The sequence below is a fragment of the Meriones unguiculatus genome, chromosome 10, assembly GCF_030254825.1.
Source record: "Meriones unguiculatus strain TT.TT164.6M chromosome 10, Bangor_MerUng_6.1, whole genome shotgun sequence".
Taxonomy (NCBI): Eukaryota; Metazoa; Chordata; class Mammalia; order Rodentia; family Muridae; genus Meriones; species Meriones unguiculatus.
Window position 1 is genome coordinate 74,026,933 of NC_083358.1, and position 144,179 is coordinate 74,171,111.

A 144,179-nucleotide genomic window follows, 5' to 3' on the forward strand; every position below is an offset into this window, starting at 1 on the left:
ACATTCCAAAAGAACATTATACCAACACTGGAGTCTCCCAGACAGGGTGGTACTCCTCCAGCCTTTGCTACTCCTTTTTGAGGTATGAATGTTGCCATCATATTTCTGTTTTCAAACACTGAGTAGAATTATCTTTGTCCTGATAGGACTATTTCTCAGCAAAGTCAGACCCACCTCTGAACCACTGAAGAAGTAGGTGCCTGAAGAAATAGGGGCTCATGCAGAGCTGAGGAAGGCTTGCCTGTTCTCAGGGAAAGCTCTCGTTTCTCCTCAGAGAACACTTCCTTCTCTGGGGAAACACATTAAGTGTTTCCTAGTTAGGACACATTACTTGTTGGTGGATTCTCTGGTTTCTATTCCCAGCTGCATCATCAAGCCACAGAGTAAACTTCCACAATCCAATCTTTCTGTGGCACTGTGGACAGTGCTAACTAAAAGCAGAAAAGAGATAGGACATATGCTTAATGTTTACTCCAAACATCTTGCCTGAAAAGTGTAAGCTCGTGAAGAGAGGGAGGTCAGCACATGATGTCACCGCTTCCATCACATACTCAAATGTCAGACAAAGGAGGCTAACTGAAGCAACAGTATTTTCTAAGAGGGTGATGTCAGGTATTGAAGAGGGGTGGACAGATAAGTAGGTGGCAGGCTATTCTCCTAACATAAAAATGCAACTTTTGCATCATGTCATCCTGACAAAGAGGAATTTTAAAACTATTTCTAGCAAGGTGTGATGTGCATTGGAAATGTCTGATGAAAGAACACAGAAAGGTGATTGGGGACCTAGAAACGTGGATTTGATTTGAACCCTTGGATAAAAATCCTCCTTTCTGGGCCATTTCCACGACTTGTAACAGTACAGTGATGACATTTGCATTCTCCAGCCCAGGATTATCTGGAGGAGAAGGAGGGATCAATTGAATTGCTTTAGTGAATGCATAAACCATGACATTTCCTGAAAGATAATTCTGATTAAAGGATTGTAAACCCTAAGTCCATTTGCCTCTCAGCATGGGCAACAGAATTTCACACAAATGCGACATTTGCCTGAGTTGAAAGAGGAAATTCTTCTTCATCATTGTCTGCATCCTGGTTCTGGGTTGAGAGAAGCCATAATTTTCAGATGGTGATGTCACATCCATTCCCACAACAGAGATTAGACCATACCACAAACACAGATTTATGCTTTCATGGGAGAAATCTTATGTTTTCTAACATTTGTCTTTAACAATGGGCTACCGGCAGGGAGGAAAACTACCAGTCACACATAGATGTATGTATTGTGTTGCCAATGATGAACTGCAGCCAGACAAAGAGACTGGCTTCTCCGAGGAATCCACTTCTGTGGTGTAGAGAGATTAGCCATTCTCTTCAAATTGTAAGCTAAGCAGTGTCAAAGCTTGTTTGGGCTGGATAATTATGAAAAAGTTTATCACTCTAACTGTAATTAAACATCAATAAAATTTCTGTGTCAATAACTTAGAGTATTCATATTTAATAATTGAAGAAATGGCAACAAAGACATTGTTATGTTACTCTCCTTCTCTGTAAAAATACAGTTGGCTTAAACATTGAAACTCCTTCTAGCTTTAAAAGTATTGCATTACACAAGTTTTTCACTACTAAAAGTTATAAAATTTTAATAGTGTCATGGCTATGGGCATAGTGGTTTTTAGAATAAGTAGGAAGTAATACCATAGGAAGTAATTTTCCCCTTTTCAGAATCTGTTGATGATTCTGTATTACTATTATTTCCTTTTCACATTTTTGGTATGAATATATTTTTGGTGTGTGTATGCATCATTGACTATGTATGCAGACGTGATTGGATTTATGTGTAGTGGCCATGGCTCAATGTCAGGTTCTTCCTAGTTCTTCATCTTTTGAGACAGAGCCTGTCAATGATCTTGGAGCTCAGCACTTGTCTGGCCAGCAAGGCCCAGAGTTCCTCCATTCTCTGTCACCCAAACACGTGATCACACATTCATGTTAGAGCACTCTGCTTGTTGATGTTGTTGGAAGAGCAGGGATACAAACTCACGTCCTCGTCTTGCATAGCAAACACTTTCCTGTATAGGCTGGGTTATTTCCTCAGACTCTGCTTTCCAGAAGTGAGTCTCACTTCTGGATCTCATGTTCCAAAAGGCCAGAAACAAATGGGAAAACAGTGTCACTGACAAGATTTCATTTAACCAAATACTTAACTTGTTTTTACTTTATGCATATGAATGATTGCCTACATTCATGTATGTGTGCTGAATAAGGACATCAGATCCTATGAAACTTGACTTGCAGACATTTATGAGTTACTATGTGGGTGCTGGGTACAAAAAAAAAAGACTAGTCTTCTGCAAAAGTAGAATATGCTCTTAACCACATAACTATCTCTCTAGCCTGATTTCAGTTTCTTTAAGATTCTCAAGATAAGTCTGAAAGAAGACATGAGATTATTTTGGTCCTCCAGGACTTATAAAGTAGAAACCATTTTTTCTTTTGCAATAGGACAGAGCCATGATTATCTTTTAATTCTTATTCCCTTCACAATTGGACAGTGGAGTGCTTACGCAGATACAGGGCACATGGCTGTGCCATCTGTCTACACGCCCATGGCATATGTGCTAGATTGTGATTTCCTTCGCAGTTTTTCTCTTTCAGCTCTCATTACTGTAAGCATCAAGAGATTTAGCTGATAAAAATAAAAGCATTTGGAAGGTTGCCTTCATTTTTTAAAGTAAAAAATATCATCATATGTGTGTAAAGATTTATGTGTGTGGACGTCAGAAGACAACTCTGAAGTTGGTTCCCTCCATCCACTGTACATGCAGGAATCATGGGTTCTTGACCTTGCACGACAAAGGATTTTACCACTCAGCAATCCCTCCAGCTCCACAATCATTTTAAGGAATATAAGAGGGTCCTTTCTAAATGTATACACATTTTCTTTATTTTCACTTTCTTGACATTAAAGCCTGAAGCATTTCTTTCACAGAGGTTAAATATTAGGTTTAACCAAGAACACACAGAATGTTAAGAAGACTTCTATACTGTTTTGAACAATGTAGGATCTGTTTGTTCATACCAAGATCTGAGACCTCTTCTGATCCAAAGGATGATTACATGGATATCTCTGTCCCAAGAATCATTTGCTTAAATTGTATTAAAACACACTTTTTAGTTTTGATATTATTATATAATCATATAATTTCTGCCTCCTTGCTCTTTACTCCAAACACTCTCATATTCCTCTTCTTGCTCTCTTTCAATTTTATGGCCATTTTAAAAAATTAATTTTTGTTGCATACACATATGTATATACATATATAGTCCTAATTATAACCTGCTAAGTCTATATAATGTTACTTGTATGGATGCTTCCAGGAATGAGTGCTTGGTATTAGATAAGAAATTGGTGTAGTGTGTTCCTCACTGGGGATGATTCTTAGCATTCCCTAGTTGCCTATAAATTTTCGTGTAGGGTTAAGGCCTACTAAGCTTTCCTCCATCCAATTTTACATGTCTGTCGTTGTTTTAAATAACCACAGTGGTTTTAGCATCCTCCCCATGGTCTTCCTTGTTGTTTAACTTCTTTAGGTCTGTAGATTTTAGTATGGTTATCCTATATTAATATGGCTAATAACCACTTATAAGCGAGTATATACCATACATGTCTTTCTGTTTCCAGGATACCTCACTCAGGATCTTTTCTAGTTCCACTCATTTGACTAAAAATTTCATGATTTCTTTGTTTTGAATAGCTGAGTAGTATAAAAATGGGCTACAATTTCTGTATCGATTCCTTCACTGAGGGACATCTAGGCTGTTTACAGATTCTGGCTCTTACAAATAAAGCTGCTATTTACATAGTTGGTGAGGCAACTTTTGGTTATATGTCCAGGAGTGGTATAGCTGGATCTTGAGGCAATGATATTTCCAATTTTCTAAGAAAGCTCCAGATTGATTTCCAAATAATTCTCATTCAGAATGGCAAACAGGATAGATACCAGAAGTGGTGGAAGAGAGGGAACAGAATAGGAACCTGTCATAGAAGGTCCTCTGAAAGGCTCCAACCAACAGGGGATCAAACAGAGTTTGAGACTCACAGCCAAACTTTGGGCAGAATGCATGGAATCTTATGGAAGAAGAGGGGGATTGAAGGACACAGTGGGGACAGGAACCCCACAAGGAAACCAAAAAGCTAACAAATCTGAGCCCAGAGGGTCCTGCAGAGACTGATGCACCAACCAAGGACCATGCATGGAGAGCACCTAGACCCCTGTTCAGATGTAGCTGATAGGCAGCCTAGTCATCCCCGAGTAGAGGGAGCAGGAGCTGCCTCTGTCATGAACTGGAATGTCTGCTCTTTGATCATTTGCCCCTGGTGATGCAGCCTTGCCAGTCCACAGAGAAAGAGGATCCAGACAGTCCTGATGAGACTTGATAAGCTATGGGCAGAAGGCAGGGGAGAACTCCCCCTTTTCAGTGGACTAGGGGAAGGGAATAAGGAGGAGAAAGGAGTGAGTGTGGGACTGGGATAAGTAGAGGGAGGGGGCTACAAAAGGGATATATAATGAATAAATTCTAAAAAAATTATAAAAAATACAAAAAAGATACAGTGGTTATGTATGAAGTGATGGACTAGGAGAGAGAGAGAAGACTCTCCCTAGAAAGAGGAAGTAGAACACATAGTTATGGATGGATTTGGGTAGGCGCAGACATGGGGAGACACTAGGGGGGGAATGTAATTAAAATATATTGTATGAAACAAATAATTTTCAATCAAAAATAAATACTATAAAATAAAATTTAAAACATCCAGTGAACTTAGAGAGATGACTCAGTGGCTATTGTAAGTCTTTGCTCTTACCTGAGTATGGTTTCCAGCACCTGAATGTTGGCTCACAGCCATCTCTAACCTCATTTACAGGAGATCTAATGCCATCTTCTGACCTCCATGAACACTCCCATGTGCATGGTCAACACACACAAACATGTAAAATACTTTTTTAAGTTTAAAGCACCAACAAAGCTCCTTTCTTTTTGCCTCTATTGGCATAAAGTAAGGTAAAACATTTTGATGTTATCCTACCAGTTAGTTACTCTATGATAAAAAAAAAATAAGGGGTGCATCTGGCTAGCCTCATCTGTAGAAGGCTTAGCAGGTTCAGTTTTTCTTTATTGAATCATGAAAATAATAATCTCATTTGCATGCCATAATAGCATATGCTTGCTTCACTCCCTTGAAATCAAAATAGCAATGCAAAAATGTCTCATAGAGTGGGAAAACATGGCTCCTTTGAGTTTGGTGGACTGGAGACCCTTATAAGGACTGTTAAGAGCCAGCTATAGCTTCTGATGTCACTGAAATAGATTTACTGTTTCCAGGAAGTATAGGCCTGAGATGATGAGTGCAGGATGAGATTTGTCAGAGATTCAGTAGATTTATAGGACATCAGTAATAGGTGAAACTAACTTATTTATACTTGACTTGCAATGTGCTTATGTATTCGTGCAACCACTGTGAACTGCAAATATTATATTAAAATTTCATTTTGCATTGGAGAAAGGCTCAAAGTTTGAAGTAGGATTTCTACTGAATTTGGGTTGCTTTCATATCTTGGCAAAGCAGAAATAGCTTAAGTTGAACACTAGTTACTGAAAAATAGATACAGAACAATGTGACCAAAGCAGTACTCCAAGGGAAAAATAATAAGTCTCCAGATTCAGAAACCTGAGTCGGTACCCTTATTTACTAATGTTGTTTCAGAAGATACTTAAATCTTATCCGTTGAATTGTCAGAGGACCTCACACACGAGTGCACATACCAAGTGTGTTACAGAACCAGTGTTCAGCAAGCATCACTGTAGAAAGAGCTGCAGAGCATGCTGCAGTGAAGAATAGAGCACGAGCGCACGGAAGAAACGTTCCACCAGGGTCAGGTTGAATAGTTTGCAGGGGAGTTAAATCTTCATCTTCGGGGCTACTAAGTGGAGTGGGAAGTTATATAGTTCTTGGTGGACCATAAATTTAAAATCTAATGGATGAGGGAGGCTCAACCCCAAAGTATATATGCACAAGTGTTGGAAACATGGACAGAACGCTCAGGTCCCCAGAGATGGACATGGAAGTGCTAAAATGCAGGGGAGTGAAAGGATAAAGGGAGGGCGCGGGTTATTAAAGTGGCTAGGGCACGGCTAAGTTCATTGCTCTACTTATGGGACCAACTTGCTCCATTTATCCCTCCCAAATTAAATCTCACTCTCCTCGGGGAGAATCTTTTGAGGGTAATGTTCCGAAGGGAGGATTTGTCTTTTATTTATTTTCGTCTTAGAAAACATACATTTTGCACATAAGAAATACACTGACTCTCTCATACACACATAAACCCCAATAATGAATGTTCCAAATTATGTCTATGTTCTTTTGAAGACATTTATACTTTTTGTCTCCTCATTAAAAGAACTAGAAACAACACAAGATTATGAAACAGAAAGGTTCACAAGTGCATTAATGAAAATCAGAGTTAGTACACAAAAAATTCAAGGGTAGTCAAATGTAACGACTTTCCACTTCTTTGGCATTTTTTAATGGTCATAGAGATATGGCCTCATTTTATTAATGCCCTTTTCCTGGTTACCAAGCATCATTACTCTAATTAAAATAACATCCTCTTGCTTTCATAGTGCACTATAACTCTTACACCCCTAATCCAAGGGCTGAAGTCACATTCACAATCTGGACCACTTAAAGGTAATGTAGTAGCAGTTCATTTGTTGCTACAACTTATGGATTTGCTGGATGATGCTGGAAGGAAGTGATGTGGAAGTTTAGAAAAAGATAATCATAATAAAAAAGATAATTCTAACCTCAGTAGAAAGTAAGAACAAAGAAATACAAGGAAGCCATATGAGCATAGGTCATAGTCTTTTCTCACAGTGGAGAACACCAGAGAGGAAAGGACCACCATTTTGTAAAGGTAAAACCTGGTGATTCTCTAGGAAGTAAGAGGGCAGCCACAGTTTCTGTTGTTCCTGTCTAGACAGAAACATCACAAGCAGAAAAGCTGAAGTAGGGGAGAAGTCCAAAGAACCAAAGAAATAAGCATAGATGGAGACAGAAGAGAGCAAGAGTGGTTGGAAGTGAGGTCAGGAAGATTGGTCAGAGTGTGCAATGTGCAATGGGAGACCTGATTTTTTTCCTTAATGTTCCTAAAGGAAAAACAGAAAGGCCTGCATTTGGTATTTTAAGAGAAAAGAGGAAACTGGCACGTGGAATGGAAGGAGGTGGAAGAATGAAAGAGTAAGAGAACTCTGCTCTTTCTTTGCACTAACTAATGCCAAGCAAATTCAGGCCAAGAATTTCCCTAGGTATTTTGTTTTGATTTTCTGCTTTGCTTTGTTTTGTTTGTTTTCTAAGTGCATCTAAAAATTCATATTCTTCAGAATAAACTCATCGTTTTCTAACTGTTCTCAAATAATACAGAGTTTCTTACAATTGGCGCATAAGCCAGCACTCTGTAGACAAAACGGGGCATTCTTGGAAGGTAGAGAGAGCCCTGGTTTTGATCGGTTATCAGCCTTATAATGTTATATCCCGACTTTCATAGGTGGTGAAGGAGAACAATGAGAAGGGAAAAGTCAGAGTGTCAGGTTTCAGTGTGGTATTGGGCAGGAAGTGTATGATAGACAGGGGCAGAGTGCAGAGGTACAGATGAGACAATGTTTATGTGATTGGTATCAGGATTTGGAACAGGAAGCAAGGAGGATTGCATTAGTGAGGTCTGGGAACACACGAGGCACCACCACTGAGCCCACAGAAACCCGTGTTGATGCTTAGTAGGGTGCTGCATACTCCAGTCTGTAGTGAGCGCAACCTCCACCAAGCTATACACTTCAGGGCTAACGCTCAAAGGGCACAGGTGTTCTTTCAAAAATTTTTATTTATTTTATTTATTATTACAATTTATTTACTTTGTATCTGGCTATAACCCCCTCCCTTGTCTCCTCCCATTCCCACTCACCCTCCCTGTTTTTTCCCTATGCCCCTCCCCTAGTCCACTGATAGGGGAGGTCCTCCTCCCCTTCCATCTGACCCTAGTCTATCAGGTCTCATCAGGACTCTGTGGCCTGGCAAGGCTGCACTGCACCCCCCCCCAGACTTTTAGAGAGCCTGTCACTGAGTTCATATCAGAGAAAGAGCCTGCTCCCCTTACTAGGGAACCCACTTGGAGACTGAGTCCATGGGTTGCATCTGAGCAAGGGTTTTAGGTCCTCTCCATGCATGGTCATTGGTTGGGGTATCAGTCTCTGCAGGGCCCCCAGAGCCCAGAGTTTTTGGCTCTGTTGGTCTTCTTTTGGAGCTCCTGTGCTCTCCAGGTCTTTCTAGATCCCTCTTCTTTCATAAAATTCCATGCACTCTGCCCAGTAGAAGACCCAGAAATAAACCCACACACCTACAGATACTTGACTTTTGATGAAGAAGCCAAAACAAGAAAATGGAAAAAAAAAAGATAGCATATTCAACAAATGGTGCTGGTCTAACTGGATGTCTACATGTAGAAAGATGCAAATAGATCCATATTTATCACTGTGCACAAAACTAAAGTTCAAGTGGATCAAAAACCTCAACCTAAAACCAGACACACTAATTCTGTTAGAAAAAAAAAAGTAGGGAAGAGCCTGGAACTCATTGGCACAGAAGACAACTTTCTGAACAGAAACCAACAGCACAGGCTCTAAGATCAACAGGTATACTTGTGTCTTACTGTCAGAGCTTCCATGGCATCTCCTGTTAACCAAATCCAATAATAAGCTTGAGGAACATGAGTCCAAGGCATGAAGCAGGTGCCAAGGTGTCAATCTTCCAGGATCCAGGAAACAAAGGCAGATAATCCAGATGCCTTTATTACTTCCACATTATTATTTATGTTTCAAATACAAGTGATTTCAAAGATACAGATATTTCTGAAAATGATATTAACCTAATAAAAAATAAAGAGCTTTACAGTGGGTTTTGCTTTGTTTTGTTTTGTTTTTCTTTTCAGAACCCATTGATAAACTAGCCAAAACCAGCTTAATGTTTTACTCATTTAAGATGCATGTTGTTAGAAAATACTGGCTAGACAAAGCCTTTTTCTTTTCCAAAACTGATTTTTCAAATTGTTCTTTTACATACACATACAAGAAAACACCAACAAGACAATACTGTCTCACGGAGTCTACCTGGGTCTGTTAAGGGGTCTCTGCAAATACGTTACGGTTGTTTAGCCTGGAGTTCTTACAGATCTCCTAGCAGTGGGCATGAGAAAGTCTATGACTCTTTTGCTTCCTCTCAAGACCCTTTTCTTCTTACTGAGTTGTCTTACCCAGCCCTGATATGAGCATTTGTGCTTAGTCATATTGTAATGTATTATGCCATGTTTCATTGATATTCCTAAGAGCCTGCTCTTTCTTGAAATGAAATAGAGAAGAATTAAACACACACACACACACAAATAAAAAACAAAACCAAAAAAATGTAACAGCCAAAATCTGTTCCTGTGTATACCTTTAAGATTCCAGTGAAAAGTATTTTTTAAATATATTACTTTCATTTTTTTTGTTTTTTAAATTGTGTATGAATTCTGCCTGTGTATGAGTATGTACACATGAGACCATGTGCTAACAGACAGCCATCAGATTTGCTGGAGTTTGATGTAGTTTCTGGTGTAACTAAGGGCATTGAACGTGGGTCCTCTGCAAGAGCAGCACATGTTCATAACCACTGAGCTATCTTTCCAGCCCCCTAACTGTGACGTGTCAGGAAGCAACACCAGAGCTGATGAAACCGGCCTCACTTTCCTCATTTAGAAGCTGAACTGACTTGGTGGATGATGAGATGATGTCAACAAAGCCCTGTTTCTGAGAGAAGGAATCACCAGCCTCCCAGAAACAGATAGGTTTTCTAAGCACAGTACACTCGGAATAAGAAACAGTGATTGAAGGGTATATAGAAGAGAACTCAGACTCAGGTAAAGCGGGCGGTGAAGTCTAAGCCTAGGGATCATAGTTTGGGTACATGTCCATCTCTGCTTCCTCAGGCCCCTAAGCCAGTGACCTTGGAAAGCCATTTTGTTGGCTCTCGATTTCAGTTTTCCTCACAGAGTGATATACAGTCAATTATTTTCATTATGTTTTGCAAATCTGTGTGTTCCCTAAACAGATACTGGTCTGAAGATGGGTGTAGGCCAAAGAATGAGGTCAGTGGAATCTTATACTGACTTTTGAAAAAAAAAAAAAAAGGTAGTATTTTCATGGAAATTTTCTAAAAATATTACTCTCAAAAACTATTTGAAAATCTTCCAGAATTTTTCAATTAATTTCCAGTAATATATTTCTGATAGAAATCTGGATTTCTCCTCATAATTCTGCTGTCACTACAGAATGCAGACTGTGATGGGCTGGAGAGTCGGTGGTTGTCTGAGAGTATTGGTCTTAGCCTAGTTCTAGCTACATACGACAAGTTCTGTTTGAAAAATCTCACTCCTGTTTTTCATTAGCTTTGTGAAACTTTGAAATATTGGATTATCCTTCAGTTGCCTTCATGTCAGTTGGCTGCAAGTTTCAGCATATTAAAATCTATAACCTGCTTTTGTTAACACTGTCCAAAATATTGACAGATGGTTGAATTTTTCATCTGGAAAGAAACCACCAGGAATAAATACCAACTGGGTGCTGGGAAAAAGGGAGGTATATTTGCCATCATTTCAGCTTATAGTTACCCTGTTGTTGGAGAAAGAAAGTTAGGAAAGACGCTTTGGTAAACAGTGTTACTATAGTGCATTGATAGTGATGGCCAAAGTCAGGCTTAATCATCTGATCTTATGCTTGTGACTTTGTGAGGGCAAGGAAGCCACAAAACAACATAAGTCACAAAAGGCCCAGTTACTTCGACTGGAGACAGCCTAAGCTACTGCTTTAGAATAAAAACCATGGTCTAAAAGCATCGTGGTTTCAAAGCCTAACTCTACTCCTAGCTGTGAAGAATGGGATGAGAGGCTGCCAGTTTACCGTTAACCTAGCAGCGTGGTACACAGTGAACAATCCTCAGAATGGCAGGCTCACTGTAAGGTGCTAGTGTAGGGACACACAGCAGTCTGAGGCAAAATACAGAATGCTACAGAAATGTCCTTGTCACCGTACCTGTTTTCTACAGGTGAGTCCTCATGAACAGTCCTTGTTCCTGGAAGGTGATCAGAAAATTATGTTGAGCCGTAGCAATGTTGTACAGAAGTCCTTAAATCACCAGATGTCTTAGGACCCAGACCTTGTAGCCAGTGTTTCCAGTGTTTCTTTAGCACTTCCTTCATTTGGCGTGTTCAAGGGTCCTGAAACCTTGTCCCTGTGAGGAAAGTCCACACGCCTGAAGTTTCTTGGATCCCTTTTGTCTTCCCCTTTCTTCCAGGTGGTCCACCTCTTTGGTCTGTTCTACTGTTAAACTGAGTAGCTTTGCTATGGCACTTCTTTCCGTATGAAGTACCTATTCTTTCTGCAAGCCCAAAACAGCCTTTTGAGCAATGTCATACTAGTTTCAGAAATACCTTTAACTTGCATTCTGCACAGACTCCAACCCCCACCTCCTACCCTGTCTCTACATAGCAAAGGTTGATTTTTATCCAGGAGAATTCCAGATCCCTTGGAACACGTGAAAGAGAGCCCCTCTGCGTTTTCTTCTCAAACATCATAAAAGGATCTTGAAAAGTTGCAAGGCAAGGATGTGTGTTAAACTAATTGAGTATGAGATTCCCACAGACATTACTTCTTCTTGTAATGTCTAAATCAGATTTAAGAAGGGCACACAACCGGGCACAGGAAAAACAAAAACAAAAACAAAAACAAAACACAGCTGTCAGGAATGATAGACAAGGCAGAAAAAGAAATGGAAGACAAAACGCCTCAATTTCTATGTTTGTCTGAAACACTTAAGTAGGACTTAGAATACCTTACATGTGCTATGCTGGCCTGATGTTCTCCATCTGTTATGGGGCTCTAGAGGCTGACTGGCCATTAAACAACAGGATGAGGACTGCTGTAGCAGGTGCAGTGAAGGGGGAAGGTGTGGAGCAAATAAAACAAGTCCATAGCATCTATAAGAAAGGTGACCCCCAGGAAAATTTAAAAGGTTGTGTGCTGTGGTATTCATGACGTATGTGTGAGAGGCGTGATGGTAAGTGCATTTCTCGTGGAAGTACTTCAATTACTCGCATGTTGTTATTTCTTTAGAATTCCCAGGCCCGCCGCTATGCACTTACTTAATGCTCAAAGAGAGCTATGACTTGCTTTGACAAATTGGGCTTTAATGCAATTCATTGGCCCGATGTCAATGGGAATGTTGCCTGAGCTACACCCTTTGCTAAAGTAATTTTCTAAACCTACCGCTGTGAGTCAACTAGTTTCTCCTCATGAGTTTTCCTTGACACCCTTTGACATCTGTATCAAATTGAAATTCCTTATTAGCGCCCTTCAGGATTTCCAGACTTTGAGTGGATGAATCTCCTTTTTATTTCCTCACTTAAAACTCTGCTTGGTCCATGCTCTAGCTTGGATTTCTTGTCTTCCCTGTATCATCCTGCCCCTCTTGCATCCCTCTGTTTTCCTGCAACTACTTCCCTCAGTGTATTTAACAAACTCTTTCTTGATAATATGCTCCATTCTGCATAGAATCTTTTAATATGTCAGATGACTGGCAAAAGATTTATATATAAAATACATAAAACATTTGTCTACTAAATATATAGTGTTTTTTTAACTTCTCTTAAGAACAGTTCCTCCTCTTATGTTCTTGATTATCATCTAGACTCAGAGAGTTCCTTCTTTCTTAATAACTTTCATCTAGCCTGCAGTTAGTCCAGGTAATTCTCATATCCTAAGCCCAGCCACTTCTCATGAATTCTACCTTTCCTCAGTATAGTAGGCAACCATGAGATCCTGCCTAAGTGTCCATCAAACTTTCCAACCTCTGATTAGCAGCCCGACCCTTGCAAAACATGCCCATTCGTGTCCTTCCCTTCCAAAGCCTCTACCAGCTCAACCTTGTTCAAAGTAAAAACTGCTATGGCAGTACAATTCTCTAGTGTCTGACCCCAGTCCTGCTCTGTCTTTGCCTCATTCATCTCCTCCCATCCCGCTCCAGTCAGCTGCAAGCTCTTGATATTGTGCTCGCTGTTCCTGTAGATCTTCAATTCACTCAGGCTTTCTGCAAACTTTATTCTAAGAGGCAGTCCTTGCCTGGTGGTTTTAAAATACAAACTCCAATCCTTTCCTTTTTCTTCTCTCTTACTCTGGCTTTATTCATACTGCTCACTCTTGTCTCTCATTTATGTTAATGTATTTGTTATTTAGTAAGTTTCCCTATCCATCCTGGTAAAATATTAACTGCAATATAAAGATGAAATCATTGACTTCACTTGTTCTCGTGGTGCCTGTATCACCTCAGATCTGTTTAAAGACCTTATACTAAAGGGGATATGGAGATGGCAGAGTGCATGACAGAGTGCCAAGGACCTCATGGTAATGGTTCCCTTGAATACTTTGCCTCATGATATTGATAATCATGGTGGACGTACATCTGGAAACAAATTGTTACATCTCAAATCAGAAATAGAGAGAGATTCGGATTCCACACCCCTTCCTGAAGGCACGTCCTCAGTGGCTCATGGGTATTCCATTAGGCTCATCTCTTAAAAGATCCACAGTGCCCTCCAATCCTGCCCCTCAGGGTTCAAGTTACCTCCATGTGAATCTTGGATGGGATACAAGGATCATATTTGGTATGTATGTCAATGCAGCCATGGTACTGCATTGACAGATAGTAGGTCACATTTCTTTCTAAAACCACGACTTTCATAATATAGGAATAACTTTATACAATGGAATGCAATGGAGAATGGTGTGTTAGAAGAGAGAGTCTTATTGTAGAATAGTCAATATGGAGTCTAGCAGTACTTTCATCCCTCACTCACTTCTACGATATGAGTGTCCAGTTTAGGGGAATTCTGACTAAAATTCTTGAATGGGAAATGCACAACTAAGGCATGAGCTACATTGGCTAAATGATTATTCAGGGTCTGAGCAGTCTGCCCAGTATGACTCATGGCTAATGCCCCGGTGGTAGCTCCAACAGCCGCCAATGAGATGGTAGTAACAGTGGTGGCTGTAGTTCCAAGATCCCTTTTCTGTCTGAAGAGAGTCATAGCGTGAGGGGCATCAACGGGCACAGGCACCCAGTGAGGCATGCGAGTAACCAGGGCATACCTAAATTTACTAGCATTCCAGCATTGGGCAAAAAAGCAAGTATCATTACCACAATTACTTGGCTCTATCTGGCTAATAATGAATAAAAAATGGGGGATATAGACAAACAGGTGTGGGCTTATAGGAAATATTATGAGAAGCCTTAACCCCCTCGTTGAAACATCCTGCGTCAGTTCTAGAACTAGCAGTGGTGGTGTCCGAGGTCTGAGTAGGTTCAGGAGACCATTGCCCCCAGGGGCGAGACGTGCTCCATGCCAATTGACTAACTCCATGTTTTCCTCCACTTTTGAAAGTCATTTAAGGTTCTTAAATTATTTTTTTCCCTTTTTTTTTTAAATTTTCATCAATTACACTTTATTCATTCTGCATCCCCCCATAAGCCCCTCCCTCCTCCCCTCCCAGTCCCACCCTCCCTCCTCCCTCTGCTTGCATGCCACTCCCCAAGTCCACTAATACGGGAGGTGGGAGGTTCTCCTCTCCTTTCTGATCTTAGTCTGTCAGTTCACATCAAAAGTGGCTGCATTGCATAGCACACTTTTTCACTCCTTCTTTACCTTCGACGCCAACTTGGAGAGGAAGAATGTCATTCTGTTCTGCCTGTCCATGGAGGAAATGTGAAAGGAAAGTTCGCACAGCACAGAACTACTGTAGTTCAGTGTCACATGGTCACAATCTCACATTAGTGGTTTGTTTATGGAAAGATCTTTGTCCATAGATATATGGTCTATTTTCCACTGTTAACTTTATCTATGCTAGAGTACTGGTTAGTTATCTGGCCTTTTGAAAGACCTTTGTTCTTAAAGAGACTGAGTTTGGAGGAAGAAAAAACATAATTAAATAATTGTTCCCCAAATGATGGAGGACACAGTTATGTTAAAGGGGGGGGGTGGCAGAAGTGGACATTTGTCACTTCTCATAGCATGCCATTTAGTGCAGTGGAAAAGAAAAAAACTGTCACTGATATGATTGTTAGAGTCTAAACATACATTTTCACAAGGAAATACAAATGGTCTCAATTTGAGAGAATGAATGACTAGGAATACCCTAGGTGACTGATTAAAATGATGTGGGACTAGTTCAGCCGTGCTTAGGGGATCTTTAACTCTTTCCTTTAGCCCTGGAACTATCCTGGCTTCATTAAGCTGCTACAGGTGATTCGTCCCACTTTGTCACAGAATGTCTGCTTTTTGCATTTCTGCACACAATACAGCATGGGGCTTTTACACCCACCTAGATTTCATGCTGAGCATTGTCAGTCAAATACTCCTGACCCTTAAGGCTCAGAGAGGAGAAGAAAAACCATCTTGCCAGCAAGTAGACTGGGGTTAATTGGGCCCAAATAAATGGATTCCTTTCCCTCCACAGTTATGACTGCTTGTAGCTGAATGAAAAAAGAAATAAAAAGGAAAGGAAATGACTAGTCCTAGGTATGGTGGAGGAGAAAGTTTATTACACATATGTGGAAGAGCAGAGTCAGAGGCAGGGACATTTGGGAGAGTCCAGTGTGGGTATGACCCTGAGCCATGTCAGGAGAGGTGGGGGCAGGGAAAGGAAGAAGGATAGAGGGGTATCAGGTACAGCAACCAGAAGGCACAAAGGTGCAAAAAGAGCAGAAAGCCAAAGAGGTTGGATTATATAGGGGAGAGCAGCCCATCCCTGTGGGCTGGAGAGTTCAGACTAGGGGTGAGGTATACCAGCCAGGAGGACCCTGTAACAGGTAAGGTCTGAGGGATGTAGGGTGAATTTGGCTGTTAGTGTCCACTTTGATACATTAAATAGACACTCAGCCATTTATCCAAGGTTTGAAACTTAACAGTATTGATTTCCTAGAATACAAAAATGAAAGAATCCACTAATCATGCTGGGTCTCCATTTTGGAAAATTTTCTCCTAAGAAAGAAGGTTGTGGGAAATATATTACCTATCCTCAAGAGTTTTTGAAGAAGTTTGTAGAGATCCCTTCTTTCAAGAGATTCCTGAAGTCTGAGGAAGAATTGATGGGTGGAAGTCATAAGTGTGGATATGTTGGCTTAACTTTATAAATAGCAATCATAACCATTCTGTTGTGCCATGAGCTGTCTTGGTAACAACTAGCTGGGTCACCTCAGGGTACTGATATTCTGGTGATTCCCTTTCATGCTGAAGGCTAATACCAAATCCCATTGAAACTCTAAAATTTTAGGATCCTGTGAGTGGTTTTTTTTTCCCACAAGAAGACACAAGTCCCTTTGCATTCAATTCTTTGAAAGAGAAAATTTTAATATATTTTATCTTATTATACATTTCCCCTAAATTACAAAGTTGACAGCTGCAAATATATTCTGCTACAAAGCTTTCTGTAAGAAACACCTCTATAAGAAAATACATCTCATTAACATTTCCTGTAAATAAATTATTCCAAATAATAATTTTTGAGAGGCTGAATAGAAGGGAGATACTGTATAAACTAGATTGTAAGTGTCATTGCTCTGTAGGAAATTCTGACCAAATTGTTCCATTTTTCACACCACCAAGCTTAAACTAAAAATTTTGCTCTTGGATAAATTAGCTTATGATTTTTGCTCTAGCAGACATCTGCAGAGCACAAACCATGATCATCCTGGCAAGATGTGTGTCAGAAGCTGAAACTCTTCAAGGACTGGACTTTGAGATTGCAGATGGGTCTTCAGTAAAACAAGAAAGTGATGTGGGGTCTATAAGAACTTAAGCAACAGCATGATAACCTTTTTTGTCTTTTATGCTCTAGACATAATACTTAGAACTATGTTAAATTAGAAAGTAGTGAAGTGGTCTCAGGTAACTTCTATAGATTAGAGATATGTTCATTTCACATAGTATTACTTTTTAACTCTCAATAGTTGCAGAAAATAGAAACTATGTCCTTGGCAATGAAATACCTGTTCCATTGAGAGGTTCATACAGAAACTTCTGGTGACATTGGTTCCTCTTGGACCACCTGGTTTAAAAGAATCCGATCTGTAAGATCCCCTTATATCGAGATTCTTTTGCATCCTCAAAACATGAACTATAATGAGGCTGGGAAAGTTCAGGCACTGCACTGAACTCATCTGATTGAGAAGAACAAATCCCATGGAGAGTTTCAACTTTGTGGAGCCATTGGTATTAGCCATGAACATTCAGCCTGTGCTTCAGACATGTGATCTTAAAGCCTGGACAGATAACAAGGTTTCCTCCTCTTCCCTGCTCTGTTTGACACAGTACAGATATCAGTCAAGTCTCTAGGGTCAACTTTGACCTATTGATCTCCAGCTATGCAAAGATAAATGTATTTAGTGGTCTAATTCTACCACATGTAGGGTATGTCAAAGCTTTGGCAAAACAATGCTTACTCCATTTTCAGCTTCCCTCATGTGTTAGACATCTTGAATGTTTTTGCAGTCTATGAAAATTCTGCCCTTTGCTTGCTTGTACTGTACTAGGCACAGTTAACGATGCTAGCTCGAGTAGGCATTACGTTTGAGATGCCATTCCTTCACAGTGCAGGATCTTTTTCATCTTATATCTGTCTTCATTGATTCAGGGAAAATTAGGTTTTTGAAGAAAGAAGTGAATGGTCTGAAAAGACACATGTTTACCTTTTTCTAATGTCTAAATGGCATGCCAGTATCTTGAAGTGATTTGGAAACCATTGGCTGCCTTTTCCTCTTATCTACCAAGACCTTTATTTGAGAAGTCACAGTGGAGTTCCAAATTAAAAGGTGACTTTTATGATGCGAACTAATGAGGTTGGATATTTTCACTTCCTGCCCATCAGCTTTTCCCATGTTATGTCAAGGGACAGTGAGAGAAATTTATTAAACTGTAGCTTTGAGTAGAAATGTGGCTTAAGGTAATTTTTAGGGTATTTGTCAGTAAGTTCCATGGTGTTCTCTCTTTTAATAACGGCATTTTCACAAATGTGTACATTATTTACATAAACAAGTCGCATAATGGAAACACTGTGCTTTGGTTGTCACAATCTCGGTTTAAATTCAGTCCTGCCCTCTTGTGTTCCACACTCTTACCACATCCCTCATTATTCCAAACTCCAAACTGGATTTTCCATCACGACATAATGCATTAAATACACCAGTTCACAGTCTGCTGGCGCTGACTCTCCCAGTGCTTGTCAGATCTTCTGGCACACGTGGAGCCTGGCTTTGGAGGAGTAGGTAGCATCTTTCCACACCTTGCAGGACAGGCCCTTTGCACAGTCACACCTCTGGAAGATCTCCAGACCGTGGGAGCCCTTCTTGCGTTGTTTGGTACAGACTTCCCCCTGATGGAGCACTGGTTTGCAGATTTTGGTCCAGAAGTGGCGAGCACAGCAAAATCCATCGATACAGTCTGATGATCGCAGGCAGGGGTCTCCTTCATGCCCTACAGAAAACATGACCAAAAAGGATGACAAGCGTTCTTGGCAACAACTTCTACTTTGCAATCAGAATCACAGAAAATACTGTTACTTGCCTTATCTTGAATTATGTTGCCACTGGGGGGGGGAGTCTGGGATTCTTACCAGTTTGTTCTCTTTTTACTCTCACAAATCTGCTTTTGTCTCTTTCCATTATCTACCATCTGAATATGAAGTTTAATAAGTAGCCAGACTGTGTTCATGTTCGATTCATCATAGTCTACTTTTCGTCTATTTCTCCGTGTGTTTATGCATATGTGTATGTGTATGCATGTATGTATGCGTAGTGGACATATATACATGCTTTTTGCTTATGTGGGAGTGCATGCTTGTGTGTATACGCAAGTACATATGTACGTGTAAATGAGAGACCAAGGCTGAGGTTGGGTATTGTGCTCCGTCACTCTCCTACCTTACTCTTTGAGCCGGGATCTCTCAATCAAACTTAGAGACGAGAAGAAAAGGCAATGTAACTGATATGGTCAGACTTGCTAGACAGCTTGCTCTGGCGCTCTCCTATCTTTGCCTTCTAAGGCTGAAATCACATTAAAAATAGTATGCTCCACCCAGCACTTACAGGGTGGGGTGGGGGGGTGGAACTCCAGAAAGGAGCTCTGGCTCTTACATTCTTTCTGTTCTTCTTCCATGTAGTCCCCTGATCCTTGGACAGAGTAATATAGATGTCCTATTTAGGAATGAGCACTCAGCCATCACTCATTCTCAGGACACTGACCAGTTGTAAATCTCTGCATTAATTCTAACCTAGGCTGCCCTCAAACTCAAGATCTTCCCAGATCCTCGCAAAGCTTTCCTGTGTGTTCCATGAGGGAAGTAGTGCAATTGTCCATAAGTTGCCCACACTCCTGCAAGAAATTACAATAAGACCATTGGGTCAACAGTCTGGAATTGTTTCTTCAGGATGTGATTGCTCTCTTTATTTGAGGTAAATGGAAACAGTACTTTTCTTCTGGAAAAGTACTAAAATGCTTACACACATATATATGTATGAAACCATGGCCCTGTTTCATGGTTCTGCCTTTTTAGGCAGTACTGAATTAGGAGTTTTGTCAAATATATTTCTGGCATCTATTGAAAACATGTATGTAGTTCTCCTTTCACCTGTTAATACCTTTAATTTTATTAGAGATTTTTCTTTTGACATCATTTATCAGTTAAGTCCAGCTGTGAATTAGTAGCAGAATTAGTAGCACACTTTATTTAGTGCAGAGAATTGGTGGTTGAACTAGGAATTATGAGAGATTGGTCAACAGCAGGAATTCACTACCGCATTTAGGGCAAGAGACCCCCAAGGAGCAGGTGATGTTGGCAACCAGGGTCTAGATTCACTAGCCAGAATCTAATAGCCCCACCTGACAGCACTGAAGACTTGCGGAAACAGTCATGCCAGAATACCAATGGAGGCAGTGAGACGAGTAAGCTGTTTAAACCCAGCCGAAAGCATGTGACAAAGAGTGGTAGGAACACAGCCTACAGGGAGCTGTGAGACAGAACAGAGCAGAGAGAAGGCAGCCACCTTAGCTCAGAGCCATCAGACTCAGGGGCAACCGAGAACTTATTCTAAAATACGTGAGATTACAAAGCTGGCTACTATGCACACACACACACACAAAGATGGAGTAGCGAAAGAGGACCTTCCCACACACATCTTGGCTGCATTGATTGGTGTTTCAGTGTAAGGCAGGGGTTGCCAAATATTTGTGTTAGCTGCCAGATTGCAAATACATTAGGGCTGTGAGTCTGTTACAGCTCCTCAGTGTTGTGTTGTAAAACTCAGGCACAGAGAAGAGCTAAGGGAACATGCAAGTCTGTGTGTTTTGAAGCATTACTTGGAAAACCTGGGGGTGCCGATGAGGCTCAAACGCTGTCTTGTGACCACCTGTGGTCTAAAGGATTCTCTATCATTCTACATGTAGCTTATTTCACTTTAGGGCTTTTATGCAATTCATGAGCCATGCATGCAATATAACACTTCCTATTTGCAGTAGCACATTTCATATACAGTCAGATTGGAATGATTAATAGATTTTTGAATAGCGCTGTGACTTAGATGTCTGCTAGAATGAGGAAAGGCGCTCATGTAATGCCAACTAGGTAGGAATTTGACGAAGCAGAAATAAGAAGTACGGGAACTACTTCATGGTCTTGGGAGGTACAGACAAATGATAAGTAAAGATAAATTATTTGCCAGCATCTTTAGCATTATACAGATGACCATTAGCAGTCTAGGCTACAGGAATGAGACCATTTTCTCCAGGAGACTGTCTTTTCAGAAGATGAAAATGTGGGAAAATGGTTTTGTGGTGAGACAAGCTATAGAAACAACATGTTTAGAAAAGGAAACTAGGAGCCAGGCATGGTGGTACATGCCTGTAACCCCAGTACTCGGGGAGGCAGAAGAAGGCAGATCTCTGTGAGTTTGAGGCCAGCCTGGTCTTCAAAGTGAGTCCAGGAAAGCCAAGGCTAAACAGAGAAACCCTGTCTCACAAAAAACAAAGGTTCAATCAAGCAATCAAAGGAAACTCCTTTTTCACATCAGAACTTCTCAGAGCACTTCAGTTCATCAAAAACTCCCTAGGCCCTCTACAAAAATGTAGCAGATGGGCAGCTTAGGCTTCATGTGGGTCCTCTAGTAAGGGAAGTGGTGACTGCATTGAACATGGACTAACTTGCTAGTTTTTTGATCACTTCCCCAGGCAGGACTGCCTTACCAGGCCACAAGGGAAGAGGACATGCTCAGTGCTGATGCAACTTGATGAGCTGGGGTGAATGGGAAAGGGAGCTCCCCTTTTCTGAAGGAAAGTGCATGGGGAGGAAGGGAGAGTGGGGCTGGAAGACGAGGAGGGATGGGACTGCAACAAAGATGCAAAGTGAATAAAAAATAAATACAATAAAAAATTAAAAAGAGGAAAATGAAGTTGTTTACCAAGTACTGTATAAAAAGAAACTCCCAAGAAAAGGGAGATGTTCCATTACAAGATTCTGTAGAACACTGGGCATTTTAAATCACATACATCTTGAAAGAGGAATACACAGATACACTAGGAAAAGGCCTCCTTTGAGTATAAGTGTATTTCATGCTTTCAAATTTTTACTAGTAGTAAAATAATTTCATACTATTCAAGTTTGTTCTTGCTGAGCTCTGAGCTCTGGTAACTCTGAAATGTCCTGATGGGAGGAAGGGAATGTCATAGTCATGCATAACCCAACTTGAAACCAACTGCTTCTCATAGACTAGTCTATAAATAACATGCCATCTGATTGCTTAGTGAAATCAACTTCCTGAATCTGCAAAGGCAAAAAAAAAAAAAAAAAAAAAACAATGGCTGGGAATTTAATTTCCAGCAACAGTATTTCCTCATACAATTTTCCACAGTGAGTGCTTTACTCTCAGGTAAGTTTGGACCAGACAGGTTTGTTCAGAAGATTTCCTCTCAATTTTCGTGTGCAAAGAGAGGTGGGTTTAGAAAAATGGCATGGCAGATAAGGCTACTGCCTTTCTCATAATATGTATTTTCTGGCAGTTCTATGAGATCTCTAGCATTTTCAAAAGTGAAAATCAATAAACTCAAGTTTGAAATTGTCCGTTAATGAACATTTTAACAAGGGATTTAAAAAACCAAGATGAATTAACTATACTTTCTTTTACTTCCTTATAAAAGAAAGAGTGAAGAAACATGGAAGAACAGGTGCTCCTACCTTTTATATGAGGCATCTTGGTGTGGGGCCTTCCTAGATTCTGCCATCCCAGGTCGTGGTTAGAATAGTGACCATGGTTGCGGTCTCTGTGCCGAGTGCCATCCAAAGCTGGGATATGGGGTGTCAGGATGCTTTCAGTGACTGGGATGCAGATGCCTAGAAACAGGATGTAAACAGATCACTATCACCCTATAACCTGTCCTGTTCATCCTGGTCCATGTTAGGAACCCATTTGTGTGTCAATTTCTTCATCTACCTACTATGTACCTATCCTTTTATCTTTTAGCTCATTCATATACTCACTTACATACTGAGGATAAAATACTTCGGCTCTGGAGCCAACCTTTCTAGATATGAATGAATTTTGCCTCTTTCATGGTCAAATGACAGTGTGCAAACAACAACAAAATGGAACCAAAAGCAGAATTAATGTCTTTGAATTATTGTAAATATATGCAAAGTACTTAGAATAGTCACACATTGAATAAATAAATAAGTGTCTGCCATTTTCTTTTAAGTCATTAGTCTAGCATCTTTTCTGTTCATGAGCAAAACAATCTCAGTCTAACCTAGACACCTCTCAAATGGTGTGAGGCCTTCCTTCCTCCCTTCCGTTCTTCCCAATGGTGCTCACAGTGGTTTATGCCTAGAGGCCAGAGCAGGCATGGCAATATGAGCCTGACTGTGCCACTTTTCTATGATTAAATTTATGTTCTAACCACTTTCTGCAGTTACTTAATCCTGTGTTATCTGTGAATGTCAGTTCATTATTGATGCTGAATAAATGTCTGCCTGTCATTTCATTAGGGTTGAGTGCAGTCAGGCTACAGGTTAGAGCCCTTTGTACTTCAAGGGCCAGTCACCCCTCACCTAGTAAGACTGTTCCAGGACATCTTGAATATAATAATTATAATTCATGAGCCTAGTCAAGGGACTTGCAACTGCACTGCTTATCTTGGTATTCATGTGTTTAGGAAGCAAAACATTCAGAGATTTTTGCATACAACACCTCAGTTTTGCGAAAGTCTACCTCAACAAAGAACATAGTCAAGAAAGTGGCCAGACCCCCGGAAACCTAAAATTTGGAAGATGACTCTGGTATCTCATACAAGAACCAAAATCTCCCAATCCTAAAAGGTTTATGGCTCAGAAGCTTGGGTAAGTAATCATTAAACTACTTTCCACACAGGCTCACGAGACAGAAAGACCAGTTAGCACTTGGCTCTCTCACCGTTATTGCAGCGGGTACCAGGGCAGCACACGCCATCTCTATGGCATCGCTTCTTTTTCCTCCGACAGACCATGCAGGCTGACGATCCTTGGTGGGGGCTGTGACAGTATCTCCCAACTTCGCATTCCTTGTCACTGCTGCAAGGGTAGGCCTGTCATCAGAAGAAACAGCACAGGAAGCAACGGGTGAGGTCTCAGGACACCAAGAAGGCCCTGAGGCGGCAAAGCCCAAGGGAAACTAAGTCCTTGCAGAGCTTGAATGAACTATGTCACTGTGTGTTGTTCTGAACATTATCTTCTCCAGCACGACTTTTAGTATCGGCTGTTGATGGTGACGACGATGAAACTGACAGTAAACTCTTAAAGTAAAAGCACCATGAAATTACCATTTCCTGTGCATTTTTGTTTGCCAGTGTTGGATAAGGATTTATACTTCATGCCAACAAGTACCTGCTGTGAAAGTGACTTCCGGAGGCTGTTGTGTTGGTGGCTGCTGTGTTGCCACTGATTGCAGAACACAGGAGTGGCCTTGCCACTCCCACCTGCTACTAAAATGTGGGGGACAATAAGATGGACCTGCCAGAAGTTAAACCGTGTTATCTGCCCAATCCGAGAACAAGCACTTTTGGGAAAAAATGAGCTAGGGTGGTTGTCTGGGTAGGGGGCTCCCCCTATTCTGGGTATTCTGGAGGAAGGGTGGGACTGCCAGGAGAGGAAGGAGGGGCCTATGATGGAGATATAAATTGAATTAACTAATTAAAGAAAAGAAAAAAAAAGAAAAAATTTCCCACAAACTCTGCCTGTGAGAAGGTAAGGAGAAACTTTCCCAGAATACTCTGAGAAACAACCCAATATGCACACAAAAACAACAACACACCACCATCTCCCCCCCCCAAAAAAGGCCTTGCCTTCATTCCTGCTTCCTCCAGAACAAGAGTGTCTGCATAACCAGAGAGGTGCTGGACTTGAATCTCCACAGTTCTCACAAAGCCCAAAGAGGCCCTCCTCACACACCCTCCCTCTGCAACTATGCCTTCAGCTACTTCATGCAAGGCTATTAATTAATGTATTCTCCACCCATCAGTAAGTCAGTCCTGAAAAACCATATAAGGCGTGTTTGACAGTGACACAAAAGATAAAAGTAAAATATGGACTCCAGTTACATACATCTCGCCTTTTGGAAGTTCTTGGAATATTTAACGTGTACCTGTTCTAAGACTATAATGTCACACAGTCACACAGCAGGCTTAGATTTAGAGCATTGAGATAGTCGCTTTTTTTTTGAAACAAGGTTTAACTGTGTTGCTGTGTTTGCTGAAACTCACCACATAGGCCAGATTGGTCTTGAATCTTTAACTGGTGACAATTTTCCTGCCACTGTCTCTAAGAACTGGGATTATGAGCAAGCGATACCAGGCCTAGCCTCCTTTTACTTCATTTTATTTTATTTTTGTCAGATTTTTCAGAGTAATGCATTAACTTTAAACTACAAATGAAAATCATACTTTTGAAAGCTTTGATTTTTGCTTTGAAGTGTGCATAAAAGATATAAGGATGAAACTGTGGATTAAATGTTTGTGTCTCTAAAATAATTATTCTGGTTTGTGTGTTTCCATTATGAAATCCCACTTGATGTCCTGGCCCACACATTGCTACATTGCTTCTTTCTCGCTCTTTCTCTCCCTCCATCCTTCCTTTTCTCCCTTCCTCCCTCCTCTCAGAGTATAGCACTCTCATTTCAGGTATATCTGATCATTTTCAACTAGAAAGAGGAAGGAAAGATGAAGTTTATGTGTGAATGTGGAGGAAAAAAGGTTTTATGAGCATTACAAAGTCTCGTTTAAACTTGAAAGAACAGCACTGGGAACCATTCGCTTCCCCTTGAAAGCGATTTTAAAGGATTGCATGGTGGCAACTCTCCACGTATACGTAGATGAAGTTGTATTATTAGCCCACTTAACAATTTCGTAAGTTGGCTTTCGAGAATCTGAATGGAGCTAAATTCACAGTAGTAGGCTGTTTTTCAGGAACCCAAGACTAATGAAAACAAAACAAATGTCACTTCCTGCCTTGCCACACTCTTCCCCCCAAGCGCTTTACCCTTTTCCTATTTAAACCCATTAATTTTAATTGCAGCACAATTCACATGTTTCTGATTCATTTACATTCATTTCATCAAATTGTTTTGCAAGCAACATTTGATGTCTTACAAGTCTTTCCTTCCTCAAAATTAGGACATGTTCTCTCAACTGAAACAAACATGTGCCACCTAAAATATCATGTGCTATTTACAGCTCAGCAAATTCTCATTCAAAGTTATGGGCTCTATCCCTAAAGAACAGACTAAACTGGAGAAACAAGTGGATTGCTAAATGTAGTTTATTTATCCAGAAAATTGTAGAGGGGACATCATTTTCTAATCCTCAGTTACTCGGAATTTAGAAAGAATTGATGTAGATGGTGTGAGGAAAAAAAAAAGTATGTTCCATTCTGAATGCCCATTTTAACTGTATAGAAGTTGGGGTCAAGTAAACTTTGGTGTGTGATTTCTTTTATTTGTAAGTTCTGCAATGAAGTTTATTTAAAAAATAAAATGAAGTGGCGCACATAGTAGTATCACTTCAAATGAAGCACCTGAAGCTCATTTTTGTCTAAAACAAACTACGTGGTTAGACATATAGTTTTATTATGCTTGGATAGGCCTTTTGCTTAGTTTGAAGAAGAAATGACACAGGCAAAGACAGTATTTAGGATTTTTTAAAGCACGAAATGTTATAAATAGTGTGTGCCTGAGACTGAATGTCCATACAAAAGTTCTAGAAAGAACAGTTTGAAAATTTGAAAGTAAGCTTTAATAATTTTAAATACAAACATAGCTTCTCTTAAGCTTATAAAACTCTTTCTTGGCTTCAGCAAGCTATATAAAGCATAACATATGAATATTAACAAATATTCCACAAATATTTTTTAAGAAAGAACACAATAAATTGAATGAAGTAAGTTTGAGAGAAGCAAGGGATATTTGGAAACATACCTTGTCTTAAAAAGTCAGTGTCCCCAGCACAGATTTAAGCCTTTTAAACCTGGTAATTATATATATATATAATTTTATTATATTAAATATATATAATATATATATAATAAATATATATATATAAATTATATATATAAATATCTCAAACAAAAAAACATAGGAAAATGGGAGCCTGACTTACTAACAACATTGAGTATGTTACAGCATTGACACATCATCACATTTCAGTAAAGAATTCTAGACAAGCTATTTCAACACTAACATGAGGGCTTGGCCACTTGTCAATTCACCGGTGTTCTTTTGTGTTTGTTTTTATATTAGGACATTGTGTCACAGTAGGAGAGCAAGGAAAGAGCCAGGCAGACAGAGAGACAGGGACTACTACATGAGGCCCTGAAGAAGTGATAGGCATAGGAATGAATGAATGGGCTTCTGGTGAGAAAAATACACATATATAAAGCTGCCATGAAGAAACTTTCACAGGAAAGATCTTTATTTCCCATTTGCTTTGCTCTCAAAAGGCTGTTTCTTGGTTCCCTCTCAATGATAGCCTGTGGCAAACATAAAGCAAGTTTGAGAGTCTTAGCTAAAGCTTTTATATTAATAACGTGCTCACTTGGTCCCTGTTTTAGAGCTTTAGAAGTGAAAGGCTGATGTTTCTTATTACAATTAATAGCAGTGGGTTTTTATGGCTTTGCTGAATTGGTCATTGGTGAAGAGACTAGATAACCATAGCCTGTGAGGACCAGTGGCAGTTTACTGTAAAACCAACGGCCCAGGGTAAGAACCGAAATGAGGCCTGTATTTTGTTTGCTAAAAGCTCCCAGAACTCTCTAGAAATTCCTTTCTTTCCCCAGCAGCCACAGTCATTCACTACCCTGACTCAGGAATGGTTATGATGTAAATTAACTAGGGATACCTAATAAGAAGAGATGATTACCCATGGATTCACATGATTAGCGATTGATAAGGGATCTGTCAGGAATAGGTCAAAACATGAAGACATTGGTCTTACCCCCTTTCTAGTCTAAAAATAGTCATTTGTTTCTATAAATAGCTTACACTGGTGATCATTATAACCATGACAGGAGCTATAAAAATAAATAAATAAAACAGAGAAAACACACAGGGCCACAGCTTGAATTGAGGTCTATAAGAAATCAACATCTCTTTTTTGTATAAAGTGTTTGAAGTTCATTGTCACTGTGCTAACATGGAATCATTATTTACAGTTTAGGCACTGCAACAAGGGAGAGACATTAAATACATCGCGTAGGCAGTGGCAGAGAATTTGCATGTACTGAGCTCATCCTGAGCTATCATCCTGAGGCATCAGGACCAAGAACCTGTCATGGTGAGGGTTTCACACCCATAGACACAAGGCTGCTTCACCAGTGACCTCTAAGCTGAACACAGAGATTAAAAAAGTAAACTTGCCCACATCTTTCTGACACCAACAGCCCGTCCTGAGGAAGCCATTGGAAAGACAGAAAGCTGGCTGGAAACATAGCCAAAGCTATGACAAGGGTTCCCATTCTTGAGAACAGTTTTAACTGAGTGTAAATCAGAATTATAAACAGAAGCCCACCGACTAGTATTCTAAGGAGCAAATAAAAATGAAAGGCAGCCAGTCCATCTTATATATTTGCAAGAACTGAGTCTTTGTTTCACCACTTATGGTCAAAACTTTCAGGAGAAAGAGTCTTTTAATTAGTTTTACAGATAGGATGGAGTTTACTGCTTCTTCTGAAGCTTGCCATCCCTTTGAAAATGCAAATATAACCACTAAATCAGTTCCCTGGGATCCTTAGGAATATTGGCCTCAGGTTTCTCTATAACACTGACCAATGAATAGGCCTTTGGCCACAACCAAGCCTCTCACATTCTTGAAATAATGATATTTTTCCTGTGATGGGGGGAGGGGAGAGAAAGAGACAGAAACATCACACATTGTTCATGTGGGATGGCTGGCCACCCATCCGGATTCTTGCAAGATCGACCTACTTTTGTTGTTGTTTTAATCTAGACAATTCTTTGTCCCCTGGAGCACTGTTTGTAACAAGTACGGAAGTTGGCTGGAGCCAGGAAAACGTCATCAGCTGGGCAGGCAGGAGACAGCCTGCGGGGGTGAGAGAGGACAACCCAGCTGTGTGAATGAAAACCGTTTGAGTGGATTGAGGGTGTAACAACGGTGAAGAGCTGGGGATAGGAACATATCTTGGGGTTTTGGTGTCAAAGCAGAGCCAGGCTGGCCGTCACACTTGGGAAACCACAGCCTTGTCCTAACACTTCAGAGGAAAGCTTAGTTTCCCAGGTCATGATGCCCCACCTGGTAGATTTGTCTTTCCATGCGAACACACAGTACAGCGCTCCAAAGGCATGCATTTCAGAACTGCACATGAAAATCTTAGCACGGCAGTGCTATGTGCGCAGCGCGCAGCGCGCAGTGTGCTCATCTTCTTCCTTGTTCACTGTTACCTCAGGTAAGCACCCTCGAGGATTCATGGACGTCAGGCTGGGAGGAATGAGCTGTATTAAATTTCAGAGACAGCTCAGATTCTCCTGGATATGAATGTTTAGGTTCTTTCAAACAGCTGTTTGGCAATTGACTCAGCAGTCAGCAGTTACTCGGACTGACTACCAGTTTTCTCCCAGCTACTTTAAAAGCTAGATGTGTGATCTACAAGTGTTTTGCTGGCTACTCTAAAGGTGTTGGTGACAAAACTATGGACGCCCTTACACATTTAACATCTAGAGTTTGTCAACGTGCATTTGCTTTTGTTAATATAATGCTTTGTGTGAAATATTTTGTAACACTAACTGCACAGTAATTTAATATGGTGCAATAAAATAGATATAAAACAGCATACTCATCATACAATCAATTTCAGTGTATTTCTCCATGAACATTTCCTCTTCAATTAAATACTGTGGGTTACTTCCAGTTAAATTTTGAAATGCAGAAGTCATTATCACAACTTTGAATATTTTGCTTTCAGCTTTTCCATGAAAGCACTTAAAAATTATGGATAAAGGCCATCAAGATGCCTCAGCTTGTGAGATCACTTACCACCAAAACTGACGACCTGGGCTCTGTCCCTAGGTCCCTAGAAGGAGAAAATCCCCAAGCTGTCCTCTGACTTCCACATATACATGTACAATATGGCACATGCATACCTATCAAACACATAGTAAATAAATAAATGTAACCCATTTTTTAAATAGTCAAGGAAAGATAAGATTTTAAGAGAGTATTAAAAATAAAATTATTCAAACCAAAACTTTAGCCAGGTAATACAGAACTGTAATCCTATCAATAAGAAGGCAAGACAAGAGAATTCCAGTCAAGTTCAAGACCAACCTTGACTACATAATGAATTCAAGGACAGAACCCTATAACACACACACACACACACAAGCACACACAAACACTAAAATGTTTAAGAGTTTTGCCTGTATTTTCACCTATAATGTTAAAAAATGCATCACTTCAGATGTAACCCTAGGTAATTTCAAGAAGAAAGAACTATGGATAGTCAGGATCTGGAAGCTAATTTAAGTAAAGTAATTTGTGCTTCTGACATTATGAGGAGGCACAATCTCACAGCAAATTCTCTCATCCTCTGGCTCTTACAATCTTTCTGTCCCCTATTCCTCAATGTTCCCTAAGCATTCAGTTCAGGAGTTGTTTTGTAGGCATACATTGGGACTGGGCTACACAATGATGCATTTTGGTTGGTGGTGGTCTGGTTGGTTGTGGTTTTCTATAATGCTCTCCGTCTGTTACAAAAGAAAGTTTTCTTGGTGACAGGGGAAGGCTTCACTGTATCTGAAGATTTGGAGCTATCCCCACAAAGTCTCACCAACATGACTGACTAAATATGAGCCGAACAAGGACAACAATAGCTATGCCAAAGAGGAAGGGGGAAAGACCATTTCAACCTTACACAGGGAATAGAGGGATGCTCAGAGTAGGAGAGATAGTCTTTCCCCAACTCATAACCAAACACCAAAGGATCACACCAGAAAGCACACATACAAGTAGCATTATACCGACTGAGCAGGTTATGTTTTTATATGTGTATGTTTGTGTGTGTCTATATACAGATATACATATATGTAACGTGCATATATATATATGTTTTATATATATACATATACATGTAACAACAATCAATAAAAATGAGGTCATGGGTTTGAAAGAGAGTAAGAAATGGTATGTAGGGAGCTTTGGAAGGAAGATAGGAAATGGAAAAATAATGTAATTGTAATCTCAAAATTTTTTTTAAAGTGAAAAACTAACCAAACAACAACAAAACAGCCATGGAATCAACATGGCTGAGCCTTCATCAAGCTTAGCTTCCTAAGAAGAAGAAAAAAATAGCTTGTGCTGTTCATCCCATTACACATATTTATTTTTAAAGAAAAGATAGGAAGTTGAGTTTTGACACAAAAATTAAAAGGCAAGAGAATATCTTTTAATGTCGCCTGGGTTATAAACTAAGAATGATGATTTCTTCTAGTCACTTGAAATGCATTTGTTCCTCAATTAATTCATCAAGTCCCACTTAGTCTCAAAAGGAAAGGTTAAGTTTATAGAATGCATGGTAGGTAATCTCTGTGCTCCACTCTGCCTTTTTCTAAAATTTCCCTTGTATTTGAGATTATAATAAAATTGTTATCATTTCCCTCTTCCCGTCCCTCCCTCCAAATCCTCACACATAACCCTCCTTGGTGTCTTTCCAGTTCAGGCCTCTTTTTTTCATTGATTATTCTTACATGTATACATTTATGTGTATACACATATATTACTGAATATAACCTGCCCAGTCTGTTTGATGTTACTCACATGTTTTAGCGACTGACCACTTGGTATGGAATAACTTATTTGTGTCCTCTTCCTGGGAAAGACTATTCTCCAGCCCTGGCATTTCTTAGTTTCCTGTTGCTCTTTTCTTAGCAGAAGGGAGATTCTAAGGAGCTGTTTTGAACATGTTCTCAAGCCCAAGTTCTCAACCGTGGCTTATGTTACCCCTCATGAACAGGAGAGCAAACTTTTCCAGTTGGTCAGAAAAGTTATGGAAACCTAAATAAGGGATGTGGTTTACCCAGCTCTTCATTATGTTTGTATTTTTCATCCTTTCTCCCCCTTATGATTAGCTGTTTTCCCTCACTGAAAATATATAGAGCAAGCTACTCATATCTATGGCTACAAGAAGGGTCTCAGCATGTGCACAAGTGATAAGAGCCCTGTGGATTTGGCGTTTTTTATGACTAAGACCTTTGTAACTCTTTGACTGAATGAGTATAATTATTCAAACTCAAACAGAGGAGTGATCTGCTCATACTTATGCTTTCTCTAAAATTTGGCGTTGTTATCCATGATTTTAAAATGTCATCAATAGTCTTACAAATTTGCCCAGTTTTATGTCTTTAGAATTATACCATGGTAAGGCAGATTTTACAATTGTACTATTTGAATTATGCCTCTAGATTAATTTGTTTTATGACTCTCGGATAAGTTGGTGAGTTTCATTTGTCCCTTGATAAAATGGACATATTTCCCTAACTTCAGCAGTGCTTACCTGCTTACTTAATCATAGACATTCCATGGATTCTCTTTAAAACTACTTATTCACAGATTTTTTTTTCCCTAGACATTCTATTTCCACAAGATTGGATGGGATCCAGGAGTCTGTCTTTTAATAAATTCTGTTCTGGTGAACATACAATAAAGGGAGAGAGAGAGAGAGAGAGGTGTGGTTCTAGAGATGTTGCAGAGATTAATGATGCATGTTGTTAACATATGCTTCATGTTTTTGCAGGTATAACACAGAGAATGGCAAGCCATGGACCCAGTACCCTCTCCAGAGAGACAAGGGTCTAAGTGGAGACTGTTCCCATGACAACAGCTGAGTCCAAGAAAGTGACCCACTGGCAACAGCTCTCTCCAGAAAGGTTTGTCTCCATTCCTAGTAGTCATCTACTGTGCTTGATGGAGAGCTTGGGAATTTCCAGAGTTCTACGAAATGTGAAGGAAGAGAAACACACACCAGCATCTTTGTGAAGAACACAGCGTGGACTTGGAGCTGTTAGCACATCCATTATTGCTGCATTGTTTCCTGTCCTCACGGGGGATACACCTGTGTCAGGTTGGCAACGGATAATGATGCAGGTTTCTGTGTACTTTATATCCTGAGGGTATCCACAAAACAAATAGCTTTCGTCTCCATACAACATATGAAAGACAGATAATGTGAGCTTCCATTGGTTTATGTTCTAAAATGGCATCCATTTTCCATTTCTCAATGAAAAAAAATGATATTTACAAGTAGGTATTTCGGTAGCTATGAAAGCACATACTTGTAGCTTACTGCTTTAAAAAGACTTTTAATTGTTATAAAATAGGCCAAGGCTGGTAAATATTTCTGTGTTCAAAATATAAATACTTGGTAATTTCATGTCATATAAGTTCATGACAAAATGCTTGCTTATATTATCATGAATTTACACAATGATGACATGATATTGGCTCTTCATGTAATTATACCCATGAACATATGAGTGAGTGTGAAGAAATTATATCAAATTATCTCAGGAAATGTAGCAAGAAATATGTAATATATTTTCCCCCAGGGAAAGTAGACAAGATTATTATTGAGAATAGAAAAAAGGAGAAAATTTAGCTTACATGTAAGCCTTTAAAATATTTTATAATTTTCACTAGATACATGCATCTCCAATTAAAATTAACATAATTTTTTTAAAGAGCTAGTAGTTCAAGATTCAAAACAATTTCTTATTTGTTGTTACCTTATGCCTTATTTTTTTTTTTTTAGGAAAGAACAGTTTTCCTTTTTTAAATTAAATTTTTATTTTTTTAATATTAGTTACAGTTTATTAACTTTGTATCCCAGCTGTAGCCCTCTCCCTCACTCCCTCCCAATCCCATCCTCCCTCCCTCCACTCCTCCCTGCCCTTTCCAAGTCCACTGATTGGAGAGGACCTCCTCCCCTTTCGTCTGACACTGATTTATCAAGTATCTTCAGGACTGGCTGCAAAGTCCTCCTCAGTTTTCCTTAATCCAAAGATTCCTGCAAGAGCTTCAAGCATAAGGCTCCCCAAGCAACATGTTCTGGATGAATTCATAAATCTCCCCTTTTTGGAACAATAAGACTATCAGTTAAACATTCAAAAGCATACTATCACATGCACACATAGCCACACCATTCATTGCTCTAACAATTACTTAAGTGGGTTAATGTTTGTTATTATCTTGGCTGATTTTACTTGCTATAGAGCAGTCAGATGGCAACACCTTTCTGCTCTTGTTGAATTCTCTTTCATTTCCTCCAGGAATCAGGCCAGACTGAGTCATGTAGCCACTGGCTACATTTTATTCTGATATTGAGGAAGCAGCTGATAAAAGCAGATAAAGTTTGAAAGGTTGCTCATTTCTGGTCAAAGAGATGAAAAGAAAACCCAGAAAAATACCTCCTTTAATGTTCATTTTGCATCACGAGAACTTTCCACATCTGTTTAAGAATTCAGTGAGTGAATATTGCTTGAAAATCATAAATGGTTCCTCTTAGAGCTTAGGGGTTGTAAATACAATGCCCTGTGGTGTTTCTCTCTCCCGGTGAGCCAGTGTGGAGAGGTGGTGACTTCAGGAATAGCTGGCCCATACTCTATGGGGGGTTATAGCAAGAGCTGCACTCAGTGGCTGCCATCAGATTGTGCTAACTGAGAGGCCTTTTATTACAAACATAGGACAAGGCTGTGATTCACAATTCATCGCAGGGAACTATGGGAAAAGAACTGAACCAGAACCATGATGTCTGTAGCCAAGGGACGGGAGCATGTGGGTGACTTGTCTTATCAGTCATAGGATAATGGACTAGAATAAGCCACTTGCCTATTAGGAAGAAGAAGAAACAGAAGCTGTCTCATACGCTAAAAATTTTTACCAGCCTTTTTCTTCGCAATTTCAGCTTAATACCTGGATTTATGGCCTCTACGAAAGAAATGCAGCTTGTTATCTTCCTCCTGCTCTCTGTAACTTTCTCACCAAGTTTCTGTGTCCTAGTCCTTTGTTTTGTTCTCTGCTGTATGGACTGTCCTGTCGATAAGGCAGATCAGCAATTTATGCACAAGACATGCCAAGTACACTTATATAATCAATGCAATCGTTCCCAAGTTCCAAAATGCAAGACAACTAGGAATGTTTGAAGCAGTTTCAGAGTGTCGACCTCGTGCCGGAGTACAAGTCTCACAGTGGAGGAGTGCTTGACTTTCTGACAGATGAAATTTGACAGTGGTCAAGGTCACTTATCTGAGCCATTTTTAAGAAGACTGAGAGGAAAAGCCTTAGATTGGAGAATAGTTTTAGTTTCTGATAATAACAATAATATCACCACATGTTATTTATTAAAATAAAGTACTTTTCCCCCCCAAAAAAATCAGTATCTCAGTATACATATGGACTTCGTTCTCAGCCTCATACCCCTATGAACCAATTTAAATTCTTACTATATAGAAAAACAAAGAAAGGTTAGCACACATGGGGCAAAGGAGTTATGTGTCTCCAGGGCAACGTGGGATAGAGACATCACTCGTTGGGTTAGCATCAATTTCTATCAAAATTTTCTTTCAAAGGCTTTGGAAAGGAAGGAAATTATAAGCCAGATGATGGATGTTTTGATTTGTTCGTGACCCTAGTGTTCAAATATCAGCCTCAGAAATGTGGTACATCTTGTGATGGCATACTCAATGTGTTAGTAATCCCAAAGAGAACATGCTGAAGACATTGCTCCCCCGCCCCCGCACCACCCACATCCGAGGGCATCTGCTTTGGTGTGGTGACCCAAGCATTCTCAGTAGAGCAAAGGGGGTCAAAATATTTGTTACCAGATTAAATAAAAAGAAAAAAAAGTCATGATTTGGTTTTAAGTCATTTTCCTCTCATTCCATTGGCTCTTTCAGCCTGTGCAAAGAGTATGCTCGTCTGAATTTTTGCTGTGTCTATTTGTGGGCTCCTGGGCATTATGAAATACCCCAGATGTACTGGCATTAGACTTTTTTTTTAACACCTCCATGTTTGAGCTTCTATTCCAGCAGCCTCTTCAAATATATATATATATATATATATATATATATATATATATATATATGAGGTAAGAGTAAGAGAGAGGTAGAGTACAGCTAAGAAAACAAGAGTTCTCACGGGAATTGAGATGGGCCTCAACACAACCAGAGTGTAATTCTTAGTCATGGAAGGGGGGGGGTCATGACAAAGGCTAATGGCATTTTTAGACAATGATGCTAGGGTCATCTTAAAATCTTTCACTTACAAAAAAATAAAAAATAAAATAAAAAGTCTGCACCTCATGCCATATATTCAAGTGTGTCCAGAGCAATATTTAGGATGATACTCAAAATCTGTCTAGTGTTGTTTGATCATTTTAACCAAAGAAGGAAGAAGCTATATTACAATTAAGATTACTAGAAAACATTCCTGTTCTTGGGTTGGTGAAGACTGTTTTTTATCTACTACTCTAGGTTTTGTATCAGGCACTCCAGCTGAACTGGGCTGCATGCATATCCTCTAGGCAGGCTAATCCATGGCTATGCACTTAGAAGCACTTTCCCTATACCAAGAACACCCTCCTCCACCCCAAGTCCTCATCAGAGTATTTCTATGCCATCACCCAAAGATTACATCCACTTACTTCACTTTTGGACAATTCTGCAGATTGAATAGCCACCTCCACTTGAGCTAATTTGACACTTATAACCCTGATATAGGGCAATAATCCACACCAGGGCATAGAGCATGCTCTGTTGAGCTTTTCATCTACTTTATGTTCTTTGAATAAGGACATTGTTTTTCTTTTTAAACTTTTATTTATTATTTATTAAAATTTATTCACTTTGTATCCTGGCTGTAGCCCCCTTCCTCATCTCCTCCCAGTCCCACCCTCCATTCCTCTTCTCCCCCTATGCTCCTCCACTAGTCCACTGTTAGGGAAGGTCCTCCTCCTCCTCTATCTGACCCTAGGATATCAGGTCTCATCAGGACATCATTTTTCATCGTTATTTCCACAGCAATTACATAATATTTGGAATGCAGTAGCATCACTCAACATGTCCTCTCTTGAGTTAATGAAGTTTTGTTGTAACAGTGGTGGAAATTTTATAGAATTAAGTTGACAAAAATATTTATAATCAACCAGAAATGATAGTAAGATAAAGCTCAAAAAATAATGATAGTTTTGTAAGTATTTTTGTACTGGTTTTGAAAACCAGCCAAATCCTATTAAAGCCATTTGTAGCCTATGAAACTATAAACAGGTTAAAGTGGCATATGCCTGTAATTTCAGCTCTTGGGGAGGCAGATGCAGGTGGATCTCTATGAGTTCGAGGCCAGACTGGTCTACCAAGGGAGTCCAGGACACAGAGAGTCCAAGGTTACACAGAGAAAACTTGCCTTGAAAAAACAAACAAACAACACACACACACACACACACACACACACACACACACCAAACAAACCAGGCAGTTGGATAGTGAGGTATCTTACAGCTAGGAATTTGGCCAGAAAATTCTCTCCAAAAGACACTAGACTCCTCTTTGTTGGGTGCTCTCATCAGTATCTATTCCTTTGCTTCTTAGCTTATATTCTTCCTATTTTCCATGTCTAAGTTATCTGTAGTGAAAAAGAAGGCTCTTTATTTCTAAATAGCTGTAGACTGTTTCTGCCATAGAGACAATGATGCCTTGATAGTTTTCCAGTGCAGTAACTATTAACTATGTTTGATCTCTTTTCTAATTGTCCTCTGGCAATATTTAAGATTTTTGCTAGGTTGAAACGCTCACAATGATTAATTCCTGGATGAGAGAGCTTACTTCCCACTCTTAAATAATTCTTTAAAAGGCTTCTTTCTCTAACTATTGCCTTTTGGTGGTATATCACATATGATAGTTTCACATGTGATAGCTACTACCACTGTGGCAAAGAAGGTAACCCATGACGGCATCCTTTAACATTTTAATGCTATACAAACTTGAAAAATCTCAGTGGTGATACGAGACCCAGTGTCTTGAGGGACCTTAGTTACAATGGCGTAGAAATCAGTTCAAAACAGAAGGAAACTCTGGGCGTTTCTGTTTTTCCAATAATGCTGAACAAATGGAGTTAAACAAGATCCTTTATCAGACACATTAAATTAGTTAAATCTTACTTGTGTGTCACTTTCAACAAATGTATAGATAGTGTTTATAGGTCTTGAACAAAATGCTTTTCAGACAATGTCTATAGTTCTTGCTCATGTGCACTCAGCATAATCATGCCCGTACTTACTGGAATTTTAGAAAACTCATGCAACATTTTAGATCCTGCCTCTAAATTTAGCCACATACAGAAATTTGCAAAAGATTGTTTTCAGCTTTGTCTGAGTTCATATTTGATACTTGCAGAAAGATACTATGAGAGTGTTTGCTGGGCAAAGGGGCTAGAAATAAGAACTCTGCCTTTTGGGCAGAATGTTTCCTACATGCATTAATTCTATGCAAATGCCAGTCTGTTCTCAGACGGTTGAACACTTGTGAGGAATCTGTGCATTCTGGCTGCACAGAATAGACCAAAGTGTTGTATTCTCTTATTTTGGAGGAAGAGAAAAGACACAGTCACACCTGGGCACAGCAGGTGTCTGGAGAGATAGATTATGGCTGACTATAACATTTCCTAGGGTTAAGTGCAATGAACAGAACTTCATTTGCACAGAGAGGTCAAGTTGTTTCCACACTAAGATTAGACAAAGTGGGTTTTTTTAATTATTATTATTATTATTATAAAAACCTAACACTAGCCAGGCTCCTGTCAGAGAATAGATCAAAAGCATAACAATGTGCTCGTGAACTGCTTTTCATCTGCCCTCCTGGGGCACAGCATTACACACAGCTGATCAAATGCTGCCTGCCAGGGTTAGAAATTGGATGGGTTGAAATGCCAAGAACAAGAACAGGCCCCAAAGACACACTGTGCATCCCATAGCAATGAGAACTGAAGCTGTCCTTTCATTACTGACATATCAGAAATCTTTACAGCCTGTAAGTCATGCTTCCAAGAAAACATTAGAATATCTTTCTTATATAGAAGCATTAATAACGATCAAGAAACTTCCTTTTAAAAAGTCTAGTCTTGCTTTCTGGAAATTATTATGGGACAAAATGAGAGTATTTCAAAACACAGTTTCACAGAATGATCAGTTCAAGGTGTGATCAGCCTGTTACCGGTTATAAAACAATAATTAATATTTAATAGCCACTGTACATAGACCTTTTTGTCTTCAAAGTTAATACTAACAAATTAATTATCTGTCACAAACTACCAGCACATGTTTGCAGAACTCCAAGAACTTTAGCATCCTTGTATGTCATCTCATCATGTCTACAGTGAGATCTCCCCATGGTTAGATATTAATAAACATCCTTGCATGTACACAGATGGGGTAGTGATGTACCCACATCCCAACAATCCCAACATCTGGCTGGCTCAGGGCTGAGTCCTCAACTCAGACTCACTCTAAGGAAGAAAACATGTTTAGAGTGATAGAATGGTATGGTTTTTATTGTAGACAAGTTTAGCTGAAAATAGTAGAGAAATTGTCTGGGAATCTGGGTGCGTAACCTGGGTGTGGTAGCAATGAGCTTTCCCCATTCCTTACTAGAGTTCCCTAACTCTACATGTAATCTCAGCCCAGCCACAGACCCGGAAATCCACCATCTCCTAGGCCAGATAGTCTCCTCCTGCTAACAGATGCCTCAGCCACAGAGCGTCACGGCAGACTGCTCGTATTTCCATGAGACCTTGACAATAGCAAGTCTTGGAGACTACAGATATTTTACAGATGTGCCTTTCACAAAACAATTTCACAGCTTTCCTGGACATTTTATTATGTGTGTTGCCTTATAGAAAAGTAAAGAATATTCTCTAATCTTTATTACAAATTGCAAATGTTAATTATAATAATTTTTCTTTTGTGATTTCCAAACTTCCAAGCATTTATTAAGTCCTTTTTCTAAGTGTGGATGTGCATGAAGAAATTGCTAGCTTTCAGTTTTAATGGTGGTGTTTTGTTATCTTTCTGAAGTTTGTTTCTTTTAAAGAAATGACTGAAGTAATTGTGGACAAAATAATATAATATATAGAATGTAAATTATTTACTGCATTTATTATTTCCCTGGGACGCAAGAGGCAGTTGGAGAAGATAGATGAAACAAGACTAGCAATGAGCTAAAAATGGTCAAACCTATAGGACCAATACGTGAAGGTTCAAACATATTATCAAGATTCTTGAGGCAGGAGGATCACTAATTCAAAGCCTGTTTGGGTTACAGACCAAATTTAAGGTAAGCCTGGGCAACTTTATGAGACTCTGTCTCAAAACAAAAAGTTAGGTTTAGAAGTGTAACTCTATGACAGAGTATTAACCTGACATAAACAAATTCCTGAGTATATTCCTCTACATACACAGACACAGACACACACACACACACACACACACACACACACACACCCAAAGACAGAGACAGAGAGACACAGAGACAGACAGAGACACAGACTAAGACAGAGAAGATTAAGACAGAGAGAGACAGACAGAGAGACAGAGACTAGACAGAAAGACTAAGACAGACAGAGACTTGATAGACTAGCATGTATTCCTCAGTCCTTAAAGATCAAATTGACCAAGAAGCCAAAGGGGAAATTTACACACTCCTAGCCACTGAGATCCACTGATGCTTTTCCTAAAGGCCTAATGCCCCAGAAGTAAAGATGGTTAAGGGAGGGTCAGTGCCCCACAGAGAACAACAGAACACAGGGAAGAGTCAAGACACTGCACTTGTGGAGAGTCATAACCCAGGTAGTACTGACACAACCTCAAAGCACCCTTTCATGGAATACATGGACACCCTGATACATTGACAAAGAAAAGCAAGAACCAATGTGACCATGCTGAGTGATAATCCAAGTGTATGGAGTGTCTTGACTCTATTATTATTATTACTACTACTACTATTACTCTCTGGGCCTTGGGAATAACTGGTACATATGTGTGGATATGTGTGCGCATATACATACATATAAATATACATATACATGTATAGCATGTGAAGGAAACAGGATTATATCACATGTGAACATTAAATGCTATATCTATAGCCAGTGTTCTCCTCCACCACCCTAACCTCATCATGACATCATGAGATAATTCCACTATAAAAGGTGTGTGTGTGTGTGTGTGTGTGTGTGTGTGTGTGTGTTTAATGTTGCATTGTTAGCAGCACTTGGGAGAAAAAAAAAGCAGCTAATTCTCTGTGTTCTCTGAATGGCCATCCCTTGAAACCACATCTGTATAGCACCTTGTGGGTAGCGCATGCATTCTCTCATGGAATTAGGAAATGGGGTTGAATCGCGCTTTTAAAATGGTATTAATATAAAAGTCATACACCATAAAATTAACCCCTTTAAGATGCATAGCTCCATTCGACAATATATTCACCCACTCACAGCTGTTCCACCGCTTCTGCTTCCAGCATGTTTCATTGCTCTATAGTCAGCCTGCTAAACAGTTTGGTGAGACACTAGAAGTTTTGAGTGTACAAGTAAAGAGGCCGGCTTGGAGTCTATTAATGGCCTGTGGTTAGTTCATATGAAACCTACAACCAAAATTCAGCTTTTCAAACTCTATCTATTAGCATGCCAGAGGCTCTCAAATATTTGTCTCCACCAGACAGCTAGTGGATACATCAGACATGGACTGAAGGTTCCACCTTCGAAATCTCTGAGTCAGTAAGTCTGCAGTGGACAAGAATCTCACATTGCCAACAGATTCCCAAACAAAGCTGATGTCACTGTGCCTGTGCCACACCTTGAAAATCAGGGAGCTACAGTGAATAGTCTCATCTCCGATTTCCTAATTATAGATTTGGCTAAATTTAACCACAAGTTTCTATATTCAAACAAATCAGTCATACTGGAGATGCTTACTTTCTCTGTGTTGAAATTTTTTTTGCCCGATTGTTTGTTTGTTTGTTTGTTTTTACGACTAAGTCACCATCCAAATAAGAGCTGGTAGGTAAATATACTTTGTCAGCTTAAAAAAATGGCCAGGTAGATAAAAACTGCATTCCTTGCCGAAGGCTGAACTTTCCCTTAAGTAGCTGAGCTTTTCGCTTTTAAACGTATGGGAAAAATATTTAAACCGTATGTCTGTAGGTCAGCGCGAATCAGAATTCATTTCCCATGACAGTCTGACACAGTGCCTAGCCTACAGGAGTCATTAACTACAGGTAAATGAACTCATTTATGTAACAATTAAAGGTAAACGTCTTTCCATAGTACTTGAAGTACTTCCAAATACCTGGCCACAGAGCAAACTGTGTGTTTATGCTGTGGGAAGGGATTTCTAACTGGCTCACCCTCAGCCAGCTTTCAGGCTGCCATCACAGTCTCACAGCACCAAGAGGTTTTCTTTAGGAGACTACACTGCCAGGGGCAGCCCCTCCTCCCTTGGATTTCTGAATAAGTTGATGCCAATGTTTCAGCATCAACTCAAGACCACCACTCATGTATGTGTGTGTGTGTGTGTGTGTGTGTGTGTGTGTGTGTGTGTGTGTGTAGATGTAGAAAATTCCAACATCTGCCCAACAGATCTGCCTGTGCCCTCCCGGTGACTAAGCTTGAGGTTGGGTGAGGTGGAGCATTGCAGGAGTCAACAGTGGGGCTGATGATGTCTTGTTTCTAAAGTGCTTGGATCCTTTAATCTTTTTTTTCCTTTGATGTCTGAGATTTCCTTCTTTAGGCAGTGACACTGGGACCAAAGCAACACCAGGAAACCATTTTCCAGTAAAGGCTGTATGTGCTGCGAACACCTGCAGCGCCCCTGGAACCAGGTGACTTGAATTACACACACATTTCTACATTTCTGCTTTGTATGTGGGTGGCAATTCCAACCTTAAAAAAAAAAAAAAACAACTATTGGATAAAAGATGATAGCTCTGGTCACAGTGCTATGACTTCTATTCTTTAGCTTCATATATATCAAATAAAATCACAAGTGATCAGAGGGAAGAAGGAAAACTCTGTAGTGCTTATGAGTATATATATATATATATATAAAATAATGGCTTGCAAGCCAGTAGGAATTTTGTGCAAATAGTTTGCAGAATCAAACAAGAAAGAGAGAATAGTTTGTGGTCAAACTCACTATACAATTGGAAGTCAGAATTTGGGGATCAGGATATGATTGTTATCAGCTAATATATTTTTTTGCACACTGTTGAACATTTGTGGGCTACCAACTTCTTTCTCATCTATAGAACCAAGGTCAAAATGTTAGGTTTGGATTTTTTTATTTTGTTTTTGTCTTAACAAGCAATCTCTCGAAACTGATGGGGTGTCGGGCTGTGTAGGGGTAACTACCACGTTCTGGGAATTACTTATTATTCCTCTGCCTTTCTTTTGCATTACAAAACTACAATAAGTTAATAGCAATATGGGCAACAGAAAATGCTTTCCTCAACCCTGCTTTTATTTAACCACATGAGGGTGAAGGGTAAGCGGTTCCCTAGCATGGTATCATTCCCTGTCTTTTCTGTAGGATTTCCTTTACAGACAGCCATTTCCTCTTGGCTTCCAGCACCCAACACCCTTGTTCTCCTCCTGCCTCAGATGAGTCCTTTGCTTCCTCTCACTTCCTAGAAGAGAACTCATCAACAATTCTAGCCTCTGGTTTCTTATCATACTGTAAGGTGTTTCCACTCTAGAATTCTAACAATAGCTTTTGTCAGTGGCACTGCAAACAAGAATTAAGACTTGTCCCTCAAGAGAGTAAATATTTCCCATTCATCTTTGAGTATCTTAATGGATCTCTTCTTGGGTCTCACATGCCATTTGCCTACATCCATGTTCTCTAAGATTAAGAGACTGATTACACTGCCAGAAATCCTCTCTTGGATTTCTGAATAAGTTGATGCCAATGTTTCAGCATCAAGTCAAGACCACCACACACAGTGTGTGTGTGTGTGTGTGTGTGTGTGTGTGTGTGTGTGTGTGTGTGTGTGTGTATAGGTGAAAATTTCAACATCTGCCCAACAGATCTGCCTGTGCCCTCCTGGTGACTGAGTTTGAGGTTGGGTGAGGTGGAGCATTGCAGGATAAAACCACCTTTTATCATAACTTTCTAAACAAACAGCCTTCAAGAAGAAAGAATTAGGGAAGTTTTCCATGGTTTAGATAGATAGATAGATAGATAGATAGATAGATAGATAGATAGATAGATAATTAAGAGCTACAGAGCAAGTAGCTAAGGGAGTTAAGAGGTAGAGAAACCAAATTCAGAGTATTCTTAGTGAGAAAGTTAAACACATTAACCTCCAAACATTTTGTTTTGAATAAGCATGGCAAAATATTAGAAGCTCTACTCAGTGGAAATCAAGGACTGGGATATTTTAAAAGATTTAGCACTAAGAATTTCTTTTTAAAATATGGCTTAAACACAGATAGTTAATGTTCCTACTATTTTAGACAGCATTTTTAAACTTTTTTAATTTTAATTTTTTAGACTAATTACAGTTTACTCACTTTGTTTCCCAGCTGTAGCCCCCTCTGTCATTCCCTCCCAATCTGACCCTCCCTCCCCAATCTCCTCCCATGCCCCTCTCCAAGTCCACTGATAGGGGAGGTCCTCCTTCCTTTCCGTCTGACCCTAGCCTATCAGGTCTCATCAGGATTGGCTGTATTGTCTTCCTCTGTGGCCTGGCAAGGCTGCTCCCTCCTCAGGGGGAGGTGATCAAAGAGCCAGCCCATGATTTCATGTCAGAGACAGCCACTGTTTCCATTACTAGGGTACCCACTTGGAGACTGGGCTGCCATGGGCTGCATCTGTGAAAAGGTTCTAGGGCATCTCTATGCATGGCGCTTGGTTGGAGTATCAGTCTCAGAAAAGAATCCTAGGCCCAGATTTTTTTTGTTTCTGTTGCTCTCTGTGAAGTTAATCTCATGGGTTTATCTGAAAGTACATGACAATTTCCCCATGGTTTTTATTCTCTTTTTCAGAGGAAAAGACTTTCATTCTGCAACTTTTATGTCATTTGCTATTACAATGGGTAGAGCAGAACTTCCCTCTGACTTACAAAAATGGCAACATCATGAACTGCCATGTTTACAGAGATGAAGGCCAACAACACTCGATATGCCTTCTTCTTTATAACTTTATGAAAATAAATAACCAGATCTTATTCCTTTTAAGCTGATAAGTAGTGTTAAGGAAAATATTCTTTGCTTGTATTACAGTTAGGATTTCAATGAGTGTTATTTCAATGTCATTATGCTCCATGCCTCAACAAAGTAAAACAACCTTACCAAAAAATTAAAAAAAAAAAAAGACAGTCTCAAAGCCTTAAAACTAGTATGCATCATTTCATGCATATAAAATAAAAGTGATTGGTCAAGCACTTCTAGGGCAGGATTTGGATATTTTCTTATCTCTGAGTACTTCCTCATGCATGCTCAATAACTGTAGTAGATTTGTGCACATACACAGTTACTACCTTGGTTGGGGATCTGAAGAGGTCAATTTTTTCACTGCCTAAATTCTCTAAAATTTGATCATTACCTTTTATAACATGGGGTAGTCAATTTACTTACAAAAAAATTAATTCAAACCATAAGCACCGAATCTTCTTTTTATATTCTAGAGACAATGTTCTCTTTTATCTATTTTTACAATCCCTGATATGCTTTTTCAAGTTTCATCTAATTTCCTGTTTTAGCTTAGTTATTTTTTAGTATCCCTCCTAGGTAACTGCTTTTATTTTGTGGTATTCCCATTTGTGTTTCAACTCCTTGTTTGCATTTTCTGTGTATAACCAGCTGTTAAGCTTAAGAGTGCCAGATGTTCATGTAAGATCTGAGATGTTGTTTCCAGGGCAACCAACATAGAGAACTGGGCCCTGTTCATCGTTACATTTGCTAATCTAAAGAGGGAACTGAACCTCACCTTTCTCTATGGAAATGAAACTGATGAAAACACAAAGTAAAATGGCTACAGCATCTCCTACTCCATCATTTATTTTTCCATAATATGTAAGAACAAAGCATCGAGAGCATGATAAAGTGGGGAGCAGAGAGTGTTTTAATCATCACCTCTTGAAGGATGGAGTACATTTAGATAGTTTCAAGGTTGAGGGCCATTACCTCCCTACACAGATGTGAAGGGGTTGCTTGACTCCCTACCCTTCCCTCTTTTTCAGCACCCCTGGGGCAAGCTGTGAAACTCGTGGTATTCCCCTGAGAAAGGTATTGCATGCCTTCTTCTGCCATTGTGCAATCACAAAGGACAGGACACAGAACTTATCATACTATAGCATATCTTAGGGAACAAAAATACATTACAAGGAACAAAAATCAAACATATTAGCCTTCAAGTATCTAAGTATCTTCTCATTTGCTTCATGATGCCAATCATGGCTGTGCTTTTAACATCTAGAATGGTTATTTTTTATACTAAGGGTTGAACATGTTTTTCTAAATCTCAGACATTTAATCGCATAACTCCAACCCTATTTTTTTCACTTTTTTTTTTAAATAAGATATCACCAAATTGTCTAGGCCAGCTGGCCTTGAATTCCCTGTAAGACCTATACTGTCTTTGCATTTTGATCCTCATATCTCAGCCTCCCCAGGAGAGACAACTATAGTCTTATGCCACCAGGGACACACCCACCACACACACACACACAGTACGTATGTACGTACACACAGTATATATTATGATTTAAATGTATTGTTGTGCAACAAGGTCAAGGCTATCCAGGTATTGGGTTAGTTCCAACTATCATCTATTGCACATCACCAATAAATCTAAGATTTCCACAAACACAAAATGTGTTCAATGGTAACGATTCTTCCATGTAGTTTCCTATCCAGTAATCAACTGAGCGATCTTAGTTGTAGTGTACTGTAAAGGAGTTACTATTCCAATCAATGTATAAATGTTACTGTGCTCAAAGTAGCCCACAATAATGAAAAGCTGCCTCCTCTTCCAGATGTGGTTGTTGCCATTGTGCCATCAAAAATACCACAAGCAAAACAGTTAAAAGGCAAGTTGCTATCTCAGTGCTCTAGGACTCTGTGTCTGAAGTTCAAGATTTTGTTCTATAGTCAATTTTGTTTGTTGATTCAGCTTTTCTTGTCTAATATTATTGTTACTTGTCTTCTGTTGAACATTTAGTCTAGCTGTTTCTTTATATCACAGAAAACCAAAGAGGCAACAAAGATGATTGCTAGTAATGCATTTTAATCAGGAACTATTCTTTAAACACCACTCTATTATTTCAAGTAACAGCACAAATAAGATTTGAAAAATGTCTATCATTGTGTGTCAGAAAAATTGGTCCTTTGGCTGTTCATAGTATGTAGGAAGCCTCTACCAATGTCAAATAGAGGAGCATGTCAGCAGAATGGAGGCATTCCTTGACAATGTGGAAGGCTTCTTCACTGTGGACCATGACCTCACACATTCATAATTAAGAACACTGCTCTGTTTCCACTGAAGAACCCTGGGAAACTGTTCAGTGAGGCAACTTCACATGTCTTCTCAATGGAAATTTGCTTTATTCATAAATCAAGTAATAAGAACAAGACACAGTGTGCTGGGTTTTAATACTAATTATCTTAAAAATAACAACTTACTGGAACTGTGATGGACTCCTATTTTCTCTTCAAATTTCATATTGATTCCCTCTAAAGAGTTGAAAGCTAAGTAGTCTTTGACATCACTTCCTCCCCCACATTCTCAACCTGCTATTCTGAAGTGAGGTGAAGTATCTCATGCTGAAGATTTTCATTTTCTAAAGCAGACTTGTTTGCTTGGTCTATTTGGCTAAAGTATGACCTGGGGCTGAAAAGCCATAGGACTGCCCAAGGCACACTCACTAGCATGTCTGGGATAAATGTTTCCATCCAGTGGACTCACACACAGTGGAGATCAACATACCACCCATGAATTCATCACAATTAGTCTTTTCACACCTAGTAGCACAAAGAAAGAATAAAATTATTACTCTTTCCCAACACTGCCCCAAAATATATGACATCCCACAGAAGCCTTTGGCAAAAACTTCAGCTAAATCTAGATTTACTAATGGTTTCATTTTCCACAGTTGGAAACATAGAGAGTAAACTAAAACGTCTCTCAGTTGTAAGCTATTTTTCTAGAATGCTGATTAAGATGAAACACTGCATTTAAGTCACATCGCAGCCCAGGGAAGATTTAAGGATCACTGTCAGCTTGACAAGATCCAGGATCACCCAGAGAACAAATGTCTGAACATGTCTGTGAGGGATTTTTCTAGATCCATCCACTGAGGTGGGAAGACCCACCTTGAGCGTGGACAACATCATCCCATGGACCAGAGTCCTAGGATGATAAAAAGGAGAAGGGTACCTGCCCTCCACTACTCAGCTCTTCCTGCTTCCTGACCATCTATGCAGTGTGACTGGCTGCCACCATGTTTCCTCTGTCATGGGGTAGATTGTACCCTCAAACTATGAGTTAAAATAAACCCTCCTTCCGTAAGTTGCTTTTGTCTGTTTTGTTTTGTGTTGCTTTGTTTTGGCCACCACAACAAGAAAACAAATACAACTGCCCTTCTGTAGAATCCTCTATTCTATTTCTTTCTCCTTACTTTAGTACCAGAAAGATGATTCCTGTCCATGTTTCCATCCGTCTTCACATTGCTGCAGCATCTGGCACAGTGTATTGCAGCAATTCAAAATTTTCCCACAGTAGCTAGATATTTGCCTTACCTTTGTAAGTAAATGCCTAACACAATTTTTCTGCACTAGAGTAGCTCAGGATATGATTATTGAATTTATGCAGAAAAACTGAACCCAAAAGATAATTTGGCCTGAAGTTAGAAACTATTATGGCCCATATTTGTTATTAGCATTTTTTAAATGTCCAGAAAATTTAGCTGATAATAATATCAAATAATTTAATTATTTCTGATAATTTTTTCAGAATAATTTTCTTCACAACCATTTTTGCAACAAATTTTGACCAGAATAAAAATTATTATTGATGTTATAGTGACTATTGAAAGGTATATTATGTATTCAGGTGCCAGAAAAACTATTTTACAGACCTTCAAGTGCAGTTGTTAATGTAGCTTTATCAGCAAAACACTGGCTGTCTGAAGCTCAAATACAAGCATAACCACATCCTTTTCTAGAAATATCAATCAAAAATAGAGGAAATCCTGAGATTTATAAGAATATTCTTGTAATACACATCACCAACATCTATGAAATTTGAACCTATATTCAAGAAGCAGATTATAACATGACAATTAATCTCTATTCCTAGAAACCCTATAATAATCCTACCACACTGAATATGTGGCATGAACTCTAAATGCATGAGCACATGCCTAGCAACATTTCCAAAAGACAGAGTTGTTAAGATCTTAACAATGGAGAGCAAAACTTACGCACTTGAGCACAGCTGCTTCTAATATTTGGCATCCCGTTCAACCAATTGCTCTAATTCCTAGTAGAGTTGATTTTCCTAGTGTTTGCCCTTATCCCTTAAATAAAATATAGTAAGAGACAAAGCTGTTCAGAACCCAAGAGATACTACAGACATGGCTCAGCGGGCAAAATGCTAAGTTTGCAAGCAAGAGGACCTGAGTTTGAATCCCCAAGACCTACATAAAAATCAAAGCTTGGAAATGTGTATCTATAACCCCAGCCCTGGGGAAGCAGAGACAGCTGATCCATGGAGCTCCCTGGACAGCTAGTCTAGCTGCAAACAGCAAGCTCTGGACTTAATGAGAGACCATGCCTCAAAAAAGGTAGAGAGTGGAAGAGGAAGACATCTGACATTAGCTCTGGCTTTTGCCTGTGCATACGGGATGAACACACCTGTCACTCACACCATATAGAATTAGAAGAAGAAAGACCCTAAGAGATGAAGTGAGATTAGACATGAATACAAATACTCCTGGAATTTCTTAATACTTGGATCCTATCAAGAAGAAAGTACTAGGGAAAACTGAAATAAAACATAAGGTCAGTGGCTGTAGTTGACTCTGAAATCACAAGATGTCGCAGAGATTTTATTTGCCTGTATGAGAAAGTATTTCAGACATATAAAATGGTTTCCCTAGTGGATTGGAAATGAAATATCCCAAGTCTCCACATCAGAAAAATCCCTTTTATGAAGCTACTTTTATGACAGTCTGGTTGTCTCGTGTAAGTTTATGTTCAGATTGATCCCATTCTTCCTTCTCGGGGACTTTAGAAAGCTGGTCTCCATCCTATTGACACAGTTGGCTGCTGCATTCAATGCAAGGAAGTTACTCCTTTCCCTTTCTTGTAAATCTTTTCATTTATCTGAGAAATAAACTTGGTTCTTTACATGAATTTATTTATTTTGTATTTCCTAAGAGGCTATAGAGATAAAGCCGACTTAGACTCTTGGTTTTAAAAATTCCCATAAGTAACTACGTCTGGACCAGAATGATCAGACTTTAGTGGAGATTTTGAAAGGATTATTTTTAATTTTAGTGTGGACTATGCTTGATAATGAATGGAGCAAAAGTCCAGTACACGAGCAGGTCTCCAGCTATAAAAACTTGCAAAATTCAAGGATATTGAAAAAAGTTAGGACTGGGAAAGCTCCTTGCTCACTTATGACTTAACTTAGCTACAGCTGTGTTTTAGACGCTCTCTCTGAATGTGCTTCACATGTCATTGACCATCTCACTGGCACGCTGATGGGAAGACAAAAACTTAAACCAAAATCAACAAAACTGTGCGAGGAAGGAAAGACTTGGACGTCTAGAGACGCATCCCAAATTCATTACCGATAGTGATCCTTGTCTCCCTAAGTCAGTGCTCAGCAAACTGCTCGGCAGTGCCTGGCACCCCGGGACATTTCCCATCACAGCCATGATGTTGCAAAACGAGTAAACTTGCCTTTGTGGTAGTCACAATTTGTAATTAGAGGAAATGATGGTAATTAATTAAATTCCCCTTCCCTACTAACTCACTCTCTAACAACAGCCAGTAATGAAACTGCAGAAGAACAATGAAGCGGATGACCCGCTTGCTCTGTTGCTCTCACTGGCTTCCGCATCGTACTGTGGCAGGCCCGATCTGGTTGAGGAGAATAGTTTAGTGACATGGCCGCTACATATGTCTAGTAGTCACTGTAAGTATACGCGTTTAGGGGGGTGTGCCTCTTTAGATAGTTTTAGTTAAATCAACACATAAAGAAATTCATTTCTTAATTCATCTATATCTTTGAAGTCTAACATATTGGTAAAGGAGAACGTTTATGCATCAAGATTGGATAGAAATTTTAATGTAACGTGATAAAGAAATGCGTTTGATATCTTGAGGTTCCTCTCTCTCTGGAAAGTCACGAATCGCTAATTTTCTGTGTGCTCTAAAATAGCAATTTCTCACTCATTAAATCTTTCGGGAAACAAAAATGTTCTGACTCTGTTGAAAAGCTGGTACATTTTGTGGGTTGTGTATTTTGTAAAATTTTCAGAGTTGAACAACATTTAATATTTAATTATAGTAACCATGTCTTAACACCATGTTAATTTCTAATCTTATTAAAACTTCTAAAACCTTGACATTTTCACAACAAAATAGTATTAGAATTCCAAAAGAGTTGAATAACCATATTACAATAAATTTTAAAATGTTTTAGCTTTATAAATAATTTCAAGTGCTAGTATTTGTAGCCATGAACAGACTGTTCAAAAAAAAAAAAAAATCTGGTAATCATTAAGAGTCCTAGGATTTGTTTGCAAAAACAGGGTTGTGGATTTTTCCCTTCCTGGTGTTATTGACATTAATAATTCAGTTACAGTCATGCATAGGATAGGCAGACAATCATAACCACCTCATGTAAATTAATAGATATTCAAAATATGTCTCATATGTTTTACTACTAAAATCATGCTCACATAATCCTCCTAGGTGTGTCACGTGCTGTACAAGTCAGGCAAATCAAATAAGCCAGCTGTCAGCTGTATACCACTGCTTTATTCTAGTCTCCACTTCTTACAAGGCTTTGTGGCTTTGAACTAGTGATGGCAACCCTCTCTGCATCTAGAAATCTTACTCGATGGACCTTCTTTGAGAACAAGGTGATGGAATAGACGTGAACCACTTTGAACAACGGACTTTAAGAAGCCCAGTGCCAACGCCTGCTGTTGTTGTCACCATGGCACACCTGAGAATTTGACAGAATGTGACATCTTTATTTTTCTTATCCTCTAACTCCATGCTTTTCAGTTTTGAACCTGCAGAATGGATCGCATCTGTGTTAGAGATGTTAGCAGCGGAGACTGTGAGTGCCTTCATCATATTAATCATCTTTCTGAATCTTTTTTAGACTGTCAAATCTTCTATACATTTATTTTATATTTGCTTAGTAATTTATTGACAAAGCTTTCTCAATTTAGCCCAACACTTGCGCAAATTCTGCATTAATTTTAAAACTTTGTTATCAGAGGCACATACATCTATAATCCTATAGAATTTTTCCTTCAGTGTTTAGTAATGACTTTTTTCCCCTCTCACCACTGTTTAAAATTAAGATGCCATTAAACCTGCAACTTGAGCTTCTTGATGGGTATACTGCTGTATCAATTCTAATTATACTCTGTTTCCTTTAATATATTATTTTGTGCAAGTATGATTGCTTACACCCAGTGCCTGAGCATCACTAGACTGCTGATTTATTGTACTTGACCTATTGACCTTTCTTTGCTCTCTTCTCTAATTAATCAGACAACAGCAGACAACTAATCAAAGGAAGGTTGCAATTATCACTAAGTACTAGAATTTACTAATATATCCTGGTATAGGATTTAAATGAAGACTGATTTGAATGGCCAACTGGGGACAAATCCTATAATAATCTGAGGACTACTTGATTTTGAACCAATAAATGTATCAGAGTAATTATTCTCTTTCCACATTTTATTGTCCTCACATTCTCACTTGATATCTAATAAATATTGTTGTTACATATTTAGATAAGCCAGAGAATTAGGGAATGAGAATTATGCTCTGCTAAAGGAGCATAACAATAAAATGACTCCTAACAGCACTCTGCTATACCCATAGATCTGTGCCTTGCTCAATCACCGTGAGAGAAGCTTCCTCCTTTAGCAGATGAGAACAAATACAAAGACCTGGAGACAGACATGCAGAGAGTGAGAGAACTTGAAAAACTCAGCCTTATGTCTCCATCAGATGCTACCCCTCAGAGTAGAGGGATTCTTAGAGCCAGAGAGGATGGAGAGCAACAGGAATTATGACCTTCTAGAAACACAAATAAACCCACAGAGACTGAGGCAGCATGCATAGGGCCTGCATAGGTCTGCCCCAGATGGGGTTCTAGAGCAGAAAGGAGAAGTGGATACATGCCCCTATCCCTGACTGGAAGCCGCCTCCAATTGGAAGCCACTTGCAAAGGAAAAGTCAGTTTTCTCCAAGGGAGTCTTAATGGGGAGACAAACTTCTCTTAATGGTAGGCTGCATGCCCAGCATCAGATGGCAACAGAAAAAAACTCAACTGAGTCAATGGAGGTTCTTTGGCTCACAATGTTAACTCAGGATTTTTTTTTTCTTTAACCTTACAGGTACTTTGCATTGTATAATGGCGTCTGATTTTGGATTTTATGAAATTTCTCCATGAGTGAACACGTGTATCTTTGTGGCTCTACGTATTTTATGTGATTTTACTTTGAGTCTTTTTCTTGTTTGATTGTGCTGTCATATTTGTTTGTTTTTTATTTATCATATTGTAATTATTATTGTTATATAAGTGTCTATTTGTTTTCTAATGAGCAACAGGAAGGATGTGGATCTGAACAGAAGAGGAGATGGGGAGGAACTGGGAGGAGTGGGGGAGATGAGAATACATTGTATGGGAAAAAATCTAATTTCTTTGAAGGAAAGAGAAAAAGAGCCAACTGCAACACTAGTCTTCCCCATTAAAAAACAGCAAAAACTGTATGTAGCACTCTACCAGAAGAAAAGATGTGTGCATATAAAGCCCATCTCACTTATTTTTAATCTTCCATGGAATTCTTCAGTTTTCTTCCACACAAAGTCACTGACTGCAGTTGTTTTGAGGTCCAGTGAAAGCTAAGTGTGTGTAGTAATGTAAGGTCTGAAATTAATTTTGGGATCTGTAAAGGATCTTAAGTTCATACTTTCAAATGAAGTTAGGTTTGGATTTCGGCACTACATTCTGAACAGTTCGTTTACACCCACTAGGGAGTGACCCAGCAGTAGCCATTACAGTACTTCGAGCAAAAAGTTGGCTTCTGTGAGTTAATATGCCTTCGCTGAAGGGCAAATGTGTGTGTATCACTTAGAAATCAGCCTCTGGTGAACAGAGAGAGGCATGTGATCCATGAATCTGTTCCTGGACTTTTCACACAGTGAAACTTACCTAAGAATAAGTCTGATAGGTCAGGACCTATTTAGCATCAAGTCCGGACTCCAGTCACAATATCACTCATCAAATACCAGCTTGATCAATTTCCTGAGCCTCTTCTCATTAGTACAAACTGTCCATCCATCCTCAGTTTTTAACAATTCTAAATTCTCCAAGAACGGACTTGTGTTTTTCATTTAAATCTCATCTGTTAGGAAGCACATGGATGTCTTGCCCTTTGTCTGCAAATAGTCATTTTTGAGAGAGCAGATTGTAAGCCTCTGGGTTCTTCCTTTCTTTAAACAACATGAATCATAATGAGGGGCCTGGAAATCATCATTCCCTGAAGGAGGGCTCATGCCCAACAGGCTTTGCCTCTGCAGGTCTCCAGTTTCTAATAGAGTGCCAGTAGAAGGATGCTCACGAGAACTGCCTTCAAAGAATTATCTTCACTGTCATAATCAGTGTGTTACGGAAGCATCTTTTTTGTTGTTTTTAAGCTTCTAATTTAAAAGGAATAATGGATTTATTAAAATCTTCAGAATTACTGATGAGAAAATGAGCTAATGGCAAGCAACAAAGGCCCTCAGTGGTTCCCATTCCTCCATTCAGGTAAGCATTTACCCACTAGTCAACTAATAAACACTGAACACTGACTTGGTTCAGGTATGGTCAGGACTTGGGTTAGATATGGGCTACACAGTAAGGGGACAAGCATGTTTGATTCTATGGCAATCACTAGTTTGATGCCTAAAGAGCCAATAATAATGTGATACACTTAGAACAGTGTTCTGGATAACTTTGACACAGGCTTGAACCTGAGCAGAGCAAAAGGATCAGCTGTAGGTAAAGTCAGAGAAAACAAAGCCTTAAGTGAAATTTAAGCCAAGATCTGAAGGCTGCCTAGCAGTTGCCTGGCCGAACTACAGACAGGCTGAGGAAATACTTAAGGAAGTAGAAATGGCATGTGTGACATCCTCCTGACTGATCCAAAAAGCAGCAAAGTGATTTGGGGGAGGATCAAGGTGCAGACACTGGGTAGTGGCTTGCTTGGTCATCACTGTCTAGACATTAGCCTTTCTCCTGGAGACAATAGGGAGTTACAAAAGGATTATAAAGAGGGTGCTCCTGAGTCTATCTTCTTCACTGGGAGCTTTGTTAAACCTGGCACCTAGCACTCAATGTCAGACACAATAATTGATAAATATCTGCTCAGGGGTGAGGGAGCTACGAAGGAAGGAACAGAGAAAGATGGTAGGGAAGAAAGGAGGAAGGAAGGGGGAAGAGCAAGAGACCTTTTCTTTGAAATGAAGAAGGGACCTAAGATCTGAAGGGATCTAAGTCAAGTTCAGCTCAGTCTCTGGCCTAGATGCACAGACATTTTGCAGAACTCCCCAGATAAGACTTGCGTAAGCTGCTACTATTCTTTTATGCTTGGGGATAATAAACACAAGACAATTAAGAAACTTGCTAAAGGTGGCACAGTCTCTTCTTCTCCATCAGTCCATGCTGCTGGATGCAGGAACACATGCTGATCACACACGGAGAGATATGTTTTCTCTCTCCACTGAAGTTCATGATTAAGATTTTTAAAGGAGGAAAGAACAATGAGACCCTGCTTCGTACCCTGATTCTTAAAATCACCACCAATACTGTTTGTTTTCAGCTAGTTGCTGCAAAAGCGGATCTAATATATAGTAGAGAATTTCTTGATACATACAATGCCTGGCAGGGGACATAACTGAGTCTTCATTTCACTATGAATTTCTGTGCAAATTTCACAAAACATCCAAGCTGCTAGGGCTTGCTAAGAATTGAAGGACAACAGAGCTTTCACATGAGGAGGGGGGTCACTATCACTGACTCCCCCTACAAGAGCAGGTGAAAGGACACCGTTTTCAAGCATACAGCTCTCTGCTTCCTCCACACATTCCCCGTGCGGATTTAACAGGAGGATTACTGGTCAACATTGAGAAATGCCCAGATTCAAACAAAAGTATTCAAGGAGTCCTCTCCAAGTTTGACCTAAAGAAGTCCCAGTTCCTTTCTTAAGTGTGTGGTTCCTGGAGAACACAGCTGATTTATGTTTCCTCCTTTGTTTTTAATTTAGGGGCCAGTTGCCTCAACTAAGCAGTTTTACGATCTCTGCTCAGAATCAAGTCTGGGATCCTTGCATATTCTGCTTTTGCTCAAGTTTCAGGCTTTAGCTTGAGACTCTAGTGTTTTCCCCATCTCACACAGCTTCTTGCAGGGACTACCAGTTCTCTCGATCTGTACCTGTTTTTCTGGGTTCCCCCACTGTCTAAATCAACTCTCCCAGCAGTGCTCAGCATTCTCTGTCTTGCTTGCTGTGTCACTTGTCATCCTCCCTAGCACTCCACCCGGAAATTTAGTCTCATTTCAACTCCAGAATTAGGTGAAATAGTTTATTCTGAAAGTCAGCAAGTTATTTGAGCCAGGGGTCATGTTTAAATAGAGGAGATCAGACCAGAAAGTCAGTATTAAAATTAAAGATCAGTGTATTTTTTCCCTTTGATATATTTCACCCCTCGGTGCTTCTTTTGTTTCTGACCATATAAACTTTGAAAGCTTTGATGCTCACTTTGAGTGATTGTTTCAGATATGGTAATGCTTTCAGATTTCTGCATTAGGAAAAAAAAATGTCATTGTGTAATTAAGTGGCAAAAGAGAGGAAGAGGGCAACCAAAACAAGAACAAAAACACGGAATCCTCAAGACCACCGAAATATCCCAGGATTGACAATTAGTCACATTCTCCTCCCCCTCAGAATCATATTTACCTCTCTCCATTCAAATATGAGAGAATTCTCCTTCAACAGCTGGAGAACCCACAGTGGGGCGCAAAGAAGGGAGAGTCTTCGTGTTCGTTTCAGGGATTGGTGTGAGTCAATAAGGCTTTATGAAACCTCAACTACTGCCTTTTTAAGATAGGATTTTACTACCTCGCTCAGGTTGGCATCTAAATCTCTATCCTCCTGCCTCAGCCTTCCACATGCTAGCATTGCAGGCATGCACTTCAAGCTTCATTATTCTTTGAATCAGGCATCTTGATATTGAGTCAAACTTAGTGCACTCAAACAAGAGAGCCTGGGTTTATCTCACAATCCTACCGATGAGAAAATGTGTGTTGTTTACTATTTATTGGATTTCACTTTCCCACTTATATAGAGAAAGGACACTGGGCATCTACTTCAGAAGGCTATTGTGAAGACCAAGCTAATTGATTACTGTAAAGAACTGAAAATACTTTCTAGCATTATATAAAATTGTCTAAGTGAAGGCAATACACAATTACAAGCTGTGTGTGTGCTGCCTAGTTTTGCAAAGATTATTTCCCTTTGATTGGATGGTGTGTCAGGTCTGACCCTGCTTGACCCCGAACAGACAGATCCTCAGTCACATCCTTAATTACCAACGTCATTATTGTGAGCCTGCTGTCCTTCCCTCGTTGCACAGGCAACAGTAGATCCCCAAGGTAAGCACTTTACAGTTATAGGCTCTCTCAAATGATTGACCCAAGTGCTCCTCATGAGCTTTGGTTAAAATTAAATCTTTTAATTACGACATTGGCCCAGTTTGTGACCACCTCTTGGTGATGACAAGTGGTTTATTTGATTCAACCTGTGGAACTGGAAAAATTCCAGTAGTCACCGAAACAACCTTCCAGGTAATGCAGTTGTAAACTCTAAGTCCATATTTCATGTTGTCCTTGTTCCTAAAGAGAGAGAAACCAGTTTCTGCCATTCACTTTTGTCAGTGTTTCTTATGAAATCTTGCTACTAAATGCAAGGGAACACATCTTTGAGAAAGACCAGAAGTGAAATTTCCAAATGTCAATGCAATTATCTGGAATCAGAGAAGGGAATCAAATAACTGCTGATGTTATGTTTTAAACTTTCAAATATAACAAATTAGATTGTGTTTGGCTTTATTTTGCTGTTCTGATGTAAACATTTATTTGGCAGCTATCTTACAATTGCTCCCAGGTCTGATTTTGTAGTGGTACAGAAATGTTTTTCTCCTTGATATTTTCTGTGGGAAAATATACAGAGAATGAAATCTACAGGATCCACCCATCAGTATAAATTCAGACACTAACTTTCTGTTTTAAAATAATTATTTATTTTCATTTTATGTTCCTTGGCGTTTTGCTTACATGTATGTTTGTGTGAGGGTGTTGGATGCCCTGGAACAAGAGTTAGAGACAGTAACTGCCATGTGGGTGCTGGGATTTGAATTCATGTCCTCTGGAAGAGCAGCCAGTGCCCTTAACTGCTGACCCATCGATTCAGAAACACTCCCCCCATACACACTAACTTTCTAAATGACACTGAGCGATTCCTTCTCAAATCCGTATCTTGATTTACCTCTCCCAGAACAAAATTGTCATACTCTTCATAGTTCATGTATTATCAAAGCCATGCTAATCTCCTAATTTCATTCAATGTGTTTTGAGATAAATTACTAAGCATCTTTTGTCCTTGTGCTGGTGCTACAAGGGTAAAGGACAGTAGGATAGATGGCACACTGATGGAATAGAGCAGAGGAATATCCAGCCCTGAATTCAATGAAGTATATGCCACAACCTGTAACATAGGCTGTACCAAATAAAGCTCCTAAGTCTGAAAAATAATGCCTTAAACACACTGTCATTCTCCATGCAGAATATAAATGCTGCAATTACTAATTATTCCTACTGTACTCCATCTATTTTTATAGCATTCTTTGCTCAATTCTTTGCCCTCTTGTTGTCTGAAAGTAGTACTCTTGATATTCTTAATAAGAGACCCCCTCCTGTGTTCCTAGATGCCTTGGCTGCTGATCAGCAAAAGCCACGGACAAACTCAATCCTCTAAGCTTGGCATCACATCAGTCTGGAAGTAGTTTGCATGCAAAGCCCTTTGTAGTAAATACTCATTAGAGGTTCCCTTGGCTCATTTGGTCACCCACATTCTGCAGTGGGTGGCCTAGTTGGCATGCTCATTATTTTATTTTCCACCACTGCAAGTACTCCAGATGTAGGAACCTGACCCTCCTTCCTTTGCTCCTCTTAGTGTACCGGTATGGAGCACCCATTTATCTCTAACACTGGTTAATTAATCCACCCAGGTAAGTAGACAGGCAGGCTATGATCACTTCTTTCTAAAGCACTTTTTGTAGTGAAACCTGTTGAAGTTTAAGAGTGCACTGTTTCAAGAATAATTCATAACTAATTTCTCACATTTAAAAGTAAGAAGTGTGTTTTTCCTCTCTCTCCTCTCCTTCGTTCATCCCTTCTCTTTCCTCCCCACCCACAGCTTTACACAAACAAATAGACCAACTCACAAAAACACGATTTCCTGAAGTTATTTATGAATTACAAAGGACGTCTCTTGCTTTGGTTTATTACCTAAATAAATCATTGCTATCAAGTATTGGGGAATGCTTTGATAAAAGAAGAAGCAGCTACGGAATGCCGCCATCTTTCTAGGATTACAAAGGAAAACCTCAACCACAAAAAGAACACGAACCCTCATGTTGCTAGACTGCCTATCAAATAAAAAGTAAGTTACCATTCAAGCATCCTGATTAATCAGGGGTCACACAGCAAGTATAAGTAAATTGATACTGCTCCTCTTATTACTATGCTAGATTTCTGCAGAATGCTTGAAATGATAGTCACCAGCTAGGATTCCTTTGAGTGCAAATATGAAAATCACAGGATAAATGCACATTTCTTACAACAGTAGCTCTTTGTCTGCACTCCCTGACACGTGTGAAGCAGTTGCGTGACGTGAATTCCCATCAGTGTTTGATTCCCTGTAACTCTAACTTTGCTGTGTTGTCATGCTCACGCATGAATGGAAATTAGAAGAGAGGTAGCATTGGATGGTGACGGAACGCCACCATGCACTAGGTGTAGGCATTGTACCATATGTTTGCATCCGTTACTCCATTTAATACTCCAAGTGACCATGCAAGGCATACATGATTAAGTTCTCAGAGTAAAAACTAAAACTTGCAAAGGTTCAACAAGGAACCAGAAGTTGAAGGGAGATTCATCTGACTCAAAATGTGCATTCTTTCCATTCCCCACATTCTAATCAGCCTAGTTAGTCTCATCTTTTTTTTTTTTTTTTTCAGACAGGAAGAGCATAGGAAGCGCTCTGTCAGGTTGCACAGAGTCATTCTGCATCCTGGATTCTAACTGCCGCTAAGATTTAATAGCTGTGGGGGGAAAAACAGCGAGGTATCCTCCAGTGTACCGTAAATAGGCCACTCCACGGTAAATTACACACTCACAACTCATCCTAAAAGGAGCCCCACGTCAAGGCTGGACAGCAGTGCTGACCGAGGCCAAAACCATGAGGGCCTGCACGTGCTCAGGATTGTTGTCTTAAGTGTGCAGCCGACATGCAGATGTCAGCCTCACTGCTGACTTCCTCCAACTCACTGCACTCCCGCACAAATCCAACTTCTGTCTTTCCTCATATATCACAGTGACCAGGTGTCTGTTTGTTTAACCTTGACATTTAGCCACACAAGACTTTTGTTAACCATCCCATTGATCCACCAAGGCCAATCTGCAGTGATGGTCATGTGTAATAGTTTACTATCATAAGTCTTAAATTACTGATCCACGAACTTGGGCATAGAAATTCCATCTTGGTGGATGGATTATGATTATTGATCCACCAGTCTATAATATGGAAAGCTTCTCACAAGGACTGTACAAGAGCTCAGGGTGAGCTTTCGTTTAAACAAGACATCAACATGTCTATCATTATGTTTTTCTTTAGTGCCAGTGCTATTTGAAACTCATCACGTTCTGAAGACAATAACTTTGAATTAGTGTTTTAATTTCAACTTGAAATATACAATTGGTTGTCCATCGGGAATACACATGACCTCCTTTTTATCCTTCCAACAGCATTATGAAGCAAGAACTTTTGTTGCCTGCCACTTAAAATGGGCAAGTGACATATAATCTCCAAGTACTGTGCATCAGGAGGAAACAGTCCCACTGCATCAGCTATGTGTGATCCCACAAAGAAACAGCAGGTGCTCTGGGGCACTGTGCATTCACTGTTGCTCAGGAAGCTAGCTGTACGCATTTTCTGCTCTGATAGTGTCAATTAACAGGAGACTTATAGGGTTTTAATCTACCATGAGTACAGAAATGTCTTTAAAAGAAACTTTAAAATTATTTGAAATGCTGATTGTCTCTATTTTATTGGCAGAGGCCAGGCTATATGATAAAAATAAATTCAAAAAAAAATGTACCCTATGGACACCTGAAGAAATATTTACATATAAGAAGAAATGAATTAACAATCAAATCTTTCTGGTTTCATGCTAACACCTAACATAAATAAGGTGTTTGAAATTTTGTTGTTATATGTTGTTGGGTTTTTTTTTTCTTTACTTCTGTTGTTGTTTCCTGTTTGTTTTGTTTTTCTCTTACCAAAACATCATCTTTTATCTATTCTCTAGTCTAAGAGTTTGGAAAGCAACTTCACGCACAGAAATAGGCAGCAGTTTCTATGCCTAATGAAGAAGTTTTCTCCACTCATGAAGGAGAAATTAGTTTTTTCTGTTTGTTTCTTTGCCTGTTGTTTTTCTAAAGAGAGAGAGAAGGCAGGGAGTTCTGTGGGTAGGAAGGCAGGGAGATCTGGGAGGAGGTGAGGGAGAGGAAACCATGATCAAAATATACTGTATGAAAAAATTTATTTTTAATAAAAAAGAAGAAAATTAAATAAACGCAAATTGTGTCAACAGCAATACAAGTGAAAGCATTCCTCTCTCCCTTTACAAAATCTGGTCTTTCCTGATTCCCTTTGGCAGGGTCAAGAAGAAATGACTTCCCAAGTCCTTTTCCCTATGTTTGTTCCTGTGTATTTCAGCGTCTCCTTTTAACTCTCATGGCTAGTAAAAACTCTTTCTCCATGTGGAGTCTCTCTTCCCCGTCACTGTCCTTTCTTCCCTCCTGCTTTAGGTTTGCTGAGAAACACATCTTTCAGATCTTGCTTAAGGCTGCTTTCTGGGATTACTTCAGAAAGAGAAGAGGGTTTTTTCCCCCTCATTAGTAAATAATTCTTATTTTACCTTTATTTATGATTTATCTTTCTAATATAATGTATACCTATTTATGCATAATCTCTCTAGAAAAACTTTAAAATTCTGAAGATGAGAAATAGTAAAATTTCTGATCATGGTTTACAGTAGCCCTAAGTACAATGCGTTACGTGTTACCATATTGAGTAATTATTGGACAAATTGATGGAAGAATTTCATGGAATTCAGCCAACATAACTCTAATGATCAAAACTGTGATTCTATTATAATAGATCAATGAACGCCCCAGACCAAGCAATATTTCCATTTTTGCAACACAAAAAACATGTGAAATAATATTTATTCTAGACAGTGGTTATTTCATTTGTATATTTGTCTATTTTCTTCTTTTTCATCAGGTTAATATATATCTACTTTGCTCAATGTTTTAGTCTTGGGTTATTTATGTATTTATTTATTTATTTATTTATTTTGGAGGATGAAGAAGGGAAGTAGGGAGAGACAAAGAAAGAAATTTTAAGGGAGGGAAGAAAGAAATGAAGGGGAAAGGAAGAGAGAAAGAAAGCGCAGAATTTTATGGCACAAGTTACTGCTTTCATCGACAGTTTTGCTAACTGCAATGTCACTAATGACTTTAATCTCTAATTTCTAAGATCCTAGGAAAATATAACAGAAGTAAATTCTGATGAACCAGACTGCTGATCCTAAGATTTACAACAGAAAGATGATAAAAAAATATTTTATTTATTTCAATGTCTCTGTTATTCATCTATTAATATGACAATCATGGAACTATGAACAATGAAATGTTTGGAAAACATAGGCAAAATGAGTCTGCAGTACATATTCATACTAAGCACTGAAATCTCACCAAAGAAGTGCTGAAACTAAACTACAGAAAGATAAAAGTAGACCTGGTGGAGATAGTTTAGAACGTGTCAAGCAATGAACAGTGAGAGTGATTAACAGAAGAGAGGAAAGGGGGAAAACATGTTACTTTAGTATCATTTATTTCAATTGGGTAGAAGCACAGTATTTTCAATAAAATGAATGCGCATTAGCAAAAATATTTTGACATAAATCTTAAAACAAAATTAATAAATGAATGACAGGCTTAAATTTAATCCTAAAACCCAAAACAGTTTCTAAAATACTTTTATCATCTCAAGTAAAAACTCTGCACTCGAAGATTCACTCCCTTCACCCAAACTTCTAGCAACTTCTTTTCTACTTTCCGACTCTATGAATTATTTCATTCTCAGCAAGTTATATAAGTGGATTCACAGAACACGATGTCCTACACTTCTGGCTTATTTTACTTAGCTTCCTGGTTTTGAGGTCCATCCTTGATATGCCCTGTGTCAGACTGTTCTTCCTTCTTAAAGTTAAATGATGTGCTGCTTTGCATATCTGCCACATTTGTTTATCTTGTGTCTCAGTTAAGGTTTCTATTTCTGTGATAAAACACAAAGGACAGAATGCAACTTGGGGAGGGAAGGGTTTATTTCATCTTAATGCTTGTAATTCACTATCCAGGAAGGTCAACACAGGAAATCAAGGTAAAAAAAAAATGTGGGGGCAGGAACTGATGCAGAGACCCTGTAGAAGGATGCTGCTTATTGGCTTGCTCCTCATGGCTTGCTCAGCCTGCATTCTTATAGAACCCAGCACTACCAGCCCAAGCATGGAATCACCCAAAATGAACTGGGCCCTCTCCCATCAACTACTAATTAAGAAAATGTCCTACGGCTTTCCTGTAGCGGTGGCATTTTCTCAAATGAGGTTTCCCTCTTCTAAGATTACTCTAGCTTGTGTGAAGTTGACATAAAACTAGCCATCACACTATGCATCTGAAAGGGGGAATCTGGGTTGTTTCCACTTTTTAGCTAGTATAAATTATCCTTCTATATACATTAATGTTCAAATACCTGAAGCAGTTTCATTCAGCTCAAAAGTGAAAATTAGCATACATATTCTTCTACAGGTAAATGGTTAAACAATTTATGTTCATACCATGAAATACTACTTAAAAATAAAAGAGATGAACTACTGCTACCCCCACAACCTATAACATACATTAAAAACTCAGAGTAAGAAAAGTCAGTTCTGAAGGATTCCAGAGGTACAATTTCATTTGTCATTTCAATGTCAATATCCTACTTGTTTATTTTTCTATAGTTTTAGAAGGGAAAAACTAATAAGTACATCAGTTTCTCCATATTATTTATTATAACCTCACACCAACTTACAATAACATGAAAATAAAAAGTTAAACAAGACTGTCTTTCATAGTCTTTCTCTATGGCCTGATAAGGCTGCTTCCCCCTCAGGGGGAGGTGATCAAAGAACCACCCATTTAGTTCATGTCAAAAACGGCCCCTGTTCCCCTTACTGGGGATCCATTTGGAGACTGAGCTGCCACGGGCTACCTCTGTACATGGGTTCTAGGTTATCTGCATGAATGATCCTTGGTTGGAGTATCAGTCTCAGAAAAGACCCCTGGGCCCAGATTTTTTTGTTCTGTTGTTCTCCTTGTGGAGCTCCAGACCCTTCCTCCTTCTTTCATAAGATTCCTTGCACGCTGCCCAAAGTTTGGCTATGAATCTCAACATCTGCTTTGATACCCTGCTGGGTAGAGTCTTTCAGAGGCCCTCTGTGGTAGGCTCCTGTCTTGTTCCTTGTTTTCACCTTCTTCTGATGTCTATTCCTTTTGCCTTTCTGAATGAAGACTGATCATCTGATCCAGGGTCCTACTTCTTGCTTAGCTTCTTTAAGTGTACAGATTTTAGTATGGTTATCCTATATTATATGTCTAATATCCACTTATAAGAGAGTATATATCGTGTGTATTTCTGCTTCTGGGATACCTCATTCAAGATGATCTTTTCTAGTTCATACTATTTGCCTGAAAATTTCATGATTTCCTTGTTTTAAATTGCTGAGTAGCATTCCATTGTGGAAATGTACCACAGTTTCTGTATCCATTCCTCAGCTGAGGGACATCTGGGCTGTCTCCAGGCCACAGAGGAAGACTATGAAAGACAATCCTAATGAGACCTGTTAGGCTAGGGTCAGATGGAAGGGGAGGAGATCATCCCCTCTCAGTGGACTGGGGAAAGGGTATGGGAGGAGATGAGAGGGGGGGCAGGATTGGAAGGGGATGAGGGTGAGGCCACAGCTGGGATAGAAAGTGAATAAATTGTAATAAATAAAAAAATATTAAAATAGTTAAACAAAAAGTAAAGGAGGTTTGGAAGGAAGGAAGGAAGGAAAAAAGGAAGGGAGGGTGGGAAGGAAGATAGGAGGGAGAGACGAAGGAAGGGAAGGAGGAAGGAATGGTGGCTCTCATCAGAAGTAGCTTTAGATTCCCAGCTGGTATGCTGTTGATTTTTGTTCCCCTCATGGTGGCTCACATGCACTGTGTGCACATTAAGCTATTCATAGAAAGGAAGGAGAGGTGGCTCTTGAAGACTTCTGTACTGTGTACAGTGAAATTATAGAACGTCAGAGCACTCAATTTCCCTATATTTACTGACAGAACTCCCTAGCGTTTTGGCATCCACCTCACCTTCTTCTGAAATCCCTGCAATCCGTGCTGGGAATCTCTCTGAGCCGAGATACACTAGGAAGCAGATTCTTGTTCCTATCTTTCATGTTGTATCAACAGTTTTGTTTCACAAAAGATCTTGTGAGAAGGGACAACTTTGAGTCTCACTTGACCAGTTTGAAACTTGCTTTGGCAAAGTAATTGTTCAGTTTTGATGAAGACATGGTCTATTGTGGAATAAAAGAAGGAAGTTTCAGAATTTTTTTAATTTTTTATATTAATCACAGGTTATTTACTTTGTATCCCAGCCTTAGCCCCCTCCCTCAATACCTCCCAATCCCACCCTCCCTCCCTCATCTTCTCCCTGACCCTTTCCATGTCCACTAACAGGGGAGGACCTCCTCCCCCTCCATCTGACCCTAGCTTATCAAGTCTCCTCAGGACTGGCTGCAATGTCCTCATCTGTGGCCTAGCCAGGCTGCTTTTCCTTCATGGGAGAGGAGTGGAAGAGCTCGCTATTGAGTTCATGTCAGAAATAGTCCCTGTTCCCCTTATTAGAGAACCCATTTGGACACAGAGCTACCATGGGCTATATCCGAGCAGGGGTTCTAGGTTATATCCATACATGGTTCTTGGTTGGAGGAACAGTCTCGTGAAAGACCTCTTGGTTCTTGTGGAGCTCCTGTACTCTCCAGGTCTTACTAACACCCCCTTCTTTCATATGATTCCCTGCACTCTGCCAATGGTTTGGTGGAAGTTTTAGAATTATAGTCAGTTATTAAGCAGTTTTAGCCAAAGCACTTGATAGAATTCCTCTTCCTATTATGTGGTTTTCAGTATAAATTGGAAATTATTTTGTGGAATAACTTTATCAAAGAACGTATCCCTTGATCTACTAATGACTTGGGAAAACACTCTAGATTTTCTATTTACACACAACTCAAATAATTACTCACATATACACTTCATTGTCTTTGCCATCAATTGACTCATGTCAGAAGCGTCTACAGTCTTCCTAAGTGGAAGCAGCTGGTGCATTCTAAATATGGAGAACCCAGCCTTTAAAACCACCATTAAGAACCAGAATCCTTGATTTAAATGTTCCTTATCATTCTCACCTAAGAGAATTTATTATCACAAAGCTGTTAGCTCTTTCCTTATTATTCCCAGACAATCATGCACAAAATCAAGCATATATTTCATTCATGCTCTAAAATTAAACCCGTTATCCCACAATTAGACATAATCATGACCACATATGACTATGATTTACCATAACTAAAATAGATGGTGTGAGATTTATTGTTGGCTTATGTTTGAAATAGCAAAGGCAGATTTTTGAATTCAATAATTGCATGCTAACCGCATGGAACATAATTATTACTCATTTTGTTTCCCAGATACTTTCACCTAGCAATCAAATTGTTAAAATGCTTTTAGGACTTTTTAAAAGTTATATCCAAGATCATTCTGTGAAAATAAAAACTTTTCATGTCTATTCACAGACATGTGCATAGAATAAGCTACTTAAAAATTATGGTCAGTGTTAGAGAATAATAGATGGGATGATGAGAGCTTTCTAATATGTTTTTAAGTTATCTTTGTGGGCAACATGGTCTTGTCACTGTGTGTGTCTAAGTCAATTATCCAATTTGAACATCTTAATAACTTCAAATAAGGGATCTGGCAAACATTTCTGTGTTGCTTGTGCAGAATCCCTTTCCTTGTTTCTATTACCTGATACTTTCTTTGAAAACTTGGCCCCAAGCCTTGACTAAAATTTAGTATCTTTATAAGTAATGCACCCTATCTTTTACTGCCCTGACCAAGGAGTACACATAAGAGGCCCAATTAGCGACTAGGAATCTGAAGAGTTTGTGTGCTGAGAGACAGTGTTTGTAACTGCACCCCAATAATGCCAATATGGTTTTGGTCTTTCCTAAAGCTCCATGAATGTCTGTCCTTTCAAAGACCCCATTAGTTTCCTACCTGAACTTTATCTTGTAGCTACCTCATATCCTTACAACCAATTTTCCTTGAAAATAATATTGATCACTTAAGAGTTGATCTCTCTTTCCTATACCTCAAAACCTAACTGACACGAAGTTACATCTTCATGTCTCTAGTTCAGTACAGAAAGGAGACTACAGTCATATAGCTGAAATCAGATCAGGCTGACTTGAAGCTCAATGTGGCATTTTCTGTTTCAGAAGCAATTCAAAGGGAGCATTTCTAGGTCACCACAGAGGAAATACTAGAGTAGATGGAAAACGCAAAACACATTCAGTAAAAAGTACCTCTTGCTTTGCTATTCTCAATGAGACAGTCAGCATGTATTATGTTCGCAAAGGATTACTTGCAATAAATACTGCTAAACCATGACAAATTTTGCAATGACCCTGGAGGTTCCTGTCACTCTTCTCTCAGTGTTTAATGTCACACAGCTGTACATAGTTCCGGAATTAACATAGGTTCAAGTGCAGAGCCTACCTGCATTAAAAAAATAAATAAATAAATAAATAAATAAAAATTAAAAAACCATTTTATTGCCCATTCATTTAGCAAGGGATACACAAAGTCTAGGGCAAAGAATGTTAACATATGTGTAAACATCATTTTTAAACTCCCATGAAAAGCCACACTGGTGGTAAGTCAGAGTCAAGCGTAGGAGGATCAAATTATGACAAGGTTGAAAATAAGACTAGAAGGCACACAGGGAAGTCTCTAACCCCTGGGGTCTATGGCCTTCATCTCACTTGTGACTTGGGAACTCGGGTACTGTTTCCATCATTGAGTTGGTGTTTTTAATTCTGGACCGGTGACTTACAAGGAAAACAACACTACCTAGTGGGATTAAAGGTAGAAGGCTGAATGAAATTGCAGTTGGTTTTGGGGCTAGCTCGGTTGAAGGCAGCATGCTGGGGTTGTTGGATGGGTTCCAGTCAGCCCTTGCCTCTCCCTTCCTGGAACTGACCTGACAAACCACCCTGGAAATAGCTTCTAATGGAAGTGCGGCGAGCTCTGGTCTTTTCTAGGTCTGCTTCAAAGCAGTTACGCCTGGAGCCAAGGAAGAAGTGGAATGTAGCCTGAGCACTGGTGTAGGAGGGAGACAGCGTGATACAGACCACCTACTCTTCAAGAAAGTTTTAGAATCAAAATCCAATAAATTCAACAAGTCTCCCCATAAATTTTGTTTAAAATGCCTTGGAGTGGGGATATTTACTGTAGAGTGTGCCAGAATGATCATGGACAATGGAAATGAACAAGCCTGGTTTTGATTTGGGCTTCTATGCTTACCAGCTGTGTGACTTCACTCAAGTAATCTCTCTCTGCCTCAGTTTCTTGGTTTATAAAATGAAAATGTATCAAAGCGTTGCCCTCCCTCAGAGTTATTGAGAAAGTTGAATAGGATATTCAAAATTTATCCGATGTGTGATAATGTCTTAATTATAGTAATATTTCCTGCCTAGTCTGGAAAGATCTGTGAATGCTCTATTATATCACACTATAAAAATTCTACCAATTGTTTTGAAAATTACACCAGAAGCCAAGTCTTCCTGGTTAATAATACCCATTGAATGAGTCTCCAGGAGAATAAGTCCCACTTTCTTTAAGAACAGAGTGGCCATTTAACTCAGAAAGGGAAAAAAAAAAAAGCCTTTTTAAAGGAGATAGATTAGTTTTGGGAGGTTCTTTTGGTTGCTCTGTGTGTGTGTGTGTGTGTGTGTGTGTGTGTGTGTGTCACTAGAGCCTCAGAACAATATTAATAGCATGCTCCAGCTGTGTATCAGAGAGGAAGTTAGTAAGTATTATAAAGAACTGCTTACAGAGTTTAGGCAAATCCTAAAGCTAGACTATTGCACAGTAGAAACCACACAGTAACTGCAATTTGTCTAGATTAAAGAAACAAGTTATTTTGATTTTAATAATAGTTCGAGCTTAATCCAATATAACCTAAGTATCATTTGAAGAGTAAGTGAATATGAAAAGTTCTTAGTAAGATGTTTTTCATTTTTTTCACATTAACTTTTAGAAATCTGGTATGCATTTTGCATTTATAGTCCACCTCTGTTCAAATAATAAATCTTGAATACAAGGTAGTCCTGCCAATGAATCTTGTTAAATACAATGAGGTTGCATTTAAGAAATAATACTGTATACTTTTTGTAAAATATAATCGTGTTTGTTTTTAATTTAAATTTAGATTAATTAACTAAACTGAAGGTAAAACCCAGCTCCTAGATTAGACCCCGATGACAGTCAATGGTCCATAGTTCCCTCATTAGAAGAACCAGGGTTACAGGTACAACCCAGACGACACAGCAGCCCGAGGTGAGCAGGGCACAACTTTTTTAAAAAACTTGAGGACTCTGATACCATGTGCTTAGAGTGCAGCCTTGGTACTAAGCGTCTTTGCCATTCACCTGTGGATAAGAAATTCACCCTAGACATCCAAACAGAGAGAAACAAAGGAACACATGTCTACAACCAAGTCTCATATACTGTCTCATGATCATAATTTATCCAGCATGGCTGGTTGGTAGCTAACAGCATAGTAGAAAACAGACTCTGGGAAGATCTACAGAACTGTGTCAGTCTCCTGCCAGAAACCTGTCACTCCCCCTAGAGTCTCTAGCCGGCAGGCAGAGCACTGACCATGATGGAGAAGAGTCAGAACAGGTGAGAGAGACACTGTGTTCTACAGATTGGGAAAAGATCTTCATCAACCCTGCATCCGGCAAAGGGTTAATATCCAAAATATATAAAGAATTTGAGAAACTAAATACCAACAAACCAAATAATCCAATTAAAAATGGGGTACAGGGCTAAACATAATTCTCAACAGCGGAAGCTCAAATGGCCAAGAAGCACGTAAAGAAATGTTCAATGTCATTAGTCAACAGGGACATGCAAATCAAAACGACTCTGAGATTCCATTTTACATCCATCAGAATAGCTGAGATCAAAAATTCACTGACAGCACATGCTGCCAAGGATGTGGAGAAAGGGGAACCCTCCTCAACTGCTTGTAGGAGTGCAAACTTGTACAGCCTCTTTGGAAAACAATCTAGAGGTCTCTCAGAAAATTGGGAAAATAGCTCTACTTCAAGACCCAGCTATACCACTTCTGGGCATATACTCAAAAGATGTTCTACCAAACAAGGACATTTGCTCAACTATGCTTAGAGCAGTTTTATTTGTAATAGCCAAAAACTGGAAACAACCCAGATATCCCTCAACTGAAGGATGAATAAACTGTGGCACATTTATACAATGGACTACTGCTCAGCTATTAAAAACAAGGATGTCATGAGATTTCAGGTTAATGGATGGAACTAGAAAATATCATCCTTCATGAGGTAATCCAGACCCAGAAAGACAATATATACTCACTTATAAGTGGATTTTAGCCATATTGTACCAGCTACTACTTCACAAACCCAAAGAAGATAAGTAATAAGGAGGAACCAAAGGAGGATGCTTGACTCTAACTCAGACGGGGAACTAGAATAGACAGTGGAAGCAGTTGAAGAGAGGGAATGAGGTAGGAGAGGGTCCTCAAAGACAAATGAAGTCCATATTCAACGTGCTGTTAGAACTAAGGAACACACATATACAATCCCTCTTGTTAATCATCCCCATTTCTGATTCTAGGCACTTGAACACCTGAGTTCAAAAGCTGTGTCCCCTGCCATACAGTAGTCTTTCAAACCCTTCATTTTTCCCACCCCATAACTGTAAAACCCTATATTTCACAGGCTGCCCTTCGTGCTCACCTGTGCCACGGAAGCCTCTGTTCCTCTATCCTCTGTCCTCCATCCCACAGAGTGTCTTCCTAAGACACTATTTTTTTTTTACATCATCTCACTTTTCAAAAAACCTCAAGGACTCCCCTTTCATTACCAAAACCAGCTTAAACTCTTAGCCCAGCCTTCAGAAAACTCTATGATTTGAATGTAACGTCTATTTCTGAAATCTCAAATACACAACCGCCATGTAGTAAAGCCAAATTTCAGCTGTACGCAGACCTCCGGCTCAACTTGTTGTAAGACTTTATTTTGTTTTGTGGCCTCTCACACTCTCTACCCACACATTTATGCATGTGCACACACACACACACACACAGACACACACATTCACAGATGTACATGTGTACGTGCTACTATTCTTGCCTGTGATTTTCTAAACCACTGGGTTATTGAGATTCAAACTCCAGTTCTCTGGAGATCTCACAAGCACGTTATATCATGAAGCAACAGGCACGCTTAGATTAACAAGAAGAGCCAATCCCTGCTCATTTTGCCAGTCAGATTCTTGTTTCCTTTGTTCCACAGGCTTTCCCACATCACTCTTTGGTTTCCATCCTGTCATGAGGCTCTAAATGTGATCCCATTATCTAGAGCGTGGTTAAGATTTTTGAACGAAAGTCACTTGCTTAAGTCCTAAGGGAAGCAGCAAGAAAGAGTGTCACTTTAGAAGCTGATACACATCCTCCTGCTTGAATAGATCTGTCTTATCTTTAGAGGCCACATGTGTTAGGCTTCCCTTCTGAGCCCTTGAATCACCGCATCTGTAGATACACTACGCATTGCATTATGATGTTCAGGCCCTGAGTTTATGAGTGTCAGCCTGTGCACCTCCATGACTTCCACCCTCCCCATCTCCTGACTGTTGAAATTTTGTTTCTGGATCCAAGCTATTATTGAAGGTCTGAAGCAACAGACTTCATTGTCTGTCCTTGGAGGTGTTGACATATCCTAAGTGAAACAGAAGATATATATATATAGATAGATAGATATAGATATAGATATAGATATATTTTTTTAAGCAGCTATAGGGCTGGAGAGATGGTTTAGCGGTTAAGAGCATTGCATTGGCTGCTCTTCCAGAGGCCCGGGTTCAATTCCCAGCACCCACATAGTGGTTCACAACTGTCTATAAAATTGGATCTGACTCTGTCACACAGATATATAAGTGTATACACAGTTTGTATACACAGATATACAAACACCAAATGTACATAAAGTTAAAAAATAAATAAACAAATAAAGCAGATATAGCCAGTGGTGGCACATGTTTTTAATCCCAGCACTCAGGGAGGTGGAAACAGAGGCAGGCTGATCTCTGTGAGTTTGAGGCCAGCCTGGGGTACAAGGTGAGTCCAGGACAGCCAAGGCTACATAGAGAACCCTGAAACAAACAAACAAACAAACAAAAAATTCAGGTATGCTGGCTAAAATAAAGATAAGTTTATGTATTTCAGAACTTCTCAGCATCTTTACTATGCTAATAAATGCAAATCATTAAAAAGACAATAGAGCATTGCCATATTGAGATAAAGAAATTTCCCTGCAGTATACTCCATCAATGGATCCTGGAGGGATATATGAAGTCCAGTTCAAGTGAGTGGTTATATGGAAAGCACTCCAGTGTCTGGATGGAGGATGCTCTTCAGGCTTGTTCCCAACATACAGAACTAAGTGGTACATACCATATATCCCTCTGTCCTCTGGGAGAATAACCAGCCTCCTGTGTGAGTTAAATGGAGATCTTTCTGAAGAGTATGTGGACATCGCACAGAGTGAAAACAGACCTTTACAGAGTCGTTTGGGACAGCAAGTGGGCCAAGCGTAGTCGTCCAGTGGAAAGAAGATTCAGAGCACAACCTCTACTGTCCTGCTTAAATCTTGGGATTTCATGAGTGGCCATACATGTTTGAGAAAGTTTATAACTCCATTAAATTTGAATAGTTTTGTTAGCTCTCTGTCCTGCTATCAGGAATTAAAAGGCTGCTACAGATTAAGTATTTACCTTTATACCTGGTACATGGTGGAACAATGGATGCTTCTGACGACTTCTCATTTATTCAAACTATGAAATATCAATTTATTTTACCTATGAAGATATTGTCACTCTATTCCAGAAAACCAATTGACCTTGCAACTAATAAAACATTAGTAACTATGTTGGTCCCTTGGATGACTGGGTTAGGCCCAATGGCCCTCTGTGTGTCACTATGCATTAAAATGGAGAAAGTCAGGGACCACTCTTCTGGGAAGCTGAAACAGAAAATGAAATTTCACAATTATCACAAGGCAGTCTCTAAAGAAACTCATATTCATCTATTTTTTTAAACCTCTTAAAGATTCTTAATATAATGTATAAAGCTTTGGTTCCTAGTTAAAGTTAAAAGTCTCCCCAAATCCATTGCCTTGTGTTAATGCTATTAATAATGCAAAGGTCGGGAGCTGTGGGAAATAGTCTCAGTTTTTGATGTTTCACACAACACTTCTAATGTTATCTTTCCTGCTTGGGCAGGAAGAAAACTAGCAGGAACAGCAAGATGGGGAATTTATAAGTTAATGGAAATGTTGTGGCTGACCAACAAAGGAAATTCCCAGCCAAAATCAAAACAATGATATTAAATTGGAGGGAGAAAAGCCTGGAGCGTAATAATGTCACGCATTATAACCTTATCTAGTGGTTGAAGTCACTTGGTTTGAAGGACTTAAAAAAGCATTTTGTGGTTTCTGTAAACTGCCAACAGACACTGTGTTCAGCAGGCTCTCTATGGCTGTGGAAAGGCTCTTCTTTCCTCATCTTACCAGGGAGGGTGAGATCTCTCTCTCTCTCTCTCTCTCTCTCTCTCTCTCTCTCTCTCTCTGTCTTTCTGTGTGTGTGTGTGTGTGTGTGTGTGTGTGTGTGTGTGTGTCTCCCTCGCCATGCTCTCAAGCGTGCATGAACACCCAGGCATTGGTGTTTGTTTCTACAGGCATGCTCTGTCCACTGGCTGTCTTTGCTCAGAGTGTCCCTACATGTTAATCTGAGAATCGTTCTTCTCTCTTTCAGGAGAGTCTATCAAAACAGTCACACATGTGTAAAGCAGTACCCAGGAGAAGCTCACAGTTTACAGGAAAGGTTCACTAAAAACTTCGAGTGGTTACAGCAAGTCGATTTTCTACTGAAGAAGATGGAAGTGAGGGCACAAAAAAGTGATTTTCATTTCTGTTCTAGGATTCAGTACCGTGGCTTTGTATAGATGGTAGGACAGTAACCAGGGAAGTGCAAGAGCCTTGTGCTGAGGACTTTAAGGGGAACCCGTTTGCAGTGGCAGCTGTTCCCTTCTGCTCTGTCTGGAATCCTGTGACATGCTCTGCACAGCTGATACTGGAGGAGAACTGGCGCTCCTAACCAGCGCAGGAAGCGGCTATCCCAGCACCTTCTAGAACATGGTGAGGCTTACACCCTCACTCAACTTTCTGCTTTAAGTCAACTGTCATTCTACTATGGAAGCTTTCTCAACACTCTATAGTACTTCATAAAAATATAATGTCACAGTTTCTAGACAACACTGTGTCCGTGTTAATTATCTATAGTCAATTGTGTGTGTGTGTGTGTGTGTGTGTGTGTGTATTAAAACTATTACTTGGGATATTATCTTCCTATAACCCAATTTCTTAGTAATTTTCCTGTAAATTGATATTAAATATTTATTAAAATTTGTAAGTACGTATTTATGATCCAATACTAATGGTCCAAGGCAGGAGAATTGCTAGTTAAAAGCCAGCCTACGTTGCCGAGTAAAATTTTGCTTCAATAAGGAAAAAAAATAAGAGTAATATTTGTTATGTCATTTCCTAGGGTAACTTTTGAGACTTGAATAAGAACTTAAAGCAGGTAGCATATTCATCTGTCTTTCCTTTGTCTCTTTAGCTGTGGACAAAGAATGATGGTCTGGACTTAAGCAGAGAAGTTCATTTTCTTATTTGGCCTATATTCTAAAGGAATGACATATTGAATTAAAACCTTATCTCAGAATTTCACCAATGATTTATTTGTCTTTTCTCCTTTTTTGTTCACAGATTAAGTTGTCAATGGGTGTTCTAATGCTTCACGAGAACAAAAGTTCAGAAAGTAAATTCACCAAAAAGAATTTGCAGTTTTCCACCAACATAACTGAGAAAACAAACCAGTCATATAGAGAGAATGAGGTCATCAAGGCCAGAGCAAGGTTTAATCTTATTAAACATGTGAACATTTATCCTAAATTCCTTATTATGTGAGATTAAGAAAACTTAAAGGGTGGAAATTCTCATGAAGAATGATTTTAAGGATTTTTATTTTCAAGGATGTGTTTGGGAAGAGTTAATGTGCACATGCCTGCAGGTTCAGAGGCTGTGAGCATCAGCTTCTCCTGAAACTATAGTTACAGTGCATTGTCAGATGCCCTGTAGAAGGCATCAAATGTGGGTACTGGGCATCAAATGTGAGTCCTGGGCATCAAACTTGGGTCCTCTGAAAAGAAGGTTATCTCTCCAGCCCAAGTTTTACTTCATTTAAGTCTGTTTTAGAAGGATTTTATTTGTCATAAAAACCAAAGACAGTGTATATGGATGATGTCTATTTGTCAGGTTTTTTTTTTTTTCATTTTCAGAGTCATGGACTGTCTCATATATGCAATCCATGTCATTCAGTTTAAAATGGTGTAAGGTTTAATCTATGTTAGAGTACACAGATCAAAGGGGAAATGGTTCAAATGGGAGATTCCTTATTCCACTTGTCTTGTTTAGGATTTCATCTCTTTCCAGGAAAGTAGCCAAATACTTGTAGCAGACAGAGAGCAGATTGTGAGACTGGAAAGGTTGCTGTGTGAAGCCCCTTTGATCTTATAGCTCTAAGGTAAACTCTATGACATCACATAGATTTTCAATTTGACAGACCATGGAAGAAGCCACAGCCACTCTGGGCCCTAGACATCAAAGAAAGGGTAAGATGTGGTGATTGACCTCATGTACAGAATTGCAGGGTCATGCCACAGAGACAGCTTCCCATAGTTCCTTTGGTGACCTGCTTTCTTGCATAACCGTCAGAGGGAACAAACAGTTGCATGGCTCTCTTCCTCCTCTGGTAGTTGTAAAGGAACGCCATGAACAGGTTTGTTTTCAGACCCTGAAAACTGTCTGTTGAATACATAGCTTAGCCCATCTCTGCAGTGCAAGTGTAACTCAGAAAATTCAATTTTAATTTGGCCCAAAATAAATTATTGAAAACAATCATTGATTCAATGCTAACCTGTTCTGCAAAGCGAGCCCAACACAGCCAAGGCTACACAGAGATACCCTGCCTCACAAACAAAACAAAAGAAAAAAAAAATGATTATTGGAATGAGTAGAAGCAATACGTCTTCCCCCATACATTTCCACATACTCCCAGAGCTTTCTGTGAATAAAAACAGCCTATCTGTGTGTTTTTTTTTTTAAATAAAATCTGTGATAGTTACAAAATTTCTATATCTGGAGAGTTGAATGTTGAATTTCTACAATGCCTACCACTGGCATTGGTTCTTCCAGCTGTTGAGATTACTCTATAGATTATCTATAACTATTCCAATCATCCTTATAGAGCAAAGCAGAGCCCTTTCTGTAACTTCAGAACCATACATCAGACCCAACAGATAACAAAGTTTCAGTACATGTTTATTCACTGAGTAAGCGCTAGGTGACGAGGTACTTTCCATCAAGCCTTTCTTGCTGCCAGGCATTCTCTCCTGTTTAAAACACACAATTGCTTGCACATCTTGTAAAATTATTTTTAAGCTTCTCATTAACCAAGGGAAAGAGACCAACCAGATATGCAAATAGATTAAATTCTTCCTCAAAAATAAGAGATCGCCCAGAGTATCACCAAAATAATTTGGGGACAAACAAGCTGTGTGGATGCCGAAGACATGAATTTACAAATTTCCTTGGAGTTCAACTCTTCTTTTAGCCAAGTCAACTGAAAACATTTTTATTGTTTCATCTGAAAAAAATATTTAATAAAGACAGGAACATGGAAGGTCCACAACCAGCAATGACCAGGATAAAGTTTGTGGTAACCTAAATCTAACTTTTATTCTCAACAATCTCCAAGACTACTGCTACACTGAAATAAATATTTGGGTCTACAATTATGAATGAAGCAAGTCACTCCAAAATGTTTTAATAGGCTTCCACTTGCCTGTCTCATTTTAAATAGCTTCTTCCTTTTCTCTTTTACAGTCTACCAAATTACAACTGACTAAACGTACCTATTTAATGAAAGTGGATTCCATTAGAGTGTAATCTTACCCGACTATTGTTTTCTTCTGGAGGATGTAATGAAGAGCACGTGCAGATGCTTAGCAGCAGGCTCCTGTTTCTAGAATTACAGCCTTAAAGCTGTCAGAACTGCTCAAGAACAAGGAGGATCCAGAGCTCTCTGGGCATGTGAAACACTCGAATGGTGAACATTTAAATTGAGGAGGCAGGAGAATGTTAAATAACGGGCATGGAGGACAGGAAATATCCAAGCAAAGAAACTTTCTCTTCTCTGGTGACAAGACACAATACCTTCCCCCCCTCACACACACACATACACTAAATGGATCATATTATTCTAATATAATTTTAAAGGCACTGTATTTTTAAATGCATTTGCTTTCAACTTCAAAAGATGCCCCCTCTCAGTATATTCTGGGTAACATGGTGGAGGAGGAGTTGCTTCCATGTGACTTGCTATAATAAGAATGAGAATGAGTGTACATGTTGTGCACAGTACATGTGCCCATCATGAAGGCAAAAAGGGAGACCGAGAGAGAGAGAGAGAGAGAGAGAGAGAGAGAGAAAGAGACAAAAAAATATTGGTTACGGAATTCATGGCGCAAGAGCAAAAGCAAGGTTTGGGTTAGGAAAGTAATGCAGCCCCAGCAGGGCCTGGAGACCAATGTGCCAGCCAAGGACCATGCACAGAGAGGACCTAGACCCACTGTTAAGATGTAGCCATGTCAGCTCAGTCTCCTTTTGGGTTCCCCAGTAAAGGAAGCAGAAGCAGTCTCTGACATGAACTCAGTGGCTGGCTCTTTGATCACCTCCCCCTGGGGGTGGAGAGAATCTTGCCAGGCCACAGAAAAAGAGGATGAAGCCAGTCCTGATGAGACCTAATAGACTAGGGTCAGACAGTAGGGAAGGAGGACCTCCCCTATCAGTGGACTGGGGGAGGGGCATAGGGAGAGAAAAGGGAGGGAGGGTGGGATTGGGTTATTTAATCCCAAGTAGTTAGCCCTAAACACGTACATACAAGCAGCACTAAATGAATTCAGCAGGTTTGTGTGTCTGTGTATATGTATGTGTAAGTGTGTTTATGAGACAATAATAATTAAAGAAGAAAAGATCATGAACTTAAGAGGCTTGTAGAGGCAGAGGAGGAGTTAGGGAACAAAGAAGGAGTGGAAATGATGTAAATATCTTACATATAAAAATTTCAAGGCATTATTGAAATATATAAACAAAAGAGTGTATCATGACAGACATTGTAATGCGTGTCTTTTATCCCAGTATTTGGGAGGCAGAGGCAGGTGGATATCTATGTTTGAGGACAGTCTGGTCTACATAAAGTTCTGGGTCAGTGAGACCCCCATTTTGTTAAAAAAATAGTGTATCCACACTTCTTTATCAAAGTATTTACAATACATTCCCAAAGTACATAGTCAATCAATGTGTTGTCAGAGTCTCTTAAGACAACCCATATTAGAATAGGGACAGTTTGTCAGAAATAAGCACCAGATATTTTTTTAAGATGCCTGTTTGTGCAAACACAGAAGACTATACTAAAAAGTTTATCTTTGAGGCAATAAATCCCCAACTAATTTCATGTTACCTTGCAGACTGATCACCTTACAAGTACAAGTACGTGATTTTTATAACTTGTAGAAATAGGTTTCTGAATATTCTGTGAAATTTCTCAAAAGACCATGGGAGGCACTAAAACCTAGGAGCCACAAAGTTATATTCAAGTTTCAGCCCTTAAAAGCTGAGGCTATGAATTTGAGGGCAGTCTGTGCCCCACAGAAAATTCTGTCTCAGAAAACAGACAGGAAAAACAGCAACTGCATAAATGAATGAATACATACGTACATACACATACATATACATACATACATTCATATATACATAAACTTAAAAATGTGGTAACATTGGCTCAACCACTACAACATGATGGCCATCTTTTTGGAAGTGTGCTTTAAGTTTCTTTTGGAAAGTAAACAAAAGGGATGAGTTTCAAGGAAACAATACAGACCCTAGAATCAAAAAAAAAAAGGGGGGGGGAGGATTAAAAGAATAAATCTACAGCTTAGTTTTTGTGTTCATTGACATCTCACCTTATTCCCTCAGGCTTATGCCACCTTCCAGGACTCCTATGAGCATTTCAACGAAAGCATGAAGACTGGAAAGCAAGTTCTGGGTCATTATGTTTTATATATATATGTTTAAAATTATGTAAATGAGTGTTCATGTATCTATCATTTTAAGTAAAGTTTATTTCTGATTTGATTTTGTTTCCTTAATTAGAAATGATAATGCTGTGTAATGAAACAGACAGCTAATTAAAATAATCTAAACCCAATTTTTGTCCTCATCGTTTTTCAACTGTTGGTATTCTGCAAACACATTATTTAATTGTGATTTTTAGTTCCAACTAGCGTACTTAAAAATCTGTGTGAGATTTCAACCCTTAAAGCAATTATGAGGAAATGACTGTATTGTGAATAGAAGGAGACTGTTTTGAGATCTCATCATTATGAAAATGAATAAATGTGATAAGGGAATATGTGCTGGGAAAAGAAATACAGAAAGAGATAAGAGTACATGAAAGTGGAAGAAAGTGTGTAACAGTGATAAAAGCAGGGACAGCAACAACCCCAACAACACGCTTTTATGAGGATCCAGAATAAAAGTCCACTTTATACTATTTATTAGACTTAAGATTGGCCCTACACCTAATGCATTTTTACTTTAAAGAAACACAGGCTTTGACTAGTGGTGATCCTTTGCTTTACTATGGATTCCTCATTGCTGCTATTATAGATTTAAAAATTACAGCTATTGGTTTTTATAGGATGACTGTAGATTAAATTACAGGCTTTCTGCTTAATTCATCAATAGTGTAGCATTTATTTCAATGAAAATAAAGAATGTTGTTTACAACAGTTGGACAAAATGATTATGAGTTTATAATCTAAACAAAATTTATGCCCTCAAACTTTGTTCACTAGACCCTGAAGCATTTTGACCACCTGAAGCATTACTCATACTAGAACCTTCCACTTACAGGGCAAAAGGACAAATTAACTTGCATATTTCAACTTGTTAGAAACACTGGTAACTATTTAATACCTTTTTGCTCTGTTATATGCTAATCTTTTCCATTCTCTGCCTTTCCTGTCCTATATATTTCCCAAGATTCCTAAATGCTGACCTCTTTCCAATGCAGTGCACCCATCTAAACCAAAACACGAAGGGACGAGATTTCTATGGTTCATTGTGTGCCAGGGATGACATCAGACCGTATGCATCGTCTCATAAAACTTCACACAAGGTTTATATCTCTGTTTTACACATGGGACTGAAATGTGAATAACTTTTGTCCATGGCCACACAGCTGGGAAGTTTAGGTCTCACTCCCTTCCAACCCTCGAGATGAGATAAATATTCTCAACCATAGCTACATGAACCACCCTAATGGTAACTGGTTTTAATGTCATAGAGGTGACACTTCCTGGGAAAATTAGATGTGATCTCTCTCTCTCTCTCTATCTCTCTCTCTGTTTCTCTCCTCTTCCTTCCCTCTCTCCCTCTCTCCCTCCCTTCCTCCTTGCCTCCCCTTTCTGTCTCTCCCTACTTTCCTCTATTTCTTTCCTTGTCTGCCTTTTCTTCTCTCTTCTCTTCTCTCTTTCCCTCTCTTTTTCTTTCCCTCCCTCCACACCTTCCTCTGTCTCTCCCTCCCACCCATTTCCTCTCTCTCCTGTTAAGCCTCACTTAGGCCAGACACCATGACTTCCTGCATCACAAACCCACATAACAGGAAAAGAACATCAAATGCCAATAATTACCTACAACCATGAGAGGGTGGGTGGAATGGAGCAAGGATCCTTGTCCCATAACCTGAAGAGAGCACAGGGTTATAATGCCACTACGATGTCAGGTTTTTCTTCTCCAGACTAGTAGGAGAATCCATACATTGATGAATTAAACCACACATAGTTTGTAGGGACTTTGAATAACTCTAAGGCTTCTTTTCTACAAGAATTTCTTTTCTTAATTTTTTTTCAGATTCATTTATTTCATTGTATATGTATGAGTGTTTGAGCTGCATGTATATACATGTACCATATATGTGCCTACTGTCTGTGAAGTTCGGAAATAGGAATCAGATTCTCTGGGACTAGAGTTATGAATTGTCATATTCCACCAAGTAGATATTGGAAACTGAATGAAAGTCCACTGCAAAAATAACAAGTGCTCTTAAACTCTGAGCTATCTCTCCTGTCCTTCTATAAGAATTTCTATACAAAAAAATCTCTCAAATGATGATACTCCTCATTTTATGGTTAAATCAAAATAGTTTTGGAAGCAACCGAATTTGAGTTCTTTTTAGTTACTTTCTTATCATTATGAAAAGATACTTACCAGAAACACCTTGCATGATGAAAGGCTTATTTTGGCTCATGGTTTCAGAGGGAACAACTCATCGTGGCTTCAGAAAGTACAAGTCATCATGCCAGGGAAGCTAAGCCAGAACATCTTTGTAGTGGTTGAAACGTAGGACAGCTAACTCTCACATAAGCAGCCAGACCAAGAAGCAGAGATCACTAGTCTGGAACCTATGCTGAGAGTGACCTTCAGAGGACTGCCTCGAGTAGCCAGCTAGGCTAGTTCTGAAACTTCCCAAAACAGCCACCAGGGGGGGTGGAGCACAAGCATCCCCAGAGAGGCACTCTGAGGATGGACGCTTTCCAGGTGAACCACAGCCATGTTTAAAGAAACTAGATACTGATTGTCAGGCTACAAAGGATAGCATCTTTAACATTCTTAGCGCCAGTTTTGTTTAGGACACAGTACAGAGCATGTCATCATTTGTGTTTTCTTTCTGTTGTGTCCTAGTTGGAGGTTGTAAAGAAATAGAAGGCTAGACCGTCACTTACCATCCCTCACACAATATAATATGCTATCTGGTTTGCAAAAGATAATGGACATTTATTTGTTTTTTAGAGAAAATGGATGCAATAATGCCTAAAAGACTGTTTATAAGATAATTAGAAAAAACAACTACTTGAGAATTAAGACAGAAATAAATCATTTTCCTTTAAAATGAAATCTGTATCATTCCAACTTCTCCATCCATCCAACTACTGTACACTTCAGACCTGGAAAACCCACTTGTCTTCATTGACAACAAATAGAGTTACTCCACCAAAGTTAAGCAGGATGTGAAATGTTACATTCCATGAAAATCTTAGTCTGAACTTAATTTTTTGCACTTGGCACATAATGACTTTTCCATCTTTCTTCAAAGAAAAGAAATCTTCGATTTCAAAACCATGTGTTGGGGGTAGGGAAGGGGGAATCTGTCCCGAATTAGATCTTTCTGAACTAGTTGCAAGACTCTTCCTTCACAACACCCGACTTCACAGTGTGGAGATACGTGAACAAATTGCTCAACCCCGTGAACCCCTCTGTTTGGTATTGCTGAACTCTTTAGTTCCATCCCGTGGCTCTACAGCTAGCAGACGCACTGGTTGTCTCAGCCATTTACTTGCTTTTTCCCATAAGCAGAAGCTGGATCTAATTTCCAAATGAAAGACCTCTTGACTGAACATTTATTTTTACGAAGGAAGGAATGGCTTTACAGTGTTTGCCATTTAGGGTTTTTTTTTTTTTTTTTCTTTCTTTTAATTTGCCTTTTTTATTCTCTGAAAAATGTGAATGGAAAATGTTTATCTGCTGGAGGGCTTCACATGCTTTTGCTTTACTGGCTTCATGAGTTCTCATGGCAAATAGAAAAAGGCAGATAGAAAAAGAGGGAGGGAGGGATAGAAGGAGAGATAGAAAAGAGAAGTGTAAAAGATTGGTCTCTGAAGAAATGTTGAGTCAAAACCAAATTTGGTGTAGCCTATGAATAGCATAGCAAACTATAAAAACAATCTTATCTTACTAGTCTACATACTTCCCGGGGTACTGGCTATACTTCCTACCAAAATAACCAGAATCACCCAGTAATTAATAGTACAGATCCTAAAATACGTAGAGATGTTTGAACTCATTTAACACGTAGGTATGGGATCTTAGATAGATCATTTGACTTCACTTCATTTCCTTTTCTGTAAAACAGGGACGATATCCGGCCTTTGTTACTAAAACTGGGTATTAAATCAGATAACATGCACAATGTATATCGCCAAGAGCCAGATAACCACATTCTATAGGGAGCTGATGACACCTAATCTGTGGCACGTAACAGGATTTTGAGGATGCAGAAAATGAGAGTCTTCTTGGTTCAAGTTCACTAGACTCTTGCTAATCAAAATGTTGTGGCTAAGCAAGGTGCAGTGAGTGGCACACGCCTGTAATCCCAGCACTCGGGGAGACAGAGGCAGGCAGATCTCTGTGAGTTCGAGACCAGCTTGGTCTACAAAGCAAGTCCTGTGTCAGAAAACAAACAAACAGAAATTGTGGCTATGTTGGTTCCTTCTGTTGCAGCCCAAGGAGAAATTGTCCTACAACTCTACTGTAGATTTTGGTGGTCTGCTACAAGTCTTTGGTGGCCACTGGCTTATAGATTTCTGCCTTCACATTTTCCTTTCATTTTCTTTTTGCATTCCAGCTATTGTGAAGTGTGCTAAGAGAGAACTAGCTACAAACATCTCAGTGTTTAATCCTCAGCTTACATGACTGATCTGCTCATAAGGACTACTATACACCTCCACAGGATTCTTCCTGATTCCAGCTACCCAGGAGCAACTCACCATTTTTTTAGACCAATGCATGCTTATAGGATTGCATATTTCTGTCTCAGTTCCAAACTTCACTGTAAAGCCATACTTGTAAATCAATTTATCCATTGCTCACACATCTATTGCACAGTCAGATTATTGCTCTGGCGATCTGCCCTGGATGATGGTGTTGGTTATTATTGACAGACAATAATGTTTACCCAAGAAATGTTTAATGGTGATTTGACTTCCAACTAAGTGTGTTCACCATGTTTTGTGCCCTAAGTCAACCTAACCATGCTAGTTCACTGCAGATGAAATGGCCTTAAAAAAAATCTCATAGTGAAACCTTTGTATTTATCTAGTTTCATAATGTATGGTTCTTTGAAATTATGGACAAGATGTCAAACAAAATAATCAGATAAATGTTATATATGGTAGGCAGAATAGTGGCCTCTGAAGATGTTCATAACCTAATTTCTGAATACTAAGAATGTGTTGCCTTTTGGGCAAAATGGGTTTGTTGGTCTGACGTGGTGAGTGGGAGGGCTGTTCTGGAATGTGAATGGGTCCAATCCAGTCACAATAGTCTTTAAAACTGAAATAACTTTCCAAACTAGAGCCAAAAAGAGATCTTTTTTAAAATTTCTATTCTTCTTTTTCACAATTTATTCATTATATATCCTGATTGGAGCCCCCTCCCTCAACTCTCCCTGTCCCGCACTCCCTTCCTTCCCTCCCCACATTCCTTTCCCCTAGTCCACTGAAAGGGGGAGTTCACTATTGTCATCTGCTCAAAGTTTAAGTCTCATCAGGACTGTTTGGATCCTCTTCCTCTGTGGCCTACCAAGGCTATATCGTCAGGGGGAAGTGAACAGAGAACAGTCAACTGAGTAAATGACGGAGGCAGCCCCTGCTCCCCTCACTCAGAGATCCACATAGAGACTAAGCTGCCAGTCTGCCACATCTGAGCAAGGGGTCTAGGTCTTCTCTTTGCCTGGTCCTCCATTGGTGCATCAGTCTCTGCAGGACTCCCTAAGCTCAGAAATTTTGGGTTTCTTGGTTTCCTTGTGGGGCTCTTGTCCCCACAATGTCCCTCTAATCCCACCCCTCTCTTTCTCCATAAGACTCCCTGCACTCTGCCCAAAGTTTGGCCCTGAGTCTCAGCATCTGCTTAGATACCTTGTTGGGTGAATCCTTTCAGAGGGTCCTCTATGGTAGACTCGCATCTGCTTCCTCTCTTCCACCGTTTCTGGTGTCTATCTTGTTTGACATTCTAAATGAGATATAAGCATCCTCCGTAGAGTATTCCTTGTTGTTTAGCTTCTTTAGGTCTGTAGATAGCTGTCTTATATTCTAACTCTAATATGTGCTTATTAGTAAATGTAGACCATGCCTGTCTTTCTGTTTCTGGGATACCTCACTCAGGATGATCTCTTCTAGTTCCATCCTTTTGCCTGCAAATTTCATAATTTCCCTGTGGTTTTTTTGTTTGTTTGTTTGTTTATAATTATTTTCATTTTTTTATTAATTACAGTTTATTCACTTTTTATCCCCTCTGTAGCTCCCTCCCTTCCTCTTCCCTCCATGCCCCTCCCTTACTGATAGGGGAAGTCCTGACCCTAGCCTATCAGGTCTCATTAGGACTGGCTGCATCATCTTCCTCTGTGGCCTGGTAAGGCTGTCCTCCACCCCCCCCCCAGGAGGAGGTGATCAAAGAGCCAGCCACTGAATTCATGTCAGAGACAGTCCCTATTCCCCTTGCTAGGGACCCCACTTGGAGTGGAGATTGAGTTGCTATGGGCTACAGGGGTTCTAAGTTATCTCCATGCATGGTCCTTGGTTGGAGTATCAGTCTCAGAAAAGACCACTAGGCCCAGGGTTTTTGTTTGTTTGTTTGTTTGTTTGTTTTTGTTGGTTTTTTTTTTTTTGTTGTTGTTCTGTTGCTCTTCTTATAGAACTCCTGTTCCTTCCAGGTCTTTCATCTCCCCCTTTTTTCATAAGATTCCCTGTACTCTTAAGAGAAGACCACAGCCTTATTTTAAACCGACTTGTGTTCAAAAGCTAGGATTGCAGTGACATATAGAATTTAAAATAAATTATCATCTGTGACTCCCACAATCAGCAGAACATCTAAGATCACATCATAAATAAAAATTAAAGTGCTAGCAGGTGACCAAAGGCCCAAAGGGTAGCTAATGAGTTAAAAGACAAATGTTGAACGTCAAAATGAAAGAGCCAAAGAATTATAGTTTGAGCCAGAATCCTACTAAAATGGCCTTCACAAAGAAAATAGCCTTTCCTGTATTGTTGATGGTAATTGTGTTTTCATGTAGAATTTTTGTAATAGGGCAGCATGATCAAGAAAGGAAGAATTTCAACATCTCAAAGGGTTCAAAACGGTTTATTTTTCCTGACTGTTTGACTAAGGTCTTGGGGGAGCTTGGGTGTGCTTGATGGCACCTGGCTATGGAAAAAAGAGGAGGCAGTTTCAACAAATAATCTTTTGGTATTCATGAAAGTTTATTTATCTGGGTCAGATTTCTAGGAGCTGTTTGAAATCTTGTGACTCCAAGATCATGTTAATTGTACTTATTCATCAAGTTTAAATTTTATAAGAGTCACATAGCAGCTGAATCAAGTGCAGATAGGTTGGGTGGGTTTGTTTGTTGTTTGTTGTTTGTTTGTTTGTTTGTTTGTTTGGGTTTAGGTTTTTAAATTTTCTTCTGTCCTCTTGTCACTCCATCTCTCAACCATGCTCAAGTGAAGGACTAAGTTGGCTGATAATCTTTGGCTGGTGTACTGTGTTGGTACAATACAGCTCAAATGAGGGTTGAGGAAATACATTCTGTTAAATACGATCAAAATGTTGTCTTCAGATTTTGATTATAGAACTCAACACCTTGTCTAAGCACTCCTTAAATGAAAGCTGAAATTCCTTGATGATAAAATGCAGCCATTTTAAAAGTGGGCTAGTCAGGTGAATGAAGGGATATTAATAGGACAGTTGTGTCAAACATAAATAAAAGGAGCAATCTTTAGTGGGGGGATGCAATGTGTCAAATGTTCAAGGAGATATTCTTTTTTCTATTATTTTTTCATTTCATCAATTTATTTATTTACTGTACATCAGCATTGCAGCTTCCTTCCTGTCCTCCCAATCTTTTCGTCTCCCCTTCCTCTCCTCTTCTCCCCTCCCCTTCCCCCACCAGCTCCCTTTTTCCTCAGCAGAATTTTATTTTCAGGGTCAATAGATGGCATAGATGTCTGCCTATGCTCCAAAGGAGCAATTACTGTAGTGACTTTATTTTCTTTAGCTAGATGGTACAATTTCCCCAATAAACGATCATGGTTTATTAAAATATATATGTGTGTATATATGGTTGTCTGTGTTGACTTTTAAATTTTTGCTGAAGCTGAAGCTTTTGCGTGTAATTCCTATGCCCCCTGAGCCAAGAGACTTGAGCGCTACAGAAGCTGTGCTCCTCCTTATACCTTTCATGAACATATTTAAGTTCTTTGTTCTTATATCCTTTAAAAGATAGCATTAAAGAAGTGGGTTGCTTTAAAATACAAATAATTTCTATGTAATTATGCTACAAATAAGGAATGGTTTGAGAAGGAATCAAGCACTGTAGATGTGACACTAATATGGCTCACAGGTAGAGATGATTTTTCTTTTTTTTTTTTTTCAAAACAAATTACAGTTTATTGGTTTTTGCTTATTATTATTATTTACAATGCATTCACTTTGTATCCCTGTTGTGGTCCCTTCCTTCATCTCCTCCAGTCCCACCCTCCCTCCTTCTTCCTCCCCTATTCCTCTTTCCTAGTCCACTGATAAGGGAAGTTTTCCTCCCCTACTGTCTGACCATAGCCTATCAGGGCCCATCAGGACTGCCTAGATCTTCTTCTTCTGTGGGCTGGCTAGGTTGTTCCACCAGGGAGAAGTGATCAAGCAGCAGGCAACCAAGTTCATATCGGAGAGATGATTTTTCTAATGCAAGGGCACGTGTAATTTCAAACCAGTAGTTCTGCCATCACCCTGAAGCTCATCTGATCTCACGTGGATGATATCTGTATTGGGTACAGAAACCACTCTGATTTGCACTCAAGCACACCCTTGGTTTACTAGTAGATGTTGTGCATACCTAAATCTAGGAGCTGCCGTGTGCAGTGAGTGATGTCTTGTGACGCAATGCACACGACAGAAAGAACATAGGGTGACTCCAGTTGCTCAGCATTGTTCAGGTATGCTGGTTCCCTAGGACACATCAACTATGAGAACGAGAAAGTTTCCCAGCTTGGCCCTATGTTACTTCCTGACCACTACTCTTTTTCTCATGGAATGTTGCCTGAGTCAACTCCAGAACACTACAAGTTATGCCCCTACTGACACTTTAGCCTCTGAAAAACAAAGTCACAATGACAAAGATAACAACCACCAATCCCTAAGTAGAGTAGACCACTTAGGTTTCATTAATCCTACATTTTGGTTTATGAAAAAGGATTTGGATTAGTAATTCAATATCCACTCATTTCCAGTGGCACCCGACATTTCCTATGGTGCTGTCATTGTGTGTATACAATGGGTAATAACATTAAATTTGCTATGGCATAAAATAGAGGATGTTTCCATGTGAGTGTGGTTGAAGGGTAGTACGGAACCAAAATGTTCAGAATAGATACAAGGGACTGTTGTTGGAGCAGCTAAGAGGGGATCTTGATGCAAAAAGCGAAGAAAGGCTTTAGGGAGAAAGTAATGGAGTCTGGCAGACTGTAGAATGAAATAATGCTTAGCCAGGCATTGTGGTGCACGCCTGTAATTCCAGCATTTGGGGAGGCAGAAGCAAGTGGATCTCTGTGAGTTCGAGGCCAGCCTAGACTACAAAGCAAGTCTAGGACAGCCAAAGTGACACAAAGAAACCTAAAAACAAACAAACAAACAAACAATAAATAGAAAGATTGATTGTCAGTTATTATTGTCAGTAAAATTTGTAATGGCATTTCCTCAAGATCCAGCTATACCACTCCTAGGCATATATCCAAAATATGCTCAAGTACACAACAAGGACATTTGCTCAACCATGTTTGTAGCAGCTTTATTTGTAATAGCCAGAACTTGGAAACAACCCAGATGTCTCTCAACTGAGGAACGGATACAGAAACTGTGCTACATTTACACAATGGAATACTACTCAGCAATTAAAGACAAGGAAATAATGAAATTTGCAGGCTAGTGGCAGAAAATAAAAAAGATCATCCTGAATGAGGTATCCCAGAAGCAGAAAGACACACATGGTATATACTCACTTACAAGTGGCTATTGGACATATAACATAGGATAAACATACTAAATCTGTTCACCTAAAGAAGCTGAGCAAAAAGGAGGTCCCTGGATAAGATGATCAATCCTCACTCTGAAAGACAAATGGGATGGACATTAGAAGAAGGAGAAAACAGGAAACAGAACAGGAGCCTACCACAGAGGGACTCTGAAAGTCTCTACCCAGCAGGGTATCAAAGCAGATGCTGAGACTCATAACCAAAATTTGGGCAGAGTGCAGGGAATCTTTTGAAAGAAAGAGGAGACAGTAAAACCTGGAGGGGACAGGAGCTCCACAAGGAGAGCAACAGAACCAAAAAATCTGGGCACAGGGGTCTTTTCTGAGACTGATACGCCAACCAAGGACCATTCATGGATATAACCTAGAACCCCTGCACAGATATAGCCCATGGCTGCTCAGTATTCAAGTGGTTTCCCTAATAAGGGGACCAGGGGCTGTCTCTGACATGAACTGATTGGCCTGCTCTTTGATCACCTCCCCCTGAAGGGGGAGCAACCTTGCCAGGCCACAGTGTAACACAATGTAGCCAATCCTGATGAGATCTGATAGGCTAGGGTCAGATGGAAAGGGATGAGGACTCCTCTATCAGTGGACTTGGAAAAGGGCTTGGGAGGAGATGAGGGAGGGAGAGTGGGATTGGGAAGGAATGTGGGAGGGGGCTACAGCTGGGATACGAAGTGAATAAACTGTAATTAATATAAAGAAATAAATTTAAAAAAAAATTGTAATGGGAAAAAAAACCCAACATTTTTCTTAGTAAAGATTACAGGTAGCCTTGTAAATTGTGGAGCTGTTAACTCACACTAGGATGCTAAATTTTTATTTTAAAGGAAAGAAAAACAATAAATTTTTAATTTTGTATATGTTATCACATCCACAATCTGGAGGATTAAGGGAGCAGACCTAGGCATCTTGAGTCGTTTCTACACACAAGAAACATTAACACACACACATACACATACAGACATGAACACACATAATCATTCAAATGGAGCTTCTCAAGACTTCATATTGATGAGAACTAATGACAAAAAAAAGGGGGTCAGTTATGTTAAGGTCCACAAAACAGTTCTGGGAATGTCCTCCCTGCTGGAGGCTGGGCATATGAGAAGAGAGTTCTGGTTCCTGGTTTCTTGTGATCTCTTCTGAATGAGTACCCCTTGTCTGGAAGCTATGCATGAGGCTGTGAAGATGAGGACAGGATCAAAGGGAAGTGGAGGCACCTGGGCATCTTATGGGGAGCCAACTCTACTGACCTCATGCCTCAGCAGTGTCTGCTTCATTCTACACCTGGGCCTCAGATTGACAGCCTGTTGGTCTAACATTTCTGGGGACCCAGTCCTGCTTAGAGGAGCACCCCCACCTCCACTTTTCCGCTTACCCTCTTCAAATCCAAGAGACAAGACCTCAGAAAGTCATGGACTCAATTGAAGTGTAGTGGTACCGTGAGCATTCAGCATTCTGACTTATCAGAGGCTGGGGAGAAAGCCTCCATTGAATTTAGATACCCCACTTTTCCAGTATCAAGATGATTTTTTCCCACAATCCACTTGGGTCTACAAGTTTCCACTCTTTAATATTCTAAAAAAAATCGTGTCAAATAAAATTATTTTTGTCATAATAAAAATAGAAGAATATATCATGGACATGTGATTTTACATATGAGGGCACATAAAACAGCAATAAATAAACAATATTGGTTTATGTAACATTAATATCAATTTTTTTTCAGTGATCAGAAATACTTGATAAATGGAAATTCTTTCTTTCAGAATTGACCAAATATCAAGGGATTTTCTTCCTGTAAATCTGATAAATAAGAAAATAATCATAGACAGTATGCATTATTGTAGGTGAAGCAAATACATCTTTCTGGTGACTAAAATGTTTACAGCCAGGACACATGTGTAAAATGAAAGAATTACAAATAATGAAGCGCTGAATCCAAAGATAAGCTCTGTTGTTACACTCAAACACACAAAAGAGTTCCCTTCAATCCAAAAGAAGGTTTCAACATGCTCTTCTTTGACAAAGTGCTTATTCTGTCATGTTTTCAGGGTCTGAAATGTTCAAAACTAAAAAAACTGGGGATTCAAAAGTAATGCTGCAGCTAAAGCAGGGCCTGAGAAAATTGTCACTGGCAGCTGTCAGAACCACTGAGAATTGGCAGAGCAGCTTGGGCTTGGACAGGAGGGATGGGAGAACCTAGGCTGTGTTTGTATTTTTGACATAATATTGCGCAAACAAAAAAAATCTTTTAAAAAATCCATAAAAAATACTAGTAATATGCAGCTGGGAGGAGAGAGGGGAGAAGACATGCTCTCCTTTTAAGCATATGTATTAATTATTGAGCAAAGCTGCGTAGGAGCTTGCAGCTGGAAAACGCAGGAAACCGAAATTTTGGTTCAGAATAAATTCATGAAATTACACTTCAACAAGGGAACTCACAGCTGGGGGAGGGCAAAGGGACAACGATATTTTTTAACTAAAATGAAGCATCTGAGCCCTCGCTTTGACACAGTATTGGAAAGAACATTCTGGAGTTCAGATCAAAGTAGAGTGAGGCATTCTGTTCAACACAAATCAATCTTTGGCTTCTTGGCTAAGTAGAAGTATTCCTTTAAATGACTGTTTGATATCCGTTTTCTCAATCTCCATAATCTGTGGGAATTCTCCTAAGATTATAGAGCAATAACATTTTAGCCTATGGTGATTATTCTATTTCTCAAACTTGTACTTCAAAGCATTTATTTATTTTTAGGAGCCCTAAAACATTTGCCATCTGTGAAATTTGCTATCAACTTACAAACACAAAGCATATATATACCTCTTATTTAAATTACTTGACTGACCTACCAGGAAACTGCTTTCTTGAAAGACAGGTCATAGTGTGTGTACCCAATGGATTAACTTTTTCATCTAAATTACAACTATGATTCTTGAGTAAATCTCTGTCTGGAAAATATTATAAAATGCCCCATGGTTTCTTTTCCAGGTACAGGCTAACCTTTAACAAAGCAGCTACGTAGGGAAACCATGGGGCAATAGGGCTACTTTTGTTGTTATTGTCTTGGGAGATCAAAGCAGTCTGCTACAGTGTTTTGGTTTTTTGTTTTGTTTTGTTTTGTTTCTCTTACTTTTTTAAAACAGGGTCTCACAATATAGTCCTGGCTGATCTGGGACTTAAAATGGAGCCTCACTAGCTCGAACTCACAGAAATCCATCTCCTGTGCTGCCGGAGAGCTGAGGGTGTATCACTGTTTTCACAAACCTTTCGCTGTTATAAATTTAGAAAAATGCCATATGATGTTTAAACTTATTTAAGGGACATTTGTACACTTTCTGTTACTGGTTCTTGGACAATCTTCATCCAGGAATGCACGTGAGTAAAATCTTATTTTTCCACATTTCAGTACTATGTTTTTGTCCATTTGTCTATCTGTCAGCATCAGGGGATTATTCACAAAATATTTGTTCATATAATTGTATAGGACCTGAAAGCCCAAATCAAGCAACCAATATTGCAAATTGTTTTCTTTAAAGTGGTAGATTTACTTTGTTCATTTCTGAGAATATATTCAACGACTATTCCAGGCTAGGCACCCATAATGTAATTTGGCTGTCATTCTTTCAGGTAACATTTGATGGAAAAAAAAAATTCAGTTCAGCTGACTGCTCAAGTGTTTGTTTCCCCTGGAAATTTCTCATGTGCTGTAATGTAATGTTATATAAACGTTAATGTTTATTTAAAACATTTTAACGTATTTTCCTGCAACTTAAGAATTACTACCCACTGTAAAAAAAGAAAGAAAGAGGTCTAGTAACATTTGCAGAACAACAATTCAGGAGCATTATTCGTAAGTATATTCAAGAGATTTCATCATATTTATGTCAGTCGCAGTGTTGGGAGCTCAGAATTCCTCACTGTCCTCATTATACGTAATTTTATGTTTATATTGTTTCCAGGGAAACAACAGCAAAAGGGTAGTTACGTGCTTTATAGAAGGGGTTGCTTCTGGGAACCATGAATTGACGCTTTTTGGAAAAAAGGCTGTATCCAGGTTAGCTGGAAAATACTCAGGACAAAATTTTGACAGAGATGGTAAAGAATCAGAGGGATGCAAGGTTTATATGTCAGAGAAGTGTCCCAGAGGGTGGGGTGTGTGGGAGTGGGAAAGGGATTCATCACTAGCCAGGGAGGAGGCTCATAAAAGCTTTAACCTTATTCTCTAAGAGCCAAGCTCTTTCACCCAGCTTTCCCTAACACCGTTTATTATGATGGCTTCAACATATGGCCTCTAAAAATACTTTTGCCACGATCTCACTTTTTAAAGCATGTGATCAAAGATGTTTGCCTCTCGTTCTCATCCACGCTTACCTCACCCGAAGGTGCCCATGTTGCCTAGCGAGTCTCAGAGGCTTTCTTCGCGTTGAGTGTTTTTAACCTAAGAGCATGTGGAAGTGCTTTCGGTTATCAAATGTTACCGTGGGACTGCCATCCAACCCAAGAACAAGGACGCGCTGGTACTCCATTTCTATTGAGCAATACATTCCTCCCCCCAGCTACCTTCACTCCTCCCAAAGTTAACACTATTCTCCGTGTCAACTATCCTTTTTAGAAGTAATTTGAGTTTTTAAGAACATAGTGCTTTAACCGTTACGTTAATTTCTTCCTGTAGTTTGTCGATACCTCTTCCACTCCTTCCTACACAGCACGGTATGACTCTACCCTCACCTGCGTAGACATTCTCCCACCGTAGGCAGTGAACTTTTAGGTTGTCTCCCGTCTAGATATTACAAGAGGCACTTCTACAGTCGACCTTGGGCGTGACTCCTGAACGCGCTCAAGTATTTCTCTGGCTTGTGCTATAGAAGAACCCTACCGAGGACATCATGTATGCAAGTAAGTAGTAGGGTTACAAGATACGATCAAGTGATTGAAGTGATTTCATGCCCGTGAACCATGCATTAAAAGTTCCACATTTATACCCATGTATTTCATATGGCCCGTCTTAAGTTTTGAAAATCTAAGGTTATAAACTGAAGGGTCTATATCTTCATTTTCATGTATTATTCCACACTAATGAGATTAAACCTCTAATCTAGTACTCATTAGTGACTTTTACTAGTTTGACAACTGGCTATTCACGGGCTTTCTCAGCTTTGTAAGATTATCTCCATGGTAACACCTTATTGATTTACAGGAATATTTGTATACTCTGGACATTAATTTCTAGTCATTTATAAATTTGGTTGGATATTTGTGCTGAATACAGCTCCAAGTTAGTACCAATTTTCTACTTCCTTTAGAGTATATTCTCATTTATTTAAAGGAGTTAGATTCAATTTTTGTAGAGAAATTTTAATCCAACACATCCAAAGACCTACTAGGACTATATAATCTTGCTGAAATGCAGACACAGCCTGGATTACAAAAGGATCTGGCTGGAATACAAATACACCCTTACACACCTTTAATCCCAAACAATACAGGTAAGGTTAGTTGGTAGAAGAAAACCACCATGCTTGAAAGTGATGCCTAATTGACCTGCAGACAAAGTGTCAAATCAGAGAAAGATTTGACAGAAAAATATACACCCAAGTCTCATGAGAAGAGAGAGGAAAGAGAGGGGACTTAAGAGAGATCATCACAGAGTGACAGAGAGAGAAGGCAGTTTTACTGGGAGACTTTTACAGAGATAGGTTGAAGAGAGAACAAGCTAGACACAGGTAAAGACAGAACCAGTCAGAGACTGAGAAGAAGCCTGAAGATTAGAACAGATTCCTAGAGTTAGCTTGAGGCCAAGCAGAGCAATTCAGTCAGAGAGAAGCCAATTTGATTCAGTTAGCTTGCCAGAACAGCTGAGTTGAACCAGCCAACCTGAGTTCAGAAAGAGCTAGAAAGGGTGAGCTTTTTCAGCAGTAAGCCTCCAAGATGACAATTATAGATTTATGTAAAAGTTATATTTACATATTTGTATATATAATAGTGTGTATGTATATAGTATATATCAATAAACACAGACTAGAAGACTTAAGTATAAACTGACACATAGATCATTGAGGGAATAAGGCACGATTTAAAAATTATGTTGAAAACATTGAGTAGCCAAGTGAGAAAAATCTGCTGGAACAGTATCTCATAAGTTTAATATATATTTTAAAATATATTTATTATACTTTAATATTCATATTTAAAATATATCATTATATAATTATGTTGATTATATAATATATTATTTTAATATGTTATAATTATATATTTATATGATATATGATATATTTAGTATATATTAAAATTATTATCTATGGTAAGGAATGTGATAAAGATACCTTGGCACTTCTTTTTTTTTTTTTAACTATTCTAGGGGTCTATAGATCAGATCCCTTGGAACTGGTGGTACAGACAGTTGTGAGCTGCCTTGTGGGCACTGGGACTTGAACCCGGGTCCTTTTGAAGAGCAGACAGTGCTCTTAACCACTGAGCCATCTCTCCAGCCCCACCTTGGCACTTCTTAAATGATGTGATTTACCTTAAGCTTAAACAAAGCCTGCCCATTAAATGAATCAAATTAAACTGAAGGCATTTGAAAAATCTTGATTTAGGATCTGAGCCATATATTACCATAACACTGCATGGTGTTAATCTAAGAATACACAATTATCGTTGTTTAGCTGCTAATATTAGCTGTATGTATGCCCAGGATACAAAAAAACTGAAGAGTAATTTAGGGAAACATCGAGAAAGTAGTTGTGTATGGGTTTTGATGTTGGCTTGCCTCTGAGGCAATGTTTCCCACTCCCCTTTCTCAGTACCACAGAGCAGGCTTTCCACATTCCTTTCTTTTTATAGGGTATGGTTAACAAATGATATTTCAGTATTTTTTTTTTCTGCTTTGCAGTGGTAGAGTTGATGATTTAATTGGTTTCTAGAATATCCATTTTTAAATGTTGTGAATGTAAACAATATAACAGATGCAAGACTGTAAAATAAAGAGGTTTCACATTTACATGAAGTTATTTCCTTAGAATGATCTGCTGTCCTGTGTGTTTCTCACCCAGCCTAATTTAAATCCCTAGGATATCTTCCCGTGGACTATTATGAAGTTATACCTTTTAAACTTTTAAAATGTTCTTTTAAAAATCTAAGGTTGTATTCTGAAAATACAAAAAAAGAGACTTAATTAACTTAATTAACTCTTAGCTAAGAAACTTTCCTGGTCGTCTGAATATTGATGATGGGTACAGATGGATCTACAATTTTTATGGAGCAAATACCAAAGTAGATCTTCCATCAGCTGAGATAGAGAAAATCATGGATCCAGGATGGTAAAGGAGAAAGATGGATTTTGGATGTGCTCTGACAGGATTACCTGTTGGTGTAGCTGTTATATGATATAAGAGAGAGCACAGGCATCTAAATTTAAATCATTATTAAGTCACAAGAAACAACACGTGAAATGACTTGGTCCTGGTTCATTCTGAGCAAGCCTATGTTGTTCTGTTAGCGTCCATTTTCCTTACTACTCAAATTCTAAAACAAAGCCGGGCTCTGTAATGGGGTTCACTGTGCAAGTCAAGACCACCATTCTATCCAGCAGCGTGTACTTCTTCAGGGTCAAGATGGCCCTTCAATAGTAAATGATCCTTACAGAACAACAGCAAGGGAGAGAAGAAAGTGCTTCGAGAGGATAGACTTCCTATTCCTGGTGCAGCTGATTCCCTGCCTATTGGTTTAAGGAGGGTCTCTTGACTCTGTGTGGCATAACTGAATGAAAGCAGGTGGGTTTAAGTAAGGAGATGTACATCTCAAATTTGTGTTCTTGTGAAAGAGCGAGAAGCAGAGAGAGGACATGAGCACAGTGCACAGTCTGCTTGTCCGGGATGTGATCGACTCCCCCATCCCCCTTGGGTATCTCCAAATTGTTTTTTTCCTACTTGGCCATAGTCATTATTAGCAGCTCTTACAAGGATGGGAAAGAATGGGAAAGTTCTTAAATATTGCTTTCTTAAAAAAAAAAAAAAGCCAAAGTTCAAAACATCTGGGCTCTGCTGCACTGGGAAATAGTTTTGGTGAGACTGACGTGATTATGTAAAAGATTATGCAGAAGGAACAGAGGCTCTGCCTCTTTGTTGTTCTATTTATGAAACCTTTTACTTTCACAGTAGCTTTAGCCAAATGCTATGAAATGTTTAGCAAACCTGTCCTATTCTCCTCTTTTAAAAATGAGCCTTATTAGAAACCCTTGAAGACTTCCCAACTTGGGCATGCGATTGCTCAATCGTCACCCACGATTACAAAAGCCACCCAACCCAGTGCATTTTTTAGCTTTGTCTGTTTGCTTGTTTGTTTGTTTGCTTGCTTGTTTGAGAACTGCAGTATTTTTTTTTCTCTCAGTGAGATGGCCCCACCCTTCTAAGAAGCACCCCAAATTCTAAGAGATGAAGGGATAAGCCACGAAGGACAATACAAAATATAAACGAGGAAATCAAAACCAAACCCTTGGCCCCTTGTCTTAGAGCAAACCATCGACATCCTCTGTCAGTGCTTGATCTACTTCAGGGAGCTACATTATCACTTAGGTCGGTCCAAGCTGCTCTGGTTAGGGAGGGGAAGCTGTTGTCCCAGGAAAAATAGCCTAGTCAAGCCATACTTCCCATGGAGGGGAGTGTGGTGTCAGAATCACAAGAAGGTCCAAATCAGGACACCTGTGTGCCAGATCCGCCCAGCTGCACCCCAGGGCCGGCCAGCGCTGCCTGACGCCATCTGCTCAGCACATGAAATGCCAGTTTCTTGCTGAAGATGGGTTTGAAGGATGAGAGTCTTTAAAGAGAAAGCTCACAGTTCGGCTGTGACATCCTTAAACTTTCTCACATTTTAAAATAAACAATTTTAGGAAGAGGGGATTAAAGGCTTATGTCTGAGAGATGACAAGGAGGGTATATTGTGAGCTCCAGAAACATTGCCTCAGAAGTCCTCTTCTGATCGGCATTTGGCTTTTCACTCTGGTGACGGATGAAGTATGACTGCACTCTTGGAAAATTCCAGGTGTTAAGCATGTGCACATTCCAAACATGCTCTGTGTTCCTGGGGCTGGGTTTGCAGCAAGCAGGCCAGCGAGGGGATCACTCTCTTCTCCAGCTCTTCAGATGCATAGCAAGACTTTTGGCCCACACCTTCACTTCAAGTTCAGGGAAGAAAACAAAAACAAAAACAAAAACATGGCGGACAACCCAGAGGCCATAAAACCATGATTCCTTACAGCCATTCCGCACCACACATAATACTAACGCCTGGAACAGGATACGTCTTTGAATTTAAGAGTTAATTTCCTACACAATATCAGCATATCTATATTTAATATTCAGTAAGTATTATGTATTTAAAATATTGGCTTTTGCCTTTTTTCATTGAGCCTTTGGGGTCTTTTGTTTCTTCTGAATTTAATGAAGATTTAGAACGCACATCCTTTTTAGAATTGTCAGCAGGGATAGAAGACATGAACTTTAATAATTTTCAAAGTTCATTGGCAAAATTCTATGAAGCTATTAATATCTCTAAACTGAATCAAAGCCCTAATATATTGAAAGCAACCTTTTTCACTTTCACAAAAATGAAAAACATAGTGGTTTCCCCACTTAACTCAAGAAGGCAAAACCATCTTATATTTTAATGGAAAAAAAAATAACTAATTCCGGCGATTAGGCTGAGCCTCCATAGGACCACAGATACCAAAGCGTAAGCTTGTGGGTCTCACCTGCAAGGTCACTTTTTTTTTTTAATAGCACCTTCCTTCCCTTCCCTCCTCCCTCATATTTTTAGTGAATGCTTTGCAAAAACATCCAGAAACTGAAAAGGTACAGAGAGATTAAACCACATTTAAGGAAAAATCCTGGGAAAACGTAGGTATTCAACCAATATTAGTTGGGTACAACTTCTAGAAAAAATAAAAAAGACACCAGCTACTTCTCAGATAGCTAAGGCTAGATGGAGGGAGGTGCTAAAAATATACAGGATTTTTCTAGTGAAACCACATTTAATACCAGGCTGCTTTATGCATGGATAAACAATTACTATGGTTTACATTTATTCTATTTGAGTTGTGTGTGCTTGAGTCACAAGCAGCTGTCGGTGGTTTTCTTCCTTCCCCTTTCATGTGTCTTAGCTGCAGACTATTGCTCCTTCAGATGCTCGCATTCAAGCTCACTGCAGTGATTACTATTGACACGTTTCTAAACCTGATAGCATGGATTTGAAATCATTCATCTTCTTACTGCCTTGGACGCACACTTTCTTAAGCTATTTTAAACAGTCTTTGCATCTTTAGAACTTCCTCCCCCCATCCTCAGAGCATCCTCTCCAGCCAACCTTTGACTGTCCCAGAAAGTGAACTATTTTCTTCTAAATAGAATTATTGGTGTGGTTGAGCTACACTAGTCTTTTTTGATGTTTCCTATGAACCACTGTTGTACTTTTTTGTCCTTAATTTTGTAAGCTAAAGGTTATCAAATACAGTTGCTCTCTGGTGTTGAAAGCTTATATTTTCTTTTTTAATTAATTAATTTTTTTATTAATTACAGTTTATTCACTTTGTGTCCCAGCTGTAGCCCCCCTCTCTCATTCCCTCTCAACTCCATCCTCCCGCCCTCATCTCCTCCCATGCCCCTCTCCTGGTCCACTGATAAGGGAGGTCCCCTTCCATCTAATCCTAGCCTATCGGGTCGGGTCTCATCATGACTGGCTGCATTGTCCTCCTCTGTGTTCTGGTAAGGCTGCTTCCCCCTTAGGGGAAAGTGATCAAAGAGCCAGCCACTTAGTTCATATCAGAGACAGTCCCTGTTCCCCTTACTAGGGAACCCACTTGGACACTGCATTGCCATGAGCTACTTCTGTGCAGGGGTTCTAGGTTATATCCATGCATAGTCCTTATATTTTCTAAGAAAAATCACAGTACACACTCCACTTACACTTGTAATCAATCAATGGGTGATTGCGCCCTAAGGCTTCTGCACCAGCCACTTGTGCTTTTAACAACTGACAGACAGTAAAATTCAGCTGCAATTCCCTGCAGCTGCTGTGGCTAAGGCTCCTTGGAAATTTCACTTTAAGAATTTTTTTTTCTTTTTAAAAGATACTTCCTTCTAAAAACATGTGGGAGAAGAAACCAATGGAGCAAACAGACAAGCAAGGAACTCTATGAGAGTTTCCGATGTATTTTGGAAAAATTGTATTAATTTGAGCAATTGCAAAGACTTTTTACAGCATTAAGAAGTTTGGGTTTTCTCTGAAATTTTGATATATTTATGTTTGTTTGTTTGTTTGTTTGTTTTTAAAAAAAACCTTGTGACAGACACTGTTTTCTTGTCTTAGTGCGTGCATTTTAAGTAACAAGTTACACATGAAGTACCGTGTGTCACCAGATTGGGCTCCAGGGAGTTAGACTGGGTGTGGTGTCTTCCTCACTTCTTTCAGGAAGAGTGGGCTTTGGGTGGGGAGCATACTTCTAGCCTACACTGGAACATCACGATTCTCTCAGAAATGGGAACCACATTATAAAAATTCTTCCTTTTTTTTTTAATTTTTTGTGGAGACCAGTTTAAAGATAATACCACAGATCTTCCAGGTTTTAAGTTTAAGATTTTGGTAAAGCCAAATGAGGGTTTCCACACTAACATGAACTGGATTGAAAGGATTACAGTTCTAATACTGCCTTGACTCAGAATAACTTGGGAAAGTTTTTGGAATTGTCTTTGAAAACAAGATTATATATATATATATAATTGTGTAAGGGCATTAAGTTTATGATAACAACAAAAAAGCCACCATGTGCCAAGAAATTTTGAATGTTATATACTAATCAATATGCATGACATTGGTTACAGTCGTAAGTTGGGGCCAAGAAGAAATAAATGTGGATTACTTCTGAAGCCGATTTCAAAACAAAAGCCTACATTCTAGCATCAGAAAAGAAAATGTATAGTGACCACGTTAGCAAAATAATATGTGGATTTTCTTTTAAAAATATATGACAGTTTTAAACATGCCTTTTATCAAGTTGATTTCTCTAATGTATTCCACAATCTCCACAATCTCCTGTACTTCCCAGTGCTGAGATCTTGGACTCTTTGCTTGCCATTGCGTCATTGGTCCATGCTGAGGTCCCCACTGACGGCACACTCCATCTTTGCTCTTTCTTCCCATGTTTCTAATTCCTTGTAAGCTGCCTCTTCCCACTGATGTCTCTGGTGTTTTGTAAATTATAAAATTAGAATCAGACTTTCTCGAGGAACACTAAAACATTTACAAGTAGGAAAACAATCAAACTTTAACTCCTGCTAAAACATTTGGGGGATAGGCAGAGCTCACTTCTTTACATTATCACTGTAGTATCCTGCATAATCGGATCTTTTCACGGCTGTTTATAGAGACAGTCCTTTTTCTATAGGTCATTCTGTCTTTCAATGCTTACACAAGGCAGTCTGTCAAGAATGCCATTTAGTCATTCATAGCTTCATTTAGTCATTCATGGTTTCATTTTGCTTTAATAACATTTTTTTTCACAGTGATTAATATCTAGATTTGTGTCGTTTGCGTATAGCAGGAAGAATAATCGTTTTAGTTTTATATAATTGAAGTGAGCTAGATAACTGAAAGACTCAGTTTAAGTGTTAATTCTTAGAAATCTTGATTAAAACTTATTTTCTACTGACCCACTACTGTACTACATGGACCTGAAAGCCACTGTCAACCTCTACATTTCAACAGAGTCATCAAGAGCCCTACACTGGCTTCATTGCTACATATACAAAGGACCCAAAATATCATATGTGTCTAATAAATGCTGGTTAATTGGGATCACAGGGTCTATCTACACTTAAAAGGGAAGCAATTACCAACTTGACTGATATATCCAAAGGACTTAATTATGTCTGAATTTTCATTTGTATCAAAGAAAAGATCTTTAGCTGTTTTCTCTGGCCTCTGTCTATGAGGTAGCACAATATACTGATAAACTGAACAGACTCAAACAAGATAGCATGCCCTTATTGTTGTTTTGTTTAATGCTTTTAGTGCCTTGGACTGATGCCAGGTCAAACACTCTGCTACTGAACTACATTCTCAGCCACAGGACTACCTGACTTTTAAACTCCAGTTCTGCCATTCATGTACCGTGTAATCTGGTGGACTAAGTGGAGGAAATAAGAAAAGCACATGAAACACTAAGAGTAGTTTTTATGCTCAAATGGACCGATGATGGAGAAAGGGCAAACCAGGATTTACTTAAGAAAACTCACTTCAGAGACAGTGCGGAGGACCTCTTGGAGAAGTAGAAAACATTGACTGTGTTTTGTGGAAAATGATACTGATGTCCTGTGAATCTAGGCAGCAACTAAATGACAATAAAGCACCAAAATTGATCAGTAATAAGATGGAGCAGTCTTTGTCAGAGAAAAATTTCCTTGGTGGATGATAGAAGGCAGGGTCCCTAGTGGGTTTTGAGATTGAACAATTCAGTAAATATTGACACTAGTGAATTTTGTAACAAGTATAATGAACACAGCAAGTTTTGGAGGAATAAAAAAACTTCTAGTTTTGAATGTATTTGATTCAAGTCATCTATCAACTGTCCAAACATATATAACTTCTGAGAAAATAAATACATGGCTCTGTGCCTGCAAATCTAAACATGTAACCAAAGAGCCTGTCACTTTCTTCTACTTATGCCTCTGTGTTGTCTCATTTGATAGATTTTCAGTAGATTCTAATCATCAAGTTTTCTTCATTTTATTTAAGGATTGATGATGTTTATAAAAGCCGTTACACGTTCTCATTTAACAAGGAAACCAGAAGTCATAAATTATGCTAAGAGTAAACTAAAATAGGACCATTTACTTATTTCGAAGAACAATTTTTAACTTACAAAAACACCATGAAAAGTCATGGGAGAAACTGAAATGAGCATTGCTAGGTTTAAAAAACAATAAAGGCTGTATCACCATACGATTCCAACTGAGTAAGATTCTGGAAACCACTGTTATCACAAGTTGGCAGGGAATGGGGAGGAATGAAAAACGATCTTTTAGAGTGCATAGAGGCAGGGGGACCATTGTCACCTCACTTACTACCCTGCTTTTTGTTCACACTAAAATGGTTCTGAAGGTAAGGCCCATTAGATCAATAGTATTTTCCAAATAATCATACCAGTTTTCTGATAACAAGTTTTATCCTGACATTATCATGTGGGTATCCATTGTATTTATGATGCTGGCATCCCTGAACATGTAACATGGATAATTGGTTATTATGTTTTTGAGGAGGACATTCCTGCTCCACAGAGTAATATATTTTCAAAAACACCCTCTTGGGAACTCACCCACTTTTCTTCTGTCCTGGTTGATGTTGTTTTATGTTAATGACTCTCGGCTTTACAGGGAGTCATTTCCCCGAAGTTGGTGCATTCTAAACCTTGTAATCTATTATGTGTCCAAAATCTAGCACTCGAGAAGCGCATGTTAAGTATGACAGGGGAAAAAAAGCCATAGGGCACTTTATGAAAGTCACAGGCAGAGCACCGTCTTTGCGGGGCTGGGAAGCTCCTTGTATGTTATATGACTAAGAACAACTAAATGTTTGTCAGAGCTGTAAAAGTATTACAATGATACTGACATTTTAAAAGAAAATTTAAGAAAATCAAAACCAACAGGCCATAGTAAAATTTTTTTTTTGTTAAAATTTATTCACTTTGTATCCCAGCTGTAGCTCCCCCCTCATTCCTCCCAGTCCTGTCCTCTTTCCCTCTTCTCCTCTGTTGCTCCTCCCCCAGTCCACTGATAGGGGAGGTCCTCCTCCCCTTCCATCTGACCCTAGCCTATCAGGTCTCATCAGGACTGGCTGCATTGTCTTCCTCTGTGGTCTGTTAAGGCTGCCCCCCCCACCCGTAGGGGGAGGTGATCAAAAATTTTAAAAGCCTGAAAGCACTTTCTACCCTCAATCTCTTATACCTACACTTTTTACACTCACACACACCTGTACACACACAAAAGCAAACCTATCAACATGAAAACTATATACCCGATTTCAGAATGAGAATTTATTCTTGGGTTATTTGATTTTATTTGATTATGTAACTCATAACTGACATTCATAAGTTTAAGATGAATAGGTCTTAACTTATTCAGTAAAGTAGCTTTTAATGGTATAACTGCAAAGAAGCAACACTTTCTAGTTTACAAAGACAGAACAGAAAACTATTATAAATGTACTGATAAAAAAAAAGCACGGTTAACTGATTTCCTTGAGGTCTAACATATATGGCTAATTCTGACTATTGTACATGCATCTAATCTTGTCTTGCATTCATCTGAAATCCCTGGAAGAAATTTTAACTATCTTCAATTGCAAATTCTGGGAAACAGTGTATGGTGATGCAGAAGATCTGCACGTATAAAGAAGGATGTTAATACAGGATTCACAAAGGCCAGGAACATCAAAATAGCAAAGGCACACAGCTATTGCTCACATTCTACTGGTAGTGAGGAAGGAAGAGATTAAACACATCTGCAAGTGAACTGATCCAACATATCTGGGCCAATAGCTAGCAGAGTCAGAAGAGAGGAAGTTTTCGAGATGGCTGCTTCCCTTCACATGGCTTTGTCTCTAACACCATCAAGGTGGATTCTGAATGTCTTCAGAAAGTGATGCTGACTACAAAGAACTCTTGTTCATTGGCTCAGCGTTACTCAAACTGTGGGGTTGAGCCACTAATTCAAACAATAATGCCCACCATTTCTGAAGGAGGTGAATAAGGGAGGAGAAAGAAGAAGAAAAGAGGAGGGCAGAAAAGGAAAGAACAGAAAAAATTAATTGTGTTTCCTTGCCGATTGTAATACAATCTATCCTTGAAACCTTTTTGAGGAGGGTGACATTCGGAGGTCACACTGGATCACAATGTGAAATGCATTTCTGACTCTGGCAGAAAAGTTTTAAAGCCCTTGGCCCCTATCCTAGGAAGGCTTGGCCCAAGGTCAAGCAATCTGCATCCCAGGCAGCCTCCATCTTCCTCCCTTCCTTTGTGATGCCTGCTATTGCAGTGCAGGCTCCGCCAGGCTTCTTGCTAATCGCGTCACTGAAGTGGCAGGCCTGGGAAAGTAGCGAGGACATAGTCACAGCCATTTCTCTTTATTAATTTTGTTTAAAACCCACGGATACAGTTGTCATCACGACACTGTAATCTTTGATAACACATTTGAACATGCACAAATTTCCAGCAACTAAAAAACAAACAAAAAAAAACTACACATAATTTATCTTCCACCAGTTTTTTTTTTTAATCAACTCAAGACAATGAATTTAACACTTATACAGAGCTCAACTGACAGAGTTCACTAAAGCGTGAACTTTGAGTTACTTGAAAGGCTTACATTAAAGTCAAAGGATCTGAGTTCTAGTGAAAATTATTTTACCATGGGTTCTATGTTCCACTGTGTTCATCTTGAAAATATTCTCAACCTCACTCCCTCAAATATAAGATGAAGAAGTAAAACAAATAAGCCACTTGTATGTCTCCTGAAACATTTAGATTTCTACATGATAAGATTTCTTTTGTTTTTTGTTTTTTTTTTCTATAAAGACATCCATGTTAACAATGATTAAACACATAAGAATGATCTTATCTGGTTATCAAATATCCAAGCATACTTTAAGACTCAGTTTGAAAGGAAAATTAAGAGTCTTCACACCGAAAATGACAATTTAGTATATAGTGAAAATAGTAGCCATCCTTTATTTTCTAGTTCAAGCAATACAGAATGAATAATCTGTAATTTGAAGTATTTTGTACAATTTATATGTAACTATTTATAAGCAAAAATATTTGCTCTATGTGCAGTTCAGTCAAAAATTAGACACTTTAATACCATATGCACCACAGAGAAAAGTTAAAAATCTGTTAAGTCCTAAGGCTTCAAAACAGCAGAGATTAGAACAAACAAACAAACAAAAAACATACCTGCCTTGATAGGAACCTATATAGCTGCCTTTCATCACCAGGAGGTGATGACAGAATAGAACATGAGAAGTTCTTTGGGTAGTCTACTGCATTCTCACAGCTTATGTTAGTCCAAAGCTTTTCTGATAGTTACAAAAAGCCAGGTGCTTGATTGTCTCAGTTCTGACAGCTTGATGTTAGATGTGAAAGGTTTTGTTACTGAGGGTTCTTTTGTTGTCACTGTTATTTCTGGCATGATTTCCAAAACTGTTGTGTTAAAAATGTGACTCAAGGTGGTTATCTTCTTAAATGTAGACACCCGCATAAGCAGTACGTAATTCTAAAGAAGAAAAATCCTATGCGTTGTTGAGTGACAGTAGGAATATGAGAGAAACAGACAGAAAGGGACTGTGAGAAGCACCCATGTTTATGGGCCGATGGCTACAGTAGGCAATCAGTAGAGGAAATAAAGAAAGCAGAAGCAACACAGGATTAGGGCCAGAGGGAAAACTCAGGCATAAGGAATTAACAATGGGCCACAGAGTCCAAAGAAGTTTCCTGGGGAGACAAGAACTTTAAGTTTCAGGAAAACACCACAATGAAGGTCAAGCCACCTTTAAAGAGTGAGCAAGAGTCATCTGTTTGCAGATGTCCACAGTTTCAGGTGATTAGAAGCTAAAACTTTCCTCTGTCCTCCCATTGGATGAAGGCTTCTATGTCATCCTTGACCAGATACACTATCAGCATATGCTATTGCTTCTAACACGCCTGATTAAAAGAAATTCATTGCACACTTCTGCGAGATGAATTTAATCCTCAACGTTATTAAAATACTTCTAATTTGTATAAATTAGGAAAACATAATTGAAGGTGAAAATGTCAAAGCTAGAGGGATGGGGTGGAAGTAATACAGCTCCAGTTTACGGATCCTTCTCAAAGCGATAGCTGATATATATATATATATATATATATATATATATATATATATATATATATATAAAAGTGTTCTGAACTCTGAGCATGCCATGTAGGTCCAGACACTCAAAAGCAATTGAGAGCCTCGCTCCGGAGAGACTGTCTTAACTTTAAACTGCATCAGATTAATGTTGTTGGAACAGACTCACGAATATGCTCAATTCTTTTGGTTCTTGTGGTTAAGCAACTAATATTGCCTTGGGTATTAAAACCCCAACTTATTACAATTGTATTCTTGAAGTCTGAGCTATTCTTGCTTCTGTATTCGTTCCGTAATTTTGCCAGCTAACCAGTACCGTGCTAGCTTCCCTTCTATGACAGTGACGTACCATCACTCAACCTCAGCATTCAATGAGAAAAACGTGACAATACCGAAGCGGTTTAGTTGGTCTTGTTTTGTAATTCTCAGTGTTCTATGAGTTTGATTCTTCACTCCATGCACATCTTATAGTGCAGTCACTGCTCACTGACTTTCTAAAAAAATATTAAGCAGCCCCTTCTTTGGTGCATGGATTTATTGTATGTGTTCCTGTTACTTTCAGGCTGAACTAACTACATTAGGAAACTAAATGGTTGTGCTTCTTTGATTTCCCATACATGTTAGCCTGTGTGATTCTCATTCTTACCCATTCATGTTAATAATAATTGTTATTATGGGGCGGTTGTTATAATGATGCTGCTTTTACACGTTAAAAAAAGAGCTAGGGATGCTAAATAACAGTTCCAAAGGAATTCAGCTAGGCAGTGGTGAGCTGCCACTCAAAACCACTCAGGAAACTGTAGGGCCATCTGAAACTCTGACAGGCATCGAGAAGAGAGAAAGCCAAGGTGGAAAAAAAATAAAAGCAACGAGAGGTCTACACACAGTCCCTCCATACATGATGAGAGCAAGGGATGCCCTAGGAGAAACACCATGGAGAAGGCTTGGTCTCGTGCAAGTGTTTCCCATTCTGAGACGTGTGCACAGGGGATGTGCTGCTGGCATGAGAAAACAAGAGCTCCTCAAGAACACCCCACTCTGCCAATGACACCACTGTAAGTAGGTGGGAGGGGAGGTGGGGGGTGGAGAGAGTTGAGTGGCAGGTACTCAGGAGGCCAGAAGAGGGCACCAGATGCCCTAGAACTGATGCTAAAGCCAAATGTAATCCACTTGACTTGGTTGCTGGAACTAGATTCTGATCTCTGAAGGGTGCCAACCACTCTAAATTGCTGAACCATCTCTCCAGCCCCATGTCTTCTCACATTTCAAATACTTCGTCATTTAGAAAATAAGGATATTAAGGTTAGCTCCACATGCTGTGTAGAGGATCAAAAGAGTTAATGCAACTAAGAGTTTGGAGTCATGTCTGGCACAAAGTGGACGGTCAACCAATAGTACCTCTTAGTAAAATTTAACATGTGTTCTAAGTGCTGGCAAGCTTGTTTAAGGAAGTCACTCATTTGGTTATAACTAGTTTTTCTTGTCTCTGGAAGAAAAAATATATACCTTTCTTATCCATAAGTCATAATATTGAAAAATATCTCTTTCCCTCATTATGACACTTTGAGTCACCTTATCATTTAATGTAATTATTCACTTATTGATTTTGTTTTGTTTTGTACAGGCCCGATATATGGGACATTTAATAGGTAAATTTGAAGTTCTTGAATTTAAATTATTATGTGTACCAAATTATAATATATTAACAAATTAATTTAATTAAATACTGCCAAAGATTTGAAAGAATAATTGGTGTACATTGTTCCATTATTTTACTATATGAATGAGTTAGCTGGTAATCTCTTAAAATTCTACTGTTTTCATGAGGCCTTATTGATTTAATTTCTGCATTTAGAATTTATATTCCACAGATAAATTAAAACTAATTTAATATCTCACAAAAATAATCTTCTATATAGATTCAGTGGTTGTAAAATACTGTATAGCTTAATCTAACTAGTTAATAAACATACAATGATTTCAATATCAGACTGAAATCACCAATCTTAATGACCTCTCTGTTTTACTTTAGCATTGTCCAGAAAGTAATTCACTGCGCTGTATCTCCGGGAGGATTCTGGAGATGCTGGTGTTATTCGTGGCCTCCCTGTTATTGACTTGGAACCAGAGTAGGCAGGGACCCAAAGCTGTCATCATGAGACACTCATTGAAAAGCCATTATTTTAAATATTTGGATGGTGACTTTTCATCCTGTGGACAGATGTTCCTATTTTTAAAAAAAAAGAAAAAAAAACTTCACAAATTTTGTATCAATTGACCTCTTTGTTTGAGAAAAATGCTTAGATTTGTTTTAAAAACACCAACAATTAGTCAAAATTTGATGTTCTGTTCTAGTTGCTGGCCACAGTGGATAGGAAAAAAAAGAAAATATTGATAACTTACCTGAAACACTAATGCTAAACATTGTAATGCATTCTATATTAAACATTTCTATGTAACCCTAAAGTGCAATGCCAAAGAATGCAAAAATCAATCTATTAATTATTACTAATCTTACTTTTCAGTCTTTGTTTCAGTTTGTTCTGACTTTCGGATCTTTGGTTTTTAAGGGAGGGTTGAGAAAGAGAGAGAAGGAACACCAAGTTGGATGGATAAGGAGTTTGGAAGAGTCTGGGAGGAATTGGAGAAAGGGAAAAATATGATTAAAATATATGAAAAAAAGTTTTAGTAAAAATGACAGAGACTTATGCAGAGAAAATATGACATGAATCTTATTGACGATCAGATAAATAACATGAGGCAGATTTATCTTTTTTTATAGATGAATACAAGCAACTAGAGGTATAATTAGGTAAATCAACTTTAATACATTTTCAGGGAGTCTCAGGGAGAAATAATACTGTAATTCACCTTATGTTACCTTTATATTAACGAATAACTACCCATGAGAAGACTGACTTTAGATGGTAGGTATATTAATTATCATAAATCTCTTCTAACACTTCACAGATGGTTTTTCACAAGCATTTTAAATTATCGCAGACATAAAAAGGGCAGAGGCAAATCTTCTTCTGAGATGGCATACAGCGTTACCTTCTGTGACATTGCCGTGACTTTAACCATTAGGTTTGAAAACAGTCCGGAAAGGAAGGAACAGGGCAGAAGTTTGTATCCGAGGGAATAATAAAAAAGTCTACAACTCGCTCAGAGTCACAGCTGGAGTGAATTTAAGTCACCTTGTCCTCTTGCTCTCTCTGGTCTAGCACAGAAATAAAATGATGGATGTTTATACTTAGACCGTCATTGAAATGCTTCTCCTGCCAGTCATGGGTAACCTTCCGCTTACGTCAGTGAGCCATTCTGTCGGACTGACCATGAAAGCAAGGGAATAGAAATGTGGATTGCTCCGAAATACTTTAAATTATTTTTGAAAGCTTAACTATAAAACGATACGCCAGTGTTGTGACACCCGCCAAGTGTTAGCGTGTCATCTAGCTCTTAACAGGGAGAAGTAGGGCTGGGGTTAAAATAGATTTTAAATAACTTCAGAAAGCAAGGCAAGCGGCTACAAAGGAAAGACACTATAGTTCATTTTGGTGAAGGCTCTCATGAGTTTTCACAAGTGCAAATAGATATCACACTTTTATTAAAGAAAACAAAATCTATCAATATTAGTAGTTTCTAACCAAGCCTCTCACGTTCTAAGTTCAGTGAATGTCAATAATTCACTACAAGAAACATAATTTTATCCAAGCAACTGTCCTTCAAGTATCCAAGTTGTATTAGAAAGTTATAGAATCGAGATTACATTAAGTTAACTGGAGACTCTTTTTATACACATGCCCTAAACAACTTGTGTTAACAAGCTATTTTAAATATATCTTAATAACATATATATTAAGATATCTATTTTATTATGTACATTAAGATAGTAAGATATATATTAAGCTATATTTCTTAAATATAACATATTTAACAAATCAATCTACCTATTACTTTGAATTTTTTATAGCTTGAATTCAAATTAAACACACCTACTAATAAGACCAAATGATATGTGAAGAACAGAAACTCTTAGAAACACAGATCATTTATCCACAAAACACTGCAGAGTATAAAAGTTAAAACAATTGGTTAATTGCTTTAGTCTATTCTTGTTTGTTTTGAAGGTAGCCCATAGCTTTCAATATGGAAAACTCTAGAGATGCTATCAGCCACGGCACAAGAACATATTTATTCCCGTGATTTTGAAGACAGTATTTAAAATTACTTTTGGTTTCAAACATGTGCAATATTCCCCTTAGGAACTGAAATACACAAATGTCATATATGTATCAGCTGTGGAATTTGATTTATACAGTACACATATACACCACATGATTTTTTGAACCCATTCGCAGTGTCAGGAATGAAAGTTACACTTTAAAAAAGTAGAATAACTTATCAAAATCATTTTCCTGCCACCCTCAACTTTCTTTGTCAGCTCCCACTATGAGTCTTTACGGCGTCTTTGAAAGGAACCCTCCGTAGTCTTGTCAGTTTTCACCTTCAGCCATGATAGTGCTGCCCTACAACACCTCTGCTCAGCAATGTGCTTTCTCTCTGTGCTCATCCTTTCTGAGAAGAGAGGGGTGTGTTTTCTAAGGATAATTTACAACCCACCCACCTTTCCTACAAAAAAGGAAAAAATCTATAAATTAAGAATGCTTCCCTTCCCTGCAATCAGACTACGCCGAACCTGGGAAACCCTGGCGTTTGGTGTTATTTTCACTTTTGTGGATCAACGAATTTAATTAAATTTCTTCAAAAAAAAAAAAAAAACAACATTTCAAAATGGCAAGGAAATTTGTTTTCTAGCTCCCCATTCTGAAATGTTTAAATATGTGGTTGTTAAATTTCAGTTTATTAAAGAGAAGATCAAAGTGTAAGTTTCTAATCTCCCGATGGGAGGCTATCTCCTGGAGATTTATCCTCTGTGTCTTTAAAGGCAGATAGTTCGGTGTCACCAGTCACAACTAAAGCTGTTGGACAGAACTGAACTGCTTGGGCCTTGGGTCGTACTGCAGAAGTAGCTGTTTTCAGCAAATGGCACTTTGCTTTCAGTCTCCTCAACTGAAATTTGTTATGATGGGCAAAAATTCTGGGCATCAACATCGTTGCTCAAGATCTGTGTGTGTGTGAGAGAGAGAGAGAGAGAAGAGAGAAATCAGCATCATTTCTCTTGGACTGATTTTCTAACTTAGATCTATTTGTGAAATTATGAATACAAAGACTTTTGGAGACCGCATATCCAGTGGAATAAAGAATATAGAATAATACATGTTCACATAATTAATTTTTCTTCTTTGAAGAATCACTTTGCTTTTCATGAGAAGTGAGAACACAGAATAGATATAATGTAGTCCTTTTAGATACCTACTATCCTCACCTTGATATTTTGTTTTGCTCACTCTTAGTTCAAGGGTATTAGACTTCCTTACAAAACTACTGTCACAATCTTAAGAATCTCTTAATTATAGCTAAATACCTGTAATGAAATATATTACATTTGCTAAGCTCTGAAGGACATATCAGGAATTCAACTTATTTGTAAAATAAATAATTAGATATTCAAATTGAGAAGTTGAACTGCAGTTGTAAACTCTTTAAATAAACACACTACATGATTAATGAGGTATTGGAGGGACAGCAGACATCACCCATAGCTATCTGTTTAGATGTATGTTAGCAAAATGTAAAGTGTAAGTTAGACTCCAAGATATCTTCTTTAGTCCACTCGGAAAGGCCCTCATGGCTGAGAGTGTAACTGGTGATTTGACAGGTCAGGAATTAAGGCTCAAGTCATGTCCCAAGTCAGGGCACTTGGACACTTCTGGGGTCTGTACTCATTAGGCAGAGAGGAGCCTGAAGAGACACTGTGTCCTTGTGTTTCTCCTGTAGTTCTTGGGAGAACTGAGCTCTCTGAAACCAAGGTGAAGTGAGAAGTGACTGATGTTCATCAGATTATCTGTAAAAGTCCTTTTAACCGGGGGGCCCAGCTCATGATGACCTCAAAGAGAAGGTTAGGTTAATTTCTCTTGAAAATGTTGGAGTGTCTCCCACGGAAAAAGAAATGGTAAGAGAGGTGTCTATGTTGGTGTGGGGGTGAGTGTGAGAGATTGGATGTGCAGAGTAGTATGTATGTATGTATGTATGTATGTATGTACATATATGTATAGTTTCTTATGTTCCGTAAACTTTTTAAGTCCTGGGATTGAAGACATTGCAGTTCTTTGAGAGAAGAGCTGAAATGTTCGGTATTTCAAAACCCCGGGAAGCATTCTCAGATTGCAAACACACACACACAGACACACAGACACACACACACACTGGCATCAGGCACACAGACCATGAGAGGGCAGTAGGGGGCCAATCTCAGGCCTGAATCTTCTCTGGCTGTCCAGCCTTTGCTGCCAGCCTTCCCTTTGCCTCCGGGGCTGTGGGCAGCTGCAGCTGATGACAGCGCGCTGAAAGCGGGTGCAGCCTCATCTCTGAGCGAACCGGAAAACCTGCATCTGCTGAGCACGGAATCCTGCCTGTGGTTGACACTTGTGAGAGGTGCGTGTGCTGTTTTGGCAAACTGGCATTCGACTTTGGCTTCCCACAAAAGGAGAGGAAGGTGGAGCTGCGGTGGCTCCCAGTGCCCACAGAGCCCCCTCTCCTGGCCACAGCGCACCGACTACACTTGGTGCCCAGTGAGCGCGCGTTCCTGCAGCCAACCTTTGCTTCCCTTTGCTCCAGGTGTCTGTGTGAGCCTTTGTAAGTGACTGTCAACCTATCTGCCTACGAGACAAAGACCTAGATGACCTCAGAAAGCACCCTCTCTCAAAATCGGCTTTGGGATCCCTGCTGTGCTGCAGCCGCCGCTTAAGACACCGTCATTGTCACCCCCTGATTTTCTTGCTCCCAGTTGATTTATTCGCAGTTCTGCTTGAGTGGGAAGCGCGAGCCTGCTGGAGATCTTGCCTGTCAGTGCAAAGAGTTTCGGAGAAAGACAACGCAAAAGAGAGCAAATGCCCTTCTCGGCACTGTAAGACGTTCTGGGCTCATGAGATCCACATTCTCCCTGCACGCCCCAAAGCCGTCGCTTAGACCAGTTGTGAGTTTGGGACACACACAGACATTTCACTTGAAGATGGGGAAGCAACAGGCCCCATCTTCCAGAGTCAGGAAGATGAAGTAAGTGAACACCTAAAGCGCTTAGACTGGAGGCTCGCACATCCCACTTGCTACGTCGGCTGCTGTGCACCTCCATCGCATCCGCGTGATAGACCGGAGGAAGGACCGTTCTGGTCGCTTTGCCAGAGAAACGCACTAGATCTCAAAAAGTACCCATGTCTCAACGCGGAGATGAGGCAGAACTCGAAACCTCCCGCACTAAACAAACATCCCAGAGACCCGCCAATCACCCAGGTCCCGGTTTTCATGCACATCCAACTTCAGCCACCCCCTCCCAAATAGCCAGAAGCACCACACCTGCCTGGGGTAAGGCTTTGACTCTTGCCGGGCGCAAAGCCAAGCTGCCTGGCGCAAAAGCCCTCGTCCCTACCTCTCCCGGCTGCAAAGTGTGCTGAGGGGTGGGGGAGGGGAGGGTTCCTACCTGCCCCAGGCTTTTGCCCTTCTTACTGCCGCCGAACGCCAGTCCTTGGTTCATGCCCGCAGATCGATTGGCAGCCTGAGCAGGAGTCTCCCCTCCCAGAGAGGACTTGATGGAGTTGAGTTTGGCCCGAGAGCTGCCTAGCTGTGAACTCTCCACCATCAGCACCGCGGCCAGTAGGAGTAGGCAGCGGGAGGAATCCTTGCCCCGCATCAGCGCGGCCATCTCCGGGTGAGGGGTTTCCCGGAGTGGGATGGAGCCCGAAAGTTGCGAATGCCAGGAGAGGGAGGACACGGACCCTCAAACCCTCACGTGGGGCTCGTGGGCTCCTCACGGACACCGTCCCCCCAACCCTTCCTGGATCAGACACCCAGGACTTTTCAGAACTCAGTCTCAAGCCTCCAGCGGGGAGCAAAGGCGACCCCGGCGAGACCCGCTCCTCCAGCGGGCAGGAAGTTCTGCAGTCCCTGGAAGCAATCAAAGCCCAGACGCCTTCTCGCCAAGGAGGCGTGACCCAAGGTGCAGGAAGACCCAGCCCTGCAGCTCGCACCGCCGGCTTGGCGTTCCGCGCTGAGCCCTTTGGCGCTCTCGCCCGATTTTCCGCGGTTGACTCTTCTTCCCTCTTAACCGCTCGCGAGGTTCTCCCCGGCTTCTTTCCTTTCGACCTCGGTCGACCGCTCTCAGCTCTCCTGCGCTTTAGCTCTCAACCTTCGCGCCACTCAAGTCCCCCTTTCCAAGTCAGCAGGCTTTATAACTGGTCATCTCGAGTCGCCCCTGGCCGGACGCTGGGGGATCTGGGGCCAGCCGAGGTCCCCGCACGCGCACTCCCACTGGTGCGGTGAAGGAGGCTGTGCCCCCCACCCCCGGTTCACACCGGGCCACCAAGCACTGACCGAGATGCAGCGATGCGCAGCGCGGAGGGCCAGTGCTCTTTCTGCTCTCCCCCGCCCTCTTTGCTTTTTATAGCTTTCCACAGTGGGTTTTTCCTCCGCCCCCAATTCAAGAGTGACAAAGAGTGAAAACGTCCCTCTCGCCCCCCCCACGCTCCCGCTTCCCCCAGCAGGCGCTCTTTCTGAGGCTGTCCCCCCATCTTCCCATCTTCCCTACCCTTCCATCCTTCCTTCACTCTGTAACTAAAAACTTGGGGTTCACCTCCGAGCAACAAGGGCGGGGGGGGAGTTCTTCATGAATGATCACAGCTCCCTCGGAGTGGCTGGGAGTTTGAAAACAGGCAGAAATGGAGAGGAAAGTTTGTCCCCATTTGTGGCGACTGCCACCAACTGCTGCTTCTAAGTTCTCCCACCCGGCTCCCGCCTCCAAGTAGGAGCGCTGGAAAAGGCCCTCAGAACATCTGTAAGTTAGCTTGGCCGATTGTATGCAGCTTGGTTGGATTCTAGGCTGTGCCTCTTGGTTCATGTGCTGTGTGAGGTTACCCTGCTATATAGGTGCATGGAATAGGGAGGGCGTACAAAGGTGGGCAAGAGAACCAACGGAAGAGGGGACTAGAGAAAAAGGGAAAGAGAACCAAAGAACGAGGGGAATAAGGGGCCACCCCTCCCCCCCCCCCCGAAGTGTCTGGATCTTTTTGGTTTCCTCATCCCCCACCCATCCCCACACACAGAGTACACATTTATCTAACCAAGGAGTGGAAAGCAAGGGATAACGTCCTGGCTGTGCGACCTCGCCGTTTCTTGAGGCACCTTTAGGATGCCAAAGCGTCCTCTTGGCGAAGAGGGAAATCCCAGGGAGGAATAAAAAGCCCAATGGGGAACCGGGTGAGTGGCAAAGTGGGCCGGAAACTTCTGGTCCTGCCTGCTGAGCGGCTCCCTCCTTCCTAGCTAGCCCCTGGGTTGCCGGAGCGAGCAACCCGGAACGCATTGGCTGGCTTGCAGCACTTGGGGGCGCCAGTGGCAGCGGTCAGCCAGGAGCACAAACACCGCGGGAGACAAGCTTTGCCAGCAAGATCTGGGTTTGAAGTGGTTTGGTTGCCCAGGAAACAGAGCAAAGGTTGTTGGGCGTTTCTTTAGCAGCAGTACTGATGTGCAGTCGCTAGCCAGCCTTGTTTGGAGTCAGACAGGGTGGCCCGCCGTGAAGGGGTGTATTCCAGCAGCTCACGATACAACTTTTGGGTATCAGTCTCCTCTTTCACACCTGATTCTGGCATGTACCAGACTGTCCAGGAGCCGAGTTTTACATGTCGCTAAAAGGAAGGTATTTTCCACCAAACACGCCAAGAACTAAGGTGTGCCTTCAGAGTGGGGATGTCCTGGGCAGAGTCAGCTATGCACTTTGCTTTCCCGGACCTGTGAGTCAGCCTTTCCTGAAACTTTTCATGTACACAAGATAGTGGGGGGGGGGGAGGGGGTCTTGATTTTTGTTTTTTGTTTTTTAAAACACACAACCAAACAGTAAATTAAATATGCTTACTCTTTGGGTTGCCTTTTTGCCTTAAAGTAAAATTGATTTGTTTGTTTGTTTACTTTTTGATTTATTTTTGACGACATGTTCTGGCTATGTTGCCCAAGCTGGCACTAAGGTAAAAATTCTCCTGTCTCCTCCTCTAAACTGCTGAGATTACAGACATCTGCCATTGCTCTTGTCGGGTGTTCATAGTTAATGGTTGCTTCACTTAAAAAAAAAAAAAAACGCATTAGAAGGCCATAGATGAATCCTGAAGAAATAATGCCAGTGTAAGGACCGGTTATACATATCTAAGACAGTCAGAACGCTGGTTGTCAAGGACTAGGAGGAAGGAAAGGTAAGAAGCTCCTATATTCACAGGCACAAAGTCTCAATCCGTCAAGATAAATAAATTCTAGATATTTGCTAAATCAGTGTCAGGAGCAGATGATAATGCAATGAACATCTAACATTGTCTAAAAGATAGATTTCATGGTAAATGACCTTACTACAATAAAAACATACATGGATACATAATTTTATCCATTAAAGGGTGTGTGTGTGTGCTTGTGTGAGCCCAAGAACAAAGTTGTATGTTTTTAAGGATAAGCAAGGCTCTCATGGAACACGGAAGAGAAAAATAGTCCGTATATTACGAATAAGACCTTAGTCTTTACAAATGAATAGTATCTTTTGCTTTTGTTTTGACTTATTTGCTAGTCAGGAAACATTACAGAAATGCAGGAAATTAAGTTAAAAATTTACTAATTCAGATATTTTAAAGTAGACTTTATTATTTTTGCAACTTTTATTTGTTATTAGTACATGTGTAAGGGGTAGAGCTGTGCCACAGCACGTGTGGAGGTCAGAGGAGAACTTCATGGAGTTAACTCACTCCTTCTGCCCTTGCATGGGCCCTCAGGACCAAACTTTGGTCATAAGAATTACACAAAACATTCCTTTATTAGCTGAGCCATGCCTAACAAGTATTTTAGAGCATAAAAAGAGACAAAATGTGGTTAGTTATATATGCAGCACACCACCATATATATTCATTTGAAAGAAAATTGAATTTGACCATATGTAGAAGAAAAAATCAAGTTAATAAAGAATAAGATGAGGAATCTTTGCCTGTTTTAGTCACTTTACACTTTATATCCAATCAGAATTATAACACACACTGACTACACTCCTGGATGCACTCTGATCAGAAAATTAATGTTGACCACAGTACACTTAGTGGATAAATCTATCTTATATAAGGACCATAATAATCAGTCTACTAAAAGCCAACAAAACACTATATAAACTCCAGGAACAAGCTTAAAAATACAGTTAAACTTCAGGTTCACATGGTCATGTGGCATGGTGGCATAGCCACTCAGGAGACAGAGGCAGGTAACCTATGTGAGTTCAAGGCCAGCCTGACCTACAGAGTGCACAGCTATATCCCTTACACATGTACCAATAACAAATAAAAAAGTTGTAAAAATAATAAAGTATTCTTTAAAAGAACTGAATCAGGCCTGCCAAGGATACATAGTCAGAATCTGCCTTTAAAAAAATCAAAAATTTACATCAAACTTGTTTTTTACAGATATTCTCCTACATTAAGGAAAATCAAATACATAGCATCAAACACTTAAATATCAACAACCACACTTTAGACTAAAAGGTAAGCAGAAACTGGTTTCATTGATGACACAAATGCAGTCTACACAATTATTTGGTAATAATTGTGTATTACCAAATATACATACAAGGAGATACACAAAATCAGGAGTTGGATAAGCATATACCTTGGCTGCTGTCATAAATCCACACGTGTTTTCTCCTTGTGTGTTTTCTTAAACAGGAAGAAACATCATCGTATTTTACTTGGGAGGATTGAGTTTTAGGTCACTGGCAATAAAATAATTAGAGAGCAAATGCATAAAAAAGAAGACTGTGCACAAGTCAAGTCAAATCGCTCCTGTCCTGAAGAGAGTGTGTATGTGGACACTCTGTTCTTTGGCTGCACATTTGCTCTCCTCTTTCTTCTTCTAGCTCTGGGCCATCTTGGCCCCATTAAAAAGAAACAACTTTCCCAGAAGTTGCTCTGAAACAAGATTTCCTTCTAATACTTAACCCTGAAACAGGATTTACCCTTCTTACTCTCAGTTTTTAGCTCCTCACTATTTCGCTCCACCATCGTGCCTCCTGGATTAGCACGTAGTTCATTCAGCTTAAGAAATTGCTGCACATGTAGAAAGTGTGAAGCCCTGTGAACACAGAGGTAAGTGGGTGGAGCCTGTGGCCTTGATGAGGCTTACAGCCCACTGTCAAACCCTTGACTCATAGACCACCAGGAGTAGCTGCTCTGAGCCCTCTCCTGTTCTTACCTACTGCTAAACTTTTTGAATACTTGACTTCAGGCTCTCCTAGGTTATCTGAATCTTCAAAGCTGGTGAAGTCATGTAATTGTAGAAATAAAGATGATTGAAGACATCCCCTAAAGACTTTCTTTCCCACGAACTTGTGCATATATCTTAAGAGCATACATACAGAGTACATTATACCCTCCCTATCTGAGTTTGAACCCACAGAAATGGCCAGAGCAATGGTCATTAAAGACTAAAGTATTATATTTGGGCCAACTTGAGAAGGGAAACTACAGGCCCCACAGGATTCCAAATCACCTTGCATGTAGGAAGTGGATATGAAGCACCTTCCTGATATAGATGAATCTCTGTGGTTGTTAAGGACCTGGAAAATACGGTTACAAGTTTCCTTACTGCATAGTAAACATGGATACTGCTTGATCCTGTTACTCAGTGGTCCACACTGTTTGCTTGGTTTTTCAAGACAGGTTTTCTCTGTGTAGCCTTGGCTCTCCTAGGCTCGCATTGTAGACCAGGCTCGCCTCAAACTCACAAAGACCTGCCTGCCTCTGCCTCCCAGAGTGCTGGGATTACAGGCCTGTGCTACCACATCCAGCCACACATTGGTTCAACCACAGATATCAGTTAAATATTTATTTTCATTTCTTATAATTTATTCATTTTATATCCTGATTGTAGCCCCATTCCCCATCTTCTCCCAGTCCCACCCTTCCTCCCTTCTCCCCCCTATCCCCTTCCCCTAGTCCACTGACAGGAGAAGTTCTCCTTTCTTGACATCTTACCCTAGCTTATTAAGTCTCATCAGGACCACCTGGATCCTCTTCCCAGTGGCCTGACAAGGCCACATCAACAGGGGGAAGTGATCAAAGAGCAGGCAATTGAGTTCATGACAGAGGCAGCCCCTGCTCCCCTTACTCAGAAACTCACGTGGAAACCTGCCAATAGGCTACATCTGAGCAGAGGGTCTGGGTCCTCTCCATGAATGGTCCTTGGTTGGGAGTACAAACTTGTACAATCACTTTGGAAATCAGTCTGGCACTTTCTCAGAAAATTGGGAATAGTGCTTCTTCAAGATCCAGCTATACCACTCCTGAGCATATAGCCAAAAAAAATGTTCCACCATTCAACAAGGACATTTGCTCAAGTATGTTCACAGGAGCTTTATTTGTAATAGCCAGAATCTGGAAACAACCTAGATGTCCCTCAACCAAAGAACAGATACAGAAATTGTGGCACACTTACACAGTGGAACACTACTCAGCTATTAAAAACAAGGAAATCATGAAATTTGCAGGCAAATGGATAGAACTAGAAAAGATCATCCTTAATGAGGTAACCCAAAAACAGAAACACACACATGGTATATATACTTACTTATAAGCGGATATTAGCCATATAATATAGGACAAACATACTAAAATCTACAGACCTAAAGAAGCTAAAGAACAAGGAGGACCCTACGGAGGATGCTTAAATCTCATTCAGAATGGCAAACAGGATAGACACCAGACACAGTGGAAGAGAGGGAACAGGATGGGAGCCTACCATAGAGGTCCTCTGAAAGGCTCCACCCAACAGGGAATGGAAGCAGTTGCTGAGACTCACAGCCAAACTTTGGGTAGAGTGCAGGGAATCTTATGGGAGATGCAGAAGGGATAGAGGACCTGGAGGGGACGGGAGCTCCACAAGGAGACCAACAAAGCTAAAAAAATTCTGAACCCAAGGGGCATTGCAGAAACTGATGCACACTTTGGTTTTTAACACATAGATATTTGAAGTTACTCATCCTGTTTAAAGAACAACAAGGTATGTTCCCAACAGTTGTGTATAAACTGGTTTTAATAGATACAAATGAGCACTAACATTTTTGGAAATAAATTCAGATACAGGGGAAAAAAACTTGAATCTCATATTTGATGCTTGCCTTAGTTTACATTATTGACCGTGTCCTGCCTTAATCTAATGGACATATGATAAGGTAATAAAAAAAAGACCTCAACATATGCATGTGAGTCATCGACCCGGGCTTGACACAGACATGTACAAATGAAATGGATCAGGAGATTTCACAATAAAACAATCGAAGATAGAACTGCTTGGACAATGTCTGGTCTTCTTGAACCTTGAAGTATCAGTCATATTCCCAGTGTTTTCCCTGAATCCAAATGAAAGAAAAATGCTATGTAGTTTGTTCTATTGCAGTCTGAATACAAGCTTTTTTTAATACAAATAATATATTCTAAGACTCGAGTAGATAACCTCGTATGGATCCTTGTGCGTACAAGTGACTGTGAGGTTGGAATCAGGAACAACTTCCACACAGTCAAATCTAGATTTCTCCTTCTAATATGCCTTTTATGTTGGTTGTATACACCATATGCCCTTCCTGGCAGTCCCTTTCTCCTTACTGTGGACTTCTTGAAGATTAGTTTAAGACTCGTCTTTGGAAAAAATACTGTAGCGGAGTGTGGTGGCTTACCTCTGTAAGCTCAGCACTAAGGAAGCTGGAGTAGGGTGGCTTTGAGTTCAAGGCTGGCCTGGACTACACAGTACGTAGCTTATCCTAGACTACACAATGAAATCTTATCCCGAGCAACAGTGAAAAGAAAACAGTATGAAAGTGTCAAGGAAAACATGACATAAAAAGAAAGAACACTTTGTTCTTCAATAAAGTTCAGTTTAAGAAATCTCATCCTGGTAAACAATAACTTTTAGATAATCTGGACTAGAGTGTCTGGACTCAGTTCATTAGAACTCCAGGACTCTCAGGGGTTACACAAAAATGCAAAGAGTTACCATCTGTTTTTGTTTTGAGTGCAGTACAGGTATTGAGCCTGTGGTTCTAGGGCATGCCAGGGAAGCACTCTTCCAATAAGACACATCTCCAGGCTCACTTTTCTACCTTTTATTTTGAGATGGGATCTCATTAAATTGCTTAGATTGACTCTGAGTTGTGTCCAGGAAGGTTTTAAACGTCTGATCCTCCTGACTTAGCCTTCTGAGTAGCTGGGATTATAAACCTTCGTTGGCTGAGAACTATAATTTTCTCATGTGAATAAAGAAAGAGGAATCAGCAAGAACAGGTTTACAGTTCCTACTTCTGTTATTGTTTCTTTTGGAGGAGGACTATGTTGAATGAGTGGCTTTAGTCAGAAACTGTTTGACTGTTCAACACAGAATACTCTAGACTCAACCTGTCAATAACAAGATGGATCGATTTCTGCCCTGTTATTATTAAAGATGTTTTCAAAACAGATATTACTCAAATGGGAAAACTATTCAAACTGGAAGTTTATTCTGTCAGAAATTATTTGGTCATTTGTAGCAAGAAATATAAGAAGAGGATGGGAGGAGGGAAGGGAAGAAAGAGATAAGAAAGAAATTAAGGAAGGAAGGAGGGAAGGAAGGAAGGAGGGAAGGAAGGAAGGAAGGAAGGAAGGAAGGAAGGAAGGAAGGAAGGAAATGAGGCATTATAGTTGATCCAGTCATGGTATAATGTGTCTGTTACTGATCAGCAACCTGACATATGAGTATGAGTACAGAAAAACTTTGACTATACTCGTACTACACATAAAATAGGTTGTGGTATAAATGGAAAAATAGATTACTTTTAAAAAAATTAGTAACCTCCTAAGTGATGACTCAATACCTCTATTGAAGCACAACTGGAAATATAAAACATATTTACTTTCTCTTCGAGTGGTCATCTTTAAACTAATGTTAGTTTTTCAAACTATGGAATTGTGCATTATTAACATTGAAGCTCAAAACTGGCATGGACATTGATGTGTCAAGATAACATCAATTAGTCTGTGGAATTTTATAGGTAACTGATTGAGAATATATAATAATGAAAACAATAATAATGAAATATCTTCACTGTACCAGGGTTGTTAAACACCTGACATGCATAATCTCTTCATTATGTTCATATCTCTAAAACAATGAGTGTAAGCCAATGTTAGAGTAACACTGTGCAAAGAGTGGAAATGAGCATAAGGCAGGGAAATCCATCCAGGTATGTGGGGTGGTGTCTTTGTATCCTTACAGCAGGCCCCAACAGGAGTTCTTCTGAGAAAAATAAAGTTCCTCCCTTGGTAATTGACTATTAAAGCTCCACATGTCTATGTAGATAAGCACAAGCATTGTATTTTGCCAAATGTAGTAAAACACTTAGAGTTAAAATGATCATACACAGTAGGGAATGATTGTAATTTCCGGGATGGTGAATTAGTTCTTAAGATAACCATAACACAGTATTTGTACTGACTGGCTTTGTGTGTCAACTTGCCACAAGCTAGAGTCATCAGAGAGGAAGAAGCCTCAGTTGAGAAAAACGCCTCCATGAGATCCAGCTGTAAGACATTTTCTCAATTAGTGATCCATGAGGGAGGCCCTAAGTCATGGTGGGTGGTGCCATCCTGGGTTCAATAAGAAAGCAGGCTGGGCAAGCTATGTGGAGCAAGCCAGTAAGCAGCACCTTTCCATGGTCTCTGTGTCAGCCCCTGCCTCCAGGTTCCAGGCCTGCTTGAGTTCCTGTCCTGACTTCCTCTCATGGTGGACGATGATCTAGAAGTATACGCTGAAAAAACTCTTTCCTCTCCAACTTGCTATTTGGTCACAGCAATAGAAACTCTGACTAATACAGTATTTCTGTTGCTATGGTAGCTTAAACAACAGAATTTCATTTCATCACTATTCCATAAGTTAGCACTTAGGGACCAAGATCGCTTTAGGTTCTTTAGAAGATTTTCTCACTGGCTTTTAGATTACTGCTTTCTCTCAGTGTCTTGAAATGCTCATCCTTTGGTCTTTGCCCACATGTCTTCATACTAAGACAAACGGGCTACAATGGATTGGGACCCCCTTAAAGACCCCATCTTAATTACCTCTTGGGTGATCTTGTCTCAAAGTCTGGCTATATACTGAGACCTCAATATGTAAATTTATGGAGAAGAGAACACAACTCGGCTCACAACAGATAAAATTATAAATGTGATACATATTAAAACACTTGGGAAAAACTAAGATTTCTACACAAGGCTCATAGGCAGTCTACCCAAGTTCTTATATGGAATGAAGCTTTGTTCCATATCTATTTACATGTGTTATTTAAATGTCCTTCTATTGCCATTTGACCTCTAGAGCAGCGTTGATGCTAACATCTTCAGATTCCTTCTGTATGTAACATATGGCTAAATTTGAACTCAACAAGCAGAGTCTAAGTGTGGTTTTAAAATTCCACTGGAGCCTTGAAAAGAAGTCAAAAAGTGAAAGCTATTTGCCAGGAAGATAAGGCCATTTCTACATTGTTTAAAGAGTACCTGGTTAATGAAAGATGGAAACAATAAAACAGCAGTACACGATACAAAAATGAAATCATCCTAGATCAAAGAAAAAGGAAGCAGCAATCAGGGTCTATCAATCAGCAAGTCATTCTATTACTAACTTAATTTTGTCCATTTATTTAATTTGATTTGTTCAATTTACTGCGTAAATTAATGGTTGCTTGGAGTCACAGCACCTTTAATTATTTCAAGGCAGTGCGAAATATGTGAAAGCAGAGGGAATATCTAATTTCACTGGAACTGTTCGTGAAATCATTTGTTCACCAATGGAAGCTTGCCTGTTAAGTCTTCCAATTATCAAGAAGTCTGAAATACAGTAAGTTCAAATTGAGTTTAGGTTTTTGTGCTGTGATACAATCTAAAATTCATAAAATGCATGTTGATTGTCTCCATTGAGAATATATGTACAGATTTAAATCTGACAAAATCAAACAATATCTCTTTTTATTTTTTTTCTAATTTTCTATTTTTTAACAATTTATTCATTTTATTTCCCAATGGTAGCCCCCTCTCTGATCTCCTCCCAGTCCTACCCTTCCTTCCTCACACCCCCCATCCTGCTCCCCTAGTCCACTGAAAGGGGGAGTTCTCTTCCCCTACTATCTGACCCTAGCCTGACTGCCTGGATCCTCTTCCTCTGTGGGCTGTCAAGTTCACCCCACCAGGGGAAAGTGATCAAAGAGCAGGCAACCGAGTTCATGTCAGACACAGGCCCTGCTCTCCTTACTAGGGAACTCACATGGAGCAACTTTTGAAAGCACTGCTAAAATTACGGCAGCCTTGTTCTCCAATAGTAATTTTGTGTATTTCAATAAGAAAAGGAAATTCTTAAATCTTGAATCAATGCCTTTTATATTTCAAATTATATTAATATGGTCATAGAACATAACATGATTATTAAACTTTTTTTGATTTTAGGTGTTTGAAAACAGGATCTCACTGTGTAGTCCTTGGAGACCTGTAACTCACTCTGCCATCCTGACCTCAGATTCACCGTGATCCTCCTGCCTCTGTCTCACAAGTACTGAGATCACAGGTGTTAGCTATCTCCCCGTGCTTCACAGCTGTATTTTTGTGTTATAATCTTGAAAACAGGTTGTTGTTTTTTCTCTTTCATTTAACACTGAAGCTGGCGAGTACTAGGGCCAGACATATGCACACAAGAACATATTTTAACATCACAGGGCACGGTACATTTGAAACTGTCTAAGTGCTACCTTCAAATCCATGGAACTACATGAATTTCTATGCCTATGTATTAGGGATACTTCATGGGTTGATTTATTTTAAACGCCCGTAGCTGTAAGGTCCAACCAAAACTTATATAACAGCTCAAACACGTGCATTTTCTTTAGCCAGGTGTAAACAAATCCCAAGACTCATTAATTACGATAATTTACAAGACATTTACTAGAAAAGCTCTTGAATATAGCAGTCGTGTGATTTTCTTCAAGCAGCTGGTTAAGGTTTAAATAGGTGAAACAAAATCATTCTGTGTAATGCCCCTAAGTAAATGCATGTAAGTTGGGAATGGAAATTGCAACATGTTATAACATTATTCTCTGGTACCCAAAGAGTTCCTGGTAAGTGTAATAATGATGTAAAAACTTGTCAGTTCCTTAAACCAGCATGAAATGCTGTGAGAACCCCAGGTATACGCACTAATGACCTCCTGTAAAGATAAGAAAGATGAACACTGAGAAATTATGACCAAGCTGTTTTTCTGGAGAAAAGTGTTTCAAAGGCCATTTCTACATCACAGTTATCAAAGAATAATTGAATAGATCCACTTATTCCTCCCTTACAGAAAGCTGAAATGGTCTTCAAATAATTGATGGTCAATCTTAAACTCAGGAAGGTTTATAGACAGGGATCTCAATGTCTCTGTCAGAGTCTGTGCTACATTGTCCTGAGACACTGTAAAATGCTTCAAATTTAGTCCTTGTGGAGCTCCTGTCCTCTCCAGGTCATACTAACTCTCCTTTCTTTCATATGATTCCCTGCACTCTGCCGAAGGTTTGGTTATGAGTCTCAGCATCTGCTTTAATACACTGCTAGGTATAGTCTTTCAGAGGCCCTCTGCGGTAGGCTCCTGTTCTGTTACTTGTTTTCTCCTACTTCCAACATCCATCCCATTTGTCCTTCTAAGCGAGGATTGATCATCTTACCCCGGGTCCTCTTTCTTGTTTATCTTCTTTAGGTATACAGATTTTAGTATGTTATTCTATCTTATAGGTCTAGGTCTAGTACCCACTTAAAAGTGAGTATATATCATGTCTGTCTTTCTGCTCCTGGGATACCTCACTCAGGATGATCTTTTCTAGATCCCACCATTTGCCTGCAAATTTCATTATTTCCTTGTTTTTAATTGCTGAGTAGTATCCCATTTTGTAAAAGTACCACAATTTCTGTATCCATTCTTCAACTGAGGGACATCTGGGTTGTTTCCATCTTCTGGCTATTACAAATCAAGCTGCAACAAACATGATTGAGCAAATGTCCTTATTGTGTACATGAGCTTCTTTTGGATATATGCCTAGGAGTGGTATAGCTGTATCTTGAGGAACAGGAGTTCCACAAGGACTAAATATATCTGGGCACAGGGGTCTTTCATGAGAGTGTTTCTCCAACCAAGGACCATGTATGGATATAACGTAGAAGCCCTGCTTGGATGTAGCCCATGGTAGCTTAGTATCCAAGTGGATTCCTAGTAAGGGGAACAGGGACTATTTCTGACATGAACTCAATGGCTGGCTCTTTGACCTCCCTTCCCCACAAGGGAGAAGCAGCCTTGCTAGGCCACAGAGGAGGACATTGCAGCCAGGCCTGAAGATACCTGATAAGCTAGGGTCAGATGGAAGGAGGATAGGGGAGATAGGGGAGGATCTCCCCTATCAGTGGACTTGGAAATGGGTAGGGAAGAGATGAGGGAGGGAGGGTGGAATTGGAGGGAATGACAGAGGGGGCTATGGGTGGGATACAAAGTAAATAACCTGTGATTAATATAAAAAAATAAAAATTATTTAAAAAATTAAAAAATGCTTCAAGTTATCAAGACTTTCTCTGGCTACTGGGGAACAAAGAAAAGTAACAAAATTCACCACCAGTAGCACCCACCCTGTTTTAGCTGCTACAGCTGTCAATCACCCCCACAATGTTTATATTCTTTCATCCTGGTTTCTTGAAAATCAACTCCAATAAGCTTTCCCTCCCCCTACACTCTCCATCTTGACTCTCCCTGCTGAAGAAGGAGCATCCAGGTAAGAAGCAGGAACACAGGCCAGCTGAGGCTAAGGGAGGGAGCGGAGTGGTTAGAACCTGGGAGTGCTTTATGACACAGTTGTTGTAACCACCAGGTGATGGGAAGCATAAAACCAGAAAAGGGACCTGAGGGTAACAGAAACACACACCACACACAAAGAGAAACACCTATGGTAATGTTAGGTAAGAGATCGGGAAACCAAACCGTAAGTTTCAAGATCACAGTCTCTGTGAAGGAAGTTTGAGGGCAAGTCATGTGGCCAAGAACAAATAAACTCTCAAATCAAAACAATAGACTTATCACAGAGATAAGTATTCAGCTAGAAACACAAGCATCATGTAAAGCCATAAAGGAAATAAGAAATGAAAAGCAGGACAAGAAAAATGCAAAACGTGAGCAAAGAAAGAGACAGAGTGTATGCGAAATAATAAATGCAAAAGATAGGAAAAGAAGATACAATGTATTTGGCCATTAAAAGTCCAAGCAATTCAGCGAGTGAAATATAAAAAGCAATAACTTAAGAGATTTCTCTAGAACAGAATGAGCTGGAACTACAGACCATAAACTTTCACAGAAACAAATCTTCCAAGATGACTATCATTAGGTATCTAATTAAACCATTGAACGTGAGAAAGAAAACCCGTTGGCCCAGAAAACCCCATTTCCCCTGAACCCTGCTGCTCCTTTGTCCTGGCAACTATGAGTCAAGATTCCTGTTTGTCATGGTATAAGAATGCCATCTCATCCCCTCGTTCAGAAAATGCATTTGGTGTCACATGTGACCCAATTCTGTAAGGCCAAGGCAGCCATGTATTTGTTGTAAAATAACAGGGTATGTCTTGCTAGGGCTTTGATAGAAAAACAGATGCAAACTCACTGGGTTGGGAGGTCTTTCAAGCTACTGAACAGCAAGGGGAGAGACAGGATGATGCAATAAGTGCAAAGAGATGAAGACGAATGTTGCTGAAGACATAATGTAAAACACACAGTGTGAAAACCTGGGATAGACTCCCGGACAAATGTGTAGGCAGGCAAGCAGGTAGGGAGACAGTGATAGAATATGCAATAAAAAATTGCGACATGGAGCTAGTTCCAATTCATGTGGTTAAGAAAAGCCCAATGCCTGAAAATACAGCCCAGCTATCCTATGCTTAGATATGTGTGCCCAGGCCAACTTTTTTTTCCCACTTTTATTAATTACATTTTATTCACTTTGTATCCCCCATAAACCCCTCCCTCCTCTCCTCCTAATCCCACCTCCCCTCTCTCTTCTTCACACATGCCCCTCCCCAAGTCCACTGATAGGAGAGGTCCCCTCTCCTTCCTTCTGATCTTAGTCTATCAGATCACATCAGGAGTGGCTGCATTGTCATCTTCTGTGGCCTAGTAAGGCTGCTTCTCCCTCAGAGGGAGGTGATCAAAGAGCAGGACAATCAGTATGTCAGAGGCAGTCCCTCTTCCCATTACTATGTAACCCACTTGGACACTAAACTGCCATGGGCTACATCTGTGCAGCTGTTCTAGGTTATCTCCATGCATGGTACTTGGTTGGAGTATGAGTCTCTGGAAAGACCCCTGTGTTCAAATTTTCTGGTTCTGTTGCTCTCTTTGTGGAGTTCCTGTCCTCTCCAGATCTTACTATTTCCCAGGGCGGGCAAACTTAGCATAAAAGTCAAACCTGTGGGCTGAGACAATGACTCAGTCAAGAGATAAAGTGCTTGCAGTATGAGGGCCTGAGATAGATATCTCATCTATGCCTCGCACCCATCTAAACAGCTGGGTATGGTAGTAGCTGTCCACACAGGCAGAGGCGTAGGCATGAGAGAGCTGAGGTAGGTAAAGCACACATTTAAACCTTTTATTGTATACATTTCAATATTAAATAACATTTTGCAGCTAGTTTCCGCTTCTGTTCTATTTGTTTTGATGTTAGGATACTTAAATATTACTTGAGTGCAGAAACATTTTTAATTATTAATATCTAGAACACACTGAGTAATAGCTTAAGGCTCTGGTGGGAGACAAAAGATTGGCTTTTAAACAATTAAGTGAAAGACCCAAAATAGTTATCAATTAAAAGTTTTCCATTCTCAGAAGGGGAGGAGGACCTCCCCTATCAGTGGACTTAGAGAAGGGCATGGGAAGAGATGAGGGAGAGAGGATGGGATTGGGAGGGAAAAAGGGAGGGGGTTATAGTTGGGATACAAAGTGAATAAACTGTTATTAATATAAAAAATAAAAATTAAACAAAGATTATAAACCAATAAAAAAAGTTTTCCATTCTCAACTGACTACTCAAATAAGAAACAATGTAAGACTCCTTTGGAGCATATAACATTTTCTTTCCTGCCACAGACTTGCCTTCTCCTTCTGCAGGCTAGCAGGAGACGAATTTTTGTACCCTCTGCACTCACATGTCTCAGGAAACAGAAAGTTATACCTTGTGTTGCTTAGGTATAGAGATGGAGCTGCTAACATTTCACAACAGAAAGATCCAACATACATCACAAGATAGGGGAAAAGGAACTCTGACTTTCTGTTCTTAAAATATTATTTCCAGAGTACCTTAGCTTCCCGCGCAGAATCTGGCACTGATAAATGTTTACACATCCCTTCAATTACAAACGACAAGCAGATGCATAAGCTGTGGAGCTGATCCCAGGTAAATTGTAGTATCTACTATCTGAAGTAACAAAGAACAGCTCAGGGCCCGATCTCACTGGAAACCCAGGTGAACAACAACCCATATTACTCCCAATGTTAAGGATGAGCTTCAGACTGCCCCGTGGGCCCATTTTCAACAAGCTCCAGTGATGTCCTTTGCACATTTTCCTTCTTGGACACTAGAGGGAGGTTGTTTGCACTCACCCACTTCAAGGCATATTTGCAGCAAGGTCATGATGCTCTCTGTCTTCCCACCTTCATTCTCTCTGTGACTGCAAGGCATGGAAGGCAGCTCTGCCACCCTTGTACTTAATCACAAAATCGATTTATTTAAATGGCTACTCATTTACCGTGAATGGGGAAAAACCAATTTAGGAAGCAGTCCACATCTGCTTACAAATGGGAATCTAAATCAAGGAATCGGGGCATCTAACTGAGGTAAACCATAGCTCAGACATTGTTAACCTGATTGTATTTACAAAGCAAATACTGACGATTGATTGATTTACACATGGTCTCCTATAGCCCAGGCTGGCTTCATACTTCCTGTGTAGCTGAAAATGACTTTGCACTTCTGGTCCTCCTTCCTCCACCTCCAGAATGTTGGGATGGCTGGTGTGTACCAATATGCCCTGTTCACATGGTGCGGGGGACCTGACCCAGGGCTTTGTGAATGCTACGCAAGCACTCTACCCACTGAGCCACAGCCCTAATCCCCCAAATTATAATTTTAGAAAACAGAATAGCTAAACTTTTAGAAGCTCAGAGGATAATATTATTTGATACAACACATTTTAGTATAAAATATACAATGATGTACCATCTGTGTTTATGCTCTTGACTGTCTTCCTGGCTCCTTCTATCCTAAGAGCCTCTTTACCTCTCAGAATCCTCTCTATTTGTCTTCATTTGTCACCTTTTCAAGGCTCCTCCTTCTGCCATCTATGTAGATCACTCTCTAACCAGATTTAAATTTTTGTTCTAGTTAAATGAGTATCTGTCATATAGAAGATATCTCCTGCTAGAAGACATTGTCTTCAAATATACGCAGTAAAATGTAAGTGCTCTGTACTTTATTATTGCTTCTATGATCTCAGCATCTGTTGCTTTGAAATGTGTTTTCATAAAGCTAATGCCATTATCTTTCTCTGACAAAGAGTCTTAACACGCTCCAACACTGATAGATAGCCACCTTATCTTGTCTTTCTTGTGGTTTGGCACTTGAAATCCCTTCATTTTTCTCAATTTCCTGTGAATAAGAAATCTTTTTTGTCATTTTGTCATTTATAATTCGCTTATATTTTTGTTAGAGTTGAAGCATTGTGAAAAATGTCTTAAAGCAGGAAAACCATAAGTAAAACCATGTCATTAGATCAAATAATTCTTTGATGCTGTGCCAATGAAGAATATTTAATGGTCTGTCTCCTTTGGACACTGTCCCTCAGAAAATTGTTTTATCACTAGCCATCAGGTAATCCCTGGTAGAACATGGACTCTCAGTGGCTTAAGTTACTGCTCCTAGGGGTGTTTGTATTTGAAAAAAAAAAATGAGAGGCTGGAGAGATAGCTCAATGGCCAAGAGCAATGGCTGCTTTCAACCAGAGGACCTGGGCTTGGTTTCCAGTTCTCACATGGTGGCTCATAGCAACCTAGAACTACAGTTTTGGAGGATCTGGTGCCCTCTTCTGGCCTCGCAGGCAAATAGGCACTCAAATAGGCACAGTCAACACATGTGTGTCCAAACATCTGTACACATAAAATATAAATGTTAAAAAAGAATTCTTTAAAAATAAAATAAGAAATAAGCTTGAAATCTGTAAGACCTCCAAACTAAATCTCCATACAGGTTGGAAAACTCTAAGCACCCTTTGGGTCTTGTCTCACAAGCAGTTTTAGCTCCTGAAGCCATCATAGGATAAAAAGGTCTTTCTGCTGGTGGGATCCCATCTGAAGAGAATGTTCTGGTCAACCACCCATGGCTGACAGCAAAACGGTTAGAGTTGAGGCAGGCACTAGAATTCAAAGGAACGTATAAATGGGTGAAAGTTTGGAAGATATGGGGGATATCTTTACTTCGGTTTCTCAGCGCCATGTGTCTTCCTTACAGTAAAAGGCATCTGGTTTATTTCATTGCAGAATGACCCTCTACCTCCTGCCAACCTCACCTCCCATTCTCATTTCATGTTTGCAACTGTGGGCAAGGGATAAAGAACCAGCAATTTGCTATCTTTCATTCTGGGCCTCAATGTTGATTCTTAGCAAGAAAGGACATTGCTGGAAACATTGGGAATAAATAGCTCTTATTAGTTACCTAGAGATGTGGCTCAGTGGTTGAGAGTTTGTCTGGTATTCATAATGCCCTGAGTTCAAACCTCAGAGCTTCCAATTTATCTCAACTGGGAGGTGTGAGGTTATAAAAAAAAAAAATAGAGAGTGTATGAGTAAAGGCTTCATAGGGGAAAACAAGCAGGAGAGAATCCAAGTTTGATTCAGAGAAAGCATTTCAGAATTTATTATAATGTCTGATGTGGCTTCCTGTGGGATAGATGTCATAAGAAACAAAGGCTTGTCATTCCCTGGTAACGATCTATCTGCTAAAACTAACCAGTTTCTTTTCAGATTTGTATTTCTCATTAATCACATATTTTGAATAGGATAATTTTAATATCTGCTATTAGGTTTTATCTTATGTCTCTCTTATTCTTGGTTTTATAAATCTCTCCGTGTGGCTCATAAGCTTGCTTGGTAACACTGTTCTGAATTTTGCATAATGAATTTGCAAATGGGAGAGATCCAATTGTAGGAGCATGAGTGCCTGGCTCCCAACCATCAAAGGATTAATTGCAGCTCAGCTGAGCTTCCAGATCTGGAGCCTGAGCTCTAGACCTCATGGGTCTCTGGGTCTGCTCTCTACACTGCTGCTTCACCTGCTACTTCCTTCAGAAACATCACCTCTCCTTGCTTCTTCCCTCTGTAACTTTAACTTTAGCTCAATTTGTTTCTCGTTCACAGCGTTTTATGGTTTGTAGGACTCAGGTTTCAAAACGGTTACTCACTCAACAATCATTCTAAATTCCAAGTTCACTTCTATCAGCGTATGACCTGTTTACTTTTGAGGCAGGTGTGCCTAATACAGATAAGATGCTAAGAGTCATGACACTATAGGATATATATATATATATATGCAAAAACATATATAAAAGAGAAAGATGGTTTTCAAAAAATGGAAGTAGAAAGACAATAACTAATGTCTAACTGTACAAAGTAATAAAACTCTATTCTGATTATCACAGGAATACTGAGACATTCTCCCTGGACAGACAGAATAAATCATGAGAAAATGTTGAGAAAAACTCAAGCAGGACTCATTAATTCATAAGGTAGAATTTCTGTTGAGAGCCACAAAGATAATTTAGCAGATAAAGGCACTTGCTACCAAACCTGACTACCTTAGACACACACACACACACCAAATGAATGAATGAATGAATGAATGAACAAATAAATATATGTGATAATAGTAATACCTTTTAAAAAGAGTACTGTGATTAATGTTCTACAGAGAAGACTTTGGTTAGCATTATTGTATAAAATAAAACTTAAGTATCTCAAAAGACTCATGAGACATATTTGAAGTTATTATATGCCTTACGTCTCACAAATTTTAAAATCAACATTATTAACTCCACAGTATCTAGAAATACAAAGTATACATATACATGTTAGGATTAAGTTAGGATTAAATTAAGCCTTTAGTAACTAACCAGGCATTACATTGATTCTGATGATTGTTTAGAGATGGTTTTAGCAATAGGTTGGGGAGGGGGCAGGGGAGGGGGAAGAAAAAATGAAAACACATCAATGACCAGTCCAGCAGGCAATCAAAAAAAACCTAAAATTGTTTCTGATGTTACAATGGATATCACTTTTCAAGACATCATAAATAATTTAAAACATATTCCTAAAACTACATGTAGTTTTATCTGAAACATAGAAATGATAACTTTGCACAACCGAATATGGCCAGCTCAGCTTTAGAAAATCTTTATGACCTAATATACAAAGCAAGTTTGGAGGAAACAAAAAAATTCAAGCTCTCCAGGATCTGATTTTTTTTTTTTTCTGAAGGGTGACATGTTGAAATAATCTCTACTAAAAAGAGTACTGATGAAGTCGTGGAATTAACGATGCCAATTCAGGAGATGAAAAAAAACCTGATCTATCGGAGTCAATGAAATGAACAAATGTAACATAGCGCACATGTTACCATTCTATGGATTTCTCATACTGTCTGAAATTCCCAATCTACTAAGATGATCACGACAATATTTTAACTCATAATTCAATTTGAAAATTCAATTTGACAGTGGGAAACACTAAGATCTGGAGAGTACAGGAACTCCACAAGGAGAGCAACAGAACCAAAATGTCTGAGCACAGGGGTCTTTCCTGAGACTGATACTCCAACCAAGGACTATTCATGGAGATAACCTAAGACCCCTGCACAGATGTAGCCCATGGCAATTCAGTATCCAAGTGGGTTCCATTGTAATAGGAACAGGGACTGTCTCTGACATGAACTGATTGGCCTGCTCTTTAATTTCCTCCCCCTGACGGGGAAGCAGCATTACCAGGCCACAGAAGATGACAATGCAGCCACTCCTGATGAGACCTGATAGACTAGGATCAGAAGAAAGGAAAAGAAGATCTCCCCTACCAGTGGACTTGGGGAGGGGGATGCATGCAGAGGGAAGAAGAAGGGAGGGATTGGGACAGAAGGAGGGAGGGAACCACAGAGGGGATACAAAGTGAATAAAGTATAATTAATAAAGAAAAAAATAAGCTTAAAATAAATAAATAAAAGAAAATTCAACTTGAGAATAGCTGTTTTTATATTTAAGGACTTTTGAAAAGTTCAGACATGGACTGAGCTTCAAGGCTTTCCCTCCCTGAGGCAGGTGTTATTTCCCTGCAGTCCTTGGTTTGTTTAATCTCCAACATAAAGCACAGAGGAAAGTTTCACACCCTACACTAAGAGAAGGCATTTCCTCATACACAGTGATAAGTCAGAAAATTAACAAGCGTCAAAAGGAAACTATTGTCAACCCATCCATGTGATTTTTGGATGAATATTAAAAATAAGCACTGCAGGGAATAGCCATGGATCCATTTAAATGATAGAAATACAGTCTCTGAGAAAGGGGATATATTTTTCTAATACAATCAGTGTACCATTTGTAGGGTGGGAAAAATCTGAGGGCTCATTTTTACATTAACAGTGTGAAATCACAACAAAGCAAAGTGAGTATAACCAGAATTTTTGGTGCTGGTTCATTCAAACATAGTATCATGATACCACATCATAATAACACTTCATATTGCTGAGCAGTGCATTCAGCTTTTGGAGGGCTAGAAAATACTTTCAATAGCAATAATATTTAAAAGATGTTTTAAGACTGTACGAGTCCTTGTGATGCGGAGGAAAGTGATGGAGGACACTAGACGCTGCAGGGGCTGCAGAAATAAACAGTCTTGAGTGAGAAGGACTCGGCACAGGGAGACTGTGAAAGTAGTAATTCCAGAAAAGCTTTCGGCTAGATGCGGTACGGTTCTCTAAAACTGTTACCTTCTGAACCTGGGCAACTCTAAGAATATGTGGCCAGCTAGGTCCTCTCTCAGATGGTGGATGTGCCATCGATGTGAGTGTGCTCAGCGGGTAGCCACAATGGATGGTAGTACTAAAAATGTTTACCGAATTTCTGCATACAAAAAGAAAGATTGTCACTGACAGAAATCCCGACAGCCAAATGTATAAGTCTATTACTTAAAGTTTCATGGTTTGTAAGTAAAACAATGAGTGAGGCGCATCATAATGCAAGATTCAATGTGCCTTCCAGATTTATTCACCCAAACATAACAAATATTGCCCTCTGAGTCAAGAGAACTGTGCTGCTAGCTTGGCACTATGAGAGACTATGCAAGGAGTGACAGCTCTTCTTTAAATTGACAGTTGACATTAGGGCTCCTTTAAACTCTGTAACTTAAGACAAAGTGACTTCAGAGGCCATACCACTAAAGAAGCAAGGTGTTAGTGTGAGGTCATTTCACTTTAAAAATAACTTCAATATTTAAAAATATTTGTTTATTTTTCTATTCACTTTTTTTTTTACAAAACATTTAACTCTATACAATGACAATCATTTCTGTTCTTTTATCCAACTCAATTGTAGAAAGTCACTTTAGTAATGTTATTGATATGGGATCATACATATCATTAATTATTTTGATATGAGATGTATGTTTATATCTACTTGCCTACCTACATCTGGAAATCTCTTACGGCTCTCTGAAAAAGTTCTCATGGAATAGTAAGTTATACCTGGAAAAAATTAAACATACATGTTGAAAATAAGAGATAAATAGTAAAAAAAAAGAGATAAATAGCATTCACATATTAATTTATTATGCCCATCTTTATCCCCACTTCTCAAATTAAGATGAATAAACAAGGACAACAGTGCAGAGAACTCTGTAGAAACTCTCTTATGTCTTCTGAACCTATTTATCCTAGATACAACAGGGAAAATACAAATCTGTTGAATTATCAGACTTGTACCTTCAGAGCAATTAAATCTGAAATATTTATATAGCAAAAGACAGAACCACTACTTAGTTAGACGGAATGCGAACCATTATACACACCCAAAAGGGAAATGTTCATCAGACCTGATGGAACATACAATAAACTTTTTACCATTGGCAACTGAAGTAGATGTAATTCATTGCCAGGGGTCTAGAGATTATGCAGCATCATAATGAGGTGTAGACCGAATATAAAGATGCTTTTTCAGTTGAAGATGAAAATATATTAATTATAAATAACAGTAAGGAGTGAAGTCTTCAATAGTTTAACAAATGGTTGTGACAAGTATATTCTAACAGTGTTTCCAGAGACAGAGATGCTTCAAGCCCATGTGCCCTTGAGCAACATTGTCTCAGAAGAGCAACAGGTTTATAATGAAGTGCCCTGCCTCAGTGCAGCAAAGAGAAGGACTTACAGTGTGTGCAGGGTGCTCACCCAGCATGGAAGATGAATAGCACGGGCAATTGAGTTAAGTAGAGATTTGGGGAGAAGCATAAGAGAAAGCTCCAGAGAGCGGAGAAATAATGAGATTAAAAAAAAAAAATCAGCTCACTGTTTACTCTCCTCCCTTCCACTCTCTTTATATTCCTGAAAAGACAATGCCTGTTTGGAAAAATGCAGGATGTTCATCACATCAGGGTTTGATTTTTTTCCTTGGCAAGAAATGAAGGGAGAGTACAAGGGGCCAGAAACCACGGTAATTAGAGGAGGAGGTTCAAAATCTAAACAATTGTAATAACCAAAGAGAAAAGCTTTTAAATCAATTGTAAATTGAATTTAGAATAATCACGCAGCATTATTTTCCTCCGTATCTTCCAAAATGATCCAAATCTGCCAAACACCGTCCACAAACGTATCCCGAACATTTGTTTCCACTAGAGAGTGAAAATTGTTTATCTAATCCTTCTCATTTCTTGATGCATGGTCAGGAGCATGGCCTATAGGCCTCAAAATTTTCAAAATTCATTTTCAAAGACCTTCCACGGGCATTCCTGCTTTGTGCCTAAAATAGCATCTGGGCATAAAGATTAACGAAGTCAGTCAATGATGTGTTAGCCAGAGTAAGCTTATAACTACATAGGAAAAAACATATCACAAATAATTGGACAACAGAATCAAGGTAAAGCCTTTTTACATGTTCTCCATGTGATTGCATGAAGAAGAGTATAATAGTGCCTGCGATGGAAACAAATATAAGAACAAGATCATTTGGGGAGGGTCCCGTTGGATAATGTTTTACAATAACAGGAGCAGATGTCAGACTTCAGCACCTTGGCTCAGACTGTCATTTGCAGAGTGTCACATCTTCCTCAGCTATCCTTTATCAGAACTCACAATTCTGCAAATTTGCAAGTAAGGATGAGCTAAGGACCCTAGATTCTCATGTCTTCAGACATCCTCTGACTGTGGTGTTGAGGGACAGCCTGAAGGAAGACCCGAAGGGACTTTCCAGCGCAATAAGTTCTCCATACAATATATTGAAGCATGTCACCAAAGAATTTTAAGAGTAGATTCTGCATCTTTTTATAGAGCAGAGAGCAAATGGCCCGTGCAACTAGAATGGACCTACTCTGTTGCCTGCTCTGCCGATCACTGCATTTGACCTTGCCAGCCTTGAGAATCTGTGGGTGCCTGAAGTTAAAGCACTAATCAGTAGACTGAGGGAACCTGACAGTGTGGATAGGTTTAACATAAGCTGTTCATGGAGAACTAAGAGCTCAATACCCAAAGTTCTCTGTAGTTTCCCAGTTTCATCTTTGAACCTAGTTAGCGTGTGGCAATAAAGTGTATCGTTAACAATGTAAATGTTGCTCTATATTTTCAAGGAATCCAAGGAACACCATAAAACAGCTTGCTTCCTCTCAAGAAGAGAGTAAAGATACATTTAGATTGACAGATGATCTCTTTCCAAACACTAGCTATAAATTAGTCACTGTTTCCCTAAGGCAAGTTCCAAATTCCCGAAACTAGAGAAGACAGTTTTATGTGCTATCCCCCATGTAGTTTCATTGTCAGCATCGTGTTCCCAAAGTGGTGGTGTTAATGCGAGTCACCCATGACCACAATGGGTTAGAACGAACCTGTTTAAATAACTGTTCAACCCCCAGGGCTCATGGAACAAAATTTACTCTGAATTGTTCTATTTTAATTTCCCAGGGAGATGGATATTTGTGCATAAAAAGAAAACTGCTTCACAGGTAGTATATTCAATATTGAAGTGCTCAGTGTTGATAATTTCACAGTTTGTAATTTATCGTTTAATATGGACTCTTTAGTTCAAACTGTCACGAAGTTCTATTTTATAGAACACGCTTCTCGTTTCTTCCTGAGAATCTTCATGTTTTGGTCTTTAAGTTTCACCTAAGCTGTCCAAAACAGACAAGGATTTTAAAATTCTTAGTGTCAGAGCCAAGTGTGGAAGGCCACCAAGACAGTTCCAAATCCCGCGCTTTTGGTAGGAATCACATCCTTGGTCTTGCAAGTTCTCGTGGATACATGAGATGCACAGGGAAGACACGTGGAGTCCAACCAAGCTCGTCTAGAAATTTATATCCCACAAACTGTAGTCCGACAGTATCACTTGTACTACCACCAATTCTCCACTTGAGTAGCCTCTTGGATTTCTGCAATGTCCTTCGGGCTCGCATGTGTCCGGTATAATGTTCTCACGTACTCAGGAATTTTCAGAATGGTTCCTAGGAATGAAGGGGCTTACAGTATAACTAGCCTAATGACCTTGGTAGCTGGGGTTACTTTGGATCCTAGAAAGGCAGAAAAAAAAATAATAAGACTTTTCCCTTTTATTTTCTGAGGGGAGGGCATGCAGGCGATGAGCACCAATGATAACCACCTTCAGTTTTTCTTCTCTGCATAAAGGCTTTCTCCTAGAGACGGTTCTGAATATTCCTAAGGATGTAGTTTTCTATCTTTCAGTGCATGAACCCTCTTTGTCCTTTTGTCTCATGCCTGGAAGACTGGGCATGCATGCCTTTTTGGTCATCACCTCACTGAAAAGAGCTAGAATGTTATTGTAGCTGTCTTCATCTCATCAAGGCTCCTCCCACTGTCATCCCAGAACGGCTGCCTTATAGGAGGGTAGCCTGTGGTTCTGCTCTCTGGCATAGCTGCCTCAGAAGCCAGGGCCCATCAGGCCATGTGCTGTGGTTTCTGCAGTAATCTAGAGATAAGGAGCATTTATTGTGATGGGTTAAGAGGCCTCAGGGATGAAGGCAGTACTTACTGGAGTGCTGCAGCCAGTGTAGCCACGGGCATTTCGGAGACCTGGAAAGAAGGGTAAACAGAGGCACAGGACTCTGGTTCACTTCAGAAATAAATAATTTTACTCTTTCCCACTGCTGCTTCTATGTTGCTTAGCTAGCTACTAGAGATAGTACCGCAAGCAGTGTTTGATCAAACAGTGTCTGTGACCCTTTATCTTGGCGCTTCCTTCTGTTTCTCCCTGCTCTTGTGGCCTTGGTGTGTCCCAGGGACATTCTTCCTAGGTGTTTCCTCTTGCTCAGTTTTCTGCAGTCATGGGGCCACATCTGGGTCAGGGTTTATCCTCCAGAAAGGAACCACAGACCTTCTGGACCCCAGCATCAGTGCTTAGTGGAGTAGGGAAACAAGTGGGGAGCAGGACTGACTCTTCCCCAACCACAATATAGACCCAGGATTCTACCTGCCACATGCAAGCTCATCCTACTCACATTAGCTCTCATCAATATCACGTAGCATTTCCCACAGATAGGTGCTACACTCTTCTCAGCCCCAGAAGATAGAAAATCATAGAGCTGTTGGAGATATTTGAAAACATAACTACACCAGAAATAATAGTACAATACTCAAGACTCTGAGACAGATTTTGTCACAACTGGAAAATATGAGAGTTTTATTTTAATTAACAAAGGTTTGTGCTCCTTAAAAATATTAACTCCTTCCAATGTCCATCCTGTTTGTCTTTCTGAGTGAGGACTGGTCATCTTACCCAGGGTCCTCCTTGGAAACAGGACAGGAGCCTACCACAGAGGGCCACTGAAAGACTACCCAACAGTGTATCAAAGCAGATGCTGAGAATCATAACCAAACTTTGGGCAGAGTGCAGGGAATCTTAAAAAGAAGGGGGAGATAGTAAGACCTGGAGGGGACAGGAGCTCCACAAGGAGAGCAAAAGAACCAAAAAAACCTGGGCCTAGGGGTCTTTTCTGAGACTGATAGTCCAACCAAGGATCATTCATGGATATAACCTAGAACCACTGCACAGATGTAGCCCATGACAGCTCAGTCTCCAAGTGGTTTCCCTAGTAAGGGGACAAGGGGCTATCTCTGACATGAACTCACTGGCTAGCTCTTTGATTACCTCCTCCTGAGTTAATCCCCCTGTGGGGGGAGCAGCCTTGCCAGGCCACAGAGGAAGACAATGAAGCCAGTCCTGATGAGACCTGATAAGCTAGGGTCAGATGGAAGGGGAGGAGGACCTCCCTTATCAGTGGTCTTGGAGAGGGGCATGGGAGGAGGTGAGGGAGGGAGGGTGGGATTGGGAAAGAATGAGGGAAGGGGCTACAGCTGGACTACAAAGTGAATAAACTGTAATTAATATAAAAATTAAAAGTATAAATAAATAAATATATCAATTCCCTCATCACTTAAAATATCTAATGTAACTAAAGCTAAGGCAATCAAGGCCAATTTAAGCTACATAGTGAGTTCCAGACTAGTTTGGGCTATGGTGAGAGAGACTGTCTCAAAATTTAATTAAAAGTTTTAATTACACTTTTAAATAAAAAGTAATATATCAAGAACAAAATTATTAGCACATATATGGGTGGTTTTAAATATTCTAAAATTTCTAGGGAAATACTATAATGTTAAAGCTTATTTAATTTATTCTGTATTTTTAAGAAACAATAGCCTACTCTGGTATTACAATTATTTTCTTACTAACTCATTCTGTCAACAGTACATAATTTGTATTTATTCTGCATACCAAATTCTATCCTGTCTTTTCCAACAGAATAGTTTGCTCTTTGCTGTTGGTGGGTGGTATTCCAGCAATTAATATTACTATATTTTACTGTGTGTGTGTGTGTGTGTGTGTGTGTGTGTGTGCAGGCCTTGGTTATACTTTTTACATCTGGTATAAAATTAATAAGAAGTATTAGGAACCTTCTTGGGTAGTTACTCTATTCTAATAATAATGCCCTTAAAGACTCAGGGTTGGTAATCAAATACATCCTTAAACATATAAAGTGAGAAACACAAGTCAAAGAAAAGTTAACCTGAAGAGTTTTACCCGTCAAGACCCAACATTACCAAGTATGCAATGGACCACTTCACTTCTGACTTATCAAACATCCTCTGGGAGCCTGTAGAGACGGCACAACAGTTAAGGAAGGGTGCTGCTGCTCTTCCAGAAGTCCCAAGTTTGGTTCCCAGCACCCATGTCAGGCAGTTCACAGCTGCCTGTAACTCTAGTTTCCAGGGATCTCACTCCCTCTTCTGGCTTCCACAGGCAACCACAGACACATAGATGGAAATAAAAACAAGTATTTAAAGTACAACATTTTGGGAAGAGAACATGAAGGAGGAGTCATTGTGGTTTGACTTGGGATAACTGAAATTACCCATCAGTTTCTCTATGTAGTCCATCGAATGTGAAGCTCTGGTGAATCTCATAAAACATGAAATCCAACAGCCTGAAGGAAAAGGTGGGTGAACTTCCCTGCCACCAAACTTCTCACTTCAGCAGCTGCATTTGTCCCTTTGTTTATTAAGAGGATTAGTCCCAGCCTATAGCCATGAGCATGAATGCACACTCTAAGAGACTTTGTTGGCGGTTTTAGACGAGATATTAAGGAACAGAGCAAGTAAACATATACAAAATTTTGACAAGCATCCTGGGAAACCACAGAATGCTTTACAGGGAAGCAATGGTCTGTACATTTGGAAGGTCACTGAAGTTACC

At 39.6% G+C, this 144,179-nt stretch overlaps 1 protein-coding gene across 1 annotated transcript; it reads right to left on the reverse strand.

The window, feature by feature from the left end:
- Positions 1-16,555: 16,555 nt before the first annotated feature.
- Positions 16,556-116,464, reverse strand: Dkk2 (dickkopf WNT signaling pathway inhibitor 2). Its single transcript, XM_021654121.2, has 4 exons — positions 115,523-116,464; positions 23,651-23,801; positions 22,420-22,575; positions 16,556-18,668 (listed from the first exon to the last, which is right to left on the reverse strand). The coding sequence occupies exons 1-4, from the start codon at positions 115,742-115,744 to the stop codon at positions 18,418-18,420; spliced, it is 780 nt and encodes a 259-aa protein (XP_021509796.1). The 5' UTR covers positions 115,745-116,464; the 3' UTR covers positions 16,556-18,417.
- Between the last annotated feature and the right edge of the window lie 27,715 nt (positions 116,465-144,179).

What these genes read in the sequence shown, in the direction of transcription:
- Dkk2 (XM_021654121.2), bottom strand. Translation starts at nt 115,744, where the DNA reads ATGGCCGCGCTGATGCGGGGCAAGGATTCCTCCCGCTGCCTACTCCTA. An exon ending in AGGGCAAAAGCCTGGGGCAG is followed by an intron (nt 23,802 to 115,522) that starts GTAGGAACCCTC and finishes TTCTGATGACAG; the next exon opens with GCCTACCCTTGCAGCAGTGA. An exon ending in TGGTACCCGCTGCAATAACG is followed by an intron (nt 22,576 to 23,650) that starts GTGAGAGAGCCA and finishes TCCTGTTTCTAG; the next exon opens with GCATCTGCATCCCAGTCACT.